The sequence below is a fragment of the Equus asinus genome, chromosome 9 (assembly GCF_041296235.1).
Source record: "Equus asinus isolate D_3611 breed Donkey chromosome 9, EquAss-T2T_v2, whole genome shotgun sequence".
NCBI lineage: Eukaryota > Metazoa > Chordata > Mammalia > Perissodactyla > Equidae > Equus > Equus asinus.
Genome location: NC_091798.1, coordinates 36,565,034 through 36,709,212, shown reverse-complemented (window position 1 = coordinate 36,709,212; position 144,179 = coordinate 36,565,034).

Below are 144,179 nucleotides of genomic sequence, written 5' to 3'. Positions count from 1 at the left end.
AGGAACTGCATTTGGGCTCTCAAGGAAGGTGGTTCCCCGCAGGAACATTGACAAAAGAAAAGAGCACACTTGTTGGGCAGGCAGAGCTAACTGGTGACCACTACACCCAGAACTGGGTAATGTGAATTTGGGAAAACAGTGGTTCTCAGAGAAGCCCTTGACTAGGTTTCTCATGCTGCAGATGAGGCAACGGAAGCTCAGAGATGCTGGGTGACTAGCCTACAGCACAAGAGATTGGACCTGCTTTTTGTCATCCACTTCTGATGCAACTTATGGGATTTGGGCCACATTAGTTTGTTGGTCCTCTGCCTCAGTTGCCTTATCTGCAAAGTGGTCACAATGGTTTCTCACTCAAATTTTCTGAGAATGAATGAGGTTTTATCTTCAAAGTACACTGTGTCTTGAAAATACAAAATGTGACTAGTAAACAGATTACCCTGGGGGGTTCATTTCCAGTAAAATCTTGAATGTAAGTGAGGCTTCTCCTTTATCCTGCATTATCTCAGGGATTCTAGCACCCTGGACATACTAATTCAACCTCTTGAGCAAGTCAGATTACTGTAAAGAAGGTTCTAGTTGTTGATTTCCACCATAGAGAAGTGGCATAAGAGTGGTGACTAAGAGTGGACTGACAGACCTGGGTTTTAATTCTGGGTTTGTCACTCTGTCAAGTGGCCTTGGACAAGTTACTTAAATTCTCTATGTATCAGTTTTCTCACCTGAAAACGGCCATGAATGGTTGTAGCTAGCACAATAGTGATGAAGATGGAAGGAGATCAGGAAAGTAAATGCTTAGGATGCTTGCTGGTCCACATGAAGCTCGAAGTAAATGCTAGCCAATGAGGATGCTGATGAAGTAATACTAGTAGTCTGGGTGGTATTGTTCCTGACTGGGTAAGTTCTTGGCTACATATTGACTTTTAGTGAGCATGTAGGAGGGCAAGGGTGAGCATATCACAGACCAGCTGGCTCATGCAGGTCATTTGCTTTTCCCCTTGCTGCCCCAGGCAGGTCCTGCAAGACGGTTAGATGCAGTGGGGTCACTCAGCTTTGTGCTACTTGTGAGAGAAAATGCCCTCCTTTCTAGCGAAGGGAATGGAAATAGAGGGAAGGGGAAGGGAAATGAGGAGTTAGACAGACAAGTTGCTTGATCTTGAATTCACTTTCTAATGGTGGAGACCAAAAATTAAAAAGAAGAAAAGAAAATTTCGGATAGCAATGGGAATCATTTTGAAAATAAAACATGGTGAGGTGATATATGTGTGAGTGACTAAGGAGTAGAGGGAATAATATAGATGACGGTGCTCAGGGAAGGCCTGAGGAGGTGGTGAAGTGAGACAAATGACAGAGAGAACCAGCCCTATGGAGATCTGGGTGAAGATCTTCCAGGAAGAGGAAGAAACTAGGGCCCTAAGGGACAGGATTGGTTGTTTGAGGAACAGAAATAAGGCATTGGAGCATACTGAGCATTCATGGAGTGGGATGAGGTAAGTCAGATGGATAGGTAGGAGCTGGATCCTGTATAGCGTCATAGGTCTTGATAAGGCATTTGTACTCTGTTCTAAGTGTGATGGGACAATATTAGAGATTTTTAGCAGGGGAGAATGGGTCAGGAATCAGGGGCAAAAGCAAGTGTATTTTAGTAGTCCAAGTGGGAAATGGAGGAGGCTTGGACCAGAAGACCAGCTGTGGATATGGAAAGATCTGGATCAAACTGCTGATGAATTGGATATGAGGGAAAAAGTGGAATTAATTGTGATTCCTAAGGGTGGGTTTGAGCGACTGAGAGAATAATGGTGCCATTTACTCATTTTGGAAAAAAACAGGAAAGAAATAGGTTCTTGGGGAAAAAACCTCTACAAAGTTCTGTTTTGTTGAGTTTGAGACTCTTATTAGACAACCATTTCGAGATGTCAGAGACAGTTGGCTACACAAGTTTGGAGCTCAATGGAGAGGTGTAGGCCTAGAGATGGAGCTGTAGAGTCACCGGCATATTACGGCGCTCAACTCCATGGTTCTGAATGAGCTCACTGATGGAAGGTATGTAGATTAAGAAGAGTGGAGGGAAGGGAGGCGAACACTGAATATTTAATCCTATAATCTATGCTGATTTATTTTACTTTAGGATCTGAATCATCTTGATAGTTTCTTCAGTTCTTCACCATATTTTGCATTGGTACCTTAGAAGAGTCACATATTTTTATTAATTAGGTATTTGGTATAAAAATTGTTACTGTAAACTATCCGTAATCACATTCTAGAAATCAGTTGGTGGATAACAGATGCACATATGACCAAAGGAAATGCCAAAACCCACTTCCCATGGTTGTTCCTCTTGCTTGTACACATCTATTTTTAACTCATGATTGCAAGGCAAAGCCCTTGTCGCTTGAGGGAACTGTGTTTCCCAACGGAGACCCACGGCAACCGAACACAGAGAGCGGCATGCCCCTGTGGCCAACATTTACTGCTGCTGATTTGGCAACAGAACTCAAACCGCAAGGAAATTTAAGAATGACCTTTGGTAGCCTGTGTGGGTGGTGTGTGTGTAAGTGTGTGTGTGTGTGTGCAGTGGGGTGGTGAGTGGTTGCAGAAAACCATTCTATAGTTCTAAGGGTTTCCTAACATGTCAAAATTTCTCAGAAAGCTGTGCTAACTTAGGACTTTTTGACTAATTATCAGAAGTATTTACTCATCTCTTTCCTAAGAGCTCATGCTCAATAAATTTTCAGCTCAGTGGAGTTCATTTTTTTCTAACATGTGGTGAGTTTTGACCCCATGACCCGAGAGAGGAACCTCAAAGATTCAAACCCTGACAGTTCCCTGCGGGTTCTCTGAGCCGTGTTCCCATGACTCCCAAATACCCGATTGAAAAGCTAATTATCACTTAACAAATGGCTTGTACTAGCTACAAATAAATGGTTTTTTTTGGGGGGGGAGTCAAAATCAGCTAGTCTAGCTAAGTGGCACTGCTTAAAGGCAGCCTGTTTGGTAACCAGAAGCCCTTGGTTTGAATCCAGATTCTAAAATGTACTGGTTCTATTACTGTGGGAAAGTCACCAAATACTTTAGGTTTTTAGTTTCATCGTCTATAAAATGAGTATTACAGTTATAGCTACCCCAGAGTCCTATAAGGACTGAATGTCCTTTTAAACTACTAAGTGCCATATAAACTTTTAGATGGCAGAGAAATCCTTCCTATTTTCCCATTTTGTTCAGAAGGACTTCTGGAAGGGAGGAGAGGGTTTGAGGGAGAATACCCATCTCCAGGTATCTCCTGAGTTCACAAATTCTCAGCCACAGAGGGACTGGGTTTTAGTTGTCACATCTCACTCTACCAGGCAGGATGTGGGTGAATGTGGATCTGTATCTGTATCACAGTGACTCAACAGGGTCCATTAAGATCTCTTTGACCTTGGTTATATCAGATGAGGAAGAATCGAACATCTTTTGGCCTCTGTCACACAAAACCGTATTCCTTTTCATGCTTCAATGTTTCATGCTTCTTCTGACTCACCACTCCACATCCTTTCTGGCCCTACTTATAGGAGGTCTTAGTGTCCCTTTCTTCAAAGTTAGACTCATGGAGGGAGGGAGGCAATTAAACAATATTCATTGACCTTAAAAATGCCTAAATCCTGGGCCTAAGAAATTATAATTTAGGAATTTATACTTCAAAGAGTCTCACAAAAGTATTCAAAGATACATGGGCACGACATTGCAGTATTGATTGTAATACTAAAGAATTAAAAACAACCTAAATCCTAAGGGATTTATTAAATAAATTACAGTATTTCCATCCAATGGAATATCATCCAACCTTTATAAATAGTATGATAGATCTATATTTTCTGACATTGGAACATATCCTAGGTGTGTTACTATATTAAAACAAGCTGCAGGACGTTTATAAAATAATTCTATTTAGGTAAAATAAGATATAAATACATCTGCCCGTATATTTATAAAAGTTTCTTACGAGATATATAAGGTGCTATTAAGGGTAGTTATTCAGGGACTTAGAATAGAGGAAGATTTCTGCTTTTTACTTCATACGCTTATGCCATGATCAGGGATTAATTTTTACCAAATATAAATCAAAATTAGTTAAAACTAGGTTAGCCTAATGGAAGGGTTGGAAGCCATTAATGCCTCTTTCTAAGACAACAGAATGAGATCTTATTATTACTTCCTGGTTTCAAGTTACACAAACCAACTGAAACTACACATAAAGGAATATCTTTTCATAAGAGAATCTGATCTTATGGACATGGCGGGAAGCCCAGCTGGCCATCAGAAATATCTAGAAGTCAAAAATCATTGTGAACTCAGACCATACCCTCCCTCCATTTCTTGCCTTTGCTTCTCTCCATGGTTCTATCTCATTCTTACTCTCTGTAGACCTGCTTTTGCTGCTCCGCAGTCCTCATGGCAAAACCTGGTGACCTATGGCTCTCAAAACCAAAAATTACAACATTAGTCAAGTGGAGAGATTAAGTCTTTTCCTCTTGATCCTACCTTCAAATTCTCTGAGAAGAGTCTCTGATTAGCTCAGCTTATGCCCCGTGTCCAGCCCTTGTCCAGTCAACAGCGGCCAGTGGGATGGGGTCCTGCAGTAGCAAATGACTGTTGAGGGCCCATTCATGCTGAGGTAAGGAAAGTTATTGTGGGCAGACATTCCAAAATGTATCCCAAACAAGACTATTTATTAGATGCTTTTGGCAAGGTGGAGGGACTGGGTTGCTAGGTTACAGATGATGCTATTTTTAATTGCTAGGTCACTAATTCACTCTTTTTTGTAATGCCACTGATTCATTTTGCTTTGAAAGTCCACATTGAGGAACTTGTAAAGGAATACTGGTTACACAGAACATTTTGAGTGCTATAAAGTACTTACTTTAGATATATTTAGTAGCTTGATGGTGCTAGTAGATAATCAGTTCACACAGGTTGGAGTCAACTGGTGACTGAGACAACTCAACTATCACATATCGGGCAGTATTGAAATTGCGAGAAAGGAACACTTTATATCACCAGAAGATTGTCCTTCTCTTCAACCGATTGGCTTACCAGAAACTGGCTGACAGACTGTTGTTCAAATATATCTTAAGATTTTTACACTGGAAGCAAAATGAGAGACCATAAGTATCCTACATAAAAGTTGTCTATTCGTATCCATCTGCTAGGCTTGAGGATTAAAGGATGGTGATAGCAGTCGTCTACCCTCGAGATATACACAGTGTAGTGGAGGAAACATTCATGTAAATGCGAAATAACAATGTAATGTGTTAACGTATATGAATCAAGCAGGAAGTTCGAGCTCAGAGGAGAGGGGGAGAAATGAGCTTTGGACAAGGTAAAGGCACCTCGCCCTCTGTGAATGGGTGAGGAGGAAATGGTGGATGCACTTCCAGGCAAAGTGAAGCTTCACCATCTCCTACAAACACCCAAATGAAGGAATCATCACTCAACTTGGTTTTCTGTACATCTATCCTTGAGCTTCAAGGTGGTCTGTCATTTCCACACAAAGGAAAAAACAGCTGGCTCATTTAATCCCTCACTGGACTAAGTCCCTTGAGGTCAGGCCCATGCTCCTCTTGTTTATTGCCGTGTCGCCCACACCTTCATCATGTCTGGTGCATCATAGGTGCTCAGTAAGTATTTCTAAAAGAAAACTGTTTATTGAGCGGAAACATGCATACAGGAAAGTGCGCAGATCATAATTACACAGCATGATGAATTTTCATGACATGGACGCCGCCACTGAGATCAGGAAATAGTATATTACTAGTACCCCAGAAGATCCTCATGCCCCATCCCAGTCACTCCCCCTAAAGGGGTAAACACCATCCTGACTTCAATCACCATAGATTAGTTTCGCCAGATTTTGGACTTTATGTAAATGGCCTTGCACAGTATGCACTCATTTGCATCTGGTTTCTTTTGTTCAACATTATGCTTGACAGATTCATCCATATCCTTGCATGTACTTTAAATCTATTCATTCTCTTGCTAAATAGCGTTACATTTTAAGGATGTACTTAATTTATTCATTCTTCTGTTGATGGATAGTTGGGTTTTAGGCTCTTAAAAGTAACGTTGTTATTAATATTCTTGACTATGTCTTTTGGTGCACACATGTACAAATTTCTGTTGGGAATATACCTGGAAATGGAATTATTGGGTTGTGAATAAATTCCCAGTGCATACGTTCAACATTAGCAGGAACAACCAAAATATTCCAGGTGGTTAGACCAACTTTCATTCCTCTCAGCAGTGCGTGTTTCAGTTGCTGCTCATGCTTGCTAGCAACTTGGAATTGTCAGCCTCTTAAACTGTAGCCATTCTGGTGGATCTGTAATGGTTTTCATCGTAGCTTTAATTTGTATTTCTCTGATGACTAATCATGTTGATCACCTATTCATATGTTTTTGGTGATATGAATATCCTCTTCGGTGAAGTGCCCTTTAAATCTTTGCCTGTTTTTTCTTTTAATTGGCTTATTGATTCTTTTTCTCTTTGAAGGAGTTCCACATATATTTTAGCTATAAATCTTTTGTTCAGGTATAGGTATTGCAAATATATTCTCCCACTCTGTGGCTTGCCTTTTTACTCTCTTTATGGTAGTTTTAAATAAATAGAACTTCTTATTTTAATGTGATCCAATTCATTTTAATGCTTTTTGTGTCTTGTTTAAAACTCTGACTACCTCAAGTTCATGAAGATATTCTCCTATGTTTTCTTATAGATTATTGTTGAGCCTTTCATACTTAGATTTAAAATAGAACTGAATTGATTTTTGCATATCTTAGGATGCAAATTCAATATCTATTTGTCCCAGCACCATGAAAAGGTCATCTTTTGTCATAAATCAAGTGACTGCATGCCTGGGTCTATTCCTGTATTCTCTATCCTGTTCCACTGTTTGTCTCTTTCAGTGCCAATACCCCAGTGTTTTAATTATTGTAGCTTTACAATGAATCTTGATATCCTCCTTTGTTCTTCTTCAATGTTACCTTGTGATTCTTGGCCTTTTGATTTTCTATTTAAATTTTAGAGTCTTTGTCAATTTTCATGAGAAAATCCTTCTGGGACTTTGGTTGGGTTTGCCTGCCTCAAGGCCAGCTATTGAATCAATAGGTTAATTGGGAAAGAACGGATATTATTGACATGTTGAATCTTCCAATCAGAGAACATGGACTATCTTTCCATCTATTTAATATCATCTTTACTTTCTCCTAGTAATGTTTTGTGGGTTTTTTTGTGTAGAGGTTTTGCCCATCTTTTGTTAGATTTGCACTTAAGCATTTGATGTTTTATTTGCTGCCATGGTAAATGTTATTGATTTTTGTTTTAATCTAATACACATGTATTTGGCTTTATAGAATGGTACAGGGCACACAATACAGCAGTAGAGCATCTTCAATTTGTTGGAATGCCAAGAAACTACCCAGATACACAGTTTCCTTCATCCCCTCACCCACATGGAGTACGTGTGTATGCTACAGGTGATTTCTGACCATTCTTTTTTTCCCAGCTTTATTAAGGTATAATTGACAATAAAAAATTGTATATATTTAAGGTGTACAACCTGATGACCTGATATATGTATACATTGTGAAATATTCACCACATATTCACAATAGCCAAGGTGTGGTAACAACCTAAATGTTCATCTGTGGATGAATGGATAAAGAAAATATGAGACACATATATACATATATATACCCACACAATGGAATATTATTCAGCCTTAAAAAAGAAGGAAATCCTGCTATTTGTGACAACATGGATGAAATATGGAGAATATTATGCTAAGTGAATAAGTCAGTCACAGAAAGACAAATATTGTATGATATCACTTATATGTGGAGGCTAAAATAGTTGAACTCACAGAAACAGAGTGGAATGATAGTTTCCTGGAGCCGAGGAAGGAAGAAATGGGGAGATGTTGGTCAAGGTGGACAAAGTTCCACCTATGTAAGATGCATAAGTTCTGGAGAACTTGTCAACAGCAATGTGACTACAGTTGACAATATTGTATTGTGTTCTTGAAATTTGCTAAGAGGGTACATCTTGGGTGTTCTCACAAAAAAGAAACAAAAGGTAAATATAGCTTTTTAAATTTTCTTTTCTGCTTGTTGATTGGTAGTTTAATAACGATTTAATTGAATAAATCAAAACAACTTACCAATGTGACTGAGAAAAGGGAAAACTAGTTATTTGGTATCACTTAGACAAAAATCAAGTGGTTAAAATTTTTTCCACTTTAGAACAGAATATAGGAAAGTAAGTATGTGAGGTGGATATTACTTAGAAAAAGAAGAGAGGTGGAACCAAGAGCAGAACACAGGCATCCTCCCTCCCTTCCAGTTATAATCATTAGACCAGGGGTTTTCACTTGTTGAAACATCTGGCCTGCAGATGTGACTTGTTTGATTGTCACAATGAATTTTTAAAATAAATTGAGTCAATATGTACAATTGGGAGATTTTAAAAAAAATGCTGTGCTAGATTTTCTTGAAAAATTGGAAGAGGCTGCAGTGGAGCTGAGCAGAGGTGTTGTGTCCGAGATTTCCAGTTTTACCACTGTCCTTGTGGCTTACTGTCTTCTGAAGTGGACTCGTTTAGTTCCCACACTAGCTTCATCTTTTACATTTCTTTTATATCAAAACTCCTTAAAAGAGTTGTTTAAACATAATGTTTCCACTTTCTCACCTCCCTCTACTCTCCATGTCCTTCTTTAGATGATTTTTGGCCCCAACCACTCCACTGAATTTGTTCTTTTCAATGTCTTTGCTCACTGAAATCTTGCTAAATCCAGTGGCCAATTCTCCCCCCCCTCTTTTTTTTCGCTTGAGGAAGATTGGCCCTGAGCTAGCATCTGTGACAATCTTCCTCTAGTTTGTATGTGGGATGCCTCCACAGCATGGCTTAATGAGTGGTGTGTAGGTCTACACCAGGGATCCAAACCTGTGGAACCCCCGGCTGCTGAATTGGAGCACATGAACTTAACCACTGTACCACTGGACAAGCCCCAGTGGCCAATTCTTTGTCTTCATTGTGCTTGGTCTCTTGCTATAGCAGTTGCCTGGGTTGGCCATGTCCTCCATGAAGCCATGATCTTGAAAGGTTTCATGATGCCAAGTTCCTGTTTCCCTTCTATCATACAAGGTGCTCTCAGTCTCTTCACCTTGTTTCTACTACTCTGTCGGACTCTAACTGTTGTGCTCCAGAGCTCTGTCTGCAGCTTCTCTCTTCTCTATCTACCTTCTCTCTAGATGAGCTCATCCAGGAGGGCAGAATCTTCATCATGTTCACCTCTCTATCTCCACTGTCTATAAAAAGGCCTAACACAGGAGAGGAGCTTGATAAGTGCTGGTTGAACAAATTAGTGCAAACATTGGGAATAGGGTTCCCAGTGGTTCTTGCTTTCCAGTATTGTCAGTTTTCCCCCACTCCTGGATTCTTCCTGCTGACAAATGAGCTCATTAAATGGGATTGAGGATATATAGCATCAATTCAAAAATTAGTTAAACAAATATTTATTGGAAATGAAGAAATGCAGAAAGTGAAAATTTTCTGTTGTTGTTTCATATGTATGGTCATACTAGTTTAAAAATATAACATTACAATGCAAAAAAGGGCAAATGGAGTCCAGATCCTGTGCGTTAGATGTGACTCGGGAATGCCCCTCATGGGGCTGGGATGTCTAGAAAATTTTTCAAGTCTTAATCGGATGTCTTTTTCTTCTAACTTTTCTAAGAAAACACTCCTATTTTTATTGTTTATCAAATTATCTGATTTCACTGTTAATAATAATTACACTGAAAAACAAATTCAACTTATATTCTTTACAATTGCCAAAGTCTGGAGAAATCTCTTTAGGTAACGTTTGTAGTTTTGGCCTTACTGTTTATCATACAGTTCGCTGTGGCCCCAGAACGTTATGCATTTCTGCATCGTTGTTGTAAAGGACTGAATTTTATCTTAGCCCAGTGTTCCAATGAGATTCCTTTCCAAAGATAAGTGACTATTTTAAGGACAAATGTCATAAGAAAGGTATTATCTGTATCATTTTAGGCACAATGCTGTACTTTGCGGCGTGTATTTATTGGTGTTAAAACTTAGAGGTCAGGGAAATTCTCTCCTTTCTGCCAGCCTTTCCACAGCTGTAACTTCTTACCCACACTTTCTGGAGATTCGAGTATTCACTCATTGACTATGTTTAGATGAGCTGTTCTGTCTCAGCCAAAGGCTTCTTTCCATGTGTATATGGAGCTTTCTAAACAGGGTTCACAGAAACCACTCCTGCATCTTTTAGAGTTGCTAAAAGAGGAAGACAAAGTCTGCTTATTTTAGGGAGCAAACCAACGCGTAAAGGAAGGGCTTTGAGGACCATAACGAGGTTGGATAGCTACTTGCTGGGTGTAATCCTTTGAGCTATTTTATAAAGATGATTAATTGCAGCATGTGCCTAATCACCCGAGTATCAGAGCCCAGCTGTCCGAGAGTGAAAGCTAGAGGGATATTAGTCAGCTCTGGATGAAATCCAATATCCAGGACAAGAAATATTCTCTATCTTTTCCACTCTCATCCCTCCACCTGTGCTTTTGATCCTAGGCTCCTAATCATTCTTGCTCTCTGGTTTGTCAAGATTTCTCCCACTCCTGGATTCTTTCTCTCTGCTGACAAATGAGCTCAAATCACCCCTTTAGGTGAGATTGAGGATACATGGCATTAATTGAACAATTAATTTGACAAATATTTATTGAGTAGCAGTCAGGGACGATTCTAGGCTTTGCAGATGCAGAAGTGGACAAGACAGTCAAGATGCTGTTCTCAGGAAATTTACATTCTAGGGTGCAAGAGAGTAAGGTGGGGAAGACAACAAACAAATAAATGAACAAGACGATGTCAGATGGTGTCAAACACTCTATAGTAAATAAAACAGGGTGATGGGATTGACAGAGATTGATGGGGTGTGGGGGAGACTACCCTAGAGTAGCCTGGAGCTTGGGATGGGAGTGTGATGGGATACACAATGTCCCTTCCCATGCTTCTATCTGCATCTTCTGTAGCATCTCTATCCATTCAGGGCCAAACTTCAGGGAAGTGTGGCTGGATTCACTGGGACCTGAATCCCTGCTGCCCACTCATTCCTTTGCCTTTTACAGGCTGACATCACTGAAATTACTCCAAGGTTTCCTCACAACTGTTATTTAAGTATGCCCTTTGTGTCTAGGCACTGTTCTAAGCCTGATTGTCACTTAATTCTTACAACAGTCTGATAAGGCAGGTACTATTATTACCCTTGTTTTTCACTTTACTTAGGAGGCCCAGAGACATTACGTGACTTGCCCAAGTCTCACAGCTAGTAAGTGGAGGAAGCCATACTGTGTTTCAAACCTCCCCATTTGACAGGAAGTGTATCCTGGCCCTTACCACAAACTCCCATGGCTAACAATCTCTCTACCAAGTGTTTCCTGAAACTCCCCACCCAACCCTCACCCCTGTAGAACTGGCAATCTTGCGCTCCCACTGTTGTCTGAACACACTTCTTTCATATCACCTGTACCCTTTTATTAACCCCGTCTGCTTGTGTTGGGTCTCTCCCTGAAGGGCCCTTGGCATACCCAGCATATTTCACACCCTGAGGAGATCATCTTTGAAAACACTCCTCAATATGACTGCCTGTTTTCAGTAATAATCAAGAAGTGAAATGAATAACAGTGGCCAGAAAAGAATTGTAGAAAGCAAAAATTTTGTTATTGTGTCTCATATTCATATATATGTATATATACATTATCTATATATTCATGTTAAAATATAAAAAATTAGATAAAATATAAATATAAAAAATTAAAATATAAAAAATATAGTGTTATAATGCACCAAAAGGAAAATAGATTAATGCCTTTTAATTATATTACCGTATTTTTTGAACTAAAGGAAAAGCTCATACTTATCAACTGGTCTACCACAGAAATGAAGGACAGTATTACAATTTGTTTCCTTGACTTCTGCACATTTGCCAATGATTCTATCAAAATAGATCTTTTCACATATTCGTGTTCAATAGTAGGATGACCGCATTTGTCAATCTATCATCTCTTATGGTTGATTAAAAAAACATTTTTTAAAATTTTAATGTTGAAAAGTTTCTTTCACACAAAACAGTAGATATAGAGGAAAAGTCAGATATGAAAGATTCATAAAAATCCCACTTCAGTAAATTCCAGAAGTTGCAATAATATCCATGCCTTTGTTTATTTGGGATCAATTCTGGCAGCCTTCAAATGGCCCTGCCGTCAAAGAATTTTAAATACAAATAGAAACTCCATGTGTTTACAGAGATCGGCAGAGTTGCAATAACTCAGGTTGCATTGCTTCATCTTTACGATCCCTGTATTATGATTTTTAATTTTAGATCATCTGTTTAAACTCAGGAATACATGGTGCCAAGGGTTTGGAGACACACTGAGCTTGAAGCACACTCAAATAATTCCAAGCCGTTCCAAACTTACATTAGAAACAGACATAGGTAGCCATTACATAATTGAGAATTCTCTGAATTATCTCCCATGGACAATACAATGCTCATTAATAGAAAATAAAAATTTACTGAATGAATCTTACATATATATTATCAGAACTCAACAGTAACTGTAAAAATTGATTAGAATTTAGACTAAAGAGATTTTTTGAGGGAGGAGTATTTTATCACTGGCATTGTTTAGAATTGCCAGGGCATGGCAATAATTAAAAGCAATGGTTTTTTAGTTGATTTTGTTGTTCTTTTAAAATTCTCTACAGACAATGCTCCCACCGCATCTTCCTGGGTGTGCCCTGGGGCCGCGTCTTCCTGATCTTGCTGTTCTGGGCCTGGCACCGCTCTCCCTAGCTCTCCGATGGATGGACTGGGTGAACACTTGCCTCGAAGCTCCCTCAGCCCCCTGCTTCCCTGACAGGGCCTCGCAGACTCTCCTCCTCCCTGCCTGCCTGACACTCGCCCCAGGGATGTGCCTCCTCTCTCTGTTCTCATCTCTTACCCTGGCGTTTAAACCCACACATCCACAGAGACTCTCAAATCTCTGTCCATAGCCCTGGTCTTTTTCTGATTTGCTACGATTTGGTGGGATTTCCAGAGACTGATATTCCCAGGGCTCGTAATCAAAAGGATTTGTAAAAACGGTGATTTTTTCTCAGATGAGGTGGTTGGAATCACCGTTCAGCAGTACTTCTGAGAGGACTGGAGTTGATGGGTGGAACCTTCTTGGGTCTGTAGGGCACTGGAACAAACTCAAAATACTCATTTAATCACAACGTAACCACATGAGTGTGTGCTATTTTGGGCCCTGGGAGGACCCCTGGAACCAGGGAGAGCAAATGAGTGGGGGACGTATTGCCATCCTCCCTACCACACAGCTGTGCTTTACTCCTTCCTCAACGATTACAGACTTCCTCAGAAGCATCCTCAACAGAGCATTCCTGGTAGTTGCTACCAATTGATCAGAATTAACGTAAAAGAAGCAAGCCATCTGCAGTGGGATTAAGTGCCAGGGATGTGCGAGGCACTGGGAACATACAGATCGGTATGGCAAGGCCCCCACTCTCGAGGACCAGCAGGGAGAGACCCAGTACAAACAGACGGCAGCAGGAAAGTGGTGCAGGTGATAGGAAAGCAGTGTGTGTAGGGAACAGTGGAAGGACAAAGTTGCCAGTTTTACTAGAGTGGGGTTCGGGTGGGGAACACGGGTGGGTGACATCAGAAGAGACTCGCTAGAGGGATGATTTTCCACCCGTGGGCTAGTTGCTTAGTTTCCCAGGGCCTCTGCTTTCTATTGTGTGACCTTGGACGGGTTACTTAATGTCTCCAAGCCTCAGTTTCCTCATCTGTAAAATGAGGGTAATAATAATACCTACCTCATGGGGCTCTTGGGATATTGAATGAGTTTATCCACGTAGAGTGCTTTGAAAGCACCTGGTTCGTGAAGAGTGCCCACGTGTAGTTGGTGTTGCCTCTGAATTCCTTTTGAGGAGGAAAGTCCAAGGGTCTCTGATTTCATGGGACATCTGACAGCTTCGTTGAGAAGCAAAGATTAATTTTGGGACAAGTCACCTTCTCAGACCGGGTGCAGATGGTGTCGCTTACTTGAGCAGTTCTTGCTCTACACACTGACAGCCTGCCTTTCCCTTTCTCTCTGGGGCGGTTGCTAAGTGAACACAGTGGTTGCTAGTCAAAGTGGGGCAACACGAGTTGCCTGTCAAAGGGTGGATTCTACTTGTGTGGTTACTTGGGGATCCATGGCTCTACCTCAGTGCTGGTCAGCCTGGGCAGAGGAGGCAGCTGTTGGGAGCAAGGGACAGGCAACTCGGAAGGAGACAAGATGGGGGTATAGACCTGCCAGCTAATTTTAATTATTCTGTATGTCTTATATCATGGTACACTAAGTCTCTATTTTGAAGGAATAAAAGAAAAGTCAAATCTTCCCATGTAAAAAAAATAATAAAATCAGCAATGAGAGGAGTAGAGAAAAAAACAAGATTAAAAAAATATTCCCTCTAAGACTAAACAACAATAGAAATGTGTTTCTGATTAACGCCCAATGAGAACAGCCAAAGCAGAAAGTCAAAATTGATCCCCAGTGAAGATTTCTGGGGGAGTTTGAATTAAGTCACTTGGATTGATTTGACCCATAATCTTTATTGTACTTTGAGTGGAGTAGCTGCTTTTTACTGGGAAGTGAGGGGAAGGATGAATCAAAGACCTGTCAGGAACATGTCGCCTGTGGGGGAGAAGGGCAGACAGAGAAAGTATATCTAATGGACTAGAAACAGAGAGAGCAGTGAGGGGATATCAGTTTGCTTCAGCACGAGGGGTGCATGGACTGGCCTGGTCTTTGCTTACCTCCTTGAGGAGACCGTCATGGAAATGGGGCGAGGCCTTCACAATATTCTAATTGGGCAGATCATAGAAACTGAAGCTTTATGCTCTGGAATCAACTCAGCCAGCCACATTCAGAGTACGCCCTACAGTTTCTTTTGAAATCTTTATCATTATCTGTCTCTCAGTGAACAAACACAGCCACATTCACAAAACGCCGCACAAGTCATGTGTACAATGTGAGTACAGCCACTTTTTTCAGGTTTGAATTTTTGCTCCCTCGTCTTTCCTCTTAAATGTGTCTGTTTGGAGGTAAAATGAGAAGATATTTCAATGATTGCTTACATGCAAAGACTCTCATTTCACCATCAGCTCTTTTATTTTTCACCTTTGGGGCTGTCTTTATACCTACCTGTTGAAAAATGAAATTGTACCTATGTCAAATTGAGGGCAACTTAATATGCACAAAAGGAAAGAAAAAGGGTATTATTCAGTTTCTATATTCGTAGGAAAGAACCCAGACAGGCTGATGCATATGAATTTACATCAATATACATTATGTTTTTCAACTGTCCTTTCTCCACGCTCCTCTACGTTAAGAAACACTGACGCACATTGAGTGTATGTAATGACGCCGGACATCATTCTAGGTGCCTGAAACAACAGACTTGTTCCATCTTCACAGCAACCTTAGGAACTGCGTGCTGTTATCCTCTCTGTTTTACAGACGAAGAAACTGAGGCCTAGAAGATTGATTATCTGATCAAGATCAATTGCACAGCTAGTAAGTGAAGGGACAAGGCTCAAAATCAGACAATCTGCCTTCAGATTCCCCCACTCTTGATGCTAAACATCTTTAAGTCTTTTTATTTTGTCTCTTTAACAGATATGTCTATACGACTCTGAAATATCCCTCAAAGTAGCTCGCCTCGGTATTTTCCCTGGGATTACAAACCATAAGCTTTGACGCCAACATCCTGTGGGCCTCCAAGGTCGCCCTAAGTAGTTCTGAACTCAGCCTCCGGAGGGCGCTCTGCAAGCCTGCTGTCCAAGCTCAAGGGGAAAGGCCTTTTTGTGCTTCGGCTGAAGCCATTTCTCCAAGGGAACTTAAGAGTGATTTTTAACTAGTCTTTCACCCTAATTATAAAAGTGATTGAAACTCATAATAAAAAATTTAAACATGAAAAAAGACATAAAATAAAATCCTGCCGTCCTCTCACTTCTTCCCAGAAGTAACTACTGTTTCTTCCACATGCCTCCAGAAATTCATGTTGTTTTGTTTGTTTTTACACAAGCAGGCACATATATTGTCTTGAATTCATTAAAAAATATTTATTGAGCATCTATGAGCTGCCAGGCCCTGGGGAGACAGCAGGAAATAGTGCAGAGAGAGATCCCTGCTATTATGGAACTCACGTTTTCGTGATTTCAAACTAGAGAACAACCCAGAATCCACGAGATGGTTTCTCATTTTCTGACTATTTATACAGAAGCAGAAAATCAGAAAATCTGTGTTTATTGTCTTCTCTTACATCTAAATCTTCTGTCAGTGAGGCAGAGAAGAGGAGCTAGGAAGAATTTTAGGTAACTAGGTAAACGGCTGGCTTTGACTTTTTCTGCAGTTGGGTCTATGTGTTCCTTTTCCCAGGAATAACACATTCCTGTTATTATGGAATGTTTCTTATGGGCCTTGAATAAAGAACAACTTTGACACGTCGCTCATCTTTAGGAATTTATAATCTTAGGGAGGAGGCACTACCATGGTTCGCAATTCCTGGGTCTGAAACTTTCAGAAGCAACTGTGTTTTAATTGTTATTTCTTTTCCTTGCAGTAGGTCCTCAAAAAGTCTGCTCTTTCACCTAGGTTTGTATTTCACTTAAAGCAAGGCTCTACTTAAAAGTATCCCTCTTGGCTTTGTCACTCAGGCATGGAAGGAAGCGCAGTTTCACAAAGTCCACAGAGAAATCAGCTGTTAGCCACAAGCGGATAGTCTAGGTGCCACATACACCCTCACTCCTCCATCCAGACAGCACCCTCCTGAATGCTTCCGACCCAGCACACGGGAGGCACTTCCTAAATGTGCCCGAATATGACTGTTTGAAAAGTGAGTCTCTTTAAAAGAGGAGAACAAAGGACAACTGCCAGCGCTGTATAACAAAGGAACTTTTAAGAAATTCTATTAGCTAAACCAACACTGGTGACTTCCTGTCAGAGCGGGAGTTAAGAGGCATTTCCCAGCATTGACAACGTTCTTGACTTGGTCAGACTGTTTATACAGTGCCCCGATGAAGTGAGAGAGAAAATAATGTGCAAAATTTCTACCCCCACCAGGGCAGTAGCCCAGCTGTCAGGTGTTAGAAAAAGGCTCTGTCAGTGACAACTTAACAAGGTTAAGATAGTTCAAAAGTGCTTCATCAAGTGCTTTAAAGTACCTCAGAAACAAGTTACAGTAGAGGGAGAGTCGTTCCCTCATTTCTTCTTAATCCTTAGCCATTAACAGCTACACTGAAGGCCTAAGCAAGCCATTAGCTTTAAGACAGTGATTTCAGATTTTAGGAGTTTTTAAATCCCAGTTTCTGATTATCTTCAATGTTCGATCACTCCTTTTCATGCTTCATTTCCTCAGAAAATGGCCGTTGAGGCTCTCAGACAGCCTGTGCTCTCTCAAAGGGTAATGGCAAGGCTGGACCACATGTGGGCTGATCTCATCCCACATTCATCTCCTGCTGTCCTCACTTGCTATCAAAGTCAGACTTCCTGGTCTAATATTTCCTGCCTCCTTTCTCATCCACTGTGAAAGGACTGGAACATATACTCGCTCCCTCAAGTCTCCTGGGTACCTCAACTCTTTTCAAAGAACTCTTAGAACAGATGTGCGCTGTATGTAGGAAGTACCGAGTGGATGTGCTCCGCCTCCTTGGTGATCAGTTCTTCCTCAGTCTATTTTGGGAAGAGGGATGTTTGGATGAACCTTTTCTGCTCATTGCTCACTCAGAGGGCACTAAGATCAAAGTGGTTTTCCTGTCTGCCTTTGACCTTCTATCCATTTAGGAGGGAAAATACTCTGACCAGTCCAAAGTATTAGCAATCAGGATAGGCAAGTATTAGTCGGGTATTGTGTGTCTACCTTATTTGGGGAGATTTTGAGATTTGTGAGGATATATCCCACAAGATTTTTAAAAAAATTCCTTAAATGCTTCTTTCACACTAAATACTTAATCTAACCATGCCCTTTCTTTGTTTAGAACCCATTAGTAACTTCCCATTGTATTTAGAATTTAATTTAAACTTTGTGCCAATGGCCTCACAACCCTACATGATCTCGCTTTTTTCCCTAACAACTTTGAGGAAATGTTGAAATACAATGACCTGCACGTATTGAAAATATACAACTTGATCAGTTTTGACATGATCACCACAATCATCACCTTCACCACAATCAGGATAATGAATAAAGAACACATCCATGACCCCCACATCCACGCCCAAGCAACCATTGATTTGCTTTCTATTACTAAATAGTTTGCATTTTCCAGATTTTTAAATAAATTTATATACTTTTTTTGCCTGCCTTGTTTGAGCATAATGATTTTGAAATTCATCCACGTCATTGCATGTATCAATAGTTTGTTCCCTTTTACTGCTTTTTGTTAAATTATCATTAATAAAATATTCCATTGTCTGCATATATCATAATTTGTTTATGCCTTCACCTGTTGATGGACATTTGGGTTGTTTTCTAGTTTTTGGCTATTATAAAGAGAGCTTAACTTAAAAGATTTTTTTTAGAAAAGGAAACAAAAATGAAAGTAAATTACTGCTGAAAATGGAAAACAAATATTATTTGCCACACCAGAAGCTCACCGTACAAATGAGCACAAAACTAATGAAGGAGTTAGTTGTACAACTTAAAATCATCGCAGGTTCCGCCAGTGGGGTATAAACCATGTTGGCAAACCATCTCCCTGCAGGAATTGGATGGGCCTCTTTTTAGCCCCAGCCCCATGGATCATGGCAAGACAATGAAAAGTTCTCTTCTATGGTGTATAGTTACAAACAGTGAATCTGGCAGATGATACAAGAGAATGTCGTGCTGTGCTTTTGATAGATGCTGTTCAGTCATTCACTCATGAAGTAACAAACTGACCAGTGACCCTGTTTTGTCTGCTAAGCAATGGTGAGCACACGGATGTGGTCTCTGTGGCTCTTGAACTTATTTATGGTCTTAAGAGTAGATACTGACAGCAAGATAAGCCTTAAAATAAAGTGTGATAAGCACTATGATAGGCAGTCTTCTGGTGGTCTGAAAGCATAGGGCAGGGTGCTTACTGTGTCTCCGGGGGTCACCAGTATTTAAATGGTGACCCAAAGGACGATTAAGACCCAGACAGGGAAGTGGAAGGAAAGGTGGGGAATGAGACAGAGTGGCAGGTTCCAGGAAGAGGGACTTATCAGTCAGAGAACAGTCACAAAGCAGGCCTGCAATCTCATCTCAGCAGAGATGAGGGATGGCCAAGAGTTCTGTATCAATGCAGTGGAAAGTCCACGCCAGTCTTTTTTTCTAATTCTCTTCATCACACATCACTGAGTAACTTCTCCCTGCCCAGGTGGTAACTAAGGTGACGTAAATGCTGGCAGACTAGTAGTCCTGATAATTTTGTAAAGAAATTATATTTGATTTATCCCTTGAATATGTTATGTGGTTTGCTTTACACAGCCAATATCAAGTTATTCTGTATAAAATGAATCTGGCCCTTGCAAAGCCAACCAACTCGATCATGCCAAACTTCTGACTTAATTGAAGCTGGTGGCGGGTGGTGATGAAATAGATGAAGGAGAAGCTCAGAAGGTCATCAACACACCCAGAAAGCCGGAGGAATCAAAGCTATGATGGTGAGGAGAAGTTACGTCAGAAGACACTTGAGGACTCGTGTGCTATACGCAACATCTATTCCTTCTTTCTTGTTAACAAATCTCCGATTGTATTCAGGAATCCAGCCGCCTCCTCACAGGCCTGGACTTCAGAGGAGAGTGACCCCACCCCTATCCTGGACATGGGTCTAATTGGACTAAATCAATCATAGCAGCCCCATTCCACTTGCCAATGACTGGTTTGGGCAAAGGTTTGCTTTTTCTTAAAGAGGATCTCACAAAAGAGTTGATTTCTTCTTTCTCTGGTTGCTGTTGCCATTGGAAATGGCTCCTGAACTGCTGCGACCACCTTGTGACCATGGAGAAGGGGAGGCAGCCAAGGAACACTTAGGGGATGACACAGCTTGGAGGTGAAAGGGTCTGGATCCTTAATGGCTTCCCCAAGCCTCAGAATCACTCAGCTCTGGAGCTGCCCACTCTGCAAGTTCTCAGTAGGTGAGACAGTAAGTTTTCTCATGTTTTAAGCCATTTTGTGCTGGAGTTTCTTGGGCCCACGGCATCCTAACTAAAGATTCAATGCATTCAGTCATTCAGTCATTCAACACATACTTTCTTGGTGGCAACTCTGAGTCAGGCAATGAATGAAGGGCTGGACACAGAAATTAGAAAAATGAAGTTAGATATGATTATGTACCTTGTTTTGGTTGATGAAATGTGAGCAGAAATGGCATATGTTACTTCTGGGAAGGAATTTTAAGAACAAATATGATAAAGAAACATTGTCATGTTTCCTTTCCTTTGCTGTGATGATGAGGAATTACATGTTGAGAAACAACTTCCATTCCCCCGGCTCTCCAGTGACCAGGCTGAACAAAATCCTGCCCCTTCTCTCCCACATTGGACATGAAGTGAGATCAAAAGATAAATGTTTTAAACCACCGAGAGTTTGGGGTTGTTTATCATCATGCAAACCCAGTCTCTCCTAGCTGACAAGCATGTGCTGAGCACAGAGCCTGGTGCTCAGGGCACAAAAGCCCAGCTGCTGCTGTGGTTGTCACTGCTACTTGGTGATCACCAAGAGGAGTGAATTAAGGCCAGTATTGAGCTGGAAATGTACTCAGAATGTGACTGTTTGAAACCTATTCATTTATAGGCTTTTCAAAGTAGAGAGGGTATCAAATAACTACAAAATACGCGATTGTACGCAAAGTTCAATCTTCCAGACCTAGGCACCTTAAAATCCCAAATAAGAAAGGTATCTTTTAATATTGACCAAGAGGAAGTTTTACATTTAAGGTTTTAAAATTAATTGTAGCATGATTAATCAGAAATCTGACCCCCCTACAGTTAAAAAAAATAAAGACCTGGGAGAGAACTGATACTGAAAAATGTAATGTTACTAAGGCTATTTGCAAAAATATAGCGCCTAGCTCAGTAGAATCTCACAGTACTCAGTGCTGTTTACTGTGTCTGGGACATGGCGTGGCACCCCTCTTTCAGAGGAATACTGATAATTAGAGATGATCCAGAAAGAGGAATTAGGATGGCTAAATTTTCAAAGCCATCTCATGAAGGCTCTCAACAGAGGCAGGCAGGGTGTTCAGCCTGGAGGGGGGCACATTAGCTGTCTTCAGATGCTTAAAGAGGAGCCCACTTCATTCATCTGGGTGGGCTCAGAATGCCAAGCCAGGACCAAAGGTGGAAGTGTCAGGGACACTGAACTCAGCCCAACACAAGAAAGACATTTGACCCTATAAGAGTTGTATCTGCACAAGAATAGAAGGGGCAGGATCTTGAAATAGATAAATAATATGCATGAATACAGAATTCATTCAACACTTTTTGAGGATCTACCAGACACCAGGTGAGAGGTGAGGAATATAAAGATTAATGAGACGTGATTCCTGACCACAGGATAATTATAGTCTAGGATGGGTAAACAACAACGGGTAAGTAGACAATTATTTTGTGTGGTAAGAGATAGTGAGTTTGTGCAAACTCTATGGAGACATTAATCTGCTGTGGATAATCAGAAAATACTGCACGGAAGTTCTATTTACTGGGCCTTGAAGAATGGGCTCAGTTCGTGTTGCAAGGGTGTAAATTATCAGCACGGGGGAAACTCCATGAAGTTTAGTCCCCCAAGTTCTTTAGAATTTACTCCATCCTGTAAAGGCAAGACGAACATAATGGTGATCTAATGGCAAAGATACATTTAGAATGTGGACATGAACTCAAGGGACTTTTTTTTTAAAGAAAATAAGTAAATAAAAGGAGCATTCTGCCTTCTTTGGATGGGTGGTGGCTGTGACTCCAGGCTCTTTGGAGAGAGTGAGTGGATCTTGAAAGTCTCAGGCTGAGGCTTGGAATGGGCTCCAGAAATAAAAATGCCAGTCGGCAGGCAAAGGGCGAACTTCCCTTCCTGCTTGCTTTTGTATGGAGAGTTTGCCACTCTTGATGCAGCTGGGCAAACACTTCAGGTGCATTGTAAAATAAAGCCTTCAGGAGCAGGGAGAGCATCTGGACTCATTTGATGGTGAGACTTTACCTGGGTCCCTTCAGATTTGCCTAGAACTGTAGCTGGGAAAGATGGATGAGTTTTGGAAATGAGATGGATTTTATTTTGTTCTTCCCAAAGGATGTGTAAGACTGAAGTAGCCAGAAGGGATAAGAAGGAGGATGAGTAATCGTCCCTATAACTCTGCAACATCTGAGAAAAGGAGCAGCAAGCCGCTGAAACTGACAATTCCTTTCTTTAGCCCCAACCCAGAATCAATGCCAAAGGGGTTAAACTCTGATAGTTTCAAGAAGATACATCGTACTGGATGGAAAGGAGTAGCAGTGTGATAAACTGAGAAGCCATGGTAAAGCAGTCCTATGTTCAAGCCCTGAGCCTTCTGCTTCCCAGCTACATGACCTTGGGTGAATTAGCTCACCTCTCTGAGCTTTGATAGCCTCTCATTTGCAAAGGCAATACAGGTATAGGTCATGCAGGGTAGCTGCGGGGAGGGCGATGCGTGTCACTCTTTGTGCGCTAGCACAGTACCAGCCACGTAGCAGGCACTCATCAATTATACTCATCGTTATTTTATTCATAGGAGAAATGCAAGCAAAATAAGTTAGTAACTAGTTTGGCCTATTGGACTTTGGGTTTGAAAATCCATTTAACAAATTTGAGCACTTACCCTGTGCGAGGCACTGATTTATTGCTGGGGACACAGTGGGAAACAGCACACAATAGTCCGTTCTTCCTCCATGGAGTTATGGGCCAGAGGGAGGATATAGACCATAATGAAGTAAACAAATAAACACAATCTTTTAGATAAAGATTAGAGCTATGAAGAAATTTAAAAAAGAAAACAGGGTTACAGTATGCTTGTGCTGTGCATAAGAACACTGGCTGAACTTGTAGCATTTGGGGAAAGATGTCAAATCCTAAAGGCTGACATGAGGTACACACAGTGTTGGACTGACCCAGTGACTTTATATCCCACATAGTCACACGCTTGCCATGTCTTCATGAAGTCAGGTTCCAGACAAATTGGTTCATTCATTTCAAAGGGATTTATTTCAGGACCTCCACATTTCTTTTGGTCTCAGGCAAGTTGGATTACTCATTCACTAAGTATTTTGGCAGAACCTTCAACTGATGTGTATTTTTAGTACTGGGTTCATGTGTAAGAAAAATACGTATTGAGGGGCTGGATGAATAATGGAAGTGGAAAATAAAATAGCAAACTATGTTTCTCAAGTGTCAGCTCTATAGTCATGGAATAGAAAGTATTGGGTGATTTATGGAGTGTGTGAGGCTGAAAACAAACATGAGCAAGATACCAAATTGATCAGATGCTCACAAGTGAGGGTGTCAATTGTGAAAGAACTTGAACACACAATGAGAGTAAGAAGGGCCAGAGTTGGGGACAGAGAGACAGAGACAGACATTGATGCAAAAGGGCAAGCTTATAGGAGAGTGTTCTACTTGAATGTAACGACCAAAAACATTTTTGGGAAGAGTTTGGCAGAACTTCGCTTCCTAGGCCTCGATACACAACATAACTTGAGTAAAGAGAGAAATCATGGTCTATATCTTTGAAATTTTAGTTTGACCCTGAAAAGGTACACTTTGATTCTAAAAAAAATGGTAAGAGGAGTTTTCAAAAACAGAAGTAGCTGATAAACATGATTGTAAAATAATTAGAGGGCTCCATATAAATGTTGGAAAAGAAGGGGTGAGCCTTAAATTACAGCTCCATCTCATGGAATCCAAGCTGTTAATTGCATATACTTTACACATAAAATACTTTAATATGATTAACGGCATCACTTTGAAACCCACTCTAAGGAATATCTCCAGGATTTGGTTCAGATTTTTCTTCTCTGTTATCTATAGCTGAGCCCTTGATTCAAGCTAGCTTATCATTTATTTCTTCTGTAGACTCCTAAGCCTGAAATCTATCTTTTATTTTTAGTTTATGATGCTTCCTTTCTCCAAAATGTCGTCTTCCTAATCTCCCTCCTGGTTTCCTTCTATCCTTCAAGATTTAGCTCAAATGTCTCTTCTTCAGTGAACTCCTTCTTAAGAAGTCTCAGCCGTACCTTGTTTTGGTTTCCCACAGCATTTTATGCATATCTTTATGATTCTTTTGTTCATCATTGTCCTATCATTTACTGTGTGCCAACTACGTACCAGGCACAGTGTTAAACATATTACATAAATTCCTTCATTTAATTCTTGCTACAGCTTTATGTGATGGGAATTATTATTCCAAGTCACTGATGAAGTTAAGTAACTTGCTTCATTTCATCCAGCTAATAAGAGATGGCACCAAGATTTGAACTTAGTCTTCTTAATCTAGATCTCATGCTCTTAAGTACATGCTACATGGGCTCTCATACCATGCTGTTTGCATTTGTTGGTGTTTCAATTTTGTGTTCATGTCTTTTTCCCTGCCTACGTGATAAGCATGTACAAGTCATGCCTGGGTTGGAGGGATGGGTGGATTACAGGATTAGTAAGGAGTTCATCCATTTGTTCTGTCCATGCTCCAGTAGACAGAAGTGTTAGAGCAGTCAAGGTTGATTATTGGGAGGTCACTTGAAGGAAAATGCCATAGACAGAGTTGGTGACAAGAGTCAAGGATCAGAGATGAAGAAAACCATTCAGGGCAATGGAAATTGCATAGAAAGCAATGGTAAAGTAAGCTGTCATTCAGGGCAAAATTTAACTGGATACAAGATTTAATTAGACACATGAAAGAAAGCACATTCTTTTTCATTTGGTATGCATAGAACCTGGCCAAGAGTGATAAACTTCTTTGATTTTCTGATCATATAAACCTCAAAATAAATTTCTATACTTTCCTATCATACCAATTTCTTCTCATTGAGGACTTGCTTACATTTATATTACAATTCTTATTGCTTTGTATTGTTTAAGAGTTTACCACTCCTTGCTGGGCTTACACCTCTTCAAGCACAGTGGGTGAATCTTACTCATCTTTGTGGTTCGATGTGGTTAGAATCACAACTATTGAACTACAAAAGGTGGGCCCATGTATAAATGAAATTGAAGCAAGCAAGAATGTTTCTGCAACGTTATTTGTAAAATGATTGACTATATAAAAAAATTCATGATTTCTACAGACAGAACACACAGTGCCTTTCTAGAGAGATAAGGATTCATTCAATACTGGGTAAAAGCAGACAGTCACAGAGAATTTCACAGACAGCAGATGCTAACTATGCTTCCCCTTTCCCTCCATTCTTCTGGAATAGTAGAAATACAAATCCTTTCACAGGCCACCTTGATAACTTACCATCAAGTCGCTGAAATATTTAGAAGGTAATATTTACTGTAGAGTAAACAAAATGGACAGTGTTCATCTCTAAAATAGGTTTTCTGACTACTAAACACAGCACCTGGTGACTGAGCGAACAACTGATCATTTATTCATGTACTCCTTTATTCATGCAATGAATATATATTAAACACCTTTTGTGTGTGAGGCTTTAAGCTGGCCACTGGGGATGTAGCTATGAGCCAAAATAGACGTAGTCACTGCTCTCTTGTTGTTGATTATCAAGTGAGGGAGACGGTCATCAAGTGATTTAAAAATAACAAAAATTACACCGTGATAATTGATTCAAAGAGAGATATATGCTGCAATGAGAGCAAATAATAGAGGAAAGAGAAGCATGGTACAAGCTGAGTGTGGTGACACGGCGATGGGTCTGTCTTGTTGGGTATAGGGCCATATTAGGGATTCTGATCTGTATCCCAAGAGCAATGAGGGCTTTTAAGCACTGAGTTAATATAATTAGCTTGTGCTTTCAAAAGACCACTTTGCTTATAGTGTGGAGAGTGGGATGGAGGGCTCAAGAGAGGATGTGAAGACACCAGTTAGGTGGTTTTGACATTGGTCTAAATGAGAGTAGGTGGTGACACAAATCAGGTCTAGAGTCTCAGGAAGCTGCAAAAAAAATATTTTCACTGTTGTGATTTCAAATAGAAGTCTATGAGTTTAGCTCTAGCCTACTGAGGCTACCATTAGCAGGTGGAGGAAAATGACAGCTGTGCCACTTGGAAAAAAATTTTCACCTGTTTGCTTCCAGTTTAGATATTTAAACTTATACATTTGACCTAATCAAGATCCTTCAGCTTGAGGAAATAAATGTGAGATAATTAGGAACCAAAATGCATGATCATAAAATTACAAGATATAGAACTTGATTTTTTTCTACTTTCAGCTGTAGTTTATTTTCAATTCCTCATTAAAAAGAGTAAACTGCCCCGCCTAGCCCCCTCTCTGCAAAAAAAGGGTTGAGACATTTAATAGGTTAAATGAATCCATTGATGTGTTCATTAAAAATTATTTTGACACCTAAACCTTGCACAAGGTACAAGATTAAACCATGATTTGACGAGGGGCAGGGTCTTATTTGATCTTTGCATCCCCAGTGCCTAGCCCAGCGCCTGAGTTTTTAAATTGAATGCGTAAGGAGAAGAAAGAAAAGCTCACTAACTGAAGAGGGACTTCAGATTAGTAGAAATAAAAAGTAAAAGGGTTTGATAACAATGCTGCATGGTAACGGGAAAACATTAGGTGGATTTTGGATTTTTTCTACTTCAATTTCCAATTTCACTGTCTGGTTTGTAATTTACATTTGTTTATAGTTGTCTCTATGCCAGGATTGGTTTCTTTCCTTCTGCATGTGCAAATGTAATAAATTAAGCAGTTATTGGTGCTGTGGTTATCTGTGGCATTTCCAGAGGTCTTTAGTGCAACCATGAAAATAAACACTGAACTTTTTCTAAAAATTCTTGCTTACTGAGAATTGGCTGGTGGGTTCCAGAGAAATTTGATACACCCAGGCTTGTCTTTTCTGCTCTCTTGGTTTTGATTTCACAGGGTGGCATTGCTCTGGGGAAGCAATTGGAGTCTGGGTTATCAACACATATTTTCTGAGTCGAGAGAGCTGAATGTGCAGGGAAATGAGGACTTGTAAAAATGCCTGTAAGGAGGAAAAGATAACACTGATTAATGTGTACTGGGCCAGAATCAATGTTATGAGCCTAGTGACTTTGGGGAGCTATTCACAGGGCGGTGGATGTTTTCTTCTTCTTTATAGCTACTGGAAGGCCAAGAGAACTGGCTCAAGGTTACAGAAAAAGTGAATCAAGGTTCAGGCTAGTCCTCGACCCATGAGTGCCAAACCACTCTCCTCTCTTTATTGGTAAACCTCCATCCAGCATTATCTTCCTCCGACAGACTTGCTTCTCTGCTGTATTAACTCTCAGTTAGAGGCTCTATCATTCATCCTGCTGGCCAAGCCAAAACCCTTGTACTCTATCTCAAAAGCTTTCAAGCTCTGGCAGGTGTCAGAGATAAATGAAGTGGCCAAGAATAAGGCAAATGGGTGTACAGGGTCTGTGAATAACTGAAGGCCTTCAAATGCAAATAGAAAAAAAACACATTATGCTGGTCCAAACTGCTACTTGGTCTTAGAGTCGTCCTCAACTTCTCTTTTTCTCTCAGCCATACATCTTAAAGATTACTCTGTTGATTGAGCCTACCTTTGACATGACCATGACATCTTGCTCTTTTTCTTCCTTCTTATAGTCACTGCTCTGGTTCAGGGTCTCTTCTTCTCTCTTCTCCTACCTGACCTCCCTAACTTCCCAGGTTAGCTGCTATATGTTCCCTGCATCCATCCATCGCATTATCAACAAAGATACCCCTCTAAAGCCTAGACATCACTATGTCATTCCGTTGTTTACAGACTTTGATAGTTTCCCACTGCCCATAGGCTCAGTGGGTCTCAGCATGGATAAACCAATCTAATTTTGAGATGACAGGAACCTCATCTACTATCACTCTTCCTCTCTCGTCCCACACTCCAGAACCTCAAACTACTTGCTAGTCACTAAATGTGCCCCATAATGGCATTCCTCATTTAGTGTGGAGGATGAGCTCCTGGAAATGGAAATGCTACCTAAACCAACCCTATGTGGGGTCATTTGAGCTTCTCCCCAGAGAGGTGTGTCTGGCACCAAGCACTGACAATGGCTCTTCAGATGTTCTCAAATCTCCTGAACTCATGACATCGTTCTGGCCATAGTTTCTTCCAGGCCATGGGTCACACAGTTGTTGGTCAATCGTCCCAAGCTTGAGTCATGCTATGATAGACCTCATAACACTTAAGGAATGATCTTTATTGATTGTGCCTTTGACCATGTCTTGAAGTGACTCAAGCAGTGTGGCCTGTTTTTTAACATCTAACATGGTATTCTTCTTCTGTTTTCTTGGACAGTTCCAGGATGAGTACTGGCAAGTCCTTCACCAATCATTATGTGTCAAACCTGTTTCCTAGTGTACAACATAAACAGCAGAAGGAAAGGTCACAGAAGAGAAAAACCAGTGCACTGAATGAGGAGAGTGTAGCAGGGTGCTCAGTGGCTGAGAATCTACATTAACACTCACTGGCCAAGAGAATGTATAATGCACTTGATTAAATAAATAATATCCGCTATTGTAAATGTCTGTCTATCTATCTACCTACCTGTCTGTCTGTCCACCCATCCATATGTGTATATATTTATTTAAAGAAAATAATTTATAAATGGTGTGGCAAAGGACTGCATAAATGGGGATATGTGTGTGCATTTGTGCATGCTCTTCCTTCAGCCACAGGTGCCCTCCTCTCTTTTCTTCACTTGGTGAATTCCTACTCATGTTTTCAGCCCTATTTACATGTTACCTAGACTCTTTCTATTAATGGTGTGTTCCATGGACCAGCAGCACTGGCATCTCCTTGGAGCCTGAGACAAATGCAGAATCTCAGATCTCCCCAGATCCACTGAACCAGAATCTGCATTTTAACAAAATCTCATTAAAGCTATAGAAGTACTGACCTAGTCAGTAAAGCCTTCCCTCCACCCCTCCAACAAAACAAAAGGCTCTACTTACACACTTGGCATTTGGTCTTTATCACATTGTATTATGATTGGTTGCTTATGTGAACCTATAACAGGGGAGACCCTTGACAATATTGGCTGAAACCCGTTAGGACATATTAATCCTGAGATCCGCTATTTATTATGTTGTCTGTAATAATACACTCTAGGTTAGTCCACCCAATTTCCTTCTATCCTTCAGAGGTTTAAAAAGCTAAAAACCTGATTTTCTAGCCTCCCTTACAGACAGATTTGGCCATGTGGCAGTTTTGCCAATGAGATGTAAGTAGAAGTTTGCTAGTATTTTCTCTTCTCTTGCCTAAAACATGGATGCAATGTTGGAGATACAGCTCTGTCACTACCATGAGGCCAAAAGACACCATCCCAAGGATGGTGGACCAAGAAGACAGAAAAATTTGGATCCTTGAAGGCATCCTTTTGACCTCAAACTGCTTATCTGTAGACTTCTTATATGAGAGACAAACAGATCTTTATGTGTTTAAATGACTGTCAGTCAGTTTGCTGTTAATTGAGCTGAACATATTTCTGACCAATAGTGTCTAATCATTCAGACAGGCAAATCAAATTTAAATTTGCTCTCTTTACTAGTCCTTGCTGAGGTTCCTCAAGGTGGAACAGAATAAAATGTTAGAACAATGGCTTTTTTTAAAAAATTTTATTTTCCTAAGTAATTGATTTAGAATAACATTTACTCCCAATATTCCCCCAATGGGAATTAGGGACATGGGACATATAAAATTTACATTACTTGAACATTTTGGTGAATGTGTAAATCTTGGGCTGTCAAAGAAATTAGTCAATGATTTGGTCAATATCAGAACAGAAATCTCTCCCCTTGCCCTTCTTCATATCTTGGCCACCAGAAAAATGGGAGTGGGAAGCCACATGAGGAAGTTAAAAAAATATGGCAATTATGATTGCTTTAACAGGAGCTTTGAAAAAACATCTCTCCGAGTTATGTTTAAATGCAGCCATACCGCCTGACTCCCATTGCATGGGGATGCTTTGGGTCATTGCAGTCTCTCAATGTTTCCCATATATCAGTTACGCAAGGCTACATTTCACTGGGAAACACTGTGATGGCCAATTAGGAAAACCGGGTGTTGACAGTCATAATAAATGGAGTGGAATTTTGAGGAATTAGCCTGTGTGACATCTTGTTCCCCAAACTACCCCATAAACTCTTGGTGGTAATTTGCCCCCACTGCATTGCCATATTTCTGTTGGAAATGTAGCAGCTGTTTCATGGCCCATCACTGTCAAAACTACCCTTAGAATCTAAATCATGCAAATTGAGCAGCCCTGGTAATTTTATGCATCTATTTCTTGGTGCATCAGGCCTCTGACCCACAACCTGATGTTTCCTGGAGTGTATCGGGTTATCCATTGTTATTTTGTGGGTGGACTGCATCCTAGCTAGAAGAGCCACATTCTCAGACTGTTCTAGATGGATGCTATGTTTTAAAAATACCAAGAAAAGACAGGGGCATAACTCAAGCTCAGAGTCAAGGTAACACATCTGAGATAATTGCCTGAAGCACGTTCTTTTAACACCCTCAGTGCAGAAAACTTTGTCCTTGGAGGTTGAATTTGAGTTTGAAAACCCCACAAAAGACATCTAGAGATGGGTCTGGTAATCAACATTGTGATTTGGCTTTTTGTAAAAAGCCACCCAAATAAGAAAACAAATGAAGGAACAAACAAAATCCATTCTGGTCCTAACCTCTAAAGACGCTTTTAAAGAGGAAGTGTTAATCCGCTTAAAGGAATGAAGCATTGCTGGAGCAAGTGCTCCTGGGCACTCAGAAGACCACACTCTCCAAGATGTGAAGCTGTGTTATGTTCCCCAGATGATCAACCTCAATTCTTAGTCCATTGGTTCTCCAACTTTAGCCTGCATCAGAATCACCTAGGAGGCTGTTGGGGTCCTAGGCTCCACTCCCAGGGTTTCTGATTCGGTGGGGCTGGGGCAGCGGGACTTGATAATTTGCATTTCTAACAAGTTCTCTGATGATGCTGATGTTGCTGGGCCAGAGCCACTGCTTTAGTCAGACCTTATACTTTCATTCCATGATGTCAGCTAACTGCTTAGTTGTCAATCCTGGATTTTTTTTTTTTTTTTTTAAGCAATGTAACTCAGTCATATAGCTTTTGCTGTATCCTGATTTTCAATTATCCTAACCTCTCACATTTTATGATTATATGGTTCATAATGTGCACTGGATCTCAGACAGTGCATTGACAGGCACACCAAGTTAGAGATTAGGCTGAAAGGAGAGCATTGCTGTTGGAGACTTTAGGGGAGATGGAGTGGGCAGGATGTGGAGGCGTGATGGCCATTAGCAATTGTTATGATTACTGCATATGAAGGACAATCGCCCATTCTGAACCTTGTCAGTGAGCTCATGAGTGGATTTCGTTTGGTTTCAGCATTTAATATTTTAGTATTGGTAACTTTTGGAAGGAGCCACAGTTCCTCTAGCCACAAGTTTGTCATGTTTTCCCAGTTTGTGTGGCCAGGTGTTCTAGCTAGATATTTTCCCCCACTTTTGTTTTGTCTCTTCCCCACTTAGGTACACAACAGGCAAGCTGCTGGTGCACATTCAAGATTTCTGCCCAAGACTCCTTGTTGATTTTTAAATTCCTTCTCCACTTCGCTTTGACCGGAAAAGAAATCTCCTAGTAACTCCAGGGCACCAGCTAGCTGCATTATTAATTCTTGTAGTTTGTAACCACGTATTAGGATCTTATTCAGTAAACCCTTAATTATTCAGACTTTCAACATTGTGTATTTCCTTTAAAAAAAATCACAGTGGTACTCAGAGGAAAGCCAGTGACCTCAAGGAGGCCAGCTGCCTTTTCCCACAGAGCACCGCCACCTGGCCTCTATTCTGACCCCACCAGGTGGCCTTCACCACGTGTAGGTCTGGCAGGCCACCCAACTCACATTTATCAGGCAGAGGGCCAGGCACTATTCTGGAGAAGTGAAGGGGTTGGAACTCATCCTCTGCCCTTTGAGAGTTATGCTGTGAGGAATATCAAATGGAAAATTTCTAATCCTTCTCCTTTCCTCCTCTTGCTTCTCCTCAAATTCCTTCCCAAGGAAAGCCATGTAGAGCGTCCTGGGAACACTGATAACTCCTCAGATACAAAGCCACCTGCCTCCATTAGGAGGACGCCTAGGACCAGAGAACAGTGCATGTGTGACAGATTTATAAGCATAAAATATGAAAACGACCCATGTCCAACAGTTCCTTTCCTTTTATCCTTGCAGGTCAGGGAATTTCAGAAGCAGGGCTCATTCATCTTGGTTTGGGGACACACGTATGTGTTTAGTGCTCTGAACAGCGCTAAACAACCACGGGATTTATAAATATTTGCGTTCCAAAACGGTCCTTGGGCGGGATCTGCTGGATTGAGTCACCCCGGGGCCATCTTCCCCTTCTCCCTGATGAGGAGCCTCTGGTTAACAGGTTTCATTTCCTCCATTCTGTGGTTAAGGGGCACTCCTCAGTTTGGTCACCTCTCCCTCAAAATGCCACTTCTCTGCGGCCCCACCCAACTGCCTGTAATGCCAGCGACCTGAAGGGCTGGCTACTGAAGAGACTGCCTGAATTAGTAAGGCTTGTGACTCCTCACTGCCAGCCACTGTGTTCTGAGACTCTCCTCTTTCCTTTCCCTGGCCAAAGTAAACCCAAACCAAATCCTTTGGATGGGGGAGTTTCCTGACATGTCTGCTGACAGCCAGGGATTGGAGTATTAGGGGATTAAATAAAAAATATGGAGTGTGGCATTTTAATGGGGTTGTAGCTCAGTTTGGTGGGATATCTTGGGAACTCTAAAGGCATCTGGAAATGAAGATACTTGAGACCAAGCATCATGATCTGTGTCAATTTTTTTTCCTTCACAAGCAAAGAAAACAAAGCTGGCCATTTTTCACCTATGACATGAGAGGATGGGAGGGTGTTTCTTCAGAAAGTTTCTTCACATTCTGGTTTTGACATTGATTAGTGGGTTTGGCTTCAGAAAGTTCCAGATGGATGATGTTGGATGAATTTCCTAGGGGTAAGGAAGTGATTTCATGTAAAGGATGTATTTTGGCTATTGGCACTCTTACCCACATTGAGGGCTAATCCTGGGGCCTCAGATGAAGCTGTTCCACCTTACAGAGGTACTGTTGTCCACATTCCTAATTAGGCCTCCTCTGATACAGTCCTTCACTGAAATGTTCACATGTATTGGTACCTCACAGCCAGCTGTGGTTGCTGATGTGTGGGTATCAGTCTCAGAGCACACTTCAGTATATAAGCTGTGTGCAGGCCTCATCTCTTTCCTGTGCTTTATTTCAATTAAAGTCCAAATCACAGTGCCCATCCTACCAGCTGGCATGGCAGGAAGACTAACCTCAGTCATTGTTGGGGCTGTCCCCTCCTTGGGTACAACAGGAGACTAAAATCGTGCCCCGTCACCAATACATCATGGTTGCTTCTGACATCCTCAACATCCAGGCCTAGAGTTCTCTTAAAGTCTTTTAGTCTTTCTACTTTTGTGTCCCACTCATGGCATGGGAACTTTGCCAAGGCTGGAGAACCCTTGCCTAGGCTCAGCCTCCTTATGTATACCTGGCAGCTTTCCCCTTCCAAGTCCTCCACCTCCTTGGGGTGAGGCCTACAAGTGGCACTGAATTCTGGTTCTTCAATGGCCATCTGATTCTTCCCCTTCCTGGGATCACAGACATGTCTTCTTTCTGTTGCCTCGTCTTCAAAGGCATTTTTGTCTGCTCCTTCCTTCTTTTCTCAGGATATCTAGCAACATATCCTCAGGGGAGCTTTAACTTTTACAAGACAGGAGGAGCTCTTGTCTTCAAAGGGCCTCTGTTTTTTCTGCCCTGGAAGCCTCTGTGAGGCAAGGAATTACTAAGGGTCCATCAATTTGCTTAGAATAAAAAGGTTGAAGTAGGGACTTCAGAGAATGTGCAGAGGGAAAAACAGAAATAAATTGAAATGGATGCAAGATAATGCTGGAAAGAGGGGGAATTCCAGCCAGGGAAGTGTGCATTGTGCATAACCCTGATTATACCTGCAAGATGATGTTACAAATGGAGTACTCCATCTGAGGGTGGAGATGGATAAAAAGATGGAGAATCATCACATTGGGCAGAGTGGTATCGTGAACATTGAATGTGCTGCAGAAGGCAAGCTTTCTCCAGGTCCCTCATGCACACAGCATGAAGAGCAGGAATGAGAAGGATTAGAAGAGAATAGAAATGAAAGCAAATTGGATAGAGATTTGAGTGGGTGGAGACATAGTTGGCCTGAACATGAAGAGATGCTGGTATTTTTGTTTGAGAGGGAGATGTTATAAAGGGCATTTTGGGTAATTGTTAAATGGAAAAATTAGGAAGAACCTAATAGAGCTGAGCAATGAATTTCCCTCACAGGTTCATAAATAACAGCTCATATTTTGTAAAATGTATGCTGCCTGCCAGGCACCATTCTAAGCATAAATAGCATCATCCCTTGTTTACAGATGAGGAAATTGAGGCTCTCACCAGATCAGAGAGCTGGAAAGAGGTGGGGCTAGATGGGGGCCTGGGCAGGCCCAGTGCTCACCAGCCCCAGGTGGGTCAAGTGCCCTTTCCTGGGCTGCTTCTGGGCTGAGATGGATCAGAGACTCTGGTTGGTTAAGCCTGAGTCTCGTACACACTCATTGCTGCATTTGGCATAGGAGTCCTCTCCACCCAAAACACAAGGACAGGGAGTGGCAGATTTCTAGAAGAAAATCAGGGTCCTCCTCTCAGTAGAAAGGTGATGAAACAACAGGTGGCCCCCAACATAAAGTCCTTACATAAAATGGGTTTCAGAGAAGAGGAGGTGCTTGCTGCCTTGGTTGCAGTAGGGGCCTGCCTGGAGCCCGGTCCTACACCTCTGACGTCAAAGAAGCCCTTTAAGCCTCTCTCAGGAGCTCCTATGAACTGAAGGGCACATTGGAAACCACTGGTCTCAAACCAATAAGGAGAATCCAGAAATAAACATAAAAATTCTTTGAGCAACAAAACAGAGGTTACCAAGCCCAAGCAGTGAACTCTGTGTGCTTAACGAGTGAGGGAGTTCCTTAGCTCTCGCCCAGAAACCATTCTGGGTTTTGTATCAAACAATTTTCATAAGCTTGGTTATCTGGCTACCCCAGCCCAAGTCAACAAAGTAACAAAGGGTGTTCTCTGGCCCGGGGGATGTAATGTTACCTTTTGTTGCTCTCCTCTCTCACCTCCAGTCAGCAGGGACAGAAAGCTTGGAGCATAAATCTTGGTCTTGTTGCTCTGGGACCTATAAGCCTTGTTCAGTGAGTCAAGCACAAGTGATTTCACAGTAACAGAGCCAGTGTTCCCAGGATAATTTTCATTCCATTTTAAACCATAATGGTTTGCAAGAGCAATAAGTATACTCAGTGTCGCTGTGCAGTTTGGATGTTGTATTTGGCACCACCAAACTGGATCAGGGGAGTGCCTGCCAACTTGCGCTTTGTAGGTGGGTCTGGTAGATGGCACAGTGTGTAACTCCCTCTCTCTGGTCGTCTCTCAGTCTCACTCATCTCCGTGCTTCAGGGAAAGTCATGGTATTGCCAGTGTGAATTTGCCCCTCCTTGGTTAATACACACAAGTGGGCTGCCACTCTCTGGCTGTGTCCTTCCCACAGAGGCACTCTCTCTCTTCCAATACTGTGTCCAGTGCCAAGGTGGATCCACACGGACATAAGTATTCTTGAGAGAGAAGTGGCTTTTCAATAGTAGCAAGAGCCAAAAATATTCTCTCACTTCCTTAGGGAGACTGAGGGGATCCCGGGGATCTTCACATGCTCGGCAGGAGTGATGTCAAGACTGAAGGCAGTGGGTCAGGTATCCAGATAGTAAAGCGCTTGGCAAATGTTAATAACCCCCAGGGTTATTATTACTATAATTGTTATGATTATTAGCAACACCTTGTAGCTACATAGGTAACTCAAGAGTGCTAAGAATGTTCCATCTTTGAACAATGTCCCGGTGTTCTGCCAGTAGTTTTTTTTTTTCTTTTCTGATGTATAAATCTAAAAAAACCCAAAGATTACCTTTAGAGTTTGACAATCCTGGACTTAAATCTCCGCTTTATTGCTTATTAATGGTGTAACTTTGTACAATCCCAGTTAATTCACCTTAAATATGGATAACAAAGTAGCTATGTTGGGGGAGACTGGTTTTTATGACTAAGTACATGGTAAACACTCAGTAATATTACTGATAACTATAGTTAAATAAATCAGAACTCCCATTAGATAGTTTTCTTTGAATTACTCTTGAGGTGAACAGTATACTAGCAGAGGTCTCTCTTCTGCTTCCAGTTTAGTCAGGGACCTCATACGTTCCAATGTTTTGTCATTGTGTGTTGTCATTGCAAGTTGAGAATTTTGAAAATTGGTAATGTTAACTATTCTGAGTTAGGAACCAGGATGAGTTTTTAGGAATATATGTATAATTTTTGTCATTGGCTCTTGACCTACTGAGACGGCATCATGTACATATGCTTTAGAATCAAATAAATCTGTATTCAAGCCACAGCTCTGTTACTTAACTACATCTGTGGTTTTGTCTCAACAGGAAAATCTCTCTAAATCTCAGCTTTTCTATCTAAAAAATGGGGATAATATTAATATTTTCCTTATAGTGTTGTTGAGATGATTAAAAAGGATAATATACATTAAGTGCTTGGCATGAAGTAAGCAAGTTAATTGTTCTTGTTGTTGTGGAAATTTAACTTTGATGAAAATTATAAAAGGAAATTGATAGCAAGAAAACCCTGCAAAACTGCACTGAGTAAATTTTAATGCCTCTATGATGATAAGAAAATTGTCTCTCATTCTTCATCAATGACTCTACATCAAGCTGCCTGGTCCCAGACCCAATGACAATAGAGTTAGTAAATAAGGACATTTGGATTATGGTATAAGCTTGTTTTATGATTAAAGTTCAGACTACAAGGGGAAAAACAGCACAATCATTACATTCAATCAGAAGCATCATCAGGGTGGGCTAACGACACTAAATATAACTGGGGATCATCAGGAACAAGGAAACAACAGTCCATTCAGTGATGGAGCTGCATTTGTGCAAGTGGTACCCATATTGAGGCCAGTAGGCTGAGGTACTTTGCTTGGTTGCTAGGCAACAAGGGGCCTGCTATTCTGTAGACCATCAATATCAACATGAAGCATTAACCAAACCACACTCCTGGTTCCACTTACATGATGGCCACATGGAAATGCTGGGGAACAGAGAAGATTATGTAATGTGGAAAAAGTGAGAGTTGGCACTGTACAGCAAGGCTTCATCTTTGAAGCAGGAGTGATTCAATAGGGATCATCTGCTGGTTGTGGTTCCTGCTTAAATTGAACATGTTAGGGGAAGCATACTAAGTAGTCCCACGCCAACTCTGTACCACAAGGTGAAGCAAAAATTTGAGAACCTTTCAGCTAATGTGATACACATGAACACAGTAAATAATTCTTGTTCAAAAGAATAGTTTTAAACACCGAATAAGTTTGGTTTTGAATTCACCAGTTTATCAGAATTTTTCTTGTAAGAGTCGTTTGTAGCTTTAAGTATCCTAATAACCAGCTCAGTAATTCATTTCACTTTGACCTTATAGAGAAAGGCTTAGCCTCTGACGTCCCCAAACAGATGTCAACACAGTTACACTTCAGACAATCTAAATGATAAAGATACTTGCCCTAGAATTTATATGGTTCTCTACCTAGGAAGGAAATTAGCATTGCACTAGGCTATCAGATAATGTATTCATTTATTCAGAAATATTAATTGCCCATTTACTGGCTATAAGAGAGTTGATGATGTGAAAGCCAATAAGTTAGTGTTTTGATCTGCTTTTGTTAAATATGCTCCTATTTATTAAATCATGAATAATAAACAATAGATTAGATTTAATTGGGAATAGAATTTTCAACTGGACAGTCAGTGTAATTGAAGTATTGTATGCTTGGGTACAAGACCCCCACGGGTATTGCCTGAAATCAAATAGTAGATATAAATGGCCACAAGAAACACCGAAAGAGGCTAAATAGATAGAAATACGAAACATTCAAAAAAGGAGGTATGTGGAAGTATTTGTAGATTTTGAATCAATTTTGTGACCATAAGACAGAAGCCATGGGGAAAGAAACGCAATAGTACACAAGAAACTGAGGAATTATCTGAGTAACTGCAGGTGAGCAGACTGGTCATAAGTCGTCACTGCTCATTGCTAGCATCAGTCATCACAGCTGTTTTGATACATAGTAAGCTTTGGTCATATCTTTCTTCTATCCTTCTGGTTTCCACATGTGACTTTATTTAGAGACCTGGCCTGCACACCCAGGCCACTGAGCTCTTCGGAGATATTAATGGAGATGCTCATGGAGTCACTAAAGGACAGGATTTCATTTGCCATTGCTGGAAGTTAATGGGTAAGAGTGAAAGAAAGACGCCTACAGGAATTATATTGGTGGGGCTCCTGGGTGGCTGCCTGGAACGATGGCCAGGTAATTTAGTTATGCCAATTAAATTGTGGCCAGTGAGCCAACACAGGCATCTGCCAGGTCAGGCTCAAGCTCTTCTCTCAGCTTCACATGGGTTTGGTCCAGGCTAGACACCCCAGCTGTGCCTCACAATAATGCAAAACAGCTTGTTCTGAAAACTTAGGCTTGCTCATGTCAGAGATGTCTTTGCTGATGTCTGGAAGATTACTCAAGGAGAAAAACATGTCTAGTCAAAACAGGGGAGAAAGTACCTAAAAAGGTTATGAGTAATCAAAAAGGTCATGTGAACACACAAAGAATTTTTCAAAGGACCTGTATGCATTCTCACATGACCAACTTGTTGACCTTTATACTGCTCTTAGTCATAGATTTCTTTCTAGAACAGACCAGAAGAGTTAAGAGAGAATCAAATCAAATGACTCATGGAGCCACCTTGCTTTTCACAAATATTTATTGAGAATTTCTCTGCTTCAGGCAGAGGGCTAGGTATTATGTGCTGGGTATAAAGCAGTGAATAAAACAGATAGAGCTCTTGCTTGTTCTGAAAACTTGAGATTGCTCTCAACTAAAACATTATCAGATAGAGCCAACCAGGACATTTACAGCATAATATATTTTAATAGGGATATATTCAAATAATGCAAGGATGGTTCAACAATAATAAATCCATTAATATAATTAACCATAGTAAAGGTTGAAGGAGAAAAGCCATTTGATCATTTTTGGACAGATGCCAAAAATCCATTAAATAGACTTCAGTATGCAATAAAAATCATTAATAAATAGTAGATATAACTTGCCACAGAAAAGCCATTTAGCGTCCTATAGTGATATGAGTCAGACATATCCCACGTATAAAAATAAAAAAAATAAAATATCCAAAATAACCTTAGCAAAAAAGTATAAGATGTATAAAGAAAACTGTAGAACTCTACTTCTAAAAAGAAAACTCAAGTAAATAGAAACCATACCGTCAGCTTTGGTAGAAATATTTAATATTGTAGAGATATTCATTCACCTTAAATTGATCAATTAAAAGTGATCTTAATCACAATAGTACGGTTCCTCTCTGTCTCTGTCTCTCTTTTTTCAGAACTTGACAAGCTGGTTTGAAAGCACATATTGAAAAGTAAACTAAACTAAAATTAAAATTAATTTTAAAAGACTAAACTCTGAAAATTCTGAAAAATAAGAGTTCCAGTGACTGGACTACCCCATACAGATGCTGAAGTTTAAAACTACAGCAATTTTTACATTGTGTTAGTAAAAATTACTACAGTTTTGTCCTGGTATAGACAAAACAATAAATGGCAGAGTCTAGAAATAAGCTTAAATATCTAGGTAGACAAAATTGGATATTTAGTATACAACAAAGGAAGGCTTTTCAAACTGCAGAGGAAAACACAGATTATTCAAATAAATGGTCTTGAAACAACTGACTAACCATTTTGGGAAAAAAATAAGGCTGTACCACTCCTTCCATCAAACAGCTCAAAGATTTAAATATATACATTTAAAGAGTGAAACTGATAAAGTACTAGAGGAAAAGGAACAAAAAAAATCCTAAAATGGTGAAGTTCTTCCTAAGCAAGATGCCAAATACAAAAGCCAGACAGGAACTAAAGAATAAATTTAAATCCATAAAAAGTCAAAACTTTTCTATGGCGAAAACAAGAACACACTGGGAAAAATATTTCTAACACATGCAATAAAAGCAGCTAATTTTCTTAATATTAAAAGAGCTGTTATAAATCCAGGGGTTGAAGACCAATAATGCAAAGAAAAATGGAAATGGGAGAAGATATGAACTTTCAGTTTATTAAGAAAACAGGCTTATAAATGTGAAAAGATATTCAATTTACTCAAAGGTAAGACAATGCAAAGAATAAGATATCATTTTTTACCTATCAGATTGGCAAAGATGAAAATGTTTGATGATGTACAATGTGGTCAAGAGGTGGAGATACAGGCTGTCTTATGCCTTGTTGGTAGGGCTGTAAATTGGTACAGACTCTCAAGGGGTAGCTCGGGAATATGCGTCAAGTTTTAAATGCACATATTCCTTGACGCAGCAATTACATTTCTAGAAATTTATTCTATCAATATAGTCATTCACTTATGCAAAGTGAAGTCTATATCTATATCTAATACATATATTTCACTTCAACATTCCAGCCCAAACAGGAAACAACCTAAATATCCATCAAGAGGCAACTTAATAAAAATACCCATAGCTTTAGATGTATCAACACAGAAAGATACCCAAGGCATAAGTTTAAAAAGCAAAAATAAGTTAGTATTATTCTCTTTGTTAAAAATTCAGATACTATTTGGCATGATTGCATATGCACATGCTGTTTCTGTGAAAACATAGAAGAAACTGTTAACCATAGTAACCGCTGACAAATGGGGCTGGGGTTTGGGAATTATGGAAGGGAGTTTTTTACCTTTCATTTTATATGTTTATATATTATTTGACTTTTTTTTTGCCATGCATACTTACTGCATTTCTCATAATAAGAAGAGCTTTTCCCACTTGCTGCAGTGTGCTTTCAAACAAGGATTCCACATGTGGCAGTACTTTTTTGGCTAGAGGCTGACTTACTAAAAATGTTTAATTTGCTGTCTAAACTCTCACTTATCTGAACAAAACAAACTCCAATGTTTGTGAAATATATTTAGGTGGTAAGCTGGTTTTTAAAGACTGAAGTAGTTTCTTTTCAAAAGCATTTACTTCAGAAACCTACAACTAGATACATTTTGAAATAGGTTTTTTTCCCAAGATAAATGATTATTCTCCAAGCAACATCACTGGCAAACCTATTATATATGTATGCATTTTAATTTAAAAAAATGCAATTTTTATAATTAAAAACCAGTAAAGTTCTAAAGGTAATAAAGGTGGTGATACAGTGATAAATTGAAGCTGATAAAATTTCCATTACAGAATATTACCTGGAATTGGTTAGGATGTTGAGACTTTATAGGGAGCTGAAATAAAAACAACCACCTGAATATGATGTATTACAGATGGAATCTGATTTTTAAAGAATAGCCCGTATATTTTTATACACCCTGGCCACTTTTATTACCATTCGAATGTTAGTGCTACCTAATTAGGATGCAATTACTCTGTAATCTTGGTTTAAAAGTGGCTTAAAATTTGCAATTCTTTTGTACTTAAACTCCAGCAAGGCAATTTAAAATTTCAAATGCAAAGTAAGTACAGCACCAAAATGCAATCACCACGTTGCCCATAATCTCATGATTTAAGGTTCTGAGCTTTTTCTGGGCATGGAATCTCTATGGAGCCATTATGCCTATAGGCTTCCTAATAATGATCAGATGTTTCAACTTGGGTTTAATGAAGGGGAGACTAGCTAGTCCTCTATTATGCTGTAAAGTCAGATGACAACTGGCTATCAAGAACAAAGATTAATAAGCAAACTTTAATTTTTGTCTAAAGTATAAAATTAGGAACTCAATCAAATATGAAGTCTGTAGATGTTGGTAAAATATTTTTTAATTAATTAAATTTTTGCTGGGTTAGACACAGTAATATTTATTACTGTTTCTAGCAATATTGGATTTTGCATCTAATACAAATTGAAGTTAGAGATGGATGAAACTACGCCTGTGGCAACTTGTTAGATCCTTCAGTGTCTTCGGTTAGAACAAGACAATAAGGCAGGTTGAATTTATCAGTAATCGGAGCCTAATGAAAGAGAATGTATCCAAGCCCTCTGAAAGGATTAAATGAAACTGTTTAATTTTCATTTGCTTTGTTTATCAGCGTTAGCCCAGAGAGGATGCTAGGGATGGGTGAGAAGGTAGACTAGACCAGGAAAGGAGGGTTCTGGGTCCTAATTCTGGCTCTGCCAAGGGATAGCTGAGAGATTCTGGGTAAGCTGCTGAATCTCTGGGTAACACAGTTTCTCATTTGAGAAACGAAGGGACTGAATTAGGGTTCTAAGAGCCTTTTCAGCTCTTAGTCTGTAAATAATACTCATTGTGACTTTTGCCTGGAAAACAATGGTAGAGAATCTGAAGAAATAGGTGGCTACTATGTTGTCACTTATGACTCTTTCAGCACATCTGGAGAGAAATTTTTCCTTTCAGCAACATCCCTGAAAACACATAGGATGACTGATTGCCTTGTGGATGCCTATGTACTACAAGCACTGTGCAAGGTGCTACATAATATGTTGGTGAATAAAAGACACAGTCCTACCTTTGTGGAGCTTATGGTGTAGTGTTGTCAGGTGGTGCTAGAGGGCAGTGGAGGGAGTCTCCAGCAGTTAGGATAAATTAGATTGATCATGAAATCCTAGCTTCAAATACCCTGGTAAGGTCTTCTAAAAACCAGCACACCAAGTACCCAAACTTTGAGACCGATATGCTTCATACTGACGTGACAAGGCAAATTCAGAGTTTGGTACACATGAATAACTGTTTTAAATTAATCAATGTATGTTACTAGTGTTGCTTTATTCCCTTAAAAAAAAGAACCAATTTTTGTATTCAGAAGTCTATTGTCAGTGGTAACACTGTAATCTTATTTTGAAGTTATTATAGGTGTATGTAAAATAAAACAAGTAATTATGTTGTTTAGAACCTAGATTTTCAGCATAAAAGAAAATACATATAAGTATAAAATCAAAGAAGTAAAAAAACCATTTTCTCTTAAATATTATTTGGAAATATCAGTAGAAACTTAAGATTTTTTTCCTCAAAATTTTTTTGTCCTAGCTGTCTATTGAAAATGCTTATAAGCAGTGATAGTCCAGGAGCCGTGAGCAATCCTAGCTAGTGCTCAGATTGTGGTTTCTAAATGCTGCATCCTTCTAAAAGGAACGAGATTTCTTAGAAAAGGCTGATCCTAGGTCTGGAGCAGGAAATAAATGATGTAAACCTGGGAAATCTTGTGGGGCCAGAAGTCAAGGAAGCCATCAAAGACTAATAGGGATAATGTCAAAAGACACAGGAGCCAACCATTAGATGTTGCCACTGTGCTAATATAGGACAATTTTAATATAAAAAAGAATAATGATTACGATGGATTGAAACCCATCAAAGATATAATAATATGCAGAAGAAAAACCCCTCTGTTTCTAGGGCACCAACTTATTGGTCTGAAAATTGAAAAGGGAAAAGAATCAAGAATTTATATTGCTTTTCTTGCACAGACTGTATTTCAAGGTCATCAAATAGTTGATGAGGGAAAGTTCTTCATAGAATTCCAGCTAATAAGGAATGATAGCTTGAGATAATTGCCATTTTGCAACCTTAATAAACTAATAGATATAGGCAATGCTAAAATTATGTGAAAAGTTTATAAAGGGGGGATCAGGTTGAAAGCATATGAACCTGCCAATCGATCCCTAACAGTGAGACAAACAAACATTATATGCCGCAGGACGTGGTACAATAGAAAGTACACAGTACTGCCATCTATGAAGCATTCTTACCTAAAAACGTGAATTAGAATCTAACAAGCCTCTAGATCGAACCACCATTTACAAGAAATACGGATGACAGACCAATTTAAATGATACCATAATGAAGAAACCAGACAGATCCAGAATGTGTAACGTTCTATAGGACAGATGACTCAATTTCTCTAACAAATCAATGGTATAAAGTGGGGGAGGGGGTTTATTATAGAAGAGACTTAGGAGACGAAAAATCCAAACGCATTTTGTGGATCATGTTCAATGGTCCTGACTCAGACCAACCTTTTAACAGAGACATCTTTGAAACAACTCAAGAAACCAGGTATTTGATAGTATTAAAAAATTTCTGTTATTTTTGTAGGAGTGATAATAGCATAGTAACTATGTAAAATATACCTTATCACTTAAAAATGCATACTGAAGTATTTTTGTCCTAATGGGTGACACAATGTCTACAATTTACTTTAAAAGCTCCAGCCCTGTTTCCCACGCCCCACCCCCAAATCATAAGAGGAGAGAAGAAACAAGATTGTCGATCATTGTGGAAGTTGGGTGCGGTGTATATGAAGATTATTAACTTACCCTTGCCTTTTGGTGTATGCTTGATGATTTCCTTAATAAAACATTTAAAAAGTACACAATTTCAGAGAAAAAGTTGGTACTGTGTCTATATTCAATCGAGCTGTGGCCACTCCTAGGAGTTTCTCTGCATTTCTCACTGTGTTCTCTCTGGGGATGGTCTCTATCTTGCTAAATTCCCATTTTCTTGATTCACCAGTTTTCCTTTAAGTCAGCAAATTTCTAATTCCATTTATCTCCTCTTGGTGTCTTCACAGGGGTCTTGAGATGGGATCTTGACCATACAACCATTTTCCCACACAGATAAGAGAGAAGAGAAGACCCTGTGTCTGTTTTCTCAATCATCTCAGATTGCCTATCTTCATTTATTTTTCTTCCTGAGAAGCTTTTTCAATTTGTGTTGGATTTGTGGTTGAATTTCCTGGTATGTAATTCTTTCGAGGAAAGGTCTTAAGAAATTCTTTTGAGACAGTTTTAACCTTTAAATTTACAACCCCAAACTGACAGATGATTAATATTTAACCCATTTCATCACAGTAGGAACAGAAGGAGAATGCACTTCCCATTACAGAAAGCTGCTTTCTGTCCACAGAACTTTTTGCTTTTGTGGTGTGCGTTTCTCAGAGGCATTGTCGATAAAATAAGTCTGTTCACTATTTACTTATTTAGGATGCTGTACGCCTTGTCAATCAGACACAACCAAGTCTTTAAGCTCACGTCTTAAAATAGGCCACCCAATATTCACATCCTCGATTGGTATCAGTGAGAACTGAGTTGTGAATCACGTCTCTTTATAGGTCGATTGCGAAGGAAGCTGACTTGATGAGGGAGCGTTAATCCGTACTTGCCGAGCAGGTACTATATACTAGGTTCTGGGTTAGGTGCTTCACCCACACCATCAATAATAGAAAATAGTAATAAAAGCACTTACTGTCACTACAAAGATCATTTATTTGGCATCTGCCGTGTTCCACTTGATATGTTTTCCATTTGAACAGACAGAAGCTCTGAGGTTACTGCTGCTATTTTTAAATGAGGTTAAGTAACTTACTCAAGTTTACTCAGTTATTAAGCAGTGAACTCTGACTCCCAGACCTCAGTTGCCTCCACTAGTTTTTTCCATCAGTTATTTGCATATTATTTGCATAACTTTTGCCATCCTGCATACCACTTGTACAATTGATTACGTAATATTTTTAAATTGACATGTTTCTCTTTAAATATATTCGCCCAAAAAGGAAACTAAATATCATTGTCATAAATGGAGAATTAATTATCATTTGCCATAAATAGAAGGTAACCATACAAATAAACACAATGAAATTTTGGCCTCTGCAGCCTGAGGCTGGCTCCACTCTGATGGAGCAGATTGATCCTCTCCTCATCCCTTATCATCCCATGGAGTGTGGCACCTCACTCCTCTCACTGTGAACCGTTAGTGGTGTGGGTACCACCCTTTAGGCAATACTTTGATGTCATCCAATGCGGCTTCAAATAGGTGAAGATATTATGGATCATGGATCTCTGTTATGAAATTTCCATTTCATAAACCTCAGTCATACTCTGGCAAACACACTACTGACATTAGGCATGAAAGCTAAAAAAAAGTTTAGTTCAAATAACTAGATCAGAAGACAGATATATAAGTAAAAACTTAATGAATAAATGGGCTAATTGTATTTCTGGGTAACAAATTCTAACCATATTCAGTTTTCCAGTGAGATATACTTTAATATATATAGCTCTGCATAATGTAGTGTGCATATATATGTGTATACATATATACACATGTGTGTATACGTATCATTATGTTTACATTGGGAGTGCTTATGCTGTGTATGTGCCTTCTGAAGATTATGTATACCTTAAACTGAAACAGCCCTATAAATTATACTTGCACATAGGCTACAGTCCTGATTTATGCACAAGAAGCCAATTTGTGAGGAATTATAAGTGGAATGTCAATCATAGCCATTATCTGGCGGAACACTGCAAATTTATTAACTAGCATGAAGACTCCTCCTGACAGTTTTGGGTTGGCATGTGTGTGGACAGAGTGGTTAAGGATGTCAAATCCATTTAATAAGCAATAGAAAGCTCATTCTCTACATTTTTTTATTCAAAGGGTAAGATATCATTATAAGAGCTTTGGTCTAAGGTCATGAAACTCTGTAGGCTGGGGTCCAAAGTCTTTGGATATTAAAAAAGCTCAAAAACCTCTCTTTTATGACAAGAATTTCCTATTTCGAAGGCAGTATGATTTGATAGAAATACACGTGACTCTGAAGCCAGATAGACCTAAAGTGGAAATTCTCACTTTCTACCTACAAGCTGTGAGACCGTCTCTATGTTTTCGTTTCCTCATTCATTAAGTGAGGATAGTAGCTCCTTCATCAGAGGATTTTTATAAGATTAAACAAGAAAATATTTGTAAATTATTAAACCTAGTGCTTGGCCCATTGTATCATTTATTTATTTATTCATTAGACAAACATTGAATGCCCATTACATGCCAGTTGCTGTGCTAGGGGGAGACACAGGAATAAATGAGGCAGACATGGTCCTCCAGCAAATAAGTCAGATTACAAAGATTACGTGCTATAAAAGCACTTGGGAAATAAATCAAATGAGATAGACAGTAAGTGGTGGGCATGGCAGTAAAGTTCTCTTTGAGGAAGTGGCATTTAATCTGAGACCTGACAGGTGAGACTGAACCAGCCATGAGAAGAACCAAGGGGTTGCATTTTGGGGGTGGGAGGGGCAGTGGGAAGACAGAGGCCCACTCCAGTCTGGGTAGAGATAATGGTGAATTGAGTGAGGGCAGTAGCAGTGCAGATGTATCTAAATCTTGTAAAATATTCATTCCTTTTTAAAATATCCTCAAAAAGAAAATTATATTATTGAGCAATTTCCACTAAGTATGAATTCAAATGAAGAACGCAAAAATGCTTCTTATATAAAATGTAGGCTCTTAAGATCTCAGAGCCTCGTGGCCTTCCTCTCTATGAATTATTCTTCTTCCTGACCAGGTCCTGAGATCAGATATGTTACTATGACAAATGGGTCTGCTTTGGATTTGATTATTATTTTCATTTAGTATTGCTTGTCCAGATTCTCGGTAATAAAACTTTTCAGAGATAATACAGAAAAAAGAAGAATGAATGTTCTCTCCTTCCCTTATGGACACTCATTCAGCTGACTCACTGGCAAGCAAATTTAATCAGGAAAATTAATTGTTGTTGTGTTGTGGTCCCTCTGCCATGGGTGAAGCGATTCTTGAGTGGCTTGCTGGGATAGCCACAAAAACCATAAGTGAAAGGCATGAGACAGGACATGTTCCACAGAGAAAAACAACTCTCAGTTCACATCCTTTCCTCTAGGTTCTAATACTGGCTTAATTTGGAAAAAGAGCAATGGAGAGCCAACTGTTGGTCTGTTTCCCAGACAGCCGGGTCATGAAAACGTCCTCTCTGTTGGAACTCTACTGGATAGTCATGTGTTTGAAAGTACAGATAACCTATACAGCTTCTTACTGCTCTCCTACTTTTGCGGTTCCAGCTCATAGACATCCTTCTTTTCTAGTTGCCTTTCTCCTGCCTTGGAGTGTTGATCTCCAAGCCCCTGCTGGCCTCTGCTTGTCTTGGATGATTATTTAATCTAAGGAAAACAGTTATCAGTGATGAATGAGCAGCATCTTTACATTTGCAAATATGAAAATGTAAGGATTTCTGGCTTTTTAATAGAGTAGTCCCCCCTTATCTGTGGGGGATATGTTCCGAGACCCTCAGTGGATGCCTGAAACCATGGATAGTACTGAACCCCATACGTACTGTGTTCTTTTCACTTAAAGAAGCACTTTATGGCTTTTCTTTGGCATATCCAAATTGCCAGCATCACTACTCTTGCACTTTGGGGCCGTTATTAAGTAAAATAAGGGTTACTTGAACACAAGCACTGCGATACCATGACATTTGATCTGAAAACCGAGACGGCTGCTAAGTGACTGGTGGACGGGTAGTGTATACAGTGTGGATATGCTAGACAAAGGGAGGATTCATATTCTGGGTGGGATGGCATGAGATTTCATCAGACTACTCAGAACGGCAAGCAATTTAAAACTTAGGAATTGTTTATTTCTAGAATTTTCCATTTAATAACTACAGTTGACCATGGGTAACTGAAACTGTGGAAAGTGAAACCATGGGTATGGGGGGATCACTGTACTCCTAGTTGCCTTGGAATGAATTCAGAAGCAACATTGGAGGGGAACCACTGAAATGATCTGAAATAGCCTGCTCCCCTACCTTTGGTGTTTTTATGTGGTCGTATGTATAAGTGAATTGTGCACACCTTAGCATTGCCTTATTCATTTCCTCACATGATTGGAGCACTTAGAGATGTATAAATAAAGTAGTCAGCTGCTTGCTAATGTCCTCCCATGGGTAAAATTAACTGGAGATGTTCTTAAGCTTCAAAGTTTTGGGGCTGCTTTGCAGGTTCCTACATAGAAAATGATTCAACCTCTGATGTACATACCAGAGAAAACATCACCAATATAGTGTGGTGGGAACAGCATGGGCTTTGGAATAAGGCTGACCAGGTCAGGTCAGGGTTCTAGTACACAGTAATTGTGTGATCTCAGGCTTATTAATGGGATATAATAGCACTTACCTCATAAAGATCTTGTGAGGATTCAATATCATAGCGTAGTGAAGCAGTTAATGCAGAGTCTGGCACATAGTACGCATTCAGTATTGTTGGCTATTATTTTTATTACCAGTACAAATTGCCACTATTAGTTTAGATGGAATAAAGAGTATAGAAGAAGTGCCTCTGGCTGAAAAGATGAGCTTCCCATAATGATCTACTAATGACTTTGGTAGAACGTCTTCCCTTTTGTACAACTTCTACCTTGAACCTGCTTCAATATACTGCTAAGTGTTCCTTTCTGTGATTGTGAGGACGGATAATGTGCCTTAGTCTTTGTGCACACTCTGCATCCTGCAAAGTGCTTGGTGCTTAGTTAGGTGCTTGATACATGTTTGTTGAATAAAAGAAATAACAAATTCAAATAATTTATTTCCTATGGTCTTCTGAGCCTCAGATGTTGAAAGGGTCAAAAAATCAAAGTTGTTTTGAAATAGAGCTAAAAAATTATCACATACTTTTAAAGCTGTTCAATATGGTACCATTGGACGAATTCTAAATATTAGAAATATTTTAAAACAAAACATTTGTGTATTCCAGGCAGCTGGATTTAAAAACAATTCCAAACAATCTCCATTTTCTTTAAGCCAGTCCATTCTGTATCTGATTTAAAAAATTTCAGAGATATAATTTTGTAGACAAAAATCTTGGTCACGTTTTGAGTGGTTAAGTTCACAAACTCTAGTTCCGTGGCCTGTGGTTCACTGGTTTGGATCCTGGGCACGGACCTACACACTGCTCATCAAGCCATGTTGAGGCAGCATCCCACATAGAAGAACTAGAATGACCTACAACTAGGATATACAATTATGTACTGGCACTTTGGGGAGAAAAAAAAAAAAGAGGAAGATTGGCAACAGATATTAGCTCAGGGCCAATCTTCCTCACTAAAAAAACAAAAATACTTAAAAAGAAACCAAAAAATAAAAACTTAGCCACTTTTCATAGTGAGATTACCAGGGATACCAAAGAACAGTATTTAAAAAAATCTGCTTAAGAATGCATTTCTTAAAACTATAGTTAGTAATACTGTATTGTATTTTTGAAAGTTGCTAAGAGAGTAGATCTTTAGTTTTCATCACAAGAAAAAAATCTGTAACTATGTGTGGTGATGGATGTTAACTAGACTTATTGTGGTGATCATTTTGCAATATACACAAATATCAAATCATTATGTTGTACACTTGAAACTAACGTTGTATGTCAATTGTATCTCAATTAAAAAATGCATTTTCAGAAAACAGTTAATGGAGAGGCAACCAATGAACTCAACTTACTAAATAAAAAATAGTAGAGTGATCTCATTATTTTAAGATGTTCACAATTTCTTGGACTTGACTGACAAAACTGTCCAAAAGGAAGGCTGTGTTCTCTGTCAACAGATGCTTCTTTAGAGAATTTTAGGAAGGACGTTCAAGAAGTTGTTACAGTCGCTCAGAAAAGGGTGATGGTGGCTGGGGTTGGGGGTAAAAACATAATAACTGAACATGAACGCGACTCTGGGAATCTTTGTAATATCATCCCAAGTCAACCAATGGCCTTAGAAAATAATCAAATTAATGAGAAAAACAGCTAAACCACAAGAATCCTTCCTTTTCACTTTACATGTGATTTGACTTTCTGTACAGCAATGAACTTTGGTCAATTCCCTTGAAAGACTGTTTTTTTCCACACTTGCACATTCTTTTTCTAATTGTTGTTTCCTTGTCTTATCTGTCCCATCTGGTGGATTCCTAGTCACTCTTAAAAGCCCAGCTCAAATGTTTCCTCTTCTCAGGAGCCATTCTTAATTGTCCTTTTCTCATTGCCAGGCAGAATAAAGCCCTCCCTTCTCAGCACTTTGAGCAAACATGTTGTTTTGCAACAGCTTGAATATTTGATCAGGGGTCACCAAACTATGGCCCACGAGTCAGATCTAGCCTGTTGCCTGTTTTTGTACAGTCTGTGAATTAAGAACAGATTTTACATTTTCAAATGGTTGAAAAACCAAGAGGAGAATAATAATTCATGACATTAAAATAATATGAGACTCAATGAGGTACTGTCTGTGGTTACTGTCACCGAGTTGACTTGTTGCAACAGAGACCATGTGTAGCCCTCAAAACATAAGGTATTTACTATCTGGCCCTTTCCAGAGAAAGTTTGCCAACAACTGTTCTGTGGGCAGGGACTGTAATTTCATGGTCATGTAACTGGCATTTATTGTTACCATAGGCTGAGCACTATGCGCAGCACTTCATGTGCATTATCTTATTTAATCTCCACTAAGTCTATGAGGTAGGTGCTACTATCCTTTCATTTTACAGATGAGGAAACTGAGGCATAGGGATGTTGAGAAGTTCTCTTAAAGTTTCATGAGTAGCAGTTTGCAGATAGGTGATTCAAATCTAGGTCTGTATGCCTCCAGCTGGAGCTCCACCAAGCTACACCACTATGGTGTCATCCTGGTCATCGTCACCCAGGCACTGAGGGCAGTGCTGGTGATGTTTGTGGAATAAATGAGTTATATTTTCTCCCTGTTGCCCTCAACTGCATTCCTCTGTTTAGGGGAAGGAATTTGGTCTTCCTCTCAACTCAAACATAGGCTTCCATTAGTTTTGCTGGGGAGAGTGACGGCCATCACGAGGAGATGGGTTAATTAATCTATTGATGGTATATGTTGAATATTTCCCATGAGCCAGGCTCTGTGCCACGGCCGAGATACAGAAATGAAGGAGCTCACAGTCTAGAGATGAATCCTTGGCCCTGAGTATTTGAATAAAGAGGCACAAAGCTCTTTCTGGACCCTGAGAGTCGGAATGCAGTGAGGTAGCTGAGTGGCAGGTACAAGATTTTAGGCAGTTCACCTGGAGGCTTCATGGCAAATGTTCTTCCATTGTTTTCATTTGGGAGCCCTCATTTTATTCACGTGTTTTCATTTTTTGCCCCCCGTGGGGAAGATTTGGCCATGAGTTCAGATGGCATAGTGGCTGCTGCCAAAACAGTGAGGGGTTTCTACTTTCCTTACAACTTCTTCCCCCCATGCTCAGGAAGGAAGAGGATGCCAGACACCTCTGTGTCCCCGATCACTACATGGCATTTACTGCAGCCCTTTGAGTACAGAGATTCCTTTAATGACCATATGTAGCATGAGCGCCAATGGGATGGTAGCGGGTAAGGGGTGGGAGAGGTCACTTTAAACACTTCTTGTGTTTTCATTTCTTTATTTGGAAAATGGGGATAATAATAGTAACTGCCTTGTAGGGTTGTTATGAGGATTAAGATACACACAAGGACCTTTTGCACTATAAGTTCTCAAATATTAACTGCTGCTGCTACTCCTATGGCCATTACTCCTACCATTGTAACTACTACTATCATAATATTACTAGATTCTATAAACCTGGGCTTGTAAAGAGCAGTCAGAGCCAGGCTAAGGACACACGCTGAGTGTTGGGGAGTTTGCTGAACAGTAATGCAATCATTACAGCAGTTTTGTAGTGTGCTATTTGCTGGAATGTTTTTCTAGACACAATATTATCCTGAGATCCCTACCTGAAATCCCTTTAGTCTCTAGAGGGATCAGTCAGAAATCAAGTCTGTGTTCCTCAAGACCATGGGCCTAAGCTGGCACCTCTAATGCCACACTCCTTACAATGCCTCCACACTCCCTCACCAATGCTTTCATCTCCAGCTGGTCACAGGCACCACCCATCCAGGCACCCACCCCTAGCTTTTATCTTGGTCAATGCTCTTCCTTAAACACAGAGCCCTTACCCGTGGGCTCTGTAAACTCCCAATGGGGCTTCAATTGTAAATCCTTACTGCACAAAGTGTCTGTTGCCTGTGGATTGGCAGCATTGGCAGCATCTGGGAGCTTGTTAGAAATGCAGAATGTCCAGCCCCAAGCAGACCTACTGAATCGGAATCCACATTTTAAGAAGATTCCTAGGTGATTTACATGCACAGTTATGTTTTAGAAGGACGTTGCAAAGCATAACTCACTTAAGAAGGCAAGATCTATCCTCAGGGAACATAACATGCATGCTAGGATCTATATGTGAGCATGGCGGATTGATCCAACGTGAGCATAGCAGAAGGCAGGTGATTCCTCACATAGCCCGTTAGAGAGCTATGTTCATTGCACATTGGGTGCCACACTTGGAATTAAGGAAACCCTAGAAAGAGCTGGATTTGAATCCGAGTTCTAATGATGCTCACTGTGCATCTGCTCTGAGCACTTCCTCCTTCTAAAGATCTCAGCAAAAGCAAGAGAACATTTAGCACTCAACATTAGCCTTTTTATAGATCACTTTTTAGCTTGTTGCTAACATACACTTTCTACCATTGGAATAAACAAACAGAAATAAATAGGACTTCTTTCCCACAACATTTCTGTGAATTCACATAAAGAGCAGAAGCATGAGTTAACAACATATCCCTTCTAAGAGTCTCACCATCTTTGTTCTGAAAACAACAGTATCAATAACAAAACATCCTCTTGTTCTTCGAAGCTTCAATATTTTTTCAATTTTTTTTCCTTTTTTTAGTTTTTTTAAAAATTGGGGTCATAATAGTTTATAACATTGTGAAATTTCAGTTGTACATTATTATTTATCAGTCACCATATATATGCCCCTTTACCCCTTATACCCACTCCCCAATCCCCTTTCCTCTGATAACCACTAATCTGTTCTCTTTGTCCATGTGTCTGTTTATCTTCCACATTCGAGTTGAACTCATGCGGAGTTTGTCTTTCTCTTTCTGGCTTATTTTGCTTAAGATAACACTCTCAAGGTCCATCCATGTTGTTGCAAATGTTATGATTTTGTCTTTTTTATGGCCAAGTAGTATTCCATTATATACATATACCACATCTCTATCCATTCATTCATCAGTTGATGGGCATGTGGGTTGCTTCCACATCTTGACTATTGTGAGCAATGCTGCAATGAACATAGGGGTGCATAGATTTCTTTGAATTTTTGATTTCATGTTCTTTGGATAAATATCCAGTAGTGGGATAGCTGGGTTGTATGGTATTTCTAGTTTTAATTTTTTGAGAAATCTTCATACTGTTTTCCATAGTGGCTGCACCAGTTTGCATTTCTACCAGCAGTATATGAGGGTTCTCTTTTCTCCACATCCTCTCCTACATTTGTCATTTTTTGTCTTGGTAGTTAAAGCCATTCTAACGGGTGTAAGGTGATATCTCATTGTAGTTTTGATTTGCATTTCCCTAATGATTAGTGATGTTGAATATCTTTTCATGTGCCTATTGGCCAGCTGTATATCTTCTTTCGAAAAATTTCTGTTCATATCCTCTGCCCATTTTTTGATCAGATTTTTTTTATTGTTGAGTTGTGTGAGTTCTTTATATATTTTGGAGATTAACTGCTTGTTGAATGTATGATTTGCAAATATTTTCTCCCGGTTGTGGATTGTGTTTTCATTTTGTTCCTGGTTTCCTTTGCCTTGCAGAAGCTCTTTAGTCTGATGAAATCCCATTTGTCTATTTTTTCTTTTGTTTCCCTTGCTCGAGTAGATGTGATATTTGAAAAGGTACTTCTAAGACTAATGTCAAAGAGTGTACTGCCCATATATTCTACTAGGAGTTTTACGGTTTCAGGTCTTACCTTCAAGTCTTTAATCCATTTTGAGTTTATTTTTGTGTATGGTGAAAGATAATGGTCTACTTTCATTATTTAGCATGTGGCTATCCAGTTTTCCCCACACCATTTATTGGAGAGACTTTCCTTTCTCCATTGTATGTTCTTGGCTCTTTTGTCAAAGATTAGCTGTCCATAGGTGTGTGGTTTTATTTCTGGGCTTTCAGTTCTGTTCCATTCATCTGTGTGTCTGTTTTGGTATCAGTACTATGCAGTTTTGATTACTATAGCTTTGAAGTGTATTTTGAAGTGAGGGATTGTGATGCCTCCAGCTTTGTTCTTTTTTCTCAGAATTGCTTCAGCTATTTGACGTCTTTTGTTACCCCATATAAATTTTAGGATTCTTTGTTCTATTTTCATGAAAAATGTCGTTGGGATTCTGATTGGGATTGCATTGAATCTGTACATTGCTTTAGGTAGTATGGACATTTTAACTATGTTTATTCTTCCCCTCCATGAGCATGGAATATCATTCCATTCCTTTATGTCATCATCATTTTCTTTCGATGTCTTATAGTTATTGTTATATAGGTCTTTCACCTCCTTAGTTAAATTTATTCCTAGATATTTTATTCTTTTTGTTGCTATTGTAAATGGAATTGTATTCTTGAGTTCTCTTTCTGTTAGTTTGTTATTAGAGTATAGAAATGCTACTGATTTTTGTAAGTTGATTTTGTACCCAGCAACTTTGCTGTAGTTGTTAATTATTTCTAATAGTTTTCTGATGGATTCTTTAGGGTTTTCTGTATATAGAATCACGTCTGCAAACAGCAAGAGTTTCACTTCTTCCTCACCAATTTGGATATTTTATTTCTTTTTCTTGCCTAATTACTCTGGCCAAAATCTCCAGTATTATATTGAATAAGAGTGCTCAGAGTGGGCACTTTTTTTCTTGTTCCTGTTCTCAGAGGGATGGCTTTCAGTTTGTCACCATTGAGTATGATGTTTTCTGTGTGTTTGTAATATATGGCCTTTATTACCTTGAGGTGCTTTCCTTCTATGCTCACTTTATTGAGAGTTTTTATCATAAATGGATGTTGGATCTTGTCAAATTATTTCTCTGCATCTATTGAGATGATCATGTGGTTTTTATTTCCTCATTTTGTTAATGTGGTATATCACATTGATTGATTTGCGGATGTTGAACCATCCCTGCATCTCTGCTGTAAATCCCACTTGGATATGGTGTGTGATCCTTTTAATGTATTGCTGTATTCAGTTTGCCAACATTTTGTTGAGGATTTTTGCATCTATGTTCATCAGTGATATCGGCCTGTGATTTTCCTTCTTTGTGTTGTCCTTGTCTGGCTTTGGGAACAAGGTGATGTTGGCCTCATAGAATGAGTTAGGAAGTGTTCCATCTTCTTCAATTCTTTGGAACAGTTTGAGAAGGATAGGTATTAAATCTTCTTTGAATATTTGATGTTTGGTAGAATTCTCCTGAGAAGCCATCTGGTCACGGGCTTTTATTTTTTGGAAGGTTTTTGATTACTGTTTCAATCTCTTTACTTGTGGTTGTTCTATTCAGATTCTCTATTTCTTCTTGATTCAGTTTTGGGAGGTTGTATGAGTCTAAGAATTTTTCCATTTCTTCTAGGTTGTCTGGTTTGTTGGCATATAGTTTTTCATAGTATTCTCTTATAATCCTTTGTATTTCAGTGGCATCCATTGTAATTTCTCCTCTGTCATTTCTAGTTTTATTTATTTGATGCTTCTCTCTCTTTTTCTTAGTGAGTCTGGCTAAGGGTTTGTCAATTTTGTTCATTGTCTCAAAGAAACAGTTCTGAGTTTCATTGATCCTTTCTACTGTTTTTTCTTTTCTTGGTTTCTGTTTCATTTATTTCTGCTCCAATTTTTATTATTTCCCTCCTTCTGCTGACTTTGGGCTTTGTTCTTCTTTTTCTATTTCTGTTAGGTGTAGTTTAAGATTGCTTAGTTGAGGTTTTCCTTGTTTGTTAGGGTGGGTCTGTATTGCTATGACTTTCCACCTTAGGAACACTTTTGCTGCATCCCCTATAAGTTGGTATGGTATATTTTCATTTTCGTTTGTCTCCAGATATTTTTTGATTTTTCCTTTAATTTCTTTATTGGTGCATTGGTTGTTCAGTAGCATGCTATTTAGTCTCCACATATTTGGGAGTTTCACAGCTTTTTTCTTGTAGTTGGTTTCTAGTTTCATAGCATTATGGTTGGAAAAGATGCTTGATATGATTTCAATCTTCTTAAATTTATTGAGGCTTGCCTTGTTTCCCAACACATGGTCTATCTTTGAAGATGTTCCTGTGTACTTGAGAAGAATGTGTATTCTTCTCATTTTTGATGGAGTGTTCTGTATATATATCTATTAAGTCCATCTGGTCTAGTTTTTTGTGTAATTCCACTATTCCCCTGTTGACTTTCTGTCTGGATGATCTATCCATTGATGTAAGTGGGGTGTTAAGGTTCCCTACTATTATTATATTGCTGTTAATTCTCCTTTTATGTCTGTTAATGGTTCCTTTATGAACTTTGATGCTCCTGTGTTAGGTGCATATATTTTTGTGTGTTATGTCCTCTGGGTGGAGAGTCCCTTTTATCATTATATACTGCCTTTCTTTGTCTCCCATTGTCTTTTTTATCTTTAAGTCTACTTTGTCTGATATAAGTATGGCAACACTTGCTTTCTTTTGTTTTCCATTGGCTTGGAGTATCATCTTCTATCCCTTCAGTCTGAGCCTGTGTTTGTCTTTAGAGCTGAGATATGTATCCTGGAGGCAGAATATTGTTGGGTCTTGTTTTTTAATCCATCCATCCACTTTGAGTCTTTTGATTGGAGAATTCATTCCGTTTACATTTAGAGTGATTAGTGATATTTGAGGGCTTAATACCGCCATTTTTTCACTTGCTTTCCAGTTGTTCTGTATTTCCCTTGTTTCTCATCCCAAGTATTTCTGACTGCCAGTTCAGTTTGGTGTTTCTCTATGATTGTTTTCTCTTTATTTATCACTTGTGTCTCTGTTCTGATTTTTTGTTTAGTGGTTACTGTGAGGTTTATGTAAAAGATCTTGTAGATGAGATAGTCCAATTTCTGATAGCCTCTTATTTTCTTAGTCTAAGCAGTTTCCATGCCTTTTCCTTTCTCTAAGTTATTGTCATCACAACTTATTCTGTTTTGTTGTGAGTTTGTGATTAAAAAGAAGTGATTATAGTTATTTTTGATGCTTTCCTTCCCTTTATCTTTAATGTTATAATTAAGTAGTTGCTAACCTGTTCTGATAGAGCTGCAATTTTCTGAGTTTGTCTATTTATCTCCTTGCTTAAGGCTTTGTAAACCCTTTCTCTTTCTTTTTCAGGTATGGGGGCCTTCTTGATCATTTCTTGTAGGGGGGTCTCTTGAGGCGATGAACTCCCTCAGCTTTTGTTTATCTTGGAAAGTTTTAATTTCTCCATTGCATCTGAAGGATAGATTTGCTGGATAGAGTATTCTTGGTTGAAAGTTTTTGTCTTTCAGAATTTTCAATGTATCATTCCATTCTCTCCTAGCCTGTAAGGTTTCCACTGAGAAATCTGATAGGAGCCTGATAGGAGTTCCTTGTAGTTTATTTTCTTCTGCCTTGCTATCCTTAATATTTCTTCCTTATAATTGACTTTTGCCAGTTTTACTAATATATGCCTTGGAGAAGGTCTTTTTTACATTGACTTAGTTACAAGTTCTATTAGCTTCACTTACATGTAATTCTATCTCTTTCCCCAGGTTTGGAAAGCTCTCAGCTATCATTTCTTTGAACAAGCTCTCTGTTTCTTTCTCCCATTCTTCTCCTTCTGGAATACCTATAATCCTTATGTTGCATTTCCTAATTGAGTTGGATATTTCTCAGAGAATTTCTTCATTTCTTTTTAGTCTTAGTTCTCCTCCTCCATCTGAAGCACTTCTAAATTTGTGTCCTCTAAATTACTGATTTTGTCCTCCATAACGTCAGCTCTGTTTTTTTAAGGGCTCCATATTTTTCTTTATCTCATTCATTGTGTTTTTCATCTCCAACATTTCTGATTTTTTTTAATAGTTTCAATGTCTTTTGTGAAGAATTCCCTCTGATCATTAATTTTATTCCTGAGATCATTAAACTGTCTTTCTGAGTTTTCTTGTAACTTGTTGAGTTTCTTTATGATAACTATTTTGAATTTTCTGTCATTTAGATTGTAAATTTCTGTGACTTTAGGATTGATTTCTGGGTACTTGTGATTTTCCTTATGGTCTGGAGTGTTAATATACTTTTTAATTCTATTTAATGGGATAGATTTGTGCCTTTGCATAGTGGTAGTATCTGGTCACAGATTCCACCTGCTGCTGCTTGGCATTGGGCAAGAGCTATGTTTTCTGAGCCTTCTGTGACCCCTGGCAAATGTGCCTGTCTGTTGGAAGCTGTGCTGACAGGACCTGTCTGCTTTTGCCCACTGGCCACTGCTGCTTTGCACATGTATGTGCAGGCACTCTGGCAGGGATCCCCTGATCTGGCTGACTGACCAAGCTAGTACCCTGGGGGGGGAGGGGCACTTTTTTTCACATGCATGATCCCACACGCCCTACTCTGCACTCACTGTCTGACTGCCTTGGTGTCTTGGCTTGGTGTGGACACCTCTGCAATTGCTAAGCTGTCTCAGTCTAGAGTGTTCCCACAGGCTGGAAGGCAACTCCCAGAGTGCAAATGTTCCCATGGAAGGCTGCCTTTTCTCCCTTCTGCTCTTAGGGTTGCACAGCAGCTGCCACAGGAGGTCCCATGCCCTAGATTGCTGCTGCTCTGGAGAGGAGATCCCCCTATAGCCTTCCACTGCCTCCCAGCGGGATACAGCACCCCTACCTTCAGACTTATGGCTGTGTGTATCTCTCAGATGTCTATTGTGTTGTGTGAATGTCCTCTGTTGGTTTATGAATGACCTTTTCATTTTATCTTAGAGGGGAGAGACTAAGGGAAGAGCTCACTCAGCCATGATGCTGACATCACTCGCCTGAAGCTTCAATAATTTACAAAGTGCTTTTGGATAGTTCTTTGGGATCAAAGTTAGAGGTGGGCAAGGAGATTGTTATTATCATGCCAGGTCTAAGTGAGGAAAGGGGATTGGGGAAGTTCTTTGCCAATGCATATGATGGTAAGATGCTGATCCAGAGCTGGTCTGAGCTCTGGTTCATAATCAGTCACCACAATTTCATACACGTGTAGAGCATCCAGAGCCAGATGTTGAGCTGTGCACTTTACACACATTCTTTCTTTAATCTTCCCCACAGTACTATGAAGTTGGTACTTTTTTGCATTTGAAGAAACAGACATAGAGTCCATCTGCAGGTGGCCCGTGATCACCCAGCCAGCAAATGGCAGTCAGGACCCAGGTGGGTCCAGCTCCAAAGCTCATGCTCTTAGCTATTATGAAATCTCTTTTTTACATAATATCCAGTCAAGGGGGATAGGTACTTCCTCGTGTGCTTTAGAATTGTAAGGCAAAATTATTTAAGAAGGCAGAACTTTCTAGACAAGAAAATGCCTAGTCAAGAATAAGAAACAGCCTATTCTGTTTCTCATTCCCTCCCCTCTACTAGTAAAAAGAAAGGTTCTACTCTTTTGTGTGTTGCTTTCATGTTTTACATTTCAACCTGAGGCAGATGGAGCAACCCAGGAAGAGTTAAACAAAGGTCAGAGAATTGTCTAGGAGAAGGCTAATTGCACCAGCAATAGGACTAAAGATAATAATAATTATTGTTAATAATAATTTAGATGCAATGCCTTTTTCTTGAGTGCTTACCATGTACCAGACACTGTGTTAAACACTTTACATGTATTAGGTCGTTTAATTCCTCTAACCACACTCTGAGGCAAGCATTAATCATCCCATTTTGTAGCTGAGAAAACTGAGGATCAGAGAGGTTGAGAATCCTGCCCAAGCTTGCATGGCTGCCTTGGTTTGAATACAGATGTGTCTGAGTCCATAGCAGAGGCTCACAAGCATTACATGATAGACATTTAGAGGCCAGTTGTGAAGGTGGTGATGCTTTCCACTGCCTCTTAGAGCAGATAAAATAAGTCAATCAGACAGATCTGAAACTTCTAGATAAATATAGCCATGGAGTTCTCTAGCTTAAATGGTTCAGATCTGTGGTTCTCAAACTTGACCATGGTTCAGAATCACCTGGAGGGCTTGCTAAGCCACATGCTGCTGTCCTTCCCCCAAGCCCCTCCCATGGAGTTTCTGACTCTGTTGGTCTGCTATAAGGCCTCAAAACTTGCATTACTAATAGATTCCCAGAAAGGGCTACCTAATATGTGAGACCCAGAGCAAAATGAAGATACAGGGCCTCTTTTTCAAAAAACAGGAAAAAAGTATCATAAATAAGGTGCTAAGAGAAAACTATTTCCTTTCTTCCATGGTTCCTCTCAACTAGTCATAGTGTTTTTTATTTGCTATTTAATGTTCTAAGTAAATACAAATTAAAATGGTAAATTATTAGCATGTATAATTTGCACAATGCCAATTTTAACTCATTTGTGGAATAATCAAAATTATACAATTCATCTTTCATAACTCATATATATACACACACATATATATACATATATATATGTATTCTGCTCTTACTGGAGGAGTGGAATTGCTGCACAAAACTGATTCAATTGTTTTTATTTCACTTCTTGATATGCATGCATTCTATCGAACTTCTCTGCTTCTGATTTACTGATGAGTAAGGAAGTACTGGAAGGATAAGGAACCATGGGTTGCCCTCTCTTTCCCTTTTCGTCTTTGAGTGTAAGCAGTTGGCTAATTCACAAGAAGGGATATGGTAGGGTTCCTTAGTGGTTTGTGTTTCTTAGAATGCCATCGCCTTTCTCTGGGTTCAAAGAAAATCTTGGTTCAAATAGAAAATGTGACCTCTCTGGGCTGTCAATGCCCCCTCAATCTCTCTTTCTTCCCCAAATTTATTCAGTCACAGACATAACATGCTTCCCTCATTCTTGTGTTAAATCTCACTGAACTCCCGCATGTGTGGGCACTGTGAATGTTCTCTGTGAATGGAGCAGCAAGATGCATGTTTCTTCTCTGCTCACTCTAATGCTCCATTGTCCTATTGTCCCACTGGACTTGACTTACAAAGATAAAGTTTTTAAGATCTACAAGATGGTAACAGCATTAAACAAAGTATGAGGCCCTTCTGAGCATGTGGGCCATGTGCCCAGGTGATAATGATGATGCTGGTACGGGGACCACACGTTGAGAACCCCTGATTCAGATAATTTCTAAATTTCCAGTTCACTCTGCATGTATACACTCAAGAACAGGCAAAATTTTGCTTCTTATCCCAACCACAAAGACTGTCAGAGATTTTCCAAAAGAATCAAGTTGCTTCCCAAACAAATGACTGCTACAAAATAACACTTTAATGAGTTAAAGGGCAAGAAAATAAGAAACATCCAAATTGAATTTGTTAGAAAATATATATGGTTTTCCAAAAGTAAAGGCTTGAGGCAAAATTTGAATCATATTTTACTGAACCCAAAAGTTTGGGAAAACATTGCAAGACACTTAGCTGGACTGAGGACACCCGAAGCATTCCCTATTTCTAGAATTTCATTTTGGCGGGTTAGCTCCCGAACTGAGCTTATTCCACCAACGGTATAGGATTTCAATAGCACAGAAGAGAGCCTATTTCCAGAGTTAAAATTCTTCTTATTTCTCATTAACTTTCACTTGCTTTTTTAGGTTAATATAATTAGCTCAAGCTATTTCTGTCTTCTTAGCAAGGAAGAATTTCCCTCTTCCTTGCCTCACATTTATTTTTTTCTTTACGGGTACGATCCAAGGATAAAATTTGCAGATTCCACAAAGTGAATTCCCTCAGCTGTGAAGCTTATCCCTTCACAGAATAATATTTTTCTTCCAGCAAATGCAAACATTTATGACAGATGTATGGAGGCAGGTTTTGGTTGAGAAGGAACTCACGGGTGAAGCTGGCTCTGCAGAGGTGCAAAGTGCTCTTCCAAATCCTCATCATTACCGCGTGGGCACCCAGCTGCATCACACATTGACCCTGTCATTTGGTTCAGCAAATGCTAGACTGGATCTAGTCTAGATCTAGACGGGAGAGATCTGGTCAGGAGTTTTCACTTGTTTAAGCTTCCGGGTGAACCATTAGCAGACATTCTTGACCACGTTGTTTCCTCTTCTCTGGGGAAATTGTTTTCCCTCCTCTGCTTCTGTCCTCTTGGCTTTGTTTGATTTTGCTTACACACTGCTTTAACCTATTTTCCTACACTCTTTCTTTCAACTCTTAAAGCCCCAGGAAAAGAAGAAGAAAAAACCTGGTTTCTCAGTCTATGATCTTGAATAAAGATCATGACTTGCATTATCATGGGGCTTTTATACTTCAGCAGTTTGGAGTTAACCTGAGCTAGGAGGCATGAGCAGATTTGCCACTAAATTTGTGTGACTTTGGGTAAATTGCAACATTTCTAAGCTTCAGTTTTATTATCTATAACATAGGAATGCCACTACTTATCTTAGAACAGTGTTCTCAAACAGCAGATGTATGTTAAAATGCTGATTCCAGGACCCTCCCTCAGAGTTTGATTAAGTAGGCGTGCCAGAGACGTTTACTGTTCACTGAAGACAGAGGTGCTGTTTGGCGAGGCCAAGGGCTGGGAGCAGAGTGACATGTGTTACTACTTTGCCAAAGCATTTCAGAGCTGGTGCATGACGATCTAAGCTCCCTTTTCCCTTTGCCAGGTGACCCTGCAAGCCATGTGTTCCAGTTGCACACCTGCAAGGTGGAAACAGCCTGGACCCCTGAATCATTGCTTGGAAGGGAGATGTCATAGAGCGTCACTAGACCCATGGTAGACTTTGAGTAAAAAATAAACTTTTATATATTAAGCAACAGATATTTGGAGGCGGGCTTATTTCTGCAGCATAAACCACCTTATGAGAAATACAGAATTTGACACTGAAAGTGGGGTGCTGCTTTAACAAAACCCTGATGTCTACAGCATTGACTCAGCAGTCAGGTGACAGGCAGTGAGGAAACTGATCATGGAGATTAGAAATGTGGAGATTATATTATTCAGCGGCAAAAAATTTTGTTAAAACTATCACCTGTGATAACCTGGGAAGGAGACCTTGTGAGTACCGAGCTGGCAGCTCTAGGGGAAGAGTTTTAGGGAACAGAGCATCAGCAGTCTGTATTGGCTGCAGTCAGCAAAGTGCTATAAAAAGAGAAAGAAAGAAAAAGGAGAGATATGCTCTAGAAAGAATTGGCAGACATAAAAGGCAACAGGGCCCAGAAATGTGATGCTTTGAAAGATTGGAAAACCCACTGCAACTGGACCACAAAATGTGACAAATATGATATAAAAAAGCTGTGAATAACAAATGGCCGGAAACACAGATGATCCAATCACTCAGGGCAAAGACGAGATTTAGTGTGTGGCCATTCAATTGGAAGGAACCAACAAAGAGATAAGGAAGTTTTGAAAGCCATGTCTCAAACAAGATGTGTGGATGGGGTTCCTGGCACATGGGATGGACTGCAAGCAGATAGACTACAAGTCTACTGAATCTTTGAGGAAGTTGTATTTGTCTAAAAATCAAGAGACTTAAAATAACCCTCAGCCCTCAAACTCCCTTGATTAGCATTATTCACAATAGCCAAGACTTGCAAAGAACTGTGTCCATCAAGGGATGAATGGATAAAGAAGATGTGGTATGTATACACAGTGGAGTACTACTCAGCCATAAAAAAGATGAAATCTTGCCATTTGCCACAACATGGATCAACCTTGAGAGTATTATGCTAAGCAAAATAAGTCAGATGGAGAAAGTCAAATACTGCATGATTTCAGTAATAAGTGGAAGAAACAACAACAACCACCACCACCACTACCACCAAACATGTAGATACAGAGATTAGATTGATTACCAGAGAGGGAGCAGAGAGGGAGGAGGGCAAAAGGGGTAAAAGGGCACATGTGTACTGTGATGGATGGCAATTAGTCTTTGGGTGGTAAACATGGTGTAATCTACACAGAAATCAAAATGCAACGATGTACATCTGAAATTTATGTAATATTATAAACCAATGTTACCACAATAAAAACAAATAAAAGGGTCAAAAAAAAAAAAAAAAAAAAGAGAGCCCTTAAGGAGGGTATGTACCACAATATCCATTTTAGATGTAGCAAAGGAAAATCAGGGAAGATTAAGGACTTCCCAGAGGGTGGAGCCAGGTGCTACATAGAATAACAGACAAGGGAGTTCCCTTCTCCTCCCAGAGAACACAATTAGGGTCTAATAGAGGAAACACATCTACATGAAGATAAGGAGCCACCATAGCCATTCCCCACTGGCCCAGAGTTGCAACAAACCAGCGACTGCAGTGTGTCTTCCTTTCTTTTCTTCTCCAAATGGGAGTGCCAATTGCAGTTAACATGTCTTTGTTTCATCATTCTGTTTTGGGAGTGTCTGTGGGGGTGCGGCAGATAACTTGCCTTTTTAATTCATAGTTCTCTAGTCCAAGAGAAGTCACATCTGGACCAGGTAGTGACTACTGGCTCACCCAGAAATCCTAGACATTGAGTTCAATGCTTCTACTGGGTGGAACTTCAGGCTGTCTTTCTTAGGGAGGGATTGAGTATGTTCTCTCTAAGAAAAGGGGCAAAGGATGGAAAGTGTCAGAGATGTTTATTGCCCACTCTATGGCCTTGTGTTTCCCTGCATTTCTCTGTATCTTGCAGGAGGTGGGTCCTTGTACTAGTTATGGCAGTGGGCTACCAGGCCAAAGCATGGTAAAGTGGTGTGAATTCTCCATGCTCCCTTCTTGAAATAATGGAACCAGAAAATATCAGCAGACTGGATCCTGGATCACTACTTGGAAAGGAGAACTTTGGGGAACCACCAAGCCTGCAGCAACCTTTATGTGAGAGGGGAATAGACCTTGGTATTGCCAGGTCCCTGAGATTTTGAGGTTAACCTAGCTTATCCTAATCAATATGGCTGGTTTGGGATAGGGTCCTGGAATCCATATTTTTAAGAAGCATCTTCTAACACAGATGGCATATAGACTCCACTTTAAGAAACTTTGTCTTTGAGGACTGCTATTAGCTAAATTGTCTAAAAGGGCCTTAGAAAGAGGGGTAAAATTAAAATTCATTATAATCATGGCTTCCAATAAACAAGTACATGCATTCTTAGAATACTAATAATATTTGTTGCTTTAATGCACAATAATTATAGTTTAAGTGGAAATTTGATCTACTGTTTACGCTACTAGTGTAAACAGCAGACCTGTCAGGAGGGCCAAACGCAGCAAACCAGCATCTGGGGACATCCCTGCAGTGAATGCCCACTGGGCCATGTTTCTGGGCTCTGCTGCCTCAGCTCTCTTCCCGATTGGAGTGGCCCAAAGAGTACAGACATCTCCACTGCCTCTGGGCTAAATGCACCTTCTGAGATAGACCAGTCCTCTGTGAGCAGAAACAGTTACTCTCATTCTCTATCCCCTAATACTCACTCTTGCCAATTTGGAACCCACATATACTCTGAAATGGGTGAAAGTGCACCTTCTCCATAAAGCTTTCCAAAATTTATTCCAGCTGGCTCTGCTGGATCTCCTTGCTTCTGGGTCAATTCTATCCAAAGTTAAATATCACTGTTTTAGTGTCTCTTTCCTTAAGCATAGCACGGTGACTGAAAACTTAGATTTGATGACCTGCACCACTATCTACTCACAGAGAAATGTTTGATGAGCTTCTCTCTCTCCCTCCCTCCGCCTTCAATAGAGGGTCACTATGAGTTACGCGAGACAGTGCATGGCACATAGTAAGGGGTCAATAAACTTTAGTTATTCATGTCAGATTGTATCATTCTCCATCTAATCTTCCATTTTAGCCTTTTTCTGCCATGCCCAAAGTATTGGACTAGTAGGTGCTCAATTTGAAGCCATTGCCAGAAATTCTGCATCTCTGGGATTTGAAGGAAGGCTTTCTCAATGCTTTAAATGGCTGCATAACCAAGTTCATGTACATTGTACTTGAATTGCACAAATCTTTTGTCTCTCTCTCTCTCTTTTTTTTTAAAGTTAAACCTTGACACTGAGTTTGGTGGTAGTTGTAGACCAACAAGTTAGATGAAACTTTTCAGTATGTGGGGGAAAAAAGTTGGAACCTCGAATAGTACATTCTTCCCATCAGAATTATTGAGAAACTATCTTGAAAAACAGCCAGCTTACTCTGGGCTTTGGAGACATGGGGAAGGAGAAAGGGCTCTATCTTGGGTTTAAACAGTGGTGATGCATTTCTCTATTCAACTTGCATTTAGTGAGTGTCTAAATAAGAGACATTTTAGTGAAGAAGAGAACGTTTGATGTTATTTAGCCTAACCACCTACACAGGATGTGCTCTATTTCGTCAGTGCTTGCAACACTTTGATAGGCTAGCCCCTCTTTCATGAGTTGTTTCTACCTGTCAGATAAATTTGAAATGATGGAGCTTAATTATACCTCCCCCTACAACTTCTGCTCATTAGTGTATCCTGCATCTATCTCAGCTCCGGCGTCTATATTCGTGAAATTAGAATCTGTCCTTATTAAGTGGAAGTACAGTCACAGGGAGCCACTGCCTTGAGGAGTGGAGCAGTCCCTCCCTGAACTCTTTTCAAAGCTGCGTCCTGGTTATTCAAATAGTCCAGCAGTCAAGACAGAATTTCCTAACAGCTCATCTCCTTTATTTGTTTTCCTCGGCCCCTGTAAAGAGGATTCATGAATTAAAGAAACGCTGCTTAAACTTCCTCCTCTTCCCTCTTCTCTTCGCTTGCCCACTGCAGCCACGTCTGTACCTTGCTCTTCCAAAAAGAAGACAGGAAAATAAACAGACAGACAAATGAACTCTTCCTGGGGGTGCTAAAGTAAGAAAATCAACAAGCAAGCAAAATAAAAGTTTATTTTAAATGGTGTCCACAATAAAAGTAGAATTTGTAATGTGATCCTATTAGTGCAAAAGTATAAGAATTACTGAAAGGGTGGCCCATAAATAAGACAAAATAAAATAAAAATAAAACCAATCATTCCTCAACCCTAGCTTGAGCACCTTTTCACCATTTTTGCCCACCTTTCTCCCAGTTCTTTTTTTTTCTTTTTTTGAGGAAGATTAGCCCTGAGCTAACTACTGCCAATCCTCCTCTTTTTGCTGAGGAAGCCTGGCCCTGAGCTAACATCCGTGCCCATCTTCCTCTACTTTATACATGGGACGCCTACCACAGCATGGCGTGCCAAGTGGTGCCATGTCCGCACCTGGGATCTGAACAGTGAACCCCGGGCCACCAAGAAGCAGAATGTGCGCACTTAACCGCTGTGCCACCGGGCCAGCCCCTCTCCCAGTTCTGAATATAAAAGCCCTGAAAAATAAGGGAGGGAAGCTCTTTGGAGTTTATCAGAGGTGGAGAGAGCACCTGAGTGGGAAGAACGAGAATGATTTTGAGTGGGTAGGGAGAGAGTGGGAACACGTCCTGCCTTCTGTCCATCCACTAGCGAAAGCACCTAAGGATAGTACCATAGTCACACCGATGTGACCACAGCCCTGGGGAGTTTGTGGCCGACAAAAGTTTGTCCAGACTCCCCAAGCACTGGCTGGTTGGTTGGTTCATGATGCTCCCACAGCACGTGGTCTGTATTTCCATGGGAACAGAAAGGTGACTTGGAAAGGGAATACTTTCTTTCCCTAACCGTGTCCCTGAAACCTCTCTGCTGCCCCTGAGGATGTTGTGAATAATGGACGGACGTAGGGTGGACAGCAGCCGGTGGTCCTTCTGCCGTCTGCCATCTCCTCTGCATCTCTCTTTTCCCGTGTCTCTGATTCCTGTTATTTTCCTGGACTTTCTTCTGATCTCACTTTGTCTTTTCCAGGGTCTTCCTCCCCAAATTTCATTCCTGTTACGTTAGGTGCGATGCTTTAGCTCCTTTTTCGTTTCTTCTTTGGAAATTCGACCCCTGAGAAAGGGGGCAGGGGCTCACATATCCTCACACTTAAAGAGTTCTCACAAGATAGTTTCCTAAATCAAAAGCTGTTTCTTGTGAAGTAGATTCTGCCGTTCCCTTAGCATGTGAAAAGAAAGCAGTCAAGATTCTGGCTTTAAATTGTAACTTTTCTTTCCTCTTACAGATGTTTTAGAACCTAAGCAGAAACAAGTGTCTTTTATAAAGCCGCTTCACTTTGACATCTCAAATTCTCAGCAGGCTTTATAATAGCAGCTATCCGTTTATCTGTGGGGGCCACTTTTGAAGTTGACTCTATGAACTCTATGAAGCTCCATAAAGAAAGGCATCATTAGGAAGGAGGTGTTCTTAGAAATGGCTCTGCAGGGCTTAGACTCCAATTCCTCATTCTGGGTTCAGACCAATTGCTCTTAAAGTGTTCACTAAAGATGAACATTTTATGACTCCCTTCCTCAACAACTTGGAAAAAAACAAGCCTTACTGATTAAGACAAAGCAGCTGGACCTGGTGACTCTCCAGTTTCACCTCCCTTTTGTGGTCTCTTCCACTGTGGGAGAGGCCAGAAGCTCATATAGTCAGCTTTTGTCCTTAGAGAATAGTGCTGCACATTTTCCCAGCTGTTTCTGGGCAAAATTGAAACAGAGGACTGGAGATTTTGGAGATGTGTTTCCTGCGGACCACCTTCCACCCACTACCCTCAAAGCAGAAAACCTGACTATGGCCTCTTTTTATTATCTGTATCCTTTCCTTTGTTAAGTCCAAAGGATATAAAGTGGAAGGAAGAGAGAGACAGGCACAGAGAACAAGCACAGACAGATGTAATATGCATAAATTCTACTAAACGAACAAACAAAAATAAAGTTTTAATTCAGTTACATTTAAATCTGGTGTTCTTTTACTGAAATAAAACCATTGAGAAGACATGACATGACAACATTTACTAAAACTCTTGAACAGGTGAAAGGCGTTAGAGAAAAACGGATTAGCAATGGATAACGCCACCTTACATTTGTATAACACTCTGTATGTTTTAAAGATTTTTCATGACCAATGAAAGACTGAAGCTCATATTTCTTGTGAAAAAAGAAAGCAGGGAGGGTATTTTTATCCATATTTATGGATAAGGAAACAGTTTCAGGGTCTAAAGTCATATGATAAATAAGAAGGTCCTCTCTGTGGCAATTAGGGTTATGAAAAAAATGGTTAAGAGATTCTAGAGGGTTGTTTTTTTTCAAACTAGTCTATCTTAAATTCAATCCAGAAAAAGAAATGAGGGTAAAGCAAATCAGTGGAAGAAGAGAAAAAGGACATTTCTTTTTCCCTTGAAATGAATTAAATTTAACTGTGGTCATCACAATCTGAATATGCAAAATTTGAAATTAGCCAATACTAGAAACTCATAGTTTGAATTTAAATTTGAATTTAAAAGACTTAAACAGTGAAACATATTATGTAACTATTAGATTGATGTAACAGTTTTGATCTGCGTAAAATCATTAGCATTTATGTTGCACTTCCACACTTTTACAACATTATCGTATTTAATCTCACTTTTTTGTGGCTGACAAATCAGCTTTCATGAAAAGAGGCTTCTGGATAGACCAAAAAATAGATAAATAAATAAAAATGCATGCAATCAAGAGGGACCCAGATCACAATAGACTCCTATTACTCAATTAAGGGCATGCACAACAATGTACAGGAGACAGACTTAGCTATGAAGACAAAGCATCTCAAATGAATGGCATTACAGTCCTCCATGATTAGCTTGCTGGTAAAAGTCAAGTTCACTTGGTTATAGGTAGATAAGTGATATATACCTTTCCGCATTCTATATATGACCAGCGATCTATGAGAAACCAGTTCTTGGAACTTTTAGGATGAAAGAAAGTGAACAATAACTATAGTTATGTTATGTCTGTATTCCTCACACACATTCTACCCACCTCCCAACCAAAATAAAATGTTTGATTTCTCCTCTCATCTTGAACTCTGTTTAAAATCCCAACCTGTTGAAAGCCTCAGGTACTGAGTCACCATCCTGACCAAAGTTGAGCTCTCTCTGTGTACACAAATCGTGACAGCTGTAATCCACTGGGGATCTCTGCTAATGGATCCCTGATTTAGACAACGGGCAACTGGAGACAAGGCGTATATAACAGGGGGCCCGCTGCTCTGGAATCCCCTGCCTGTGTTGGTCCATCAAAGTTCCACTTGCCAACCTTCCGGGCTTGGTGCCAACCTTGTAGTTTTAAACTAATCGACTGGCAATCTCAGGCTGGAGTTTTAAACATGCGATTTTTTTTCTTGAAGAATTGTTTTATTCAAAGCCGGTACTAGGTGTTTTCAATCATTTAAATTAATCTATTTTATCAACTTAAACTAATTATTTGTTTAATGAATTTCTTCAGTTTTTAAAATTATGCCCACTGCAACACGCTCCTGGGCATGAGTACAGGTAATGAACACATTAATTATAATAAAACATTCAAGGACTGAAACAAATTAAGAGAAAAGACAGTAACACATGGGACTCAACACCTACCATACACATATATACATACAGTGCCTTTTTTCTACCCAAAATGCACCTCCGTACGCCCTAATACTTCCCTGTTGGGAGGTGGCTCTGCTTACGGCATTTTGATGAGAACAGAAAAGAAAATGATGGCATCTGTTAGTCTACTCCCATTCTCCTCACAGCCTGTGCCACTGTGTCTGCCATGCTCTGAAATGCCCGCAGCTCACGTCTGAGAACATTTTTAGTTTCATGCCACAAAGGAGACGCACATTAATTATAGGTTGGAAAAGGGACTGGAATGCTGTGGTGGCACATTCCATTTTAATGGAAAGGATCTGAGTGCATGCACTCTGTTTACCCTCATGCATGCCCTTATTTTCCAGTGTTCTTTTTCTCCATGTTGTGATTTTCTTTGTTTTCGCTGTTGCATTTAATTTACACCATTGTAAGATCTTAAGATCACAATGAGAGCACATTGTATGAAAAGGAAGATATTTAATGAAGATATTTTAAAATATGTATTTTATATGTTAGAGTCTTAATTGTAATCCAGTTTGATAAAGTCAGTATCAAACTTCTTGATCCATGACTGGACCAGTCAGGTGATTTCTCTGGGAAGTCTTGCTTTCGATACAAAAGATAACTAGTTTCCTCTTTGACTTATAGCCTTTACTTTCCAATTTACTGTTTAATTTTGGATATAGTTCTCTGTGATTTCACATTCTGTGTCAAATATCTTCAAAACCAAATAGGTCTGCTTTAAAAATTACAGAATTGTAAATTTGATCTCTTAACACTCATTCTCATTTAGTGTTAAGCGTACTGCAACATTTTGTGTTATTTAACATGGCTTTTAAAACTTATATTAGTGATGTGCTAATGAGACCTTAAAAGCTCTAGTCCATTACAGAGGCTGTAGTCAAGGCTAATATGAACAGAGATTCCTTGGCAACCAAGCATCAGATTTTTTTCTAATATAAGAAGACTGGTCAATTTTCTACTCCGCTGATGTTTGCCATTACAATAACGAAGCAGGTTATATTTTCTTTGTAACAAGATGGCTCATTTGGTTATTGATTTTCTGTTTCAATTTCATCTTTATTTAAGTTAGTTGAAAATACAGGTTCTGTATTCTTCTTCTATAGACGCAGGGTTATATATAAAAGTCATTTATTCCAATTGGCTCCAATATTAATATCTGAGAGGGATTTTTGTCTTGTCATTTTCCCCCCTACTTTTACAGGCTCATTTTCCAGATAAAATGATCAATTGGGATTAACAGTTTATACTGCTACCTAATCCAAAAGGAAATTGTGGATATATTTCAAAATTCCAATTGGAATGTGGAATCATAAAGATGGAAAAAAGCTGAGAAACCTTGAGAGGAAAAAATCTTTTTTTTGTATGAGTCCCTTTCTCTTGAGACCAGACTGACTGTGCATTTTAGAGACAGAATTTTTTCAAGCCAGTTCATTTTGTGGTAGATGTGATAGTGGAGAACTTCAAAATGCCTATGCATTGGATATTTTGATTATATGGATTTGTGTAGAGTTTTCTGCATATTGGTCTTGTCACTCCCATTAGTTGATGGCTCTTTGAAGACAGATCTTATACATCTTTGTACAGTACCCAGCAAAGAGCCCCACACAAAATAGGTGAGCAACAAATTTCTTTGTTGAATGAAGTATTAAGAGAAGTATAGACAAGAGACAGGTAGGAAATAAGAGGTTCCAAGGACATGTCTATAAGTAGGTACTTACATGTGTTGTGTGCTTTCTTTTTTTTGAAAGGCCCTCTCTGAACACAAATGGCCATCTACTTGGGTCTATTGGGGTGCAACCATTTCCCTTTTACTTGGCTTAATATTTCTGCTTTTGGAGTCACTAAAGGGATAAGTCAAGGATGGTCCCAAGAGGATTCATCCCATATATCAATCAGTTCTGTTGAACTGGTGGGGATCCCTTGGACTGGTGTATAGAGAAGGGAACTCAGGCTATTCCTGGGCTCAATGAAAAAAGAGGGTCAAGATAGCCGTCTCTGGATTTGATAGTCAAGACAGTCTTCTCTTCCTGGCAGTATGATTCTTGTCCTAGATTCACCCCTCATCCTTCTTTCAAGCCTGGATCAAATTCTAAGAGGGCTTCACAGATCCCCAGCCTTAAGCTGGAATTGGTCACCCTTCCACTCCTGTTCACATAGCACATTATTCTGGCCTTTCTTCTCATATTTGTCATTGTTTCATTTATCTATCTATGTATCTTTCTATCTATGTATCTATCTATCCATCCATCCATCCATCATCTATCTATCTACCTACCTAGTTATTTACATCAATTTCACCAGAGCAGTTGCTCTTGGATGACAGGGACAATCTTTTTCACTTTTCTGACCCCACATGTCCAGTATGAATGGGCTTTACTTACAGGACGTGCTCCATAAATGACGATGAAGGAAACTCAACAGTAGGCTAATTGATGAAAGGCCACCCAACAGATCATTGCAGGGATTAAGAGATTGATGGTATTTAAGAGGAGTAGAATCTTCTGTCACTGCAGAGTGACTCAGATCTACAGTTATGGAGGCAAGTGTATGGGATTCCATAGGCTAAGTGTCAATGGCACAAGCTCATTCTTGAATTTTTGCCCATTCAAGAGGAGATTAACAGCAACTTGAGTCATCCAGTGCTCTGAAAGTCACCCCACCTTGTGTTCTGTCAGCCCAGAGGGGAGAACCCTGGGTGGTCAGTTACTCTCAACCATTCTTGAGGAAACAAAACAAGAGAACCAGACAAAAAAGGGCAGTGCTCTGCAATTCACAGCTTTATAAGTCTCGTTATAAAGACTTCTTCATGTTTATGTGTCTTCTTTTTATATAAAATGGAGATAATGGTATGTACTTTACAGGCTGGAATTAAGTGAGATAATACATACAAGTTCTTAGCATGGTATGCTCAAGTAACATTAACATAATTGTGAAGATGATTGTATCTACTATTTTCTTTTCCTTTTTTTGCCAACTCATTTCTATTCTTGTGATCTTGCTTTACTGTGTATGAGTGAAAGAACTGTATGCTGGTGAAAAAATATGGCCCGAGCTTTTTGTTTTCAACTCTCTAAATATAAAAAAAAAATTTTTAATACCATGCAGCACCACTGAAATAAAAATTGAGGTCATGTGACTTATTTAGCTTTCCAAAGAAGACATGTTTACTGGTCTACACACAGCTAGACGATTGGCATAATTGTTATGAATCATGAACCTTCAATTCGTTGATGCATGAGTCAGTAAAGTTGGGATAAATGCCTTTGGATGTACATTACACAGTGCCCCCAGACTTTTAAATCCCTTCCCACTCCCTAACCTAACCCTAAAATGTTAAGCATTTAGACAACAGCATAAACCAAAAATTGATAGATACTTTTTAGAACCCTTTCTAATCATTTTCCCATGTGGTTATGTTTGAGTATAGATAGAGCAGTCATCTCTGTTTACAACAAAGATGCTGAAGCCCAAAAGGTTAAGTAATGTAACCATAGCAACCAAGCTAATCAATGGTCAAATCAGTACCAAGAATAATTCCAGTTGCTCCAGAGATAGATGAGATAGCAGTTTGCTTCAGAGAGGCACAGGCCTAACTATGGTCACTTAGCTGGACTGATTCCCACATAGTGCTAATGAGCCTACAGAAAAATAATAAAAGCGGCTAACATTCATTGAATACTTAAGTAGCAAGCAGGTTGCTGAGCACTTCACATGCATTATCTCTAATCCTTAAAGGTATGAGGTAGGTACTATTATTATCCCCGCTTTCTAGATGAGGAAATAGGCTAAGAGATGTTAAACGATCTGTCCAAGGTCACCCAACTAAGAAGTGGTAGAGGATAAGACAAATTCAGATCTTCTCGACTCCAAAGTCCATACTCTTAACTAATATGGACACCACTACTCTCTCTTAGTCACTAACATTGACCATTTCTGGTTCATGACTAGATTTTATACTGACTTTGACCTATGTTTGGAGGAATAGGAGCTGGGTAGAGTGGGACTGGGGAGATAGGGAGATAAGAAAGTAGGAGGAGGGAGGAATGGCCCATCTACTCAGTCATATTATGCCTTCCATATTTATTCATTCCTCCTGTGTGCCAGGCACCACACTAGATGCTAGGCCATAGCTGTGAAGGTAAATAACTTTCTAGCTCTCATGAAGCTAAGTGCCCCAGGAATCCTGTACCCACTTCTGCCAGCAAACCGCATGTGGGTGACCACTTGAGAAGATGTGGGTACCGTGCTGTAACGTCACTTGCAGGTTTCTCCAGATAAGCTGATATGAGAGGAGAACAACCTAACAGCTGAAAACGCCTCAGAGAATGTTCATGAAAATATGTAGCTGTTTCTCTGAAAGCCAATTTTGAGGCCCATGTTTTGACTTAGGGTGTATATGATGTCCTGTATATTCCCCTCGGGGTGAGGCGGATCGTGTTGCAGCCCTGAAGTTATGTGTAACCATAGTGAAGCAGCAGGCATAACACTGCTGTTGGCTGGTAACTGTTTCTAATAACAGACAGGCTGCATCCTCACAGGGTTCTGAATGCATGACAGGACACAGCTAGGGGCCTCCTTGTTTTCTGTCACCAAGGCTGGAGGTGGCCCTAAGGCAGAGACTGGATGGCCTTCTCTTCCCTACAGCTCTTCTAATGAATCTTCAAACTGCCCGGGGAATTAGTCCTCCCCTTTTCCTATCCATGCAGCGTTGGCTTCCCTAATAGCCAGCGACTGTCAGTCATTAAGAGTTTCGGGACGGGGAAGAATGGGACAACTACAGATCTCCCAAATGTGTCCCGAGATTGTGACTCACTCCTTCATCTGGCTCCAGAGAGCAATTTTCAAATATTTCTCCTTATCATTTCTTTCCATCAAACTAAAATGGCAGATTAAAAAAAAGCTCTGAGTAAAGGATAACAAGTTTCATAATGGGATTTGAAAGCCTGGGCAATCATGTCATTAAAAAAAAAAAATGGCTGCCAAACAGCTCGCTCAAATGACACTAGGCACATTGCCTAGTAGATTTCAGTTGAACAGGCGTTGGAGTCTGTCTGGGCCTGATTTTCGAAGCCTTCTTAAAGGGAGGAATCTGCGGGAGGCATGCAAACTACAGCAAGACTGAGCCGTGCCTGGTTAGCCTCAGGGAAGGCTCCAGCCTGGGGAACGTGGAAGGTGGTCTTTATTGGCTTGCCAGAATCTCTGTGTGGAGTCACACCCACCATTCCTTCTCCGAAAGGGACAGAAAAACAGACCCACTATGGCCCGTGCAATATGGTAAACAGATGTCTGCCTCACGCAGCTGAATGAGTTGGCTTTCCAGAGACATAAAGGTAGCAGAAGATATCTTGGGAAGAGTTGGGGGAGGAAGCTCACAAACCATGCATTGCTACCCCTCCAGGACGGGGATTAAAATATAGTTCTGTGCCACCCACCAGTAACTCCCTCTAGTTCAAGATCCAGGTGCAAGAGAATGTCATTCAAGAACCAATATCCACCAGGTAACGCTTAGAACCTTGATCACCTTCACCTGGGCTGACTGTGACATCACTACTATCCCTAACCTTTAGTTTACATTTGTTCATTCATACTGTACCCTGACTCACATCCTTTGTTTCCTTCACAAACTTTTAGCCTCCTAGCAACTGTTGACATCCACCTTTCCCTGGTCTCACCCTTTTCCTGAGTTGATCTCACCAACCTGTGAGACAGCCAAGGGCTTTTGCCTTGTCCTGGAGTCAGCTGAATATACAGATGCCTGTACTTGTGCCAAAGCATCTTTATCATACTTGTGGTCCACCTGCTCTTTGTTCATCAACTTCTGGACACACGTAAGTTAACTCTGAGTTCTAACTTGAGTTACATCAGTGAACAGTATCTTATGTCACCACCTAGGGTGAGCCAAGAATATTATAGGGAAGCAGGAACACCTTTGTTCATGCCACAAAAACCAGTTTGTCTTTTTAAAAAAAAATGCACCTCATTTTTTGAAAACTTAATATGTGAAAATTCAGATTCAGGTATGAAAATTAAATTTACACGTAACTTTTCAGGAACTCACTGGGCTGCATAAAGTAGTGGTTTTCAAGGAGGTTGATACCACCTCCTCAGAGATGTTTTGGAAATTTGTGGGGGCGTTTTTGCTGGTCTCAATGATTGAGGTAATGTGATTGGCATTTAGTGTGTGGGGCCCCGGGAGGCTAGATCAGACAGTCTTATACAACAAAGAATTATCTGGCAGACATCCTGGAGCCTAAAACCAACTCTTTTAGACATAATCACGAAATGTTTTTATACAGTTTTAATACAGTCTGAATTTTCCAAGAATGTGACTACTGTAAAAATCAAAGAAAGAGATTGTATTTTGATTTGTTTGGAACTTTACCAAGAGGTTTTCATCATTTGGAGGGACAAAAGAAAATCACATCATGAGCGGCAAGGCAGCAAGTGATGTTTGAGTCACCCATGTACATACCTGCACCAGGCTGCATTGTGGCTGTTGCATTCGTGGTAATACTATCAGCGACAGCAATATCCATGGTAATACACTATCTTTTAAAAAATCCCTTCTAGTGCTGTCTTGTCTGAGATTTTTGCTGATGAAATGTTATTTTATTACAAATGACTTTTATTTCTCTTTTATATTATATACAGGACATTGTATTTATTTCTTTAAATTTTATATGAGTTATATAATCTATGAATTTTTTTTTATACAGGATGGTAAAATAGCTGTTATTTTTTTTTAATAAAAGTGGACTTTGGGTTTGATGGAGAGAAGAACCATTGGCATAAAGCAACATCTGTCTGCAATTCAGACAGAAACACTTTCCATTTGCACAAACAGAAGAGATTTCCTGCTGTACTAGATGAGAACAGTGGTGCAAAGATTTTTAACATAAGTTACCTGATAGAAAGTCTGAACAAGGTGTTCTATTTAATTGTACCTTAATTTAGTCAGCCACCAATCAAACAATTCCTTCTATGCCTAGCTCATTTTCATTCCTCTGTTGGAGAAGCTTCCTGATTACATCACTTTGCCAGATAGCACGAGGATTAAAAAACTCAGGGAGCTGACCATCTAGAAACGTGGAGGGCAGTCTGCATGAAGACAGGCGTATTCAACGAGTTTGGCCTTCATTACCTTGAGACCCAGTGCATCAATGATGTTTCTTTTAATTGAAATCCTGACATATCCTTGAATCTTTCTTACAACATCACTAAGGTGGTTATAATACAATGCTGGGGTTCTCAAAATCATTTTAGGTGTCAGGTGGCCAATAGAGAATAAATATTATAAAAGAGAAGGGGAGAAAATTGACTTAGAGGAGTGGGAGGTGGATGGCTTTTAGACTTAGGTAGATCTGGGTCCACTTTGGCTCTTCTACTTACTGGCAGTTGAATCCTAGGACCTGAGTACTGAGAGTGACCGAGGCAGCCAGTCAAATGCTCCTTAGATTTGTAAGCCTTTTTGGTAGATGGTGAATAAAAAACTTCAAGCCCATACTGTTCCCATACATTTTCCTCTTTTTATCAGTGGCAACAAATTCTATTTTGGTGACCTGAATGTCTTAAGAGTCATAGCAAAATATGAAAACATTTGAAGTTGAATCCATTGAAAATTATAATCAATATCTCCCCTCCACAATCATCTCTTTCCCCTTGCCCAGCCAAATCACAGTGAGTCATAAAAACAGAATGAGGGACCAGCTCAGATACGATATCTGTTTCCATAGATTACTTTTTAAAATTTTAGTGCTCAGCATATTAAGGGCTAAATTGCTATGCAGAACATCCCCCAAATCCTTTATGTACTTGAACTTAAAATAACAGAGAAAAATTTATTCTTTGCCATGAATACTGGATCGTTTATGGTAAAATTCTTTTAAGATTGCTCAAAGGCCATCCCAAAGAGATGGGTATTGGATGTATTGATTGAATATGCAGGCAAAAAAGGCTTTCCAATAGATGGGCCTTGATGGAGCTGGCTGTACCTCATTCCTGAGAGAGGCCCTGCTTACAGATTACTTCCTCTTTCCCTTCTTAAAAGTTGTGAATGTTGCCTTGAGAAAATAACCATTCAGCATACTCAATTAGCATTAGGGGTCTATGGCATTCTTCCACTTAAACATGCGACCTATAGGTACGTGCTCTGTTTCTGATGTCATCCTACCTGCGATTTATCTATTCTCTCCCTGAGACTAGGCCTTCCTGAGTATAGTCATCAACAGAAGACACTCTTCTATTCCATTCTAGATAGGCAGCTGAGGTCCACAAACTGGGGTTTGGATGAGATTTTTTTGACCTAATGTTTCTTTGGGAATAGTCAATTCATTATTCTTTTCTCATTTTCTCTTTTCTAAAACTGAGGTTCTGCCTTGCCTTTACCATAAGGTGTATGGAAGGCCACAGTATACCACGTGATGCTTTTTAATGTGATTTTAAGAATTGAGATAGAACTGACATATAACATTGTGTTAGTTTTAGGGGTACAACGTACTGATTTTTTTTTCTTGTGAGGAGAAGGTTTAAGATCTACTCTCTTAGCAAATTCCAAATATACAATACAGTCTTGTTAACTATAGTCACCATATTAAACATTAAATTCCAAGGACTTATTTATCACATAACTGGAAGTTTGTACCTTGTGTACAAATCACCTTCGCTTATTTTGCCTACCCCTTGCCTCTGGCAACCATCAATCTGTTCTCTGTATCTGTGAGTTCAGGAGTTTTTCTGTTTTTCTTTTTTTAGATTTCACATATAAGTGAAGTCTCGTCTTTCTCTTTTATTTCACTCAGCATATTGCTTTCAAGGTCCATCCATATTGTTACAAATGGCAGGAGTTCCTTTTTTATGGCTGAATGATATTCCATTGTATATATGTATGTGTGTGTATATGAGTATGTATCCATAGCTCACATTTTCGTTATCCATTCATCAGTCCATGAACACTTAAGTTGTTTCCACATTTTGGCTATTATAAATAATGGTGCAATGAACATGAGGGCGCATATATCTTTTCCAGATAGTGATTTTATTTTCTTTGGATAAATACCCAGAAGTGGAATTGCTGGATCATATGGTAGTTCTCTTTTAAGTTTTTTGAGGATTCTTCATGCTGTTTTCTATAGTGGCTGTATCAATTTACATTCCCCCCAGTAGTGTACAAGTGTTCCCTTTTCTCCACATCCTCACTAACACTTGGTTTCTTGTCTTTTTGATAATAGCCATTCTAATAGATGTGAGGTAATATCTTATTGTGGTTTTGATTTGCATTTCCCTGATGGTTAGTGATGCTGAGCACCTTTTCGTGTACCTATTGGCCATCTGTATGAATTCTTTGAGAAAATGTCTATTCACATACTCTGCCAGTTTTTTAATCAAATTAGTTTTCTTCTATTGAGTTGTATGAGTTCTTTATATATTTTGGATATTAACCCCATATCAGATAGATGCTTCAGAGATTTTCTCCCATTTCATAGGTTGCCTTTTCATTTTGTTGATTTGTTCTGTTTTGTTTTGTTTTTTGCTGGACAGAAGCTTTTTCATTTGATGTAGTCCCACTTATTTTTGCTTTCGTTGCCTTTGATTTGGTGTCTATAATGTAAAAAATTTAAGATGATAGAAGGAGGGCAATGTCCTATAGTCATTTCTTGAGTTAGGCTTTACTCATTATTAACATTAATAATAATAATAGTCTAACTCAAGGAATGCCTAGAGGATGTCACTGAAGAATGGCATGGAGTTCTCATGTTTTCCTAAGATAAGGATCTTGGATCTATTGGCTTTTTAGCTATATTTCTTTGTATTATTTTTGGGGGGGCTGCCCTGGGAGTTACAATATACATCCTTAACCATTTACTGTCTGTGTACAGTTAGTATTTTCCCACTTCAGGTAGGTTGTAGAAATGTTGCATCCATATAGGTCCACACCCACCCTCCCTTCCTTTATGCTTAAGTGTTATTTGTGTTACATCAACACACATTATAAACCCTGTAAGGCAATGTCATAATTTTTGCTTTAAACTGTGATATGGTTTGTAAATAAATTAAGAGGAAAATGGCAAAAATGTTTAAAGTCTTTTGTATTTACCCAGATATTTACCATTTTCAGTGTTTTTCATTCTTTTGTGAGGATCTGCGTTTCTATCTTGTATCATTTCCCTTCAGCCTGAAGAACTCCCCTAGCATATCTTGAAGTCCAGGTCTGCTGGTGACAATTTATTTTAGTTTCATTGTATGTGAAAATGTCATTATTTAGTGTTCATTTTACAGGAAAATATTTGTTGGGTGGTGAATTCTGATTTAGCAATTTTTTTTTTTCCCTGAGGGAGTCTCCCTGAGCAAATGTCTGCTGCCAATCTTGTTTTTTTTTTGCTTGAGAAAGATTAGGCCTCAGCTAACATCTGTGCCAGTCTTCCTCTATGTTGTATGTGGGTTGCCACCACAGCATGGCTGACCAGTGGTGTAGGTTGGTGTCTGAGATCAGAACCCATGAACCCGGGCTGCCAAAGCAGAGTGAACTGAACTTAACCACTATGCCATGGGTCCAGCTCCCTGGTTTGACTATTTTTATCCTCTTTTAGCACTTTAGAGATGTTGCTCCGCCCTCTTTTGGCCTCGATAGTCTGCTGAGAAACCAACCAGTGATCAAATAACTGTTTCCTTGTATGTAATGCATTGTTTTTCTCTTGCTGCTGTCAAGGTTTGCATTTTCTCTTGGGATTTCAACAGTTTGACTATGATGAGCCTTGGTGAGAGCTTCTTTATGTTTATTCTGCTTGATTTTCATTGACCATTATGTATCTTTACATTTTTGTTTAATCAAATTTAGTAACTTATTGGTCATTAATTCTTCGAATATTTTCACTTCTCTATTTTCTCCCCCTCCTTATGGGATTCCATTTACACATATATTGGACTATTTGCTATTATCTAACAGGTATTTGAGGCTTCATTTTTTTGCTCAATTTTTTCTCTCTGTTATTCATATAGGATAATTTTTACTGATCTATCTTCAAGTTCACTTGTTCTTTTCTTTTATATCTCCATTCAACTGCTAAGTCTGTGTGGTTAATTTTTTATTTCAGATATTGTATTTTTCAGTTCCAGAATTTATTTGATTCCTTTTTATTGTTTCTATTTCTCTGAGGATGTTTCCTATCTCTTCATTCATCATGTGTATCATTTAGGATAGTTATAATAACCATGTTAAAATCCTTGTCTTTTTGTTCCAACATCTGGTTCATTCTGGGGTCAGACTTGATTGATTTACTTTTCTCTTGAGAATGCAATCCATTTTCGTGATTCTTTGTATGTTGGGTAATTTTGGATTGTGTCCTAAACGCTGTGAATATTAAGTAGTGGAGATTCTGGATGCTGTCATTTTCCTCTAACAAGTCTTGTTTCTTTCATTTCAACTTCATTTCATTTCATTTCTTTCATTTCAACTGGCAGTTACCTTATAGACTCAAACTCCAAACTGTTTCAAGGGTGGCAGTGGCTGTTTCAGTTCATCTCCTTGTCTCCAGCTTAGTCACTCTGAGTCTATACTGTGCGCACATAACTTAAGAGGCAGTCAGAGATATGGGTAGACGGAATTTGGGGATTCCCTAGGTCTCTCTCTAGATCTTTCCTTTTGGTGATTCTCCCACTCTTCAGTGTGTCTTGGTTTCTCTGACCAGAAAGACTGTTTTTTCCCCCAAGCATTCTTGCTGCCTTGAGTACACTGTACCAACTGCCCTTAGCCTAAGCTGTGAACATGGGAACATAATTTATATGGCTCCCAACTCCCCTCCCCAAGTGTGTACTCCCTACTGGAGTGTCTCATCTGTTCACTCTCCAGTATCTCCAGCTTTTTTGTATTATGTCAACGTTTAAGGTTGTTTTCTGCAGGGAAGTCATCCAATAAGGTCCTATTCCATCATTCCCAGAAGGAGAAGACGTATCACCATTCATTATGAATGTAGAAAGCTAGGGTTCTCCAGGAAGCCCTACTATTGAAAAGATACTGAGAATGCAAATGAGAATTGCTTAAAACCTGAGTCATTGTCTTAAAGAAAATCAACTAACATTTTTTCTTTTCACTTAGAAATACCACAACCATTTAAAGATGACTTATTCTGTCCTTAATTAACAGACTCAAAGGTATAAAAGGAATAAGATATTTTGATAGGATTTGATTTTTGGAAATTCATCTGGCTGTACACCCATTTCCCAAAATTATTCCCGACTCACTTTGAAGACTAGGGGATAGTTTGAGCCTCCCATTTTTGTTTCCTTACAGGTGCCCAGCCTGCAGCTCCAGAGATGTGTGTGAAGGAGGATTTAAACGAGTTCACATTTATGGGGTCAGTTCACATAATCTTACCCTGCCCCCTTTCTTTTTTTGTTAATGAAATTTGCAGGAACACTGGAACTTTGTGGCTTAGGTTCTATCCCTGCTAATTATTTTCCCTCTGAAGCCATAATCTTCAATGACATTATAATAATTTCCACAGTCACTAACCTTTGTGTCACAAGCTGAGAAGTAATACATTCAGATGAAAAATCTATAATAGGAAATGGGCTGCTAGGAAATAATCTGTTTTTAATCACATAAATGCCATTTGTAATAAGACACAAAGGATGAGGAATATTAAAAATATAAATTAATAGGAACTTTTCTCTACTAATTTTCCATTTGGCCTCTGTCTTTTAACATTACTGACTTTTCTATTAAGTACACTATTTGGTGGATCAAACAGGCAAAAGGATGAAGTCTATCTTATTAGTTTGCCAGCAACATCAGTATCTATTTAGATTAGTACAATCTCAATTATGTAAAAGAAAAAGTATAGAAACAAGATTAGAGTTTGCTGAAATGTTAACTACGCTTATCTCTCAAAAGACTGGGTTAAAGGAATTGATACTTTCATCTTTTTACTGGCAAGAAAGTATATTTAAGCTCATGATCCAAAGCCGGGATCAGCACCATCCAAATAAAAGAATGCTAAGTCAGAGTTAAGGTGTAGACTGTGGGAAGATGGGTTTACCAGGACCCTGTAGGGCTGGTACAGGAACACATAGGCACTGAATTTACTTTTTTCTAGCTCCAACCCTCATCTCCTCTATACTTTTGTTTTCTCCTCCTTCTTCCCGTCCTTGTAAATTGATAGCTTTGAAAAAATCTTTGTACTGTCATTTTAGCAGGATTTTAGAAAAGAGCAGAGGCACTGTTCTAGGCTCTGAAGACATAGCAGTGAACAGGACAGAAGTCTCCTGCTCTCCTGAGCTTAAGTTCTGGTGGCGGTTGTTAATATATAAACACAAGTAGAGACACAAGACAATTTCAGTTAGTATGAAGTCCTAAGAATAAAACAGAGGAGGAGGATGTAACAGAGTGTGACAGATTGACGAGGGGCCTGTGATTAGTTTATTTTTCATCATATCTGAGATGATAACATTTGAATTAGGACGGTTATGACAAGAAGGAACCAGTCTCATTAAATTCTAGGGGCACAAATTAAATGCATGGTGTGTTTTACAATAGATGGTATCACAGAAGCAAGAAAACATTGTTTCTATGTTTAACTCTCTTAAAGAAATAACCCAAAATATCTACAATGGTTACCTCTGGATGTAGGTTAAGATTTGGGAATCCATTTGTCACTGCATTGTTTTCCATATTTTTAATAATGAGGAAAATATTTACAAGAAGAACTCAAAATATATCTAGAAGGGGCTACAGAGCCCCAGGCAAGAGCAACATTAGGTCACTGTCAGCAACATTTAACCAGCTCAAAATAATTGTGCCTTGGAGAGGGGTTACTATGTAGGCCTGGGGGAGTCCCCAGATACAAAGTATGACAGAGGGAACTCCCTAGTGGTTAGAGAAAGGGCAGCGCCATCAAGCAGGCACAGCGGGACTTCTTGAGGCATCTGGTTCTCCTTGGGGCCAATGGTCTCTGTGGGGAGCCCTCCAGGGGCCAAGACTGCTCTCTGGAGGGAATTCCATTCTCAACACAAAGATGAGACAGGGACACAAGGCATTGCTAAAGAGAAGCGCGGTGGAGGGACGGGCTTACTGACAAGAAGAACTTGGTGGCACTTCTAGTTTCATGACATATGTAAGAAATATTTTAAATGTAAGACCTTAGTTTAACAAGACTCATTTGTCTTTAACTTAAACCATAGTTCTTTAAAGGAAATTTAATTAAAGAAAACACAAACTTCTAACTAACTGAAAATGTATGCTCTGCCAACAGAAGATATTCTTGTGTCTTCGTTTTTATTTTACATTTTGCCTCTGGTTCTGGGAACCAGGGATAAAATTGGAAAAACAAAACATGCATCAGTTTGAAGCCCATGTTTGGCTAGAGTCAAAGAAAAAATTATTGCAAGGGATTTGAGTTACAGTCTAAATTTAGATAAAGAAGACCCACCATTTCAATACAGAGGGAACAATTTCTTCATTGATGAAAGTCAGGTTTTTGTCCCACCCTCTCTGAGAGAGTCAACCATGATAGAAAAGAAGCTGACAATCTCAAATAGTTAACCCCATTTTTATACACTGCTCTCATGTGCCATAAAGCTTTGGGAATGAGCAAAGCAGAAAACGTCCTTGGTCATGGTCAGGAATGGAGCAGCGACTCAGAAGCCTTGGCATCTGTAGCTTTGGACTCACACTTTAACATGCTACAAACCCTGCTCACAACCCAGAGGTTGTTGGTGACACTCTTTGAGGACATTTCAGCTCATTGGTGGCATTGTATGGACTTACATGACTGCTGCTCAGTGGCCTTGGATGGGCAACCCATAGGCCTAATTTGGCCTTGCAGACACACTTAGCTTGGGCCACTTTCTTTTTAAATTGCTCCAACATTTAGAAATTGGAAGAGTAATCCAAGTTTCTGGATTGTTTTGGTAAAAAAATCAGAAGATCTGGCAACTCTTGGCCTACACTCTTAAGTGTCATACTCGGCAGGAACCAATAGCGGCTGTCCCTGATTTCATGCAATTCCCACCTGGCGCCTGGCACTTGTTTACATTATCTTGTATGAACTTTTATTTACTCCCTGTGCTGGAGCTAGGGCATTTTCACTGTCGCTCACGATGCCTGTCACGTAAACAGAGGAGACTTGGCTGTGGCCAGTTGAAATGGCCAGAATTCACGTATATGTTGACTCAGTCTCTACTCTTTGAGCAAGAAAGATGTTTCCTGCTTCTACCAGAAACTGAGAGTATAGACTTTAAGAACCCTTGGGAGTGACCCAAGGTGACCCAAGTGGGAGAATAAGTTTTAGATCAATAAAAAGAAAAGTGTTAAGGAGAGATCTATCGTTCTCTTTTCCTTCTGTGTGACTCTTCCGTTTCTAAAGGACGTTTTTGTTCTCCATTGCATCCCTTGGGAGATTTTAAAAGAAGTATTTGGGAGGGAGTTTCATAAGAGTTACAAACTTTAATGAGAGAACTTCAAAAAAAATTCAGTCAAGTGCCAGAGATTGTATTCTAACCAGATTTCCCAGTCTGAGAAAGCCGGGCAAGTGGCCATAGTGAAGGGCGGGACGGGTAGGGATGACTCATTCACTGAGGGGTGTGGAGAAGATGACCCAAAACTTTGGAAAATCTAGTATTAACTCACATTGAGAAACAGCCTCAAACAAATATACCTGCCATTCCTACCCCCTCCTCTCCCATCCAACTGTGTTGAATTCTATCTGTAAGCATATTTTGGACTTTCTGATGTCATTTATGGATAAGCAGAGTAAAGTAGTCCTTTTATGTGGTCAGATCCCTGGTTGAAAATCACATGTGAGATTTCATAAAGCAAAAGGAATCTCCTCTCCTTTATTTGTATTATTCAATAAAGCAGATATTTCCTGGCTCCCAAACATAACTCAAGCTTTGAGCAGAACGTGGGCTCGGGCCTTGACCTGGATTCGAGCCAGAGTTACCTGCTTCGCTTCTTCATGGAAAGGAAACTCGTAATGAGCACACATAACAAACAGGCCGTTTTGGTGTTTCCAGGATAATTATTTGAGAGTTAGAACAAACAAGAAAGTACCCCCCACACATACCTTTTTCTTAACTTCTTGCCTCATTCAAAGTGTCTAGTGGCCAATAATGATTAACATTTCAATTAGTCATCTAGTTACATGTTTAGGGATAACATACTTTGCGACTGACAGATAAAATTTAACTTGGAAGGGAGTCAGGCATGAGCCTTCTTGTAGAGAGCAGTATCCTGTAAGATTAGAACTTCCTTAAGCCAACAATAGCCCACAAGGATTTCATTCATTCAATAATCAACAAATATTTACTATCTACTTCATTTCTGGACTTGAGTGGTGACCAAGATTCTCAAGGTCCTTGCCTATAAGAGGTCCTTGCTTCTAATGGGGGCAGGGATTGGTAGTGGGGAAATGGAGACGGACACTGATAAATACAAAGAAGAAAATAAAGCAGACAATAGACAGGAAAGTGGAATATTTGTGTTTACTCCTGAATGATGAGAAAAAAGCCATCCATGACATGAGCCAGGGAAAATCTTTCTGGGAAAAGACAATATCAAATGCAAAGGCTCTGAAGTAGTAGGGAAAAAAAAAAGCTTGGCAGATTAACAAAAAGAGGGCCAGAGTGGCTGGCATGAAGGTAAAGAGTGGTACAAGACAAAGTCAAAAAGGTACCAGGGGGCCAGCCCAGTGGCGCAGCAGTTAAGTGCACTTAGGTGGCTGGGGGTTCGCCGGTTTGGATCCCGGGTGCGGACATGGCACCTCTTGGCAAGCCATGCTGTGGTAGGCGTCCCATGTATAAAGTAGAGGAAGATGGGCATGGATGTTAGCTCAGAAAAAAAAAAAGGGTAGCCAGGGCCCTGGCCATATAAGGAAGCCATGAGAGGATTTTTCACAGTAGAGGGATGCATACTCTGGGTACTCTAGACCAGGACTGGCAAACTACAGCCCAAAAGCTCAATCTGGCCCTCTGCCTATTTTTGTAAATAAAGTTTGATTGGAACACAGCCATGCCCAGTCATTTATGTATTGTCTATGGTTGCTTTTGCATTACAATGACACAGTTGTATAGTTGCAAGAGAGATTATGGGGTCTATAAAGATGAAAAATTTTAAAGGGTTCTCTGGCCCTTTAAAAAAAAAACTTTTAAAAAAAGTTTGCCAACTATTGCTTTAGATTATGCATTCTTAATGGGTTTTTGGATGTTGCATTTCATTTATGCAAAACTGTCTACCATGTTAGCCTTACTTTCTCAAAAGATGCTAGATATAATTGCTAAAACAGGAATATTTAAGAAAATAAAAATTTTCCTTGAAACAGGGATCAGACTTGCCTGTATCAGGTGAGCAAGTAAATTACCTAGCCAAAGACTGCTTCGCCACAGCAAGAAATCATCTCGTATTGCAAGAGGTCCGGAAGCAGGCTTGATTATTTCAGTAGTACAATATTGTCAAGGATCCAAGTGCTTGCCATCTTTCTGTTGCCCTCAGGATGTGGGAAAGCTCACTCCTCCTGGTATCAAGATGGCTACAGTGGTTCTAGGAGTTAATGCAGACAAGATTTAAGATACTTAACAGCAGAATAGGTTATTTCCCTCCACATGCCTCCTTATTTAGGAGGAAAAATCCTTCAAGGCCCACTTCTTGTGCCGTCTGCTTATATCTCATTGGCTAGTTTAGCCTGTGTTTACACTAACGTCTGGTAAGAAGAATAGACTTACCATGATTGGCTTAGGTTAACTAACATTCATCACCTGGGAGTCTGCACACATACATGGAGAATGAACATATGAACAAAGTCAGGCTTCTGCCAGCAAAGAAGGCAGGTAAGAAAGATGGAGAGCTGGGCAGTCAAGGGTACCTGCCACAGGACGGGATCTTTGTAAAACAACCCTATGTCTATCCCAAGATGCTCAGAGAATAAATGTGAAAGGTAGAGATCAATAGAGAAACAGAAATGGAGCAAATCCTCTGGTTGGGATGTGGGTTGGTGGTGGTGGAATATGGTCAATTGCATAGTTCTTCTTTGATTTAATGCAAATGTCATCTATTGCTTCCGCAACAGGTTGAGTAATTCATTCCCACATGTGGATAACTTGCTCTCAAGGCAATATGCACAATACATTTAGCCTCTCTGGTGAGTCATTTTTCTAAACAGCTGTCTTCTGAGCTCCAAGAAACCACAACTGTTTGAACATGGACTGATTTCAATTGAGTTTTGCAAGTTGGGGCTTGATACCATATTGGGCTTACCTTGAGTTCCCAAGCAAGTTCCTCCCAAACATATATTTCTAGTTATTTGCATTCTTCACCTTTCCAGCTGGCTGGAAACCAGAGCCTCTTTTAATTGTCTGTTTCAGGGCTTATTTTTTTTTGCTTTGGAAGGAACTCCCTCCCGGGAAAAGGTACGTTTGCTTCTTTGGTCTCCTGTCTATTCTCCATACATTTAGAGTGCCTAGTACCTGGCCCCGGAGGAGCTTAAAGTCTGACTCTCAGTAGGTTGAATTATTTGCTGTGTTAATGGCATTTCCCACAGCATCTGTGAAGTTATTATAGAAAGAAATGTTTGGGGTCAGGAGAGCTGAAACCCAGCAAAGACTAGACCAGAAAGAACTGTCTTGAGGACTGAGTCTTGCAGTATTAGGTGAATTTATATAATACCTGAGTCTTTGTTTTGTTTGATTTTATTTTTAATAGAAGCTGTTATAGCAACGGGGAAGTGACTGAAGTCCTGTGATATTTGTGGAGGACTGGTGAGGCCAAGTCATTTCAATTTTGAGACTAAGTCACTTATATTGAACTGACTTTTGCAAAGCACAGGCTATAGGTTTGGCCTCCCAAGAGACTAATTCTCGGATTTCCAGTCTATGAAGAAAGACTATTCCTTCTGACTTCAGTAGCCGGCACTCACACCCTCTCCCATTCTTTCACTTATTCTGTAATGAGAACGTGTTTTATGTGATAAGCACTATATTTGGCACTGAGAAAACAAAGGAATAAGACATTTATTCAACACCCATTATGAGCCAAATGATGAAGGTAGTGTCCCTGCCCTCAAAGATATTACAGTCTAATGGGGAAAACTGGCATATAAGCAAGTAACTGTAACACAGTGAGATGAAGTTTAAAGGGCATAGGCAGTATCGTCTCGCAGTTAAGAGCATGAACTTGAGTGCCGGATTTTGGATTCAAACTGTGTGACTTTGAGCAAGGTACTGAGCATCTGCAACCCTCAGTTTCCTCATTTGTAAAGTGGAGGTATAGTGGGGTGTACATCACAGAGTTACTGTGAATACTAAAGGAGACGATGCCTCTAAAGGTGTTAGCATAACACTTGGCACGTGGCAAGTGTTCGGTAGCTGTCAGCTATTGTCATGTGCTACAATAGGGGTGGCATTGCCAGATAGCATGGTGGTTATGCACATAAGGAAACCAAACTGTATCACTTAATGTTCTGTGAGCTTGGGTAAGTTACTTACCCTCCCTGTGCCTCAGGTTTCTGCTCTTTAAAATGGAGATAATAATACCTACTTCAAAGAATTGTTGGAAGACTTAAGTGATGCAGTACCCGTAAGGCTGTTGGCATGATGGCTGGCCCAGATAGCTCAATAAATGTCAACTGTATTACTATAACTGTTGTGGCTACTGAAAGAACCAAGACAACAATTGATGGGGCCGGAACACAATTTATGGAGAAGGTGACACTCAGAAAAGTGTGTCGTTGGTTGCAGGGGCAGGGCTCAAAGCCATTAGCTTCCATGGCTGTGAAAACAATTTTGCACCTGCTTTCTGGATCATGGTTCAGTGGCATCTTGTTTGTGCAGTTTAGAGAGAACATTAAATTATGGAAAATTTGAGTCGTTGCCTCTGTCTTTTCACGGGATAGTACAGGGTGTGACAGGTCCAGACTCCTGTCTCCCTCCCTCCTAAAAGGCCAAACTTTCCTGGAAGTTTTCTTCTCCAGTTACAAAAAACACCTTCAAAAGCATTGAGGAGAGTATGCTATACTCTACACTGACCTCTAATGTCCTTCCTCCCGGCCTCCTAGCCTCCAAAGCTCTGTTCATCCACAAAACTCTAATTTGAGTCTGTGGATAGCTCTGTGCCCTGGCAGACATTCTAGGGAATAGGCGTGAAGAAAGAAAATGACTGATGAGCAGGATGACATGAGAAACCTACAGATGCTTTTGCACTCTCCAGACCCTCATGGCCTGGCAGGCAACTAGCTGCTTTACCCTTACTAGCTTTCCTCACTGTATTTTTTTTGGCTGAGTGTTCTTTTAGAAATAGTATCACCATTTCTTTTCTTTTAGGGGATAACTCTTCCTCTGTTCTCAATTCAAGTGCTTCACAGGCGTTAACCCCACTGCAAGGGGTTTGCTAGAGGTGTCCACCTGGCTCAGGCCTGGATCCACCAGAGAATTCCCTTCTGCTAGCCGTGGCTTAGGAAGGGCCACTGACTCAGTTCAGGCTCACAGCAGTCAAGCCGAGGATTCTGGTCCTCTTTTTCAGGTCATATTTTATCATGGGAGAATGTAAGCCTGTAGCTTCCAGGGAGCACCAAGGTGTACCTGAGAATCAATAGATTGCATGGAAGGCAGAGGAGAGAGAAGAAAAACAAGGCCTACGGACATTATTCAAGCCCCTGAAATCTCCCAAACGCTCACTTTTCACTGATATGAGCCAGTAAGTTCACCTTTTGCTTAAGTTGGTTTTGTGTTCAGTTTTCTGTCTCCTGCCACCAGCAGAATCCTAATGCCCCCAAAACAGTGTTGAAGACCTGCAGAAACTGGCAAGCTGCACTCAGCTGAGCCAGCAATGGGTCTTGCCCCTCCAAGCCTTGCAGAACATAGCAGGAAAATGTCCAAAACCACTTTGGCAGCTCCAGGGGAGAGTACAAAAGAAGCACTAGCAAATTCTCTGCTACCAATTAGAAGCCTAGACCCAAGCCAGTCAGTGACTTGCTTTTGTGTCCCTTTTTCTATCCCCATAAATTAGAATGTAGACATGTCAGCCCTCCCTGGACGATCCAGAGAGAAGGGAATCCAGACACCTGCACTGGTGTTGACTCAAGCTAGATACTCTCCCTGGAAAGTAGTCTGTGACTAAGACTTTGTACCCAGAAAACAAACTGTTTTCAGGAATCATATGCTGAGTTCCTTTGAAAATGAACAATTATCCTTAATTTTTATTCTCAAGGCCACACTGGACTATTCCTTATCAGGTTTTCTGAGAATGAGGAAACACTATCTGGTTTTAGGCTTGTTTCTAGGTTTAGAATCAGGTTTTGCTGTGTTGTTTATCCCAAGTTGTCTTAACCTCAGATTGTTACTCAATTTTTATGGGTATTTTGAGGGGGTGAGGTGGGGAGCGGCAATGAAAACAGCAGCAGCCATGTCCTGAGCAGTTACTTTGTGCTTGGCTTGTGCCAAGCATGTCACATATATGAGATGCATTCATGTGCATTGCCCTTAGAACAAGGATAGGTGTGATTATTACCCCCATTGTACAGATGATAAAACTGAGCCCAAGGTAACAACTAGTATCTTTGAGAGTCAGAGATTTGACTCAAAACCCTTAAACACTACCTTCTTGATATGTACCCTTGTATAAGACATATGAAAATGACCACCATTTACTTAGCATCATACTAGCAAACACAAGGATTACAGAAACCTAAGTTCTCTACCCTGAGAAAATGCACATTCTAGGGGGATGCTAAGACTCATCGACTCAAGACTCAATTAGAAAAATTACAAAATAGTCCATTTTTAAACCCAAATTGTTAAGGGCTATAGAAAATTAGAAAAGAGAACTTTCTTGGTGGGGTAGCTGTAGATATGCTGTGGAAGACTTTGGGAATTTTGGATGTTTAGGTCATCTTGGATTTTTTAAAATTTCTCCAATCCTTGAAGGCTAACTGAAGATAGACACATGATCTAATTATTTTGCTTTCTGCAGCTCTTGTTAGGAGTTTGTATAGCCTAATGTACACAACAAACAAACAAAGGCTGTTTGGCTCACTGAGATAATTACACACAACTATGAACTCATGGATCCTAAAGGCCATTGACTATCAAAAAAGAAAGAAAATTAGAAGGCCAAGCAGATAATGGGTTCAAGATTCTGGGTTCTATTTTTCCCTGTCTTTAATTGTGAAGATCTCTGGGATATACTTTAATCAGTCAGCTTACAATTAACAAGAGCAGTTCATGTATTTTGAATACAGAAAAGATGAAAAGAAAAACAACTTGGTTTACTGATTAGAATTACTTAAAGAGGGGACACAACTTGCTCCATCCATCTGACCTGCAGCACCAGCCTTGCCCGGCCTTCACCTTCCCTTTGACTTTATGAATGGTAGCAAAGTGATTCTGTTGCAGATTTCAATCCCCGAATGACATTCTTAACACACAGAAGGCCAACAGACACCAAAAGGTGAAGGTGATGGGGTAGAGCTCGAAAGTAAACAAAACGGAGTGAGCAAAGTTAGGTCATACGCGGCTTCATCTCCTTCTCTACAGGGGAGTCACAGAATTAATGGAAAGCAGATGGCTGAGCCCTGGGCTGGGTGCAAGCTCCCACTTCCTCTGTGACCCAGCATGCATGTCTTTTAAATGGGCCAAGTGGAGGGCTAGTACGACGCCTGCCATGTTCCGGTCTTTCTACCTGTGGAGGAGCAGCTTTGTTTCCTGCCGAAATTGAGAGTCTGGGAGAAGTTTACATTGTGGTTTGAGCTGTTGAATACGGTTTAAGTGTGTGTAGTTGCATGGCCTCTTGGGAAACATCTGTGGCCAATTGGGTGCTTGCTTTGTACATGCAGGTGCTCCTTTTTTGTGTGGTTATGATGACTTGGTTATATGTGCATAGTGCTGTTTAGTTCTTTTTTCCTGGGTCCGTGATGATCTTTCAAAGATAAGTATTTGAAGGGACAATTCCCTGACTAATGCTGTCTCTCTCTTAAGAATTTCCGACCTGGTGCTCATATGTTTTCATGCTATGGCCTTAAACTAAACACCAGAAGATCATCATCAACACCTGCTCTTAGGTGCATACCGCCCGCACCCCCCGACCGATGACTCTTAGATTTGGGTGGATAGGTAGGTGATACTAGACAAAAAATTTTACCGATAGGCTCAGCTTCATTCAAATGACAAGGGGGATTGGGAGGGTTTGAAAAAATGCCAACACGTCACACTTTGGATAAACTGCAAGCTCCATGAGGATAGGGACCAGAGCTGTGTACATTGGGGTTGGCAAACTGTGGCCTATCAGCCAAGCCATCTGTTTTCATATGGCCTGCAAGCTAAGAATGGTTTTACATCTTAAATGGGTACATTTTATATGGGTACATAAGTTCCTACATAATATCCCTGATTTTACCTCTTGGTCTGCAAAGCCGAAAAATTTACCATTTGACCCTTGAAGAAAAAGTTCTTTGAACCCCTGGTTTAAATCATCACTTTAACTTCAAAGCCTAGCACAACGTGAGTGATGAATATTTGATGCATTATCCAGAATTCACAATATCGACTGTGGTTCAATTCCATGGTCTATGTGCCCCAATTTGGCCAGTGATCAACTGGGGCTAATGATACAACGGGAAGTTTTCTAAGGATTTCTGGGCAAGAGCTTTCAGATGGAATCCTTGTACATGAATGAGGGGCCCAGAACCGCTGCAGATGAAGTCAGTCAAAAGGGGGATGGGGCCAAGAGGATTACAGGGAAATGGTGCTCCTTGGCCGAGGCAATCCTACCTCTGATCCTCCTGTCAAATGAACCAATAGGCCTCCATAAAATAATAACTATTTATTACTTGCTTATTACGTGGCAGGCATTGGGCAATTCTTTTATGGTCTTCATCTCATTTTATCTTTAAAACAACCTCTGAAGAAGGTATACTTCCATTAACATGTAGGGAAACTGACCTTCAAAAGACTAAATTAAGCTTAAAGCTAGTAAGTGGCGGAGCCATGATCCACACTTTGGTTCTACCTCAAAATTGATGCTCTGCTGTTAATCACCACTCTAGACTGCAGCTTTTGACTCCATACAACCGCATTGCACGCAACACCACACAATAGGGTCAGAAGTAAAGGCCTTTTACTGACAATTTATTTGCACTTATAAAAGTTGGAAAAGCAAAAATGTTTTCCTTAGTTATGAACCAACAGTATTACAATTATTTTCTCATCACACAATCTACACAAAGTTTTTGTTTGCTTTTAAACACAAAAATAAATATTTTTATTAATAGGTGCAGGTAGAGTTACACAGCTCTTAAGGTGTTAGGCATCTTTATGCTTTTTGGTACTCTGCAAAAAGTTTATTACCATATTAAATCACTTGGACACATATTTTTCCAAAGATGAAAAATAATGCTATTTTAAGACATTTTATTAAAAACAATTGTCCCTTTTAAAAATCTGTTTCTGTGTATTTATTGTATTGAATATTAAAGTTACTTTGTTTTCTTGGGCACACACAAATAAGAAATGTCACATGGTCAATTCCTGGGAAACTCTTGGGCACTTTCATTGTGAATAAGCTCTTTCAAACTCTGAGGGTGGCGTTTCGTAATTTACTGCTGAAGGAGACACCAACTGGCATTCTAGGGATGAAAAGGAGGGTTTTCTCCCTGGGAGAATCTGGCTGAGCCAACTGATCTTGTAAACTACTGGAGGGAGGATGAAAAAAATGGCTGTCACATCAGACTGACTGCTCACTGACGCCCAGCGCCAGATGCTTTGATTCTCTACACACCAAACTCAGGCAGAACGGCTAGGTCAGAAGTCTGCTAACCAGAGACAGAATTTGCCTCTTGTTTTTGCGTTTGAATGAAACTCTCATAGCCGAGTGGTACTGAAATGTCATCTGGCATCTCTCTGGCTGGCTCTAGGGAGAGTCGGTGGTTTTTACTCAGTTCCCAGAGCACAGTGCTTCCCCTCCCAGAATTGTTCTGCATTAGACTAAATTTTGCCAAACATAAAATAAGCACTATTTGGAATACATTAACCTTAAGAACTGAAAAAAAAACTCACTCAGCATTTATTTGTTGTCCACTGTGTTCAGTCCTAATGTGGGGTGGCGAGTCACAATGAAAAGAGAACACATTAGGTGTAGTTATGCAACATTTCACAAGCAAAATGTCAACTATCAAATTTTGGAGCCTAAAGAGAATTTGGGAAATAATTTCCCAAATTATTTTCTAGAGAACATAGCTCTGTGAGATATGACTATGTGGTCTGGGGTCAAATAAATTTGAAGAGTGCTGTGTTAACAGATTTCTTCATGAAGGACCTCATGGTGCCTTTCATGTGCTAATGCACACGGCAGATCTCCAAGTATGCACCCATAACTTGCAGCATTCCCTAACTATTTGGACCAGATTTGGGAAATATTTTCTAGAAATTATTAGCCCATTTTCATCACTTTATAAATGAAGAAAATAAGGTCAAGCGACTTATCCAAGGTCACACAGCTAATTATTGGCAGAGACAGGACCAGGACTTGGCTCTTTCATTTTGAATCCAGTGTTTCCAACTGAAGCTGCTATACAATTCTGGTTTCATAAAATATATTTTTTTGAGTGAGTGCTCCTCATCTTACCGACCTGCTTTGTTGTATTAGCGTGTAATCACAGGTTAGAGAGTGAAAGAAGATCAGTGATTTAGGGATGGTAGCTCTGGCCCTGAATGCCCCTCTGCTACCTGGGAATAGTTGGCAAGCTTACTCCTTTAGGGCCTCAGTTTCTGCACCTGCCAAAGGGAAGAGCAGCCCCTGTCTAGCTGAATTGTTGAAGCATCCGATGTAGACGCAGGTGGTGGCTGGATTGTCTAAAATCTTATGAGCTCTGGCTGGGAGGTGAATCTCATTTCAAAGGTAGTAGAATCTACTGGAGGATTTAAGGTGGTCAGGGTCATGAGTTTACACAGATTGGAAGCTCTTGGAGGAAAAAGGTAGCTGCTTCAATGCACTATACTCAATAGATGTCTAATGATCAATAAATGATATAGACCACCAAACATGAATAGACCACCAACTAAGAACAGCTTTACAATGCTGCACACACAAAACTACATGCAGGGTACTAGAGGGGGTACCATTAATGGTTTTTGTACAATATGGAGAATATGTTTTTCAAATACTAAGACCTTTCTTTCAAGTTCTATTTGGTATTGGAAATGGAAACATAAGCATGTTGAAAGATAATTTGGGTGCATAACTGGCTGGGCCCAGGAGGGTGGTTTATAGTACTTAATAATACCATTAAAATGAATTCCATTTCCCTAAGATGGATTGCTTTTCCAGTGCTCTGGCGGGTTGTTCATTTTATAGACTTTTAGGTCAGAAGCATCGGCTTCCCCTGGACTGGATACAGAGTTGCTTTGTTACTTCATTTGAGGGATGGGAAAAATACATTTATGTGTCAGGAATTTTGTAGGGTCATTAACTTCACTCTGCCCTTCAAAATAAATATGCCAGCTTTAATTTTTCGTGCAAATGGTTCACCTACATCCAAAAGTCCATGTAGCCTTTCTTGGGAGACAAGCGCCATAAATCAGCACTCAGCATGGCCCTGTGTAATCCCGCAGAGCTGGTGCCCCAGCTTGGAGTGGTTGGAAATGCAGATAAAGAGGAAAGTTACGGAGGAGGGACTTTTATTTACTTTCGTTTGCCTTCAACACAATTTCCACAGGAGTCATAACCATTTACAGCGAGAAGCGGTAATGACTCTATCACTGTTCCGAAGCTCCCAAAATACTTCTACAAATAAAAACAAATGGCGCCATAAGGACAATAAGCCTTTGGGGAAACTAGCCATAAAGGACACTGAAGTGCACACAAACATATGCAGCTCTACCCCGCCAAGCGCACGTTCCTTTTGAAGACTGACTGAGGATCTTACACTTCAACAAGCCCACTGTGACGAACGGGCCTCTGTGCTGGGACAGGCTTTGTTAAACCACAGTCTTTCGTTGTTCTTTCAAGACATCCTGAAATATTCTCAACATCTGTAAGATGTACCACATTAAGCATAACAAAGCAGAAAAAAACACGCTTCCGCAAACATTCTTAAAAATAAGTATATTAGACAGTGGCTCTCCCAATTAAAGGGGAAAACCAGGGACAGGAAATTGATTTTTTTTGGACTTTTTTTAAGTTTCAATGATCTGATCCAACTAGTGTATTCGTGTAATTTCGTTAATGCTCTAATTAAAGCTATGCTAAATAGTCAAACACTCAAGTGTCAAGGAAAATGTCATGGAACAATTTTATATATGGAAGAGAAGCTTAATTAAAAGTGACTTAATTTCCATTCTTTGAAAACCTAAATGCTAGAAGTAATCGTATTGGGAGGTATAGATCTTTCAGATGAAAAAAGAACACCTTTTGTTAAGGAAGCGATTTGAGTATTTGATAAATTGGCAATATATTAGGTTTTTAAAAACTTGACAGCTTTCTTGAAGTTGTGGATCTTTACGTAAAATTGAATTTATGCTAGGTTGGGTTAGCCACTAATACTGTTCGTAAAGCAACTAAATTTGTACTGACCCTGTTGACCTCATACCTCTGTGTCCTCTTAGCCACTATGGCAAACAGATTCTAAGGTGGCCCTCATGACTCGTCTCCTAGTGTTCACGCCATGGTGTAATCCCTTCCCACTGAGTGTGGACAGAACCTGTGACTTACTTCAAATGGATAAAATAGGGCAAAGGTTACAGACTGTAAGTGATTATAATACCTATGCTTATAATGTCTGTTTTGCAAGGAGACTCTCTCCCTTGCTGGCTTTGAAGAAGCAAGTTGCTCTATGAGCTGCCTATGGAGAGGACCATGTGGCGAGGAACTAAGGGAAACCTCCAGTTGACAGCCAGCAAGAAACTGAGGCCCTCATTCTGACAGCATTCAAGGAACTGAATTCTGCCACCAGCTATGTGAGCTTGGAGGTGGATCCTTCCCCAGTTGAACCTCTGATGAGACTCCCAACCCTGGCCAACACCTTGATGGCAGCCTTGCAGAGGACCTGGTTAAGCCTTGGGCCTTTTCTAATGCTGTAGCATAAGATGTCCATGGGAACCCCATCTGCACTCACAAATGCACAACCCAGAATCGTAGGGGAGTTAACACCTATGGAGCCACCATTGAACAATGGGCAATGGACGGTATGGATATATGCTTCTCCCCTTTCTCCTGTGGAAATGCATTTCATAAAGATCCTCAAGAGGGCCAACGGAAGTGAGCACCAAAAGTCCGTAGCAGGTGCCAACTTGACAAAGCTTCTTTGCATTGGCCTTCTCTCTTTTCTTATTTCAATCTTCCTATCCCTAATCCACAGAACCATGAGACAGTAAATATGTATTGTTTTAAGCTGTGAAGTTTGTGGTAATATAGTACTATGCAGCAATAGATATCTAATATACTACCCGACTAATTCTAGATATTATATGACCCACAGCTCTGAGAAAAAGAACGAACCAGTATCGCCACATTTGGCTGCCAGTTGTAAGCTGTCTTTATGGGAAACCAGACTGGCCTGTACAGCATTCATCAGTGAGTCAGTGCTATAAGGATGCAAGTGATCTGCCTCTCTACTCCTCAAGCCCTACTCTGCCCTTTGATTAAAAACAATAATCAAACTAATTACAATTTCTCCAAACAAAAGGATGTTCTAGTGTGATACAACATAGTTCTGAAAATGTAAATTTTAGTAAAAAATAAGAATGGAAAATTTCTGACCTTGCATATTTATTTTTTTTTTAAATAGCAGAAGCTATCCAGGCAGGGAGAGTGTGTCCTACTTATTGTTTTCTTTGTATTTTTCTGTATTAAATTATACATTAGAATAAAACATCTAAATGATTTATCTTGTGCCATCTAACATGCATTTGGGATGATGCAGATGGAGAGTCACCTTCCACAATTAGGGCATGGAACCCAGAATTGGCTGGACTTTCTGTTTATGCAGTACTCTTTCTCCCAAGGAATTCCAAGCACCTACTCCCACTGATCCCTGAAGACCCCCAGCACACCTCTTGTTAGGCGGAGAATCCTACTCAGAATCCTGAGGCAGCAGGAGGCTGAGGGACAGAAGACCTCATGATGAAGTGGCCTACTTCTTGTTGCCTCTTGAAGTTGCACTGGTGGGTGGGGGTGGCAACAGAACCTGTTTAGGCGTCTTCCTTTTGTCTGGTTGACTAGGCTGAAATAGATGCTTAAATGGCAGAAACATATGAATGTGGGTGTTTAAAAGAGGTTATAAGACACAAGAAAAAGAACAATTGCAAGTTGCATATCTTGGATACAGAAGCTGGTTAGAACCAGCACAAAGTTCTAAAAAGCCCCATTCATTTGTTCATTTATCAATCATTTTTCCATTCAAATATATAGGTCAACTACTATTTGCCGGGAATCAGGGTTGGCGTTGGTATACAAGAAAGACATAGGTCCTGTTTGAAAAAGTATAAGTGGCAGATAGAACCACATATGCAAAGACCCAGAGGAATACAGAGTGCTGTAGGACCAGGCCAGAGACACAAAGACAGGCAGGAGAGAGAGAACAGGCAGACCTTGGAAGCCAAGACAAGATGGTGTTTGAGGAAGTGCTGTTTGTGAGCAGTTCCCCTGACTCTCTCTTTCCTATTTCCCCCCGCCATCCTATTGCTGGAGCCCTTATATTTTGCCCCTGCCCAGTGACCCTGTGCCCTTTGCCTTGGCACTCTAGAGAGTCCCAGCCTGTCTTGGCATTCTCTGGACCTCTTCTATCCCATTAAAGCATTTTGGGGGTCACAGAGCATCATAACAATGGCGTTGGCTCTGGTGTCAGACAGTCCTGGGTTAACATTTCAACTCCACAACTTCAAGTTCCATGACCTTGGGTAAATTTTCCACCCTTTTTAAGAGCACCTCACAGTGTTGTTGAGAGGGTTTAATGAATTGCTGGCCACAGTGTGTTGAATTTCTTGCCTGGAACATAGTGTGTGCTCAATAAATGATAGTCACTACTATTATTTTCTGTGCCTGGGAAGCTTCAGATATTCATCTCCTAAAGCTGATAAATTCATATGCAATGATGTGTTAAAGGAATATTTTACAAGTACTCTTGGGAGGAGCATTTTAAAATGAGGAGCAGTGCCTACACCCATAGAAGTGATTCTCTCATGCTGGGAATGTCAAATGGTAGGGCAGGCCAGTTGGAGAACTAGTTCCTGTCTTTTGTTGTGTGCTGTGGACCAGGTAACACGGTAAGTGCTCTGATGTCTTCTCCAGTCCCCACAACGATCTGCGGGGTAGAGCTCCCACTACTTCCTTCCTATAGGTGAGACCACTGAGGTTTAGTAGGTTATGTCATTGGCCAAGTCACATAGCTGTCACTGTCAGTAGAGGTTTTTCCGTATTCTTTCCAAATGGGGTTTCTAGGGCTAGAGGTGCTCTTGAGTTATACTCAAGATATCTGCATATGTGTGCACCCTGGGGTAACCAGACAGGGCACGCGGCTCCAGACGGAAGCTTTCTTCTTGTTTCTGGAGAGGAACTGGCTCGGCCCCTGACTCTCTTTGAAATGTCACATAGGGTACAGTTTTTGTGTCTATCCCAATGGGCTGCTCTCCAGTATCCCAGGCCTCTGCTTCTTCACCCCCGCAGGCCTGACTGGCCCCCAAGCGCCTCTCCAAAGCCATCATGTGGACCCAAGAAATGTTGGCCTGGCCAGCGCTTAAGAACTTATGTAGATTTGCAATTAGCAAACAGAATTTAAAAAATGCTACCTATGGCTCCAAAACTAAACTTAACAAAGAAAAAAAGAAAAAAAGAAAAAACAAGCCTGCTTTTCACCAGGCTCATTCCACCTGGGAAGGACGGGAAGATGAGTGCACAAAGCCGCTTCGTCTTGACTTCAGGCACAGAAGAGCGAAGGTAACAAACAGGAACAGAGGACGGAGAAGTCCCCAGGGGTAATGGACTTGCACATGGTGTTGGTAGAGGATGAGGGGCATATTTTAGAACCCAGATGAATTGCTGGGCGCAAGATAATGATTCTACATCAACTAGCAAACCTGAAAGTAAGTGAAGACTTCAGTGGTGAACAAAAACAATCTCCTGGGGCCAGCTGGGTGGCATAGTGGTTAAGTTCATGCACTCTGCTTCCCCAGCCTGAGGTTTGTGGGTTCCGATCCTGGGTGCAGACCTACACACCACTCATCAAGCCATGCTGTGGTGGCATCCCACATACAAAATAGAGGAAGATTGGCAACAGATGTTAGCTCAGGGACAATCTTCCTCACCAGAAAAAAAAAAAGGACAATTTTCCTGTACTCTTCCAAGTCACCCCAACCCATGAGTTCAGAGGAAAAAGGAAGACAGACGCTGAGACTCATGGAGAGACAGACGGAGGGGGAAGGGAAAATATGAATTACAAAGATGCTCCTTCAGTCAACAAGTATTTGGAAGCAGTAGACTACCGACGGTTAAATTGATTAAATGCAGAGGCTCCACTGCTTCCTAGCTGGGGGACCGGGCCTTGGACTGTACTCCTCAGGCTGTGAAACGGGGATAATATGGGGATATTAATGGTATTTACTTCTTGGGGAGCTGGAGAAAGCCCTATCTGACACACAGTGCTAAGAGCCATAGCTGTTGTTGTTGGTAATATTATTTACTTATATACCATTTGCAAGGTCCTTTGAATAGGGGCATTGACAGGTGACAAAGACAAGAACTCAGCCCTGAGCTTATGATCTAGTTAAGAGGAGTGCACAAATACTGCCTTTGATTGCAGCTTTAAGCATCACAAAAGTTACAAAGAATTATAGGATTCAACAAAATTGTTCAAATAACAGAGTGCCATAGAGATACTCATCGGCATTGTTGTTTTAAAAACAGCGGCCAGATAGCAATACTGGACACAGAATGCTCAGATTGACTCATTGCCTTCCCGGGCGAGGAGATCAGAGGGAGGGCAGATGGTGGCAGAAACGAGAAGCTCACATGCACAGCTCTCCACCTTCTTGTCTCCTCCTACATTATCCAGATTTGTCCACGTTCACTCGTTTTTGTTTCTGGAACTAATTTAGGGTGGAGATAATTAAGTGCATGGATTTAGAATGACAAAAGTTGTCTGTTTCGTGTCTCTAATATTAGGTTCCTAAGCAACAAGAAGCTGCTCTGGTCAGATATGTCTTCGCAGTGTATTGAATTCCTCCACATTACCGCTCAAACACAATTTACAAATGCTGTTCAAATTATTTAAGAGGCTGGACTAGAGATGATCCTTTTCTATGCTAAAATTCTAAGCTTTTTATGACAGTAGCAGCAACAGAAACCTTTAGGAGGAATCAGAAGGTGGTTGGGAAGGTTGTTAAAACCCAAATTTGCAGTTGGAACTCTTGCTGAAAGCGCTTAGTTAGGTCAGAAGTCAGTACAAACTATGAGAGGCTCTTGGCCTCATCCCTTCCTGGTGCACCTGGAACTCAGCCCTAAGGGAAATCCTATCACTCTTTTCCAGTGTTCAGGGGACGTGTACATCTGTTGTTGACACATGTGGAGCCTCAGCTTTCCCATCACCTCTGACACTGTTTGTGTGATGATGACATTTTAAGACTGAAGGAAGGACAGCTCCCCTCCCCCAAGGGAGAAGGAAGACATGCCTGAGACGATTAAAACCAATACTCAGTTGGCATTGCTGGCGTCTTAAAATATCCCTGAGCAGTACTGTATTTAGAAGAGGAATTTTTGCCTTTCTCTGAACACCGTCAGCTTCTAGGTGTCAGTGAAGGGTTAAGCTAAGGACAAAATTAAAGAATGATATCTGTTTTCTCATTATTTAAACAAGTTGCCTCACTTGTTTTTTTCTTAAAATCTCTGAAGGTAAAATTGTGTCGCTTTCCTAATTTATCGGGTTACTTCAAGTCTATTTTGGAGAACTCTTGTCCATAGACAAATTGACATTGCCTTTTAGGGGCTTGCAAAGAACATACTGGTTAAGTATCCGAGGCTGGGAACCACTCAGACCTGGATTTTATCCCTGACTCACCACTTACTTACTAGCTGGGTGACCTCAGGGAAGGTGCTTCACATCTTCGAGCTGGCTCTCCTTATCCGGAGGGCAGGGGAAGAGGACCCACGGCTTGCATTCTGCTGAGGACTCGGAGATCATGGTCATACAGTCTTTCTGTCAGTGCCTGACTCATAGTAAGGGCTCAGTGAGTGGCAGCAATTGCTTTACTATTACAAAAGAGACCCAAACAAACAAAACACACACATTGATCTGTGAAGCAATTGGAAAATTTGTTTAAGGCAATGAACATTTATTTCTGCAGTTTAGAATGTGATAATTGGACAAACAAATGCTTTTTTTCTTGTTGAGTGCTCAGTAAAGTTTGCATAATGTATTATTAGAAGTGCCTCTTATAAGGGGAACCAAAACCCACCAGGTTCAGAATGTCACTTGAATTTGAGGGAATTCCTTTCTCACGAAGTTGCAATTTGAAACTCACAGTTACTAGGAAGAGTGGACTATTCATGGGACAGACAGCAGAAGGTCATGGGTTCTGGCCACCTGAGCCATCTCAAACAATTCATCCAAGGCCTCTTGACCTCTTATTTCTCTCTCTCTCTGTCCAGAAAAGCAACAATTTTATTTCATGCGAGGAGGTTATTTATTCCCCAAAGTTTGACTCTGGAGTCAGATAGAACCAGCTTCAAATTCTCGCTCCACAGCATCTGAGCTGTGTGACTAATGATTCTGAGCATGAGCCTATGCCTCTGGGGGCTGGAGATTAATGAGGTACCTTCCTGATAGGGTTGCTGGGAGGATTAAAAGAGAATATGTAGGAAATGGCCTGGGCATGGGAGGAGCTCAGAAAATGACAGCTGGTAAGATAATGAAAATCATTCTCAAACATTTTGCTCTCAGGTTTCTATTTTACATTATTGAGGACCCCAAAGAGCTTTAGTTTATGTGCATCTTATCAGTAGTGTTTAACATATGAGAAATTAAATGAGAAACTTTAAAAATATTTGTGTAGTAATTTAAAAATTACAACTTTTTACATGTCAACATAAAAAGCGTTTTTAATGAAAAGTAACTATTTTCTAAACAAGATAAACAGAAGAATGTCAGTGTTTTACTTTTTTTCCCAAATCTCTTTAATGTCTGTCTTAACAGAAGGGAGTGGAATGCTATCTGCTTCTGCTATAATCGGTTGCCATATCACACATTAGGGAGCTTCTGGAAAACTCTACTTCACACTCAAGAGAGAATGAGAGTGGAAAAAGCAGACAACATCTTAGTATTATAAAAATAGTTTTGACTTTCTGGACCCCCTGAAAGGGTCCCACGCTTTGAAAACAACTGACTTAGAGCAACCATCTTTCAAACTCTCAACTGTAGAAGATGATGCAGGTACTTATGTAGAAAAAGGATGAGGCCAGTGCATCAGAGAAGGAGAAAAACACCAAGACCAAGAATACGGTCAATCTGAGGCCCATCGAAGAATTTACTTTCGGAAATAAGATTGTACTCAAGTAGAGGTGGGAGGACAGCAGAAGGCCAGACATTTACAGAATCAGGCAAGTATGAATTATATTCTCAAAACAAACTGGACAAATTTCTGTGGTGCCGGTTATCCAGACATCAAAGATCACTGCTTCTCCAACTCCTTCTTCTTCCTTCTCCACTCCTGTCTCCTCTACCTGACCCCACAACAGCAGGCACATACCCAGTTGCTTCCTGGATTATTGGATGATGTAGTTATACCCCATGATGGCATGGTGTCTCAGAGCCCTGAAAAACTCATGGGTTTTTCTGGCATACAAACTTGGGTTCAAATCCTGGATTTGTCACTTCGGAGCTATGTGGTCTTGGAAAAGTTACTGAAATTTACTGAATCTCAGAATCCTAAAGTATGTACTGGGAATTGTGATAGATTAAAAATGGCCACATTCTCTGCAACTCCTCCCATCAAAAGGTGCCTTGAATTGGGCTGGCCCTGGGTCTTGATCACTAAATGTGGTAGAAACGACAATGTATGACTTCTGAGCATGATTTCAAGAGGCCCCACAGCCTCCACTCTTGTCCTCATGGAACCCTGAGGCCTGCCCCCTCCCACTCCGACCAGGTGATGAACCATCACATGAAGGGAGAGGCCCAGCCATCTATGCTGAGGCCCCATACATCTTACCCCATCCACCCTCAGCCAAGCAGCCATACAGAGCCCCAGTGAGAACAGCAGAACCACCATCCAGTTAGCCCACAGAATTGTGAGAAATGATCATTTTGTTTTAGGCCACTAAGTAAGTGGGTGGTTTCCAGGGTAACCAATTTGACCCAGTTTGCCTGGGACTTGCCTACTTTTAGCACTGGAAGTCCCACGTCTCAAGAAACCCCTCAGTCCCAGGTCATCACCTTATTTGTAGCACAGCCACAGACAACTTACACAGGGAGGGATAAGAATGTGCCACTCAGTGTTCCTGAGAGAATTAAGTGAAACGATGAGGCTAAAGGCAAAAATATAGGGCCTCTACAATGAAAGATATTTTCTTTTTTCAATTTACAAAATAACTTTATAACTTATAACTTTATCTTTAACAAAGTAAAGATTCCCAGAGCTAATAAAAATCTGCTCTGTTATCTTTGTCTATGATTGAGCTCTCATTCAGGGCCCCCAATGGCTTTAAATATGCCAGATAGCGTTCTCTGCGGAAGAAGTCTACATTTTAAGCTAAGCACAAAGGTAGCAGGCCCCTGGGAAATTAGGAACCAAAAAGAGAAAGAAAACATTGGACTTAACTAAACTCAAACCGGCTGTGAGCTCTCAAAACAGTATCACTGAATATGGAAAACACTTAATATTATGTCATTCTGGGTGGGTCTAGAACATGACTGTTTTTTATTATTTTTTTTGACAATATTTTTCCCCAGGGGCCTGTCTAGTGAAAACAGAATCCAAGGAGATGATCTGCAGGTAAGGTCAATACAATGTGCCCACAAAAAGGCAGAATCCCAGGGGGCTGTGGGGTAGGAGAGTTGAAATCTTTAAAACTATTTTAAAGCTGTTTTTTAGGAAGAAAAATGGGATGCAGGGGGGCAGAACTCTTGTAAAAACCTGAAATTCATTAAGTAATGGTACAGTCTTTTCCTCATGTCATAATTATTTGATCTAAAAATATGTTTTAAGTGACTGAGAGGTAACACGTCTCTCTTCCTAAGTGAAATTGCCTGTTATTCATATAATTAAAAGAACTTCCTCACCCTAGTGGCCAAAAGAACTTCATGCTGCCAAGAAAATAACTATCCTGTACATCGCTAAAGAATTCTGACTCTGCAAAAAGCACATGTGAAATCAGTCAGCAGGCTAAACAACAAAAAATGTCAGCCTGGGAGAATTTAATCAAGAAGGTATTTCCTCCTGCGGACTTCCGACAGCCAGCATGCTGAAAATGGGCCCAGACACATTTGAATTGCATGTGTCTTCCTTGCACATAGGGACATAGCAAGACAGTTAAGAAAAGTGTTTCTGTTCTCTGCAAACAAGCAAATGCCTGATTCCTGAACAGGATCAAATTAGGATTCAATCAGTCAAGTATTAACTGCTACTGCTCCTTGGAGAGAACAAGCAAATATACAAAGAATATAGGCCTTAACTTTTTAAAGAATGGAACAGAAGCAGGAATCTACGCTTTTGACAGTTTCTAAAAGCAACAGACCACCCTCCCCATGGCATGGATTTGCATATTTGGGGATATACATGGACGGATGAATAGATATATGGATATCTGCATCTATAGCCCTATTTTTTGCATCTATGTCCGTATCTCCATCCATCTATCCATCCGGCATGATTATACCTCCCTTCACCAGATACTGAAGGGTATAGTTCCTTCACTTTGGAACACTAGATTATTTACCACAAAGTTTAGCAAAGGCTTTATTGTGTTGGCAATCAGAAAGTCACTGCAACTACAATTGGGGACAGAATTAAACATTAGACAGCAGTGGGTTTAAAACTCATGATTTTCGAAATTAAAATTAGCGTCAAGAGCTGAGTTTTAAATTCACTGGGACAGATTTTCTAGCCGTTTTCTAGACATTTATAGGCACTTCTAGAATTTCAATAGTCATTCTCTAAAGTTAAATACCTCAGAGTTGGCTAGTATAAAAATGGATACAAAGCTACATGAACTAAAAACACCAATTGAAAACATGTTTTTCAAAGGATAAAGCTTTAACAAGCACTAAATGAAATAAAAATATGGCAATAATTATGCATTCAAGAGAATAATAGAAGGAGAGTGGGATGCATTTGAAAGATATGTGTTTAACTGTAAAAGTTTATCTCAGGTGCCACAAGAGCCACCAATACGATAAAATATCAAAAAGCTTGGCTTCTTTCCTGTAGCCACCATCCTCTCTCACCTGGATGAGGCTTCTAGGTTTCTAATCCATGTCCCTTTTACCCACAATCTATTCTTCACATAGAAACAAAAGTCAGCTTTAATAAAAATAATTGGTTCCATTGGCTCTTCTGCTTAACACTTCTTGATAGTGTTGGAGTTTCATTCTAAGAGCAATGCTAACTCCTCAGCTTGGCCAACTAAGCATTCGATGACCTGGCCCTCGCCTATGCTCTGACTTGATCGCAAACCACTGCCCATTGACCACTGCGTGCCAGTCACACAAGCCTCCTGTTCTGTTTCTTGAAGACACCTGAGTGCATCCTCCTTTCGAGTGTTTAATGTCCCTCTTCCCATTGCCTGGGATGCCCTTTCCTTGGCTCTCAACATGGCTGTCTCATCTCATTCTTCAAATCTAACCCAACATCATCTTCCCAGAGAGGCTTCCCTGACCACCTTAGTTTAAGTAGCCTCCTCTCTGCCTCTCCCTATCACCTCACTCTGTTGCTCACCTCCATGGCTCTTATCAAAGTCTGAAATGATTATCTATTAGTTTACTTGTTCATCATCTGTCTTGGTTGTAGACGGTAAGTACCTTGGAAGCATGACCTTGACTTGCTCATTCACTTTTGGATCCCCTGTGCCCAGAGCGATGCCTGATTTTGGTTTCAGGAAAACTCTGTCTGATACCTACAGAATTGATTGGAGAGGGCAAGACTGGAGTGGAGAGAACATTTAAAAGGTTATTGCAATAATCCAGGGGAAGCATGATGGGGCTGACCAAGGTGAAGGTAATGGGAGTAGAGAAATGGGGATGGATGAGAGAGATCTTCAGGAGGTGGAATCAGGACTTGATAATTGGTTGGATATGGGAGATCTTAGGGTTGGTATCCAGGTTTCCCCTTTCATAGTGAATTTCTCAAACAGTTTCCTTCCTCCATAAGTTTATATGACCAATAACTTAAGTTTTTTTAGTGAAACCAGCCTGCTACTGCCACAGCTAATTGGTCCAGGGAGTCATGTATGGTACACAGTACCCATACAGAGGTCAGTAAGTAGGGGGACAATACATTTTGGTTTTCCCGGGATAGTCCCAGGCTATTATCCTTGCATAGTTATTAATACTTCTCCCTTTCCCTCTCAGATGCTTCCTTGTTTGGATAATAACTTATATGGTCACACTTGGCACTTAAGGAAGTTAGTAGCCCCTGAAATTATCTGGTATGAACTCTGTACAACAGGAGTGCCCAGTGTTGAATGGTGGCCAAGCCAACAAAAACCAGCTTCTAGAAACACATAAATACTAAGTGAACAAAGAGAGAGTGGGCAATACTCCACATGAGGTGGAGCCTCTGGGGGGCTGGCTGCATATTTCAGAGTTGGTTATCACTGTGAGTGACAGCAAGGCTGAGAGACTCCCCCTCCTTGATCCCAGGCACTCCTGCAGGCTACTTCCGTCACTGAGAGTCATTTGAGCTAATCTCTTCCTCACTGCTAATGAGCTTAAGCGAGAAAATTACCACCCTAAGGCAGCAAAAGTGTCAAATGTGTGGTGCATATGTTTTGTAAGGACTTGTCTGTCATGATAGGAAATTGCTCTGGGAGAATCATGACTAATCATGGCAGATTCTCAACTTGTGATGTAGTCAAAGAAGCCAATAAGACTAAAGACTTGACCTCATGCTATATGCAAGAGGCCAGAGCTGGCGACAATGAAATGTGGAAGAGGGACTGAGTATAAGCTCTCCTGATGATTGTGAGCAGGAATGGAGATCCACAGCCAAAACATTTCTTAAGCACATCCACAAATTCTAGGCTTTGAAGATATTTCAAACTTAGAAAATAGAGTGATTTTACACGTGATATTAATTTTAAGGCCTTGCGGCTCAATAATGTCTTAGAAATCAACATCAATTTCCATATTTCCTAATTGTTGGTCTGAGCTTTCAATGGGCCATTGGTCTATAAATTGCAGCAGTTCCTGTACCCTCCCTTTACCTCTACTTTCTCTTTGAAAAAAAGAAAATACTAGTTATGACTCCACTAGGCATTTCCTTAATACAAAAGACTAAGTGATATTGTGATCTGACTGATGCTCAAGAAAGCAGTCTAGGGTGTCAAATCAGTAACACATGGTTCTGAGTAATTGAGAAAATGCTTTACATGCTTCCAAACTCTAGCTTGTGGAGTTTATTTCATGTAGTTAGGTTCCTGTAACGTGTTATTAATGCTCCCTTTTCTCTTGCTATTAGCCATTGGCCATCACCCAGAAAGAGAAACTCAGAGTTGGGATGGAAGGTAGGTCTTAGTTCAACTGAGAGAAAGTGCAGAAGCTTTTTCAAACAAGAGGATTCCTTGACTATAACTTGATTCCCTGGGAGGCAGAAAACCTGAATGATAACCTGTAACTTAACAAGTTGCCTGCTCTACAATGCAGTGATAGACCTTCAGAAAATGAGAAAGTGCTTGTACAAATAAGTCTCAAGTGCTGGAGACTTATACAACTTTCTATCCAAAAAATGTAAATGTACTAAATATATGTATATCTAGTAATGCAAAAGAGAACAAAAGGAAAATGGGGCTACAATATATTGAAAGGGCCCCCAGATATTGCAATCCAATAAAAATATTGTATTATTGGCAAAGTTTACCAAAGTGTCATTGGAAAAAGCAGTACTGACATTTTCTGTTCTTTCTCCTATTTTTTTTCCCTTAAATTAAAACTCAGCAAAACAAAGCCTCTGGCTGGACTGTGAGGAACACTATTCATTTTCCCCCTGACCTGATTAGTCAGAACGTCTTTCCAGTGATTAGTTCTCAATTTGTGCCACTGCCAAGAGAAAGGCCCCCAAATTAATGGTTATATTGATTGTTTATACCTCTCAGAGGCGCATTAAAAAATTTCAGCAATGCTAAAAAAAGTGCTGATCTTCTGAAAGGATTTTACTTAATGGGTTTTTTTAAAAATTAAAGGTTTTGGAAACTTGCCAAAAGTGTGTTTAAAATTCCACTTACAAGTTTGGCTGCCTAGAGAGTTTGAGTGTTGAGGGTTTTGTCATTTCTTAGTGTAAAAAGCTTCGACCTTAGATTCTGGGATACTTGGACCCACCAATGGGGATCTTGATAGAACTGCAATTATGGCTTGAATGTAGGGCCCGATTAATATTAACAAATGCTGTCCATCATTGCTTCCCCAGTGCCCTTCCTGCACAGTTTCTCCTCTCTGCCTCTGCTTTTGGAAGCCACACTGAAAAAAAAAAAAAAAAAGAAAGGTTTGGTCTTGTTGGTTGGCACGGAAGGAATGGGAGTTTGTGCAGAGCTTTTGTTGGGCAAGTTTCTCTGCTTCCTGCCAAGGAAGTTCTAACACTGTGCCTCAAATGGAGGAAGGGAACAGATTAGATGACTATTCATTCTACCCTGCATTTAAAGGACTGCAACATGTATTTGGAGCAGGGGAAGGACCACATTAGAAGTAAGCTCCCTTCCGTTATTGAAGTCTCCCATTTTGAAGTTAGCCAATATAACAGTGCAGTGGTTTATTCGTGATGGTAGCATGCACAAAATCACAGCTCACTGAAGACTAGTGAACAATGTTCAGACATGAGAGGCAGAGTCACTGCCTTCTCTGTTCTTGTTGAGGTTTGATGACTCTGGTTTATGACATGGCAAATTTCATTACATATTTCATTAAAGGTTTCATTAGATATTAAAGTAGTTCCCATTATTTAAAATGGTACTGAATGCTCATTTTTCTCAATCTCATCTCATGTGTAAACTTTCTTGCATGTGTCTGAACCAAGTGGTCGTGCTCCCTCTCAAATGCTTACATGCCTCTTTGTAAATGCTTTGACATGGGTTGGCACAGAAGAGAGGTGTCCGTCTTAAAAGACACCTTATTTGAATGAGGTCCAGGGATGGGAAGACAGAAGGTTAAAACCAAGAGCTGGTGGAATGCCAAACTGGTAAAGGCAGAGGTCAAACTGATTGCCTGAAGCTTGGTATCTAGCATTTGGAGCCGTACATCCACCCCTGAAAAGGTCCTGGGCTCAGAACTGCTCTTGGCACAGCCAAGATTGGTTCTCCACTTTACAGCTGTATGAAACAAACACTGCAGAGTAATGCGGCCCTGCAGTTATTGCCTGAAAAATCCACAAACATGACACTGATCATGTGTTTCATGCGTTCCAAAGAAATTACAGTGAAATGCACCCAATTTTTCTCCTACCCAAAACCATGGCACTAGTTATTCATAGCTGATTGGTGGTATTTCTAGAACCACTCCTTTGACCATATAGTATTACTACTCACAGGGACCTGATAACTTCCTTCCAAACACAAAATGTTGACACTTGTCATCTGAGTCTCATGCCAGCTACACCAATATGACTGACCCATTGTTTACTAGACTCTACCTAAGGTTGTCTCCAACTCCTGGTTTACCCCTCTAGCTTTGGAGTTTGCTATCCTCTTTATCCAATGCATGGGATGGTTTTCTTCTTCTAGTGATATCATATTGCTTAGGTCCTTTTAAAATCTTAAGAACAAGTTCTTGTATGAAGCCTTTCTGGAATCATTGCTTCCATTTTTCAGGCCAGAAATAATAGCCTCTGGTTCACTTTCCTGGGCAATGCACTCTTAAAAATCCTGTGATTATATTTCCTGGTATGGTCCATTTCCTGTTACACTGAAAGCTCTTTAAAACTATCTTTAATAGATACTTAAGGTGCCTAGTAATTTATCAAAGTGGGTTGGAGGGTGAAGGTAGTGGATTGTGTGAGCAGTTGCTCCTGGTGGAGTATTTTATTACTGGCATTGTTTAGAATTCCTGCATCATGGTAATAATAAAAAGCAGACCAATTTTTAGTTGGTTTTATTATTGTTTTAAATTCTCTACAGACAACACACCCCCTTACTATATGCCAATCTTGGCAGACTGCTCCCTCCCCATCCTTATATCCCACTGTTCAAAGCAACTCCAAAATGATCAACTTCTATGCAAAAACAAAGCAATTCTGCAAAATCCTCCTTACTGCAGTATAGCTTTTACCCCGTAGTCAAGGATTTCAAAGACTATAGGAAAACCAGCCGAACACTCTGTGTCCAAAAGCAACTGCAGTTCTGCTTATGTGGACTTAAGGTGGCAAAAGATACTGTGTCAACTTTCAGGCGCTAGCTTTTTCCTTCTGTGTTAATGCAAATAAAATAAAGACACTAACCACTTTTCTTAAAGTAGAGTCTAGAAAATCTCACATTTCCCCTTAATTTGGCAGTTTTGTCTTCACTCTACCCAGCTGACTCTCTTTTGGAGTCTCCCCTCATTTAAATAAAACTAGTAACTTAACAACAAATGACCAAGTCAAGTGAAAATGTTTTCTTCTTGTCTTTCTCTGGGGACTTTCCTGAGATCCAAGGCTCCCCACGTACAAGGTCATGTCCAATAGTTTACCTTCTTATCACTGAAAACACTTTCAGTAACTCTTTCAATGTCTTTCCTTCCTGGTGTACTCATTAGGGAAGTGTAAAGAGCATGAAAGTGTGTGTGGAGATGGGTACATAGGAGGGGTTCGGGGCCACACCTGGAATGACGCACATCATTTGTGCTCATCCTCTACCTATACCACTCATTGGTAGAACTCAGCCAAATGCCACACTCAGCGGCAATGGAGGCTGCAAAATATCTGGCCAGGAAGAAGAGGAAATGAATGTTGGAGACGAATTAGTGTCTCTACTATACCACCAGATGGTAAGAGCCATGTAGGCAAGGCATGCTCAATCACGTCACTGCCAAAAATCTTGTGTGCAATACACTGTCTCATAAACCATAGAGTCTTAGTAGACATTCGCCAACTGGATGTGTGGTAAGTGTCATATGAACAATGAGGAAAGAATTAGGACTAGAGTAAAATTCAAAGCCCTACTTCTAATAGATTGGTTAATCTGCTGAAATCAGATACTCAGCAGATCCCATGAATGCTGGTGAACTTTTATCATTTGGTTGGTAATTTTAAAATCAAGGACAATTTATAGCAATTCGCTTAAAATTTGTTCAGTTTTTGTTAACTTTCTAAATAATCAGTTTACGCACACATTTGATCACACAAGCTATTTGCGTGTGTCAGTGTACAAAAGGAAAAAGATTGATTTCAAGTGGTTTTCAGAGACCAAAGAGAGGACATGTAAATATTTACAATGAACAGAGCCTAAATTCAATATCTTTCTACAAGGGACTTTGGAGTAAGTGGGAGAAAATAGTCTGTGTTTTGAGCTTCCCTTGAAGGGCCTTACTATTGTGTGTCACCCACAAAGCCTAGCAACCGACTTACAAGCTCCTGTAAATCAATCACTGCTAGGTAGTGGCCTGCATTGTGTTCTCATTCTAAGCATTTCTACTTGTGCCCGAAAGGAACACTGATGTAGAACCTCTGGAGATGTGGTTAATTCTTTCAGGTATAAGATGAGAACAATGATGACTAATGGGCTACATTCTTAAGAGCACAAGAAAACAACTGTAGATTAACAAGCAAAAAAATGTGATTATCCCAAAATAATAGACTTTAGCAAACCAGGATACTGCAGAGATGGATCACTCCTGCATGCCAAAGAAACTGATGAAATCATTCCCCCTTCCATGCTCAAAGAGGCGAAACACACATGTCTTATAAGAAAAATTAAGTGGCAGGTCCTTTTTATTTAAGAGTGTGCTGTTTTTCTCCTCTTAAATAAAAGGGACCTGCCACTTAATTGAAATTTTAACCTTCCTCTCTCCCACCAACAAAATAAATTTTAAAAAGTGACCCCACCCACTTCCCATATCTTTGCATCAAAAGTTTCTTGGATGCTTTGTCAGAATAGCCCTGAATCTTCTTTAGAACATTTTTTTACCCTCAGTACCTTTAGGAAAAAATATTGGTTCCTCTTTGGCATAGTATCCTCAGCTGGTCCTTGGGAATATCAGCAATTTGCCACTCGTCCCCAGGTTAAGTAACAGGAATGAGATCATCAACTTCTTCTGTTGGATCTCCTCAGTCTCCTACTGGCTCTGGTCAGTTTTCAGCAGGCAACGGACATGTTGATCCCCAACAGCCAACAAAGTCTAAAAGTGATGGCTGTGTGCTGGAAGGCCCCCTAGAGGTAGTCCATCCTGGGTCAAGTTCAGCTGCATTCAGGTGTGTTTTGTTTGGTTGGTACAGTGCTTCAGGAAGACCTGCATTGGAGTGTCCTCAGGAGAGGAAAACCCTCGGCAGCTTGCACTGCCTCCTGATGTGCAGCTGACTTCTCTCATTTATATTACCTGCCTGGTCCCACTAGATTGCTGAAATCGCAGCATCTGGAAAACCCTCTTATTGAAGAAATGGGAAAACCATGGCTTGAAGAAATTAAGCAGGGGCTCGCTCCGTGGCCGAGTGGTTAAGTTTGCATGCTCCACTGCAGGCGGCCCAGTGTTTCGTTGGTTCGAATCCTGGGCACGGACATGGCACTGCTCATCAGACCACGCTGAGGCAGCCTCCCACATGCCACAACTAGAAGGACCTACAACGAAGGATATACAACTATGTACCGGGGGGCTTTGGGGAGAAAAGGAAAAAAATAAAAATCTTTAAAAGAAATTAAGCAACTTCCCTAGAGGCATGCTGGTAGCTAGCGCCACTCACTCAGAATTGGAACTCGTGGCTCAAGGCCCCCTCCTTACGCTTTTCTGCTTCCCCCACCTCTGGGGTCTCTGTGGTGTCAACACAGAACTTGGACAAGAATTGACCAGCATTGTCCCTGATCCTGCTGAGTTGTCCTTAAGGACACAAATATCACAGCCATCCACATCAGTCTGTTAGATGTGCCACGTCTGCCTGATCAACATGGTACCCGCCTCAACATGGTACCTTCCTCTGGAGTGTTCTGAAACAAGTGGAGACTCTACTTCCCCCTTTTAGGTTTGTGGAGGAGGAAAATATTATGTAAATAAGTCCAGAGTAAAAGAAATAACTTGAGCACTGGTCTTGGAGTCAGTGAAAGAAATAGTATAGGTTTCACAAAGGCGTTCTTTAAAAACAAAACAAAACATGAAATTAGACTTAAAATGAAAAGTCCATGGCACAGTTTAGGTTTGAAAACATTAAAATCAGGGGAGATCAAGTTTCTCCTTGGCCCTTCCTAACCCGGCTGCCTGAGTTGTTCTCCACATTCCTTTGTCATCTTTGTAGGGAGAGTGTTCACCTGTTCCAATGTGACCTTCTTGTTCTAACTCTTAACTGCCAGTCAAGGAACAAAGGCCAGAGAACCAAAAGCAGTGACTCTCAAAATGAAGCCTACATAGCAATCACTGGGGGATCTTTTTGACTATGTAGCGTCTTGGACCCCAGCTGCAGAGATTTCTGGTGGGCCTGAAATCTCCATAGTCCACCAATACCCATGGGTGTTTTTGATGCTGGTGATACTTGGTGCACACTTGGAGAAATGCCTTGTATTTTTGAGAAGTACTCAGACTCAAACTTTTGAGTATCCCAACACTTCTGGCTGAACTTCTGAGGTGGTGTTCAGTCATACTGTCCAGGTTCGAAATTCAGCTCTGCACTCTACTGGTGTAAGTCCGGAAAAGTTATTTATCCTCTTTGTGCCTCAATTCTCTCATCCTCAAATGGGACACAGTATTAGTACGTACTCCTGTAATTGTTGTGAGGTTTCAGTGAGGTAATAAATGTGAAGCTCCTCGCACATAGAGAAGCTGAACAAATGTTAGCTATTCTCGTCACTTTTGGATATTATGCTTTGACTTTTGTGTTTGATGTACACATGCATCACTAAGAGGATTTAAAGAACCCCAAGCTGGTGACTTGGTGGTTTGGGCTTGTCTTGGTCACTTGAATTCAAAGCCCCTTTCTCTCACCCTCCTCTACCTCCCTTCCCCACAAAAGGCACACCCTGAACTTGCCAAAATGACCATTCTCTCCTCTCAAACCCAAGGTTCCAGGAGAACAGCTAGCTAACTGGCAATCTTGGGAGGAATAGGAGATAGAGAGAAAGAAACCAAGTGTTTGAGCTGTGCCCATGCTAACAGATTACAAACTCCTTAAAAAGGTACCATATCTTCTTGGAAAAACAAAACTCTAGAATTTTCCACTTAAAGAATATTCTGTAAACATAGGCTCCCGCTAACCCAGTTTTCTTCTGCTACCACCAAGAATATTTTCCCTCAGAAATCAGTAAAATTGCCTTAATTCCAGGTTGGCCAGCTAAGAGAAATCCTGCCAGCAGCTCATGAGTCACCAGAAGGGTGGTGAACAGGTGAGTGAAGACCAGAATTTTTCACTTCTTGGTTCTACTTACTGGTGTAGCGTTGAGACAATATGACTGCCTCCTTCAGCCTCAGTCTGCAAGAGAGTGGCTGTGAGAGCTAAGCCACCACCAGGCTGAGTCTTATCGCTTCATTTTCATTGATGATTCTCACACCTTAGTCTGCCGAAGCACCTTCTTGGGAAAATTTTAAACTTGTGAGATACCCAGAGCACACTTCACAAGATGCAGATTCAGTAGGTCTGATATGAGCGCTAGATATCTCTATTATTTAACTGACACACCAGGTAATTCTGAAGCAGTTGGTCCATTCTCTGTAAAGCAAAGGTTTTTAAAGAGTAAGGAATGATGCTTAGATGTGGTGCTAGTTGAACAGAAACAGCTGCCCAAACCTTGCTTAGTGCCCAGATTAATTCTGTTCTTTTGAACGATCCCAATAGAAGCTACCATTTGCTGAGTATGTGTTGACCACCTGCTAAGCACTTCATGTTTGTCTTCCTGTACACACCCTTGTTACCATTGTTATCCTCACAGAGTAGAATGAAGTTGTGGCTCAGAGTTTAAGAACCTTGCCCAAAGTTTTACCATGAATAGTGTCCAAGGTGGGACCCCAACCCATATCTGTCTGTCCTGGAGTCAGAGTCTTTTCTAAAAAGTCTTTTCTGCTTTTCTAAAGCAGAGCTTCTCAAACTTTAACAAACATGAGAACCTCCTGTAGGGCCTATTAAAGTGTTGCTGGGCCCCATCCTCAGAGTTTCTGATGCAGTAGGTCTGGGGTGGGGCCTGAGAGTTTGCATTTCTAACAAGTTCCCAGCTGCTGCTGCTGCTGTGGACTTTGAGACCCACAGCACTAGAGTTATCTGCTGGGTCTTTTTCTAGAAGTCTGATGCTGTGTGTCTTTAGCAATCCTAACTACTCGCCCAGGACAATTTAGAAAAGCTTTCTTTTTCTTTCAACTGTTGCTTAGCCAATAAGCACACGACAAATGGCCAATGAAGTTGCTGTTAAGCCAGTTCTTAAGTGTCTTCAGGAGTTACTTCTTGGGGTTTGGGGAGATTGAAGTTGTGATATGTCATCCTTTAAAGCAGAAAGAACAATTTCCCTTTGTGGTGACTCTCATAAGATTTGTTTTGTTCTTGTATTTCTTTGCTTTAAAAATGCGGACCTGTTGTACTGTGCTTCTGTTCCAGCTAAGCAATGGTTAGCAAAATGCCATTCTAATCAGTTCTGTCCCGCCAGGTGCTAAGGCAATAATCCAGCCCCTCTGTCTCCTTCCTCCCTTAGTTTGGTGATGAAATTTCATCTGGGGTCTGGATAGTCTCCCCTTTATGTTTCTGGCCCTGTGGTTGTCTCCTGGGACTTCTGGGGTTTTCTCACACCAGGGGTATCCCTATCCACCCGAGGCAGGAGGACAGTCTTCTGTGAATACGGTCTATTTCAGCTGCAGCTCCCTTCGTTCTTCCCAAGGAATCACATGTATGGCCTGCTAAGCTATTCCCACAGCAAGCTGAAGGGACATCAGCCAGGGTCAAGCAAGCAGGATGACCCTGTGAAGTTTCATAGGGTATGATGGTGATTCTCTTGGTACAGCTAAGTTGGCAGACTCAGAGTCAAAGTCTCCAGTAACTTTGTTGGTCCTCTCCTGATAATTTGTGCACACTCTACAGATCTCTGTCCCCAGCAATAAAGCCACATCTCTGAGGTCCCTTCTTTTGAAGGATTCAAACTGCATTTTGATTTGATAGATTTCACACAACAGTTCAACTAGTTTTCTGGACGACTCTTCTCCAACTCAGGAGTTCACCATCTTGGCCTCTGACTGGGTGATGGATTGGTGGAGGCGAAGACCTGGGTGCCAAAGCCTCTCTGCCATTTACCAAAAGCAGTGTGACTCTGAAGTCAGTGTTCCTGACTGTCAAACAGAAATACTTACACCTACTGCACTGGATGGAATGGGATGAGAGGATGGAATGGAGTATGACGTATGGAAGTGCCTGGGATGTTTAGATCCTCAGAAAATATGAGTAGAATCTGAGCCCCACTAGGCACCTAAGTCCATTTCTCTAATCTTTTTCTCTGAGGAAAAACAGCATTTAAAATGGTAACAAAATCTGACTTAGGATTCAGCAAACTGCAGAAGGCACATCAGTGGGAGGCAGTTGAGCATGAAGGCTCATAACTTTGACATGAGTTTATGTCCTTGCTCTGCCACTCACTAGTGATGTGACTTTGGTGGGGTTACTCAAAATCCTGGATTTTCAGGGTTTTATTTATTATAGAGTCTTTTATTATAGAGTTGTTGTGAGCATGAAATAATTGTGTATTAAGTTTTTAGCGCAACAACACATAGTAAACACTCAATAAATGCTAGTTATTTTCACTGGATATATATATAAAATATACTACATTTTTGGAGTCTATATATATTATAGTATATGTGTCTCCACAAATGTGGTATATGTATCTCCACAACACTTACATGTAATTTTTAGGAGTTGATGGGTTTCTTTGAAGCCTATCTTTGCTTATGTGGACACTTGGGGCCCTTGGGCCCTGATGTTATATGATATAAAGTGTTTTCCTGGGGCTGGCCCCGTGGCCGAGTGGTTAAGTTCGCGCGCTCCGCTGCAGGCGGCCCAGTGTTTCGTTGGTTCGAATGCTGGGCGCGGACATGACACTGCTCATCGGACCACGCTGAGGCGGCGTCCCACATACCACAACTAGAAGGACCCACAACGAAGAATATACAACTATGTACGGGGGGGGGCTTTGGGGAGAAAAAGGAAAACATAAAATCTTAAAAAAAAAAAAAAAAAAGTGTTTTCCGTGTATGATGTTACCGTCCAGTAGGTTGAGTTTTGCAGTGTATTTTCCTCTATTCTCAGAGGATGGGTTGATGGACTTTCAAATGTACTCCTATCACCAACTGAATGTGAAGCCGCAGTGTAGCCTAAGAGGGGTCTCGCAAATCTGGTTACACTCATCCTGGACTTCAGTTACATGGCCTGTGATGGCACAGAACTTTTCCTATGAGTCCCTTTGGTATCACTGTCATCTTTTTCTCTAGTTCCTCTCTGGTCTTTGCCAGCCCCTTGCGTGCTCTTTCTGTTGTGCTCTGTGACATACATATGTAGAACTCAGCCCCTTTACTGATTTTCACAAGAAATCTACATTGAACATTTTGGGAACTTGCTGAAGGGTCACATTATGGAGCGCAACTTTTCACCACCTTGATTGCTCCAACCTGCCTCCCCTCTTTCTCTCTGGCACATCGAAAGAATTTCTCCCTTTGCTTCATTCATATGTGGTCCTCAGCAATATCTAGGCCCGCCATGGTATCCGTTCACCAAGAGTAGTTTTTTCAAACAAATATAGTTCTTTTTCTAAGAAAAATTCGGTCAAAAAATTTTCTTCCTCTCATTTCGTAGATCATTTGTGACTAGGATGTCTTATTCTGTGTTCAGGTGCCTGGGACAGTACCCATTACATAACAGATGTTTACCCATTGGATGAGAGAGGAAGAGAGAGAGGAAGGAGGAAAGAAATCCCCTAGCTTGTTCTGGATCCAGATCACGATACCATTAGTCAGTTTAGAGCCTGTTTATTATTGCTGAATAGGTTTTTGCCCTTTGTTTCTCTTTCATTCCCAATATTCCAGTGATTTTTTCCCAAGCCACTTTCTAGCCCTCACAATAGAGTCTCATGGTGGTTCTTCCTTTTTTTTCCCTATGAAGTAACAGAAGTTCATAACTCACTTCATAATCCCCTCGCAGGTAATTAGTTGACTCAGGGGAGCATCCTCAAGAAGCCAGAAGCACGTTGGCTTTAATTTCCCTTTCTGAGATTCTCTTCCCTCTGCTAACTTCACCGTTCCTCAGCCAGGGCAAAAATTAATTTCTGGGCCTCCTTTCTCGGGGTGTCACTGGTCCCTCCAACAGTTTTTTTTTTTTTTTTCCAGAATAGTCATCTTCTCATTTCCTGTAAGTTATAATCTTCCTGGTGTGGCTTTTCCCCTTTTTGGAAAGAGTTTACTGGGGCCTGGGAGTGAGTCTGCTTTGATTCAGAACAGAAACAGAAATGTAGGATGCTTTATTTCTTTGGAAGGCCTCTTCACGGGACTCTGGGAGAGCTTAGGGTTGATCCTAACAGACTGGGTTACCCCATGTCATATTGCGGGGGCCCCAGATTGAGGAAGTGCTGTGAATTAAACAGAGAAAAAGGAAGGAGAGGGCTGGAAGCAGCCATGGGCGACTTCCTGCTTTTTAGGAGGAAAGAGCTTGATTTCAATTTTATACAATTACACTCGCATTGCATCAGCCCCAGGGTGGCACAAGAAAGTGAAAGACAGGCCTTTCCCTAGTAAAATTGGATTGATGTATTCGGACAGGTAAAACTGAATTGAGCGACCAGACTGCTAGCCTATAATTTAATCACGTGTGCAACATTTACCTCTCCACACGGTCGGTGTGCTGAGTGAATAGTAGGGACAGTGACTTCTCATTTCTGTCTGTCAAGGACTTAATCCAAGGCGTATCGCATGGTTAGAAGTCAGAACTCTTCTCGGAGTTGATTTGAACTGGTTGACTAGTTGCTTGAATATATGCGGGGCTGAGGATACCACAGTAGCTGACTGCTTTAAAGAGGTAAAGAGAAAAAGCTGCCTCCCAAGCTTGAAGTATTTAAAAGAGAATCCTTAAAACCTTTGGAAGATGCCTACTTTAGTTTCTATTTATATCAAGCTCTACTCTAGAAGACAAAGGTTAAGCGGAAACGAGGCTCAGTCCTTGTCTCCAAGTCTAGAAGGGTAGACAAAGAAGTAAACGGATAATTAAAAACATAGGATGAAAAAATATGAATTTCCAGCAGTTGAGGAATTAAAGTAAGTTTTCTTAGTGGACTAGGGTTAAAATTACATTTGTATTAATTTGAAAAACATTTATGAGATAATGTTATATTGAAAGGCAGGATAATCGCTGTGTGTATATATGATAACAGCTGTTTTTGTTTTTTTAAAAAAAACAGTGTCACACTTCTAATTAAAACTCTTCAATATTTCTCCTAAAACTAACTCCTTCAGATGAAGCTCATAAGACTCCCCGACAGCTGGCCCTGCTGCCTACATCACTTTCCACTCGTCCTTCATCACCCCACCCCACCACACATCATCCCCATGCCAAACTTCACCAGAGCCCTGAGAAAACAATTCTGCTTCCCCGTTAACATTATTTCAGTGTAAACGTACAATAGCGGGACACAGAGGAGTCAAATTATATTTGTATTTTCCCCGGTCATGTAAATATTAAAGTCTTCAGGCTTTTTCATTATCCCACCCTGCCTTGGCCTCCTTCATTTACACAGCTCTGGATTTTAAAACATCCTTAGATTGGAAAAATTTGAGACTCGGTATTTTAAAGAAAGTTTCTCTTCCTTTTTTCTTGAGCTTTGCTTTGTAATGTTGTGTCTCTCTATAGCTTACATCCAGCTAGAATTAGATATAGACTCGCTTCAAGATAAAAGATAAATGGGCAAGCTCTGAGGATCTGGATGAAGTTTGCACACATTTTAAACCACACTCTGCATTGTGTAAGCTTTTTTCACAGATAGGCATGAATGTGGTGAGGGGGACCATACCGCAAGCTGTAAAGAGAACAGAAAGATGATCATTAATTGAGACGCTAAAATACAGACGTACATTAAGTTCCAGATTCCACACCAGCTCTCCAGTCCCTCTGGTAGCTGTAATAGGAAGGCATCACCAAGAAGAATCCCTCCCTTGCCTTTCCTAGTCACTTGGGCACCCTAAACCAAACTGTTTGAGCAGGATTGACATTTGACACATCACATCCCTGAACTTTTTAAAGTAAACATGGAAAAGAACCCTAATGCTACTGTCATTTTTTTGGTGAGGATGATTCACCCTGAGCTAACATCTGAGCCAATCTTCCTCTATTTTGTATGTGGGTTGCCGCCACAGCATGGCTGAGGAGTAGTGTAAGTCTGTGCCTGGGATCTGAACTCACGAACTTGGGCTGCTGAAGCAGAGGACGCCAAACTTAACCACTACACCATAGGAAGTCACCACTCTTGTCATTTTAACATTGGGAATTCAGTGAAACTGCAATGCCCAGTGATAAATCTAGAATGTGAATCAGGAATGCTGACGTTCTCATCTTTCAGTCATTAGCACCAAGCCAAGTACCTAGTTTGAAGGGGATTCATCAATTGGCAAGTCAACTACACAATTCCCTTTTCAGAAAAAATCTGCTGGGGTTTGGAGATGAGCCTGCTTTGATTCAGAATATGAATATTGATGTGGGGTTCTTTATTTTTTTGGAGGCCCTCTTCATGGGATTCCAGGAGAGATTAGGGCTGATCCTTACAGACTGGAAGTCAGTGTGGTGCCAACTAAAAGGGTCACCTAAATGTCACTGCACATGTAATAATATGAAGAGAATTACATTTTTCCAGGTTCCTCTCAGAAAGTCAGGAGTCCACTGCATATATTTGGATGGATATTCTAACAAGCCACTTGAAGATGAAGGGGGTAGGACTTCCAAGGGACATGTGCAGTCACATTAGATGATCACTAGATGGCCTTCTCAAAGCTTCCATCCTGTCTCTCTGCAGCACCTCCCTTTTGCAGTAGGGAGAGGGCAAGTTTGGGGGCCATAGTTAAGTTGCTTGAAATGTTCCTGGAGAGGTTGAGGGCTGCCACCAAGGTCTTTTTTCCCCGCCTGGTCTCCATGCAGTTTTCTGCCTCTCTGACAAATGTAGAACAAATATTTAGAGAATATTTATTTAAATGTATGCTAATTATCCATCCTTCTGTGGAACCCACATGTGTCTTGGTCCCATTGCAAATCGGGACCATGATGTGGAGACCTCTACGTGTGCCAGCAAGCTACAAGCAGTGGTTCCACATGCTCTGAAGGAATTACTCTCATTGACTTATCCCTTTGGAGGGAGGGCAAGCAACAGCAATTTCAAGAGTTAGAACACCCTTAAAGAGTTAGGTTCATGATTTTCAAGATCCCACTGATAGGAACTGGTTGGGGGGTTAGAGAGGAAGGAGGGGAGAGGGAGGAGAAGCCACAGGTCTTAGAGAACTCTGTGAATCTTTTAAAAAATAGATAAGAATCTTGTTCACTTAGCATTTTCAAGATTAGAAAGCAAATAGGAGCAGAGGAGGGCCTGAGAACTGCGTGTTCTTCCCTATGAAGAGAAAAGAGATTCTACGAACCGATGTGTACTCAGGCTTCATGATGGCTGCAGGAAAACAGCGAGCTGGGGTTGGACAGTGTGTCAGAAGAGACTGTGCATGATTAAGCTGGTAAACGTCAAAGAAGAACTGATTTCCCCTCAAGTGTCCCCTACAATATTGTTTAATTTGTCACCAGAAGGTTAGAGCTTTTAATAATATCCCGCTGTCTTATGAATTCCTACTCATCCTTCAGAACCCACTTGGATACCAGTATCACTGACCAAGAAAGCATTCCCTAATCTCCCTCAGTTTATAGAACTAGTCTGCATTTTCCCCATGCAGGTATTAGCACACTGAATTGTCATGTGCTCATTTGTGGATCTGTCTCCACTACTAGACGGGGGCTCCTTGAGTCCAGACATTGGCTTCATTTATCTCTGGTTCCTTGTTTTAACCTAGAATTTGGCACTCTGTAATTGTTTGGTATATATCTACTTATCAAAGGAACACACTTTTCATAAGTACAGTATTGATGCTGCAACTTTTGGTGGCCATGAATAAACATCCTGATTTTTTTCTGGCTGCAGGTCATGGGTTAGTTACTCTGATATAAGTATGTTATTTAATGGATGAGATCATTGAGTTTAAATACTTCTCCCAAGGCTGTAGAACTTGTTAAATGGCCCAGCCACTTTTTTGTAAGCTTGTGAAAAACTCACTTGGTGATAAAACCTGACCTGCACTGACATGCGGCTGTTTATAGTTCTTAATTATCCCATTTACTATAAATATACATATATCACACCATAAAAATATTAGTACATTTGATTATTGTGTATTGCTCTTTGCTAAAACATGAGAATTTCAAAATTCTGTAGTACATCTTGCTCCAAGTATTTCAGATAAGTTACGATGGACTTGTTCAGTATGATTCCATCAAGGGAAGCTGTATCATGTGGTAAAAGAACTTAGTGCTCATTTCAGCAAAGCAACATCAACTATCGTGTTAAAGTGGTGCTAGTCATTTGACTTGTATTATTTGTGTTATTTTTTTTTTTGCATTTAATTGTCAATGTATTTTGGGTTTAAATGTGTTGGAAGCTATATACATTTACCATTAATTTCTAATTTTATGTTTATAATATTTAGGTACTATTATAACAATAAAAGTAATCCAAGTAAATAAAAAATTAAGAAAATCAAGGAAAAAATTGTATAGCTAAAATTAACTCTGAAAACCCCTTCCATGGCCTTAGGGGAACAGTACAAATGATTTTGTGTATGATTATATACATATTTACGTATACATAGCAGTAGATGTATATGTAAATATACAGTGTGTGCTGTAATAAAGACAGGTGTTGTGTACATCCAGATTAGTCTTCTTCTTCTCTTGACAACCCTACTTATTTTCCTTTTCTGCTAAAGGCATATTGAGTCCCTCTAAGTTAAATAGCTAATAGGGGGTTGTTATGAAGCATTCAGCTAGGAAACCCTGTCTATACCTACAGTCACAGAAATGACCAGTTCTATCACTCAACTAGTCCTTTTGCTGATCCCACCCCACCTTTTCAGTTATCACATGCATACAGAGGTTTTGGAGGAACTAACGGAATCAATCAGTTGATTTGGAATGATGAAGGCAGAGCCACAATTAGAAGACTTGTATATTCACTCTCAGCCAGAAGAATGGGAATTTAACCACATTTGTGGGACAGTTTAGGACAGTTGTATGCAGGGCCCAGACAGATAAAATAAATGTATGAGGTGGGAAGGCGTTTAGAAAGAAAACAATGCAGGGTGATGAGGAAGGGCAAATTGACAGTATTTTCAGTATCAGAGTGAAACTAGGCAATAGTGGGACTGTGGTGGGAAAATAGGCAGTCATGGGAATTTGCACTTCAACACCAGCTAATTGTTGCTACAATTTGGGATTGTAGGCCCAATGTTGCCTTATCTTTTGTTTCTATTTTTTGAAGGAAAAAAAAGAAAACCAGAGTTTTATGTGAATTCTCCTGACTTTCCATATTGGCAACTAACTCAATGAGAAAAGTAGTGTGGATCAAGTAAAATACATCTGTGGGCCAGATTCGGTCTTTGGACCATCACTGTGTATCCTGTGACTTAGAATCTGATGGCAGTCATCAGCATCCTGAACAAACTTGTCACACATGGGCCCCTATTCCTAAGATTGGATGAAAGGAGAAGAAATGCTTCTCTTGTGGTAAGTCATATTATTTTCATCTGAGGTGATAGCTTTGGCTGTGGTTCACTTCTGGAACCCAGAAATCTCTTCCTGCTCTTGTTAATGTTTTTGGCTAATTGAGTTGGATGTTAAACTGGATTAGAGCAAATTGAAACGGATACTCAAGGAGTAATCTTGGGGCCTTGTAAACTCTGCCGTTCAAAGTGTACCCTCAAGTGAAATTCATCCTCTTTCCATTCCCTTTGTGGAGACTTCTCAGTTTATATAAGGTGCCGAATGTTCAACACTGAATGTTTCCTTGGGCCAACAGAGCTGGTGAAATCAATCTGTTCAGTTAACAAATGACAAACAGTTAATGATGGAATGTTTTCAGTCATTTCCATGAGAGCAAAATTATTTGGCAACATATTTGCAAAGTTGTTATAGATGACAGTTTTCACATTTCAACTTTCACTTGTGTTCTATTCATTTCTTCATGCAACAAGACGCACTGAGCACCTACAAAGTACTGGGTGCTATTTTAGTCACTGGGGATATAGCAGAGGCTAAAACAGACAAGGTCCCTAAATTCCTGTCAGCACACATCAGATATACAATAATACATTTGATGCCACTGCTAATATATATTCAAACTAGAAGTATAAAAATATGTATTACCCAAAACCAAATATAAAATCACAGACTACTCTAGCCTCAAAAAGTAAAGGAAGAAAATATAGCCATCCAGGAGAGACAAGGAAAAGAAGTATAGAGAAGGAAAGAAAAAACTATGAAAAAAGGATAATAGCGAAGATAGTGAAATTAAAACATACAGATTCAGGTGAGCACAGGTAAAACTCTGCATCAGATACTAAGAGATTCCTGAGATTTCATTTATGTGTCTCCAGTTCTCAGCTCTGGATTTCATGAATTAGAAAATGGTAAACAGGAATGGCTACTTTTTTGAAGTTGAGCTGATGGTTCCCGTAGCTGCATTAGTAACTGTATTTCCCGGCCAGAGTTTAAAGAAAATCCCTATTAGAATGAACGTCAGTAAAAATGTCCAAGTAATAATCACAGTTTAATTGAAAGAGCAATAAGGACTGAAAACAAAACTGTACCAATATAAACAAAGATTAAAGATGGTGTCTGCTTATTTAAATGTTTCTAGCAAAGAAACCCGACAAAGCCTGAGTTCTAATGCGGTTTGAGTAACCGTCGATCTGCTTCACTTTTATCTTTTATATCATGCTTTTTCTGAATAAACCCCTCGGAAAAAAAATCAATAGATTGGCTGAGATCATCAAAGCAAAATTGTTTTACAAGTCAAGTTCCCTATCAGCCGGTTCTCCCAAAGCAGATTATAGCATTTTTATCAATAAACACCTAATTAAACCGTTCCTGTGTATTTCTGGGGGCGAAGACTGAAACTGCCAAAGCCAATGAGCTAGGAAACTATTTTTTTAAAGAATCAAGAAACATTTCCCCCAGCCTATAAAGACATAGATTTGACCACGGCTTTTCTTACTTCCCTAAAACTCTGTCTGCTAATGGGGAGAAATATAGGTTTAAAAAAACCCCAACTTTATCAAGTGTAAGAAGTTTTATTTTTCTGTTTATACATTTAATCAAATAAATAGAAATTAATTGAAGGAACTATCCAGATAATCTTATAATACTCACAAATCAATTTTAATTTATAAATAATTGAGAATGGAGTGCTTTGTATTGTTGGGATAAATAAGGTCGCATATCTTTCTTCTTCACTTGGTAAGTATAGACTTATTTTATACAACCTAGAAAAAAAAGATGTTTGGGATTGGGGAGAAATGGCAACTTCTGAACACTAAAAGATGGCTTCGTTCATTCCATTCATTGGAATTTCTTTTGGACACCTTTTAGGCAGGGTGCTATGTATGACACTGAAGATGAAGTAATGGATAAATGGGCATGGTCCTGTCCTCATGAAGCTCATAATCTATAGGGGACATAGACAATGAACCAGACATCACACGTGTGATGAGGGTTATGAAGGAGAAGTTCAGAGTATAAGGGAAGGGACCCATTCCTGGAGTCAGGGGTAGCTGCTTGAAGGAAGTAACACTTCTGCTGAGATCTGGAGGCTCTGCAGAAAGTTGGTATGAAGGGAGAAGGGGAGGAGGAAGGGAGCGGTCCAGCTTGCATCTGACTACAGCTACGTGAGAGAAGCAAAGCAAGAATAACAGAAAACCATAGAGCCAAGTCCCAGTCAACCCACAGAATCACGAGCAATAATAAAGCGGTTGTTGCTTTAAGCCACTAAATTCTGGGGCATCTATGATATAGCAGTAAATAAACCAAACACGATGGCTTCCATTTTACAAGTAAAAGTGAGCTTTGTTGATAATGGATCTGGATCTGGTAGGGGCCCAGCTGAGCCTAAACCAGGAATCTCAGTGTGTCAATGTATGTGCCTCTCAGACATCTATTTCATGGGGAGGAAGAGAGTTGGAAAGAAAAAGTTTTATGTCCAGGTGCCTGGATATCAGTAGATCCAGTGGTCAAGGGTAGGAAATTCGGGGCTTCTTCCTCAGACGGGCCTCATAGCATGTCTGAGTCCTCCACAGGCTATTTTCTCCACATCTGGGTGGAACCCAGCGCAGGGCTGTTCAGCAGTGGGGACCAAAGGGAATATGGCAACACCTGGCAATGCCTGGAAGGTTCTACAGCTTTGGGTGCTCTGGAATGTTGCTCTGTGGGAAAAGGAACCACTTCAGAGAGGAAGAGTTGAGGCCTCATGCTCAAGACAGCTGAAATGGCCAGCGGGTCCAGTGAAGGATCCTGAGTGGGCTTCCCTATGAGCAGGGACTTCCCAAGACAGTTGTGGGAGACGAGAGAAGGAGTCAGAGTACTATGGTTACAAGTCTGAGAAATTTCAGTCTCCGTGTTCCTGGGATCTCCTTCATCCCCGGAGCAGCTGTTTGTATTTCTGTTACTTTTTACCTCATTCTTCATAATTATTCGTTCTAGGAAAAGTAATTTAACCTCTTGAAACCACATCTTCGTTATCTTTAAAATGGGAGAATGACAAATCTACTGTAAGTATTAAGTAAGATGATGCGCATAAACACTCACAGTACTTGGCATACAGTAAAGGTTCAATGATTGTTAAATATATTATTCCACTTGGAAAACCTTCCTAATCGATTTGAAAGCAATTAGCTAAAAGCTGGCTATAGTCTGCTTCTAAAAGATAATGACCATTTGTTAGACACAGGATTAAATGGATGGAGAAGTGGATTGGTGGGCATATCGATGATTATCTTGTCCCTGTGTAAACCTCCTTAGAAGATGTCTGAGCAAGCTAGCAGGAGAGGCAGAGCACGTTGCATAGTCAACAAATATTTAGTGAGCACCTACCAAGTGCTAGGTGCTGGAAATACAGTGATGGGCAAAACAAAGAACATCTTCCTTGTGGAACTTAAAAGGAAACAGGAAAGCAGATATTAAAGAAATAATTACCCAAATAATTGTCAATTGCCGATCAACTGCAGCAATTATCAACTGCTAGATACTACTAGGTTCTTATTGCCTAAAGACCCACTTGGATACCATTTTGTATCTTCCCAGCAGACCACTGGCCCAGGAATCAGATTTAGTTTTTCTTAAAAAAAAACCTTGGATCCAGGTCACTTACTACCAATAGGCATTTAGTTTCTGAGTCTCAATTTCCTTATTAGTAAAATGGAGGATGCTATAATAATTTCAATCTCAAAGGATTATCGGAGGGTTCCTTAACTGAGAGCGTATGTGAAAGCACCCTGGCTTATCATGGGTGCTCAATCAAAGTTAAGTTTCCTTCCTTCTTCTGTTTTAGGCACATGCTAAAGTTTGGAGTGGGCTGCTGTGAGTATCAAACTTGAAGACAGAGATAAGAGGAATAAGCATAATCCACATGTGTGCTGTCTGTGCTCTTAATTGAAAGAATTGGGTGCATTAAGGTTTTTTTTTTTTGGCAGTGTTACTGAAAACTCCTTCTCTATACTGTTCTGCCTTAATTGTATTTTAAGCCAGCTACTAATGAGAACCAAACCAAAACCACTTAACTTAAGCAGCAGCAGGTTAAAATGTGTCTTAACATCATTCTGTAAAAAGCTATCTCCTAGGAAGGAGGAAGGATATATAACGTGGATGTGGGCGTGTGTGGTGAGCGGTGGGGCGTTGGAGGATGGGGAAGGAATGCATTCATGTGGTGGTTTGACCTCATGAAAGGCCAAGTTGCTCCTTTGTGCAGTGGAAACTCAGTGATCACGAGATCATGAAATTGGCAATTTGGCATTTTTTTCATAACAAATGGTTTAGAGAGCCAGCATCTTATTGGGAAATGATTTGCTTACCTAATTGTGCCATATTTCTAGTTGACAATTTCAGAACACACTAGCAATTTGGTCAACAATGACAAGATATTGAATAATTATAGAATGTTAGAACTGGAAGACTCCCAAGTGATCGTTTCTTCCAGCCTCTGTTCATACGGGTATCCTTACTTTGTAAATACACATACTCACACACAATATTCTAATGTACTTATTATACTTTAAAGCAAAGTTATTTTAATAATTTGGATGACTTTAGGGATCTAACTCTTGATATCTTAAAATGTCCCCTTGTTAGTTGCCACGGGCAAGAACAAAAGGAAAAAAAATTAAGTATTTTATTTGCCTTTGGCAATTTCACAGCTTCCATCGTTAACTGCTAGAAATTGGCAACAGAATTCCCTCAAAATATGTGCTTTTTATCAATGAGCATACCTAATAGTTACTATAAAGTAGCTATTTTAGGGAGGTTTGCAGATAACTCCGGGCTGCGACCAGGGACCGCACTGACTTTCAGCAGGCTCGTGTTCAAGATCTTTGGCAGAAAAAGGAAGAACTGGCTAACACATCACATTTTTTTTTTTCTGGGACCACAGTTTAAGATGATTTTAATAATTGAGATCATTAATATAGCCTAATATCAAAACATTCAGTTGTGAAACCAAATAATGTGTGGATTTTATGTTTCTGGGGTTATGGATCACAGATGTTGTTGGAACCATCTGAAACTCAAAGGAGTGTTTTGTAATTGCTAACAAGCGTTAACTATTAGCTAAAGTGCTTGAGATTTTCTACCATAGTATCACAATATTTAACTAAATTCTGGTTTCTTTTTATGACTTTAAAAAAAAAGTGCCATGTAGACTAAAGTCAATTTTGCCAGCTGGTGGGATCTCAGATATTTATAAATTCTCATGAGCAGATTTTCATTTTCAACATGCAGATTTTCAGTCTTTGGTGGAAAACCATTGCTTTACCATTTGGCGTTGGGAGAAGTGACCATCAAAATTGTAATTTTTTTATTACTTCCTGTTTCTTGCTCTATGTCCATGGGTAAACTGAGGTCCAGGTCATTGAGAAAGATTAATTAAGGCTTTTAGTTTACTTGGATTTGGAGCAAATTTTGGATATTTTACTACAGTCTAAATTTGTGTAGGTTTATTGAATTATATATTTTGATTGGGAAAAGTTTTCATTGTGATGCAAATTGAAGAATTCATATTTTCATGACCATTCACTTCTTAGAGATTTATAGTTTAATGGGTAATAAAATATAATCTACTTGTGATACCAAGCAAAACAAAACAGTGAATTTCTTGCATTGAAATATCACCAAAACATCCAGAACAGCAAGCTTGAGAGACAGTGGTCTTTTATGCCTAGAAATTGAATTGGAAACTTCCAACAGCTTGACACTAAGTTGAACCTTGAAACATTCTCAGGGTCTCTTAGCAAACAGCTGCAAAAAAGATGTGAGCAGCTGGGTGCCTGAGCATTTTTGTTAATAACAAACAAATGGGTGCATTAGAAAAGGCAAAATAATTTCCTAAGTACTTCAATATGGAAGGTTCTAAAATTTTTTGAACTCAGCACTTTTGTTTGTCAATAAGTATTTTGGTGCAACCGGAATTATAGGAAATTTTTACTGAAAAGTAAGACAAATTAATTGATCTTTTAAAGTCATTCTGGTATTTTGAATTTGAAATACTTAAATTTCCAACTACTATCCTAACATACCAGTGTGAAAAACTAGTCAGCCGAATTATAGATGGATTGTTATATTTTCTCAAGAGGAAACATTGCCTCATAACTGGATGAAACCTCTGGGTAATTCTTAATTAGAAAAGTTCTTACTGATGTTACTAGATTTGGGGTAACTGCCTGCTATTACTTCCAGGAATTAGGGTTTATTTCCCCATAAAGGCAGAGCCATTGGGGTCCCCTGTATGGCCACGGAAAAGTAGACCAACTGTTTTAAAGTGTGAGGACATCTTAGGACAAAAATTACATTTGAATTAGGCAAGTTATGTGTCCTCAGTTTAATCCAGGTCCAGCTTTTAGTTCAAACCAGCGAACTCTTGCAGGAGTGACTTTTCCCTGAATTTAGGTCCAGGCTTCCTGGGTTGACACCAGTCTCTGAGCACTCCCATGGAGTTGCATACAGAGTATCTTGCACTGAATTCTCCTTTCCTGGGCACACGGTCATGCTGTTTGGATGCCCCATCCTGCATCTGCTTTGAAAGCCATTTCAGTTGGCTGCTCCAAATAGCTCGGACTTAAGTTCTCTTTGTGAGTCATCCTGTCTTTTCAAATCATCTAAATCAATATCTTCAAGTTTCAAACTTGAATTCAACGAACATTTATTGTGGCTCTTCTCTACCAGTGACTACGTTAGACATACAAAGCTAAATAAAACCCTGTACTTGCAATGTGAGGGGAACTGCCATGAAAATGAGTAACTGCTCTACACCATGCTGTAAGTGCTGATAGCTGACGGAAAGGAGCAAGGTGAAGGACCAGATTTGCGTGTTGGGCTCTATCGCTTACCTGCCTTCTGCCTCATGTAGGTTGTGCAATTTCCCTGAGCTCAGTTACCTCCTCTGTAAACCTGGGATAATCACATCACATGCCTTACAGGATGGCTGCGAGGACGAAATGAGATGACAGAAGGAAACCTCTTATTATGGTGCTTCGTGTATAGGCACTTGTCATTAATGGTCAACTACTCTTAATATATTTGTGTAATACTTGTGATTTACCAAAGAGCATTTGTGTATTAGAAAAATTTAAAGCTGGTAGGACTGTAGAAATCATGTAATTCAATAATAAACTCTTACATCAGTCAGGGTCCAGTGAGGAGACAGAAAATCCACTAGTTATTTGAACAAAACAATTTAATATAAAGAATTGTTAACTAGGTATAAAGTTGTCAACTATGTAGCCAAAAAGATAAAAAAAGAAAACTCGAAGGTAGCAACCGCAGAAAGTAGCTATCACTCCCAGGGCCGGAGGAGCGAAAGGAAGAGGCTGGAATTATTAAAACTTAGAAGCTTGGAGGAGGGGCCCCAGAGCTGAAACTCAGACCTCTGAGGAGAGAGCACTGTTGAGTCTTTTCTGAGTTCAGAGGAGGGACTCCACGGAGCAGGTGCTCGACTGAGGAGGAGGTATTGCTTGGCTGGGGATGGGGCTGGTGTACTGATGAAGGTGCAATGAAGCTGCTTCCGTATATGTTGGAAAAACCGCATGTTGGATTCGACTGCTGCTATTGGAAGGCACCACCACTGCTGAGATAGGAAAGAAAATGCTACCTAGCTTCCTGGTTCTAGTTCTTTCAAGAACTGGCTGCATCTTGAACTGAGTTTCAAGTCAACCCCATGTTCTTAACGTAAATCCTCCATTCTTATTTAAGCCAACTAGAATCTCTATTACTAGGGGACAAAAAAAAGAGTCTTAACTAATACATATCCTGTGAATCAGAGAAGCAAAGTCACATCTTGCCTGAACGCAATGTACTTTTTACCACACCACCAACTTCCACATACGTGACCATGCATCTTAAAAATCCACATTAAATGTTGCAATTAACTCAGGGAACATGTGTTGAAGTTTTGCTTTCATAAATTCTGATATGACCCCAGATACTGTCTGTGCAGTTTAGTGGGATTCATTGAGACAGATCCGTAATTTTGAAATTATTCTCATGGCTCCTCTGAGTGTGCCGTGCACATAAAGCTATCCAGAATGGCCACAGCAACTTGGAACCTTTAGTTGACACCTTTAGTTCCAGATCATACTCATAGGGCTTGTCAAGGAAATCTCTAATTTCTTAAAGAGAATGTCAGCTGTCCTTAAAGTGAATGAGCTAATAAAATATGTTCAGTTTGCATGCCAGGTTTGGTGGTGTGGTCCATTTCAGCTAACGCTTTGGTGCACCTAATAGTCTCAGTATCATTATCATCAACTTTCTCTGATGCCAAAAATGCCTAGTAAAGCCTGTTGCATACGCTGCAGTAGTATAGGTCATGAATGGTCATCTGGAAATTGTTTTGAGTAGAAAAATAATGGTGTTTCCCCATCCGATCAAGAACAATTATTCGGGATCATGTGTTAGGCAGGATTTACTGTTCCACACGGAATCTCTTTGGCACTAAAAGAGGTAATGGAAACAGAACCTAGCAAACAATACGAGCAGGGAAAAATAAGCAAATTAGCAGCACAGAGTTCTAGCTTAGCTTCTACTTTCCTTCAGTTAATGCTTTTCTGATAAATACTTGTCTAAATTGCAGGGTAGGCATGGTTGAGGGATGGGAAGGACATAGAAAATGAGGTTTAAGCTCAACTGAAATCAAACATGTGGTCTGCACAACACCAAGATATGTTGACTGATATTTTTACCCTCATCTATTGCCGTGCGTGTGTGTGTGTGTGTGTGTGTGTGTGTTTCAGTTTTGTGCTGCAGCGCATGCACCCACTATCAGTTCAGAATATGTTACATGCAGTTTTGGTCCGTGTGTCAGAAAATACACAGCTTACCATCACATTATTTGTTTGGTACTGGCTCATACCACACTTCTAGTCTCTTCTGAGATTTAATCTTGCCTGTATAAATCCTTATAAAACCTTAGCTCATTTGTATAGGCCAACCAGTTGCTTGCCACCAATTCCTTTCTCTTCTGTGCCCCATTACATTTCACAGTGTGACAGTCATTTTTTAAGTATTTAGAGGTAAATGCAATGATGACAGTAAAAAGCCTCTAGTTGGATACTGATGGAAGGTTCCTGCCATCTTAGAAGGTTAAGCTGTATAAGACTAGAAGTTGTACAAAAAGTATAAGTCTGGAGGCAAAGAATTTGTGGTGTTTGTTTTTATAGATTTTACCCAATCCTGTGTGATACCAGAGCTTCTCTGAGGCCTTCATAGGTGCCCTTCTGTTTCTATCTTCCTAAAAGCCCCAATGCCAGGTGTCAATTTGATGTGTAACCTTAAAGTTATGTTCTGAGAATGTGGTTGCTTGCAGCTCAGGGTTGATGAAGCAGGACTCACAATTCTCCTTCATAGAGAGATCAAGCTAGGACCTAAGAGTGATGGGCTGATTTCATTGATTTATAAAACAATGATGGGCTAGACAGAAAAACTCAAAATTCAAATTAGTAGCTAATTTCTATTGCGCATATCCAACATGCTAGGCACTGTTTTAGCTATTTCACGTGTATTATTAAATTAAATGAGCTAATATTAAATATTAGCCCAATATTATATATTAGCTCAATTATTCCATTCAAAAACTCTATGAGGGGGTACTAATATGACTACTGTCAGATGAGGAAATTGTGGGTCAGAGAGGTGAGAAAGTTGCCTGAGGTATTGCTGTATTCAAATCAAGGCAGTTGGATCTAGAGCCCACCTTCCTCACCTTGGACTCTACTGTTGCCCAAAGGCCTCTTCAAAGCCCTGGGCTGTCGCATGGCGACTCTTAGTTCCTCAGTGCTTAGAAGTCTCCTCCATTCTGCTAGAGCAGAATTGTTAATGCTGTCATAGCCCAATGTCTTCTACTTTATAGACCTTATCATAGTAGTAATTAGATAATTATTTGGGTAATTATCCAGAGACCAGAATTGTAAGTTCACCCCTGCATCCTCAGTCCCTGGGTCTGAGTCCAATACATCAAAGATATTCAAGAAATTCTTGCTGAAATAAAAAAAAAGAATGGTTGACTATTGTATTAGTTATCTGTTGCTGCATAATAAGTTATCCTACAATTATTAGTGGCTTTAGACAATAAACACATTATTTCACAGTGTCCGTGGGTTAGGACTTAAGGGAGAGGCTTAGCTGGATTGTTCTGGCTCAGAGTCTCTCATAAAGGTGCAGTCAAGGTGTCAGCGGGGGCTGCTGTCATGTGAGGGCTTGCTGCAGCTGGAGGATCCATTCCCAAGCGTCTCACTTACATGGTAGGAGGCCTCGGTTCCTGGTCATGTAGGCCTCTCCATAGAATTGCTTTATAGAGGATGCTCACAACATGGCAGCTGGCTTCCCCAGAGTAAGCAGTCCAAGAGAGAGAGCAAGGAGGAAGCTACAATGCTTTTTATGACCTAGCCACAGTGTCACTCCTACCATATTCTATCCATTAGAAGAAAGTCACTGAGTGTAACATATCAAGAAGAAGCAAATTAGACCCCCCCTCTTATAGAGAGACATATTAAGGAATTTGTGGACGTGTTTTAAAACTACCATGCCATCTAACTTTATTTTACACGGGCAATATTTCAGCAAGCAGGGATGAGGCTGCAGAAAAGAGAATTTTCTAGGCAGAGGACAAATACATAGTCACACAGGTAGGGAAATAAGATTTGTTTGAGAATAGCAAGTATCCTAGATCAGAATATAGAGTAAAGATAGGGGAATAAGAGAGGAGAGGGCAGAACTTGAAGAGTCTTTTACTTGTAGTGGTGGGCAAAGGAAAGCAGGAGAAAGACATGATTAGAAAGAGTATTTCTTTAGGAATATTTATCTGGAAAGATGGAATCAAGCATTGGAGATTGAAATCCAAAATCACTGGGAGGCCGTTATCCTTGCATTAAGGTTGCCGGGACCTTAACTTGAACAGCACAGTGGGAGTAGACGGTAGGGCACAGATTCTACAGTGCTTGGTAATAAATTCAATGAGAGAGGAGCCCAGAAGGAGTTGCCAAAGGTGACACAACATTTTAAGTCTGGGTGATGGCATGTTATTAATCAAAAGGGAAATAAAAGGCACCAGAGGACACAGGTATGACTTTCCTAAGTAGATGCCATAGGATCAGAAATAATCACAGACCATTGACTGTGTACTTTCCTAGGAAGACGATGAGACTGGATTGGTTTGTTGACCCTGGATTAGGGTAGGACATCGAAGGGGAGATTTCTAGCAGGTAATCAAAGTGTGAGTCCAGATTTCAGGGAGAGGTCGGGTTTAAAGACCAGCCCTACTGTCCACACAAATGGACAAACAGGCCGTAGACAGCCTGGAGTGAACCATGTTACTGGGAAGTGTCAGGAAAAGACTTCCGCTACTTGTTCATAACACGAATCCTGCAGATACAAGGGCTTCATGTTAATGGTATGACTTGTCTTTTAAAACTCGTTTTTCTTTGAAAATGAGTTATTCTGAAGAAAAAGTATGCAGGCAATGATTCCAGTTCTGGCTAGTGAGTCACTGTATTAGATTTCTATTGCTGCTGTGACAAAGTACCAGAAACTTCGTGGCTTAAAACAAGACCTATTTATTCTCTTACAGTTCTGGAGATTAGAAGTCCAAAATTAGTTCCACTGGGCTGAAGTCAAGGTGTCTGTAGGCTGATACCTTCTGGAGGCTCTGAGAGGAGAATCTGTTTGCTTGCCTTTTTCAGCTTCTAGTTGTTGTTAGTGCCGTCAGGTTGATTCCGACTCCTAGCAACCCTGTGTACTGGTGCTCTATCAGACAATGCTCCACTGCTGCCATTCATAGGGTTTTCATGCCCAATTTTCCCAGAAGTGGGTGGCCAGGTCTTTCTTCCTGGTCTGCCTGGTCTTGAAACTCCACTGAAACCTGTCCCCCATGGGTGACCCTGCTGGTGTTTTAAAGACCGATGGCATAGCTTTCAGCATCACAGCAACATGTAGCCGCCACAGTATGACAATGACAGATGGGTGGTGTGGTTGCCTGACTGGGAAATGAACCCAGGCCAAGGTGGTCAGAGCACCGAATCTTAACAACTAGACTATTAGGACTGGCTTTTCCGCTGGTAGTAGCCACCTATATTCCTTGGTTTGTGACCCCTGACCCTACTCCATCTTTAAAACACATCACTCCGATCTCTACTTCCATCCTCACATCGTCTTCTCCTCTGACTCTTACTTCTGAAGTATTTCTTCATAAGGACGTTGTGTTTACACTGGACCCACCAGGTTAACCCAGGATAACTCCACATCTCAAGCTCCTTCACTTACTAACACATGCTGAGTCCCTTTTGCCATATAAGGTAACATTCACTGGTTCTGGGAATAGAACATGGATATATTTGGGAGGCCACTATTCGGCCTACCACAGTCACTCAAATTTAATTGGATCCAAATATACTCTATGAGCTTCCAAAATCACTGCCCTCTCAGCTGAATACACACAACCAATGTGAAACGTCTGAACATCGCTTCCCCTACCCTCTCAGCTTCATGAGGGTTTATGTTGGGTTTTATTATCCACAACATCATCATCATTATCATTCTGAAAAGGCCTTTCGGATCATCACAGAACTTCATGGTCTAAAGGGACCTCAAATTTCATCTAGTCCAGCACCAACTGAATATTTATTTCTACTGATCTTCAGGCCTGGAGATGGAAAGTGAAGTACTTGAATTTACTTCTCATTTCTCGCTCAATTTGTCTTCCTCACTTGCCATTGATTCCCTGGCAACTTGCTCTACCCAGAATATCTCTAGAGAATTTCCAACTAGATGTATTAAAAGTGTTCAACATCCTAATCAGAGCAACAGACATAAATTTCCAGCTAAGATTAGACTAGATAAAATTTGAAATCCCTTCAGACCCTCAGCTTGTATGATCCTGTTAAAGGTTTTCTCAAAATGATACTGATGCTAACTCCAATTAATATAAACTTCCATCATTTTTCACTAGAAACAATTTCACTTTAAAGAAATGACTGAACTATGAATCATCATATTATTGCTTATGATTGAACTGAGGTTGCTGGAATTTTTCAAACTCATATCACCTAGTTTGTGAGTAATTTTGAGTTTCATGTTTAGGTATCAGGAGTGTGGTAGAAAGAGCTGTGATGTGGTGTTGAACAAATCTGGATTCAAATTTTAGCAATGCAGCCAAGCTGTAGGCCAGTATGTTAATTTCTCTTAAGCTTTGCTTCCTGATTGGAAAAATGAGACTAGTAATAAATAAATACAAGGACTGGGGGGTTAGATGAGACAATGATATAAAGTACCTAAAACTGCGTGGCCCACAGTAGACAGTCAGTAAACACTAATCCCAGCCATTCAACTTGGGTTTGTTTTCTCCTATGTGCCAGGAACTGGGCTTTGCTCCAACCCTTTACTCCCTCCTCTTAACACTCATCACTGTTTAAAGAGTAGAAGCAAAATGATCCTAATTTGACACTCAAGATCCTCGTCAAACTGGGTTAATGATCACAAAAAGAAATAATGATTAGCAAATATATTAATGATTAGCAGATTTATAGTTATAATGTAAAAGATAATTATTCACTAATTTGAACAAGGCTTTATCTTTACTTATGGCTGCTGTCACATAAAACCATAACTGTAAGGAAGAAAGGGCCAGTAAGGATCACTCACGCCTGGCGTGTTCAGGCAGGCAAAACAACTGTTATAATCAATGAATTCTAAAGTGAAAGGTATGCTTATTGTTGAAACAGCAAAATATTACTTTAAAAACTAATTTAGGGGCCAGCCCCGTGGTTGAGTGGTTAAGTTCACACGCTCTGCTTCGGTGGCCCAGGGTCTCGCCAGTTTGAATCCTGGGCTTGGACATGGCACTGCTCATCAAACCATGCTGAGGTGGCATCCCACATGCCACAACTAGAAGGACACACAACTAAAAATACACAACTATGTACTGGGGGGCTTTGGGAGAAAAAGGAAAAATGAAAAAGAAAATCTTTAAAAAAACTAATTGAAAAATCAAAACCACTTTTTGGATAGTTATAAGTAAGTTTATTACAATTTTCAGCTACACTGTTATCAAGTTTGTCTTCTTTTATTATTCCTGAATGGAACAAATTAAAATCAGATTGAAAAATGTGAGTTTATCTTTTCAGTTCTTATTTCTTTAAACTTTCTAGGATATTTTGTGTTCTATATGAGGAGAGAAAGATTGTGTTAACATGTGACAAAAGTAGATTGTTGCTCTACATTGGGCCCGAACAATGTAGGTTATTGGTGAGGAAGTGGAGTTTGAGGTCACCATGCTTCCCAATACAAGAGGTATATACTGTTTTGGTACTTCTTAGGTTAGCTCTGCCTCCTTAGCTTCCATCTTTGTAGCATCTTATCTGAAACTGCCAACATAGATTATAAATTCAGCAGTGATACAAAAGTTAACTTCCAACTACCCATTCCTTTGGCTTTTATTTATTTATTTTCTCTATTTACTCAATTTTCACCTCATACCGTAGATACATGTATTTGGAAGACAGCGTGAAGTTCACTCATTGATTGAAAAAACAAAACAAAACAAAGCAAGGCACATTCAGAGCCTCCTTATGTAGCAAAATACATTGAATATATATCAATGGATGTGGAACCAAGGGCATGGAGGTTGAATTTTCATTAATCTACAGTGTGTTGGTTAAAACGCATTTAACCTGAGTATTCATTTAGTATGCCTTCTGGAATTATTATTACTTTCAAGACCTAAATGAAATTTCAGCCCATGACACTGATGGGGTAGTTTTATTAATACAGAAATTCTGGATAAATAAAATTCAAAGGCAGGAGTTTGACACGTTAACTGCAGAAGGAATATAAACTTATTGAAACATTAGTACAAACCAAGTAAATTTGTAAGCCTTGAATTCACCTCAATTCAGAAAAAAGCACTAGGACTATTTTGCTACTTATATTGTGTTTGATTGTCAAAACCAAAGAGTTTTTCTTAGTCCAAACCATAGCTTGCTAGTGACTTCCTATGGCATGTACGTGGCATGGCTATTAATTTGTAGTATATCTTCTTGTGAAGATGATAACCGTAAATTACTATTAAGTGTGGCTGGATGCTCCCAGTAACAATAGGCTCTGTGTCTGGCCCATGCTAAAGATGGAGAGGAAGAATTATTTATCTTCACATTTTTCTCCACAATAACTTAAATAGTATGCATCTTGATTTAAATTTTTCCAGTTGTTATCCTTAAATTGAAAAAAAGTGTGGTTATCAACATTATGAATAAAATCTTATGTATTGTATTCCCTCATAAAAATTCAGAAATCCAGCCATTTCTCTAACTACCCCAATGTCCTTCTTATTCTATTCTTTGAATACTCAGGGACTTTTGACACAAAAATTTGTTATTGTAAATCATTATTTTGTAGTATTATACATTTTCCTTTTCCAGAATTATTAAATTTTCCTGCTGCTTTGTAATAACGGTAAGACAATTGCATCAACAATTCCATATCGAAGTGCCATTAATCTTCCTTACTAACCTTTTCCTAAATAACTTACTCATTTCTGGGCTCTTTGTTTTGATTCATCTTTTTTGGTCCTGAGGACTTTTGTCTTCAGAGCTTGTGACTTTATTTTATTATTATTTTGTTTTTTTTTAAATTTTTAAAAAAATATTTTGTTTTTTCCTTTTTCTCCCCAAAGCCCCCCGGTACACAGTTGTATATTGTTAGTTGTAGGTCCTTCTAGTTGCGGCATGTGGGATGCTGCCTCAGCGTGGTTTGATGAGCAGTGCCATGTCCACACCCAGGATTTGAACCAACGAAACACTGGGCTGCATGCAGCGGAGTGTGTGAACTTAACCACTCAGCCACAGGGCCAGCCCCTAATTTATTATATTTTTATAAATATATTATTTTAAATATTTTATTTTGTCTTATTATTTGACTTTTAATGCTATGTAGAAGACCTATGAGGGTAATGTGATTTTTTTTCCTTTATAGGTAATCCTTCTCCCCTCATAGAACCTGCCTCTCTCTGCCTGACTCCGTGTAGCAAATTGTCTTTACTTCTGAAATTCAAATTCAATTACTAAACCAGGAGATGTGTAAGTGCCAATCTCATTTTAACAGTTTTGCCTGCTACATGAAAATACCTTTATTTTTTCTTGGGAGGAAGATTGTCACTGAGCCAACATCTGTTGCCACTCTTCCTCTATTTTACGTGGGATGCCACCACAGTGTGGCTTGACAAGTGGTACATAGGTTCATGCCCGAGATCCGAACTCGTGAACCCAGGCTGCCAAAGTGGAGTGTGCAAACTTAACAACTACGCCACTGGGC